This window comes from Pelecanus crispus, chromosome 20, assembly GCF_030463565.1.
Source record: "Pelecanus crispus isolate bPelCri1 chromosome 20, bPelCri1.pri, whole genome shotgun sequence".
Lineage (NCBI taxonomy): Eukaryota > Metazoa > Chordata > Aves > Pelecaniformes > Pelecanidae > Pelecanus > Pelecanus crispus.
In genome coordinates, this window is record NC_134662.1 from 1,191,660 (window position 1) to 1,329,788 (window position 138,129).

Consider the following 138,129-nt stretch of genomic DNA (forward strand, 5'->3'; position numbering starts at 1 on the left):
GGACGGGGGACAAGGGCACCGTGCGCCTGGGCAAGGGCTGGTCTTGCAGGGCCACGCTGAAGACAAGAGGGCACACAGTCACACAGATATGAGGGGGTGGCAAGGAGCAGGAGGTCCCCAGGGAGCGAGTGTTCTGTGTTTGATGCAGCTGCCACAGCATGGCCCTAAAAAAGGTTCAAGGGAGTGTTCAGGAGGTGATGGGGTGGTGGGAGATGGCAAGGGTAAGGCTGTTGGCGAGGGGTCTGCGGGATGGCTGTGCCACTGTCGGGGTGTGGCTTCCCCCGACGGCTTCAGCCCCTGCCATCAGCCCCTTCCCCAACAGCCCGGCTGGGTCTGAGCCCAGCGCAGGCATCCTCAAGGGCCCTTCCCCACGTCCTGCCAGCCTGCACACGGCTGGAGAGCTGGGGAAGCTACTCCTGCTCTGCTCTCAGTCCTTTGTTTTGCTCCAGCCTCCCGGGGAGGAAGGATCCGAGCAGAGAGGCACCAAAAGGAAACAAGCTTCCTGCCCACTCCCAAACCTACAGGCAGAAAACAAGGACATCCTGCTGCGGCTGGGCTGGGCATGGACAGGCGAGCCTGCCGGGAGGGAGGCGTGCGGGGTTGGTTTACTTGTGCAGCGTGGAGGCGTTCACACCGCTTTCCTACAGGGACTGCGCCAGGCAGAGCCCCGGCCACCCCGGCTCGTGGGTCCCACGCCGTGCCTGGCCGGGCCGGCACGTTCGCGGGGCCATGGAAGGGGCGATGGAGCTGCGAGCCGGGCTCGGGCAGGGGTGGCAGAGCTGGAGCAAGCGGAGATGAACTCAGGCAGCCAGGAAACGGCTGGAACACACCCCACCAGCTGCTCTTCCCAGTGCTCCCTGAGCACACACAGTTTCCCTCAGCTATGGGCCACCACCATCCAGGCCTGGACACCCAGGGCCTTGGGAACCCACTGCCCTCGAGAGGACCGAGATGCTCAGGGCTTTGGGAGCCTGCTGCCCGTGGAGGGGACCGGGATGCCCAAGGGTTTGGGATCCCACTGCCCAGGGAGCAAATGGTGTTGTCCAGAGCTGCAGCGAGTGGGACGGCTCGTGCTGCAGCACACAGGGCTGCAGCCCTTCCCCACCAGCACGTCCAGCAGCATTTCTCAGACTCTCTCCATCCAAGGGCCACAAGAATGAGGCAGAAGGACAAAAAGCAAAAGCTTGCTCGCAGCCTGCTGAAAAGCTGGCCAATCTTTGTGTGTTTTCTCATATGCCGACACCACTCGATATCTGTGCTGCATGCAGAGGGACATGGACGCAGCCTGTTCTGTCAGTCTGCAGCCACTTCCAGCCCCTGGGGCTCTGTTCCCTGGCACACTGCAGAGAAGCACCCTGCCACGCTGGTGCATGTCACAACACATGGACACACACCCCCCTGTACTCCCTTTCTAACTGCCCTGATGGGGAAGCTGAGGCACAATCACATGCACAGTCCCAGTCAGGACAGGCAGAGAGCAAAGGATTGGGATTCACAGGGAAAGCCATTTTTTGAGACCTTCTTCTGGACCAAAAAATGCTTTTTAGTGTTTCTGATGAATTGAAAACTCATCAGGTTCCAGAGCTTTTTGTTCAGATGGATGCTCTCGGGAGGGTCAGGGCTGGTTTCCCTGGCCAGTGAGAGGTCTGGGACCGGGGACAGCTGTGCCGGGCCCTGCCATGATGCCATGAAAGCCTGCAGAGCCCCAGACAGCCAAACTACAACATTCCAGCACCAGGAAACAATTGGGTTTTGGCAAAACTGCCCCTACAACAGTACCAAAAGCCTGGCTTCACTCCATGCAGGGTGATGAGAGAGATGCTGAATACAAGAGCTCGGTCCCAGGCTGTGGCAATCCCTGATCCATACCTGTATCCTTACCGGGACTGAGCATGTGGGTGTCTTTCACCCACGCAGGCACCCACCTGAATACCCGCAACCTCACGGTTGCACCTTTACTCTCTTGAAGCTCAGCACACACGCGGGTGCAGCAGGAAAGCCGGCAGGCGCTGCCATTTGCCTCCAAGCCTGGGTTCGGCGGCGGCTGCTGGGGGCTGCTGGCCCAGGCAGGCGGGTGCCACAGCTCAGACCGGCCCTGGGTTGGCGTCTCTGGCCTGGGGTGAAGCCACTGCGCTGGCCAACAGCCAGGACTTGGGAAGTGCTTTTCTTTGCACTGCCTCCCAGGTGCAGTTGTGATTTACATGGGGTTAAAACACCGACTGGCCCTTGTGACTTCTCCAGCCATGTCTTCATATCTGAGCTTTGCAGAGTTTCCACAGAAAACCGTGATTGTTAGAAATAAGGGCTGTCCCTTGGGTTTAATTTTTCTCAGTCACCAGAGCTTAAAGCCAGAGGAGTCTGATCGGTGCAGGGAACAACTCAGCACCTCTTTTTCAAAGGCTGCTGTTGAGTTTTAGCCTGGAAATTTCTCTGAGCTGCCACAGTTCTGTGCTCCAGCACCAAATTTAGGCAGCCCCAGGTCTGTATTTCCTCGGGGCACTGGGTGGTTCGAGGCCCCCCCACTGTTTCACAGCCCTGCCCCGGTGCCAGGGTAGCAGCCATCGCATGGGCAAGGTCAGGCAGCTGCAGAGCTGGGGTGACATCGTTTTCCCAAGTTCGTTTTTCCTCAACTCATCCTTTACAGGTTTTTTCCCCTACCTTTGCAAGGAGGAAACGAGAATTGCTCTTTGGCAATGGGTGACATTTCTGTTGGATGTCCAAAAGTGGGAGTGAAGGACCTGGACGTGGGCCCTTCGTGGAGCTCTGAGCCGGGACGCAGGGCACGAGCTCTGCGGCGCAGCCAGCGAGCGGACACAGGTGGGACTTCACTCATCATGCCAGACTTTATTTTACCTTTCCAGATCTGGATGGAGAAGGCAAGCCACATGGCTACGGAGGACCCAACCAAGCAGTCAGTGAATCGACAAGAGCAGTGCTATTCTAGACCTGCTTTGGAGACGGAATGAGGGCATGAAATCACCAAGTTCATTACCACAGGATGCCAGAGAGGCCAAGTATGTAAATGGGTTGGAGAGGGACGAGGTCTGTTGGTGGAGGTAGATCCATTAGGGCTATTAAGGTACTTCCGTCCGGATGCAAACCCTTTCTCAGGAAGTCCCCAGGCTGCCAGCCGGCAGCTGGGAAGGACGCCGGGAAGCACATCTTGTTTCTCCTGCTCTTCCCGTGAGTAGCGTCACAGAAGAGCTGGCTGTGGAAAAACAGCCGGGGGGTTCAGCAGCTGAAAAGGAAAGAGAAAGAAGCAAAAATCCTTGCTGAGGGTTTCAGCACTGAAAGGGGTTGGAGCACTCAGTGCAGGCAAGCTTTAAGGTGTGAAACTGCCAGGGGTCCCTGCGGGATGGAGGACAGCCCAGACCTCGGCAGCTGGGCGACTGCCGCGCGAAGCAGGCAGGGAAGAAAGCTGGCAAGAAAAGGAGACAAACAGCCTGCTGCTGGGACAAGGGAGGGCTGCCAAAAACCCAGCGGGGCCAGGCCCGGGGAGCCCAGCCAGCGCGAGCGGCACAGGGCTCCCGGCCATGGGAGGGACGAGGGCAGGCGGCGCTCAAGGCCGCGGGGCCAGACAGGCTGGGGGGCGGCTGTGCTGGGGGGAGGACGGTGGGGCAGGGAGCTGGACCCCAGCCAACCCCAGGCCCCCGGCCAGCAGCGGTGCCGAGCGCGGGGCAGGGATATCCCAGCGCCAGGGTGACATGGGCAAGGGATCCCCCTTTCTCCAGGGTGAGCGTCCCCGAGGTGAGCAGGGTAGAGACATCCCCGTCCCCAGGGGTAACCAGGGCAGGGGATCCGCCATCCCCAAGGTGATCGGGGCAGGGGATCCCCCGTCCCCAGGGGTAACCAGGGCAGGGGAACCCCCATCCACAAGGTGATCGGGGCAGGGGATCCACCATCCCCAGGGGTAACCAGGGCAGGGGATCCGCCACCCCCAATGTGATCGGGGCAAGGGATCCCCCATCCCCAGGGGTAACCAGGGCAGGGGATCCCCCATCCCCAAGGTGATCGGGGCAGGGGATCCCCCATCCCCAGGGGTAACCAGGGCAGGGGATCCCCCATCCCCAAGGTGATCGGGGCAGGGGATCTGCCATCCCGGGGGTGACTGGTGCAGGGGACACTGTCCTTCCTGGGCTCGCTTGGACAAGGGGCACCCCTTCCCTAGGGTAACCAGGAGAGGGCACCCCGGGATGACCAGGGCAGGGGACACCCCCCTTCCTGGGCTCACCGGGACACCGCTTCCCCCCAGGTGACCGGGGGGATATCCCACCCCGGGGGGGCACGGGGACAGGGACCCCCTCCTTCCCCGGGCAGAGGGGGGGCGGTGGGAGCTCCGCGCCAGGGGTCAGCGGGGATCCCGCCGGGGGCGAGCGGCCCGGGGGCGGTGCCCGTCGCGGCCGGAGCCCGGGGGCGATCCCCGCCCGCCCCCGCCCCGCCCCGGCCCGCTCCCGCCCGGCCCCGCTGCCGGCCCGCCCTCGGCCCGGGGCTGCGGCGGGCAGCGCTGCCCGGCGCCGCGGTGCAGCCCAGAGCCGCCGGGCCCGGGACGGCGGCCCCGCGCTGGGGCCCGGCTGCAGCCCAGACGCCCGGCGGGCAAGGTGAGGGGCGGCGGGGACGGGGCGGCGGGGTCCGGCGGGCGGCGGCGGCTCCGGCTCCGGCGGCGGGGCGGGGGCTCGTCCCGGCAGCGCCTCGCAGGGCCCCCGGAGCCGCCGCCGCCCGGGGCCCGCCGAGGGGCCGCTCCGGAGCCCCCGGGACCGCGGCGGGGTGGGGCGGCCCCGGCATCCCCCGCCTCGGGGGCTCCGCCCGGGCGGCACCGGGAGCGGGAGCGGCACCGGGAGCGGGAGCGGGGCTCCTGCCCGCACCCAGGAGGTGCCGGTGGCTCCGGGCCGTCGGGGCCGGGCTGGGCCGCACACCCCGGCTGGCGGGGACACCCCGGGGGGGTCTCCTGGGCTGGGGGCGGGCGCCCCGACGTGCCGGGGCGTGCAGGGTGCTGCGGGCACCCCGCGGGGCTGGGGGTGCTGGGGGGCTCCCGGGGCGCCGGGGACCCGCAAGGCTGGGGGTGCTGGCTCCTCCCCGGGGTGCTGGGGACCTGTCAGGGCTGGGGGTGCTGCAGGCACCCCGCGGTACTGGGGCCCCACAGGGCTGGGGGTGCTGCAGGCACCCTGGGGTTCTGGGGGTCTGCAGGGCTGGGGGTGCTGCAGGCACCCTGGGGTCCTGGGGGCCTGCAGGGCTGGGGTTGTGGCAGGGCACCCTAGGCTGCTGCAGGCCCCTCTGGGGTGCTGGAGGGCACATGGGGTGCTGCAGGGTTCAGGGTGCTCCCTGAGTGCACATGGGCACTTGTCGTGGGGCTGTGCCTGTGCACCCTGGGTGTAAATTTAACCATTTCTTCCCTGAGCACCTCCTCACAGCAGGGCGATCCCAGGCCATCGGGGCTTGTTGCCAACCCCGTGTGTTGTCACCAGCCCCGAGCAAATCTGGGAGGTGTTGGTGGAAAGTGCTGGTGGGCAGCTGTGGCAAGGGTGCAGGACAAGTGGTAGATGTTTTCCAGTAGAGATATAGGAGCACTGTAGTGCTATAGGTGTCACAGGGCACGTAGAGCTGATCCCCATGGGAGCGCATCTGCGTACGGACCGTGCGCCTGTTGTCCAGGTGTTGTGTGAGCTCAGGGAGATCCCCGAGGTGCTGGAGAGGGTGCAGAGCCCGAGCAGCCCCTGCGGCCTCCCGACCAACCAGGCCGACGATGACAACAACTCCAGAAATAACAGCCCAACCCTGAAATTAGGCTGTTGAGAAGATCGAAGCATTTCCCTTTCCCTCCCTGGGTCAGCGCCAGCGCACCCACCCACACGGGATCCGGCTCCTCCAGGAGCAGCCCCAGCCTGGACTGCATGGCCAAAGTGGCCTGGGCAAGCAGGTGCAGGGACAGCGGGTGACACGGAGTATGGGCCGTCCCGTACAGCCCCGGGGCAGGGGATGGGGACAGAATGAGTGGCCGGGAAGGTGTGATGAGCCCTGGATACCTCCTGTCCACACCCAGCCTGCAGTGCCGGCACGTGACAGGCATGTGTGATGGCTGGCTCCATGCAAGGAGCCCGAATCCCGGCAGGTCGCTGCAGCGGAGGAAGCCATGTGCTGGCTCAGTGGTTTCCCTTTAACTTTGGAACAGCCTCAGCCCCGAGCTTCAGGGCTTATCGCCTGCGCACAGCTTCGAGGGAAGCATGCCTGGCTGAGATAAATCAAGTCGCGCTGGCCAGGGCTGCTCTGGACTCTGTTCTTCTCACATTCCTCATGACCTCAGTATTTTGGCTCGGGAGGAGAGCCGGGGAGCGCCCTCCCCGTGTCCAGCCCTGGCCACGCCGGTGGAGTGGCTTGGGCTGCACAGCAGCACGTGGCTGAGCCGGGGCGGGGGCTGCCCCACTTGTGCCCCCAGCAAGGGAAAGGGCCCAAAGGAGTCTGGAGCTTTAAAAATAGCTCCCCCAGGCCTGTCCCCTGCCAGCTCAGGGGCTTGGGGACCCAGACAGGGGATTGCCCCGTGGGCATGAAGCCGGGGATCCCATGGGGCTGGCTGGGGCATGGGTACTGGATGGTACCTGAGCGGTGCCAAGGTGCCTGGGCCGCTCCATCCCTGACATGGCTTTTTATTGTAATTGAGCAGAGCGGCTCCAGTTTTGGCCCCAAGTTTCCTGTGTTGGCATCAGTACAACGGCAAGAGGGGGAAATAGAGGTGCGAGCCCAGGGCGAAGCACAGCCCTGCCTCCACGGGGACGATTGGGTCCTTGCGCATCCTCCTCCTCCTCTTGCTGTCGAGCCTCCCCAGTGGCATTTCGCTTTGTACCATCCTGCTTTTCTGCGGAAACACCGGGGCTAGAAACAATGCTTTCATTTCTTCCGAAGGAAGCTCGGATCATGCGGGGTCCCCTGCCTCCAGCACCCAGGGGTCCCTGTGCCCAGCCCTGGCAGCACTGTGCCCAGGGGAGTGGCCGAAGCTGCTGAAAATCAGCCTGTGGCTGGCATGGTCTTGCCTGTCGGGACTTCGGCCCAGGTGGAGAGCGGCTTCTCTTTGAACCGGTGCCGTGGTGATGGCGGCTGGCCAGGGACAAGGCTGGCTTTGTGCGGCTGGCCGGGCAGGTGCCGGCGGTAGCTGGGCCGCGGGTGTGGGGACTTAACCCTCTCGCCGCTGCTGCACACCGGGCCGTCTGCCTCCATTGCTCATCCTTGCCAGCTCAAATCCAGCCTGCTGCTCGCCTCACTGTCCAGCCCACCAGCAGCCCAGAGGCAGTCTGGACATCACAGGGACCCTGTCAGGGTTTGCTCATTGCAGGGTCCCCAGCGCAATTTGCACGTGGTTGGGAGCCTGTAGGTCCCATCGCCTGGCCTGGCCCTTTGTTTTGGAGCTGGGTGAAGGCAGAAGCTGCTGCCCTGGGTCCAGCCCATCCCATCGAATCAAAAGTAACGGGAGCCGAGAGCCGTGGGGGAGCTGCAGGGCTATCTCCCCCAGTTTTGGGGACCGGCAGTGCAGCCACGTGGTTGACAGCAGCTGCCGGTGTGGGCTGAAGGGGCAGGACGAGGTGGCGGGGGGACGAGCAGTGCGTCCCTGGCTCAGCGGAGGGGACAGGAGGGCAGTGCTGGTGGAAAGGGCACCTTTGCTGCAAGCAGGAGGAGCGGTGCGGGAGACCTCCTGGCAGGGGTCCCAGTGGAGGCAGCTTTTCCTGGCACGGCCCCAGGCAGGACAATACCCGGCCAGGCGGCGGAAGGGAGCTGCCGGCCGCTTCCCCCGAGGAAACGCACCCGCTGGCTCCAGCTCCTGTTGCGCTCCCTCTTCCTCCCGTTTGATTTACAGCATGCACGGAGCCCAGCGGGAAGTTTGTCCTGGACCCAGCGCTGTTTAATTACCTGCAGTGAGGGCCATGCGGCGGAGGAAGTCGGCTGCTTCCCGGGGTGGGAGGGATTAGACGAGGTAGGGGATGCACAGACCCTTTTAGGCATGAAGCCAGCTGCATGGGAATGGTGGGTGCCAGCATGGAGCCAGGATGTTCCCAAGATAGGTGGAAAGGGTGCTGGCACAAAGCTGGGATGATCCCAAGGGAGGTGGAAGTTGGGATGTGCATCGGTGGCGGATGGGTTGGTAGGGGAGTGGGAGAGCCCCAAGATCCAGCCTGGTGACTGATGGGAAGCATCTCATCCCTGCCTGGTTGGACTCAACCCCTCGACCCTGCGCACTGGGAGGCTGTCACGTCGACTGGGTGACCTGAGCCTGGCCCGGCGCTGCCTGCGCCCTGGCTGCTCCTCCGGCTTCTGGCAGTCGCGTGGTCAGGGTGAGCCATGGGCTGGCAACCACAGTGGCATGGCTGGGGCCGGGGAGCAGCGGGCAGCATCATCATGGGCAGTGGGTGCGTCGTCTAGGAAAGTCTGGATCCTCTGGTCTTCATGGGCAGGGGATTTGGGGATAGGTGCAGGTGTTTCTCCGTAGCCAAGGCCCGATCCTGCGCCCTTCTCTGGGCAGCACTGAGCCCCAGCTTCCCTTAGGGCTGTGTCTGAGCTGCCTTTCCTCTGTAGCACGTCTCCTCCCCTGCTTTCTTCTGAAAATAGCCCAGTGCCAAATGCTTTGCCCACTGACAGCTGCACAGCCCCACGGCCACCTGTGCCCCGTGGGCAGGGCCACCGCATCCCTGCCACACAGGGACCCCATGGGTCCCTGGAGGGTGATGCCGTCTGCAGCGGCAGTGGGTGCTCCTGGGGTGCTGTTTGCTTCCATCCCACTCCTGCCAGGAACACTTCCCACCTGGGCCCTGGCACCCAGATGCTGCCAGATGTTGCAGCAGGTCTCAGCTGAATGCTCACAGCTGGTGGCCCCCCCAGCTCACCCAGGGACTGCAGCTGCATCCCGCCGGCTCTCCTCCAGCATGCCCGTACCTGGCTCTTGGGAAAACCAGGCTGCCATGTCATTCCCCCCTGCCTCCCACCATGCCTTATCCTGCATTATCGACAGGGAAAAGCAGCCAGGTCCCTCCTAGGGTCATCGGCCCTCGAGACACCCCCGAGATGGGGGTGGGCAGCGTAGGGCACCCCGGTCCTGCTCAGCCTGGACAGCAAGGACAGACATCACACCCAGCGACCAACGAGTGCTGGCAGCTGCCTGCGGTCATGTGGCTTTGCCAAAGCTTCAATTCCCTTTATCCAAAGCAAACTTCTCCACTGAGAATTGCACCCGTAAAGGCTGCAGCCTCTTTTTTTTTCCAGCCCGCTCTCGCCATGCGGCCAAGCTCTGACTCATGACTGCACCCTTGGAGCTGGCAGCGTGACTGCCGCGGCTGTCCCAGCCCAGGCTGGAAAGCATTCCTTAAATGTACAAACAATCCCCGGCCCTGCAGGCAGCACTGTGCTCGCCCGCCCAGCAGCCGGCTCAAGCTTCAGCTCCACAGCACTGGGGCTGGAGGGAGGCGAGGGGTGGCCAGCGGACGGTGGGGGGTGGCCATGGAGTGCTCCCCGGGCAGGGGGCAGTGGTTTGTGGCCGCATGGGGCTCACCAGCCCCCAGTTTGCAGGGTTTCACCAGACGTGACCCCGTTGTTGTTGCAGGTTGATGGTCCCCTGGTCAGAGGCATCCCGGGGAGAAGATGGCTCAGCCTGCACCCCTGAACCAGAACCTCCCAGGTAAAGGGACCGGGGTCCTCACCGTGCAGGGACAGCTGAAGGAGTGAGGGGAGTGGCAGGGCTGAACTGCCCCGTCCTGACGGGTTTCCTCACCCCAGCACTGACCCTGGCACAGAGTGGGTGCCTTGTGATACTGGACGGCACCAAGGGTCCCAGGGACAGGCCATCCGCTGGGCTCACTGCCAGCAGCATCATGGCGGGGATGGGGGCTGCAGGCTGCAAATCCCAGTATGACCTAGTTGCAAAAGCCTTCCTGTCTCCACCAGGTCCTTGCCTAACAGTCCTGCTCCTCTTGCAGATCTCGGGGGCCCGTTCTTGTACCGGGACCAGGACAATGGGGAGAAGAGCTCGTATTCAGTGGAAACCCCCTACGGCTTCCTCCTGGACCTGGATTTCCTGAAATACGTCGATGACATTGAAAGCGGCCAAACACTCAAGAAAGTGCCGCTGCCTCGCAGGGCAAAAGGGGCCCGGCAGCCACCCGGTGCCCTGCGCAGCCCCAGCAGCCATGCCAGCGCCTGGACCTCCACCGAGTCCCTCGCCTCCACAGCCAGCGAGGAGGGCAGGACCGTGCTGCTGCTGTCCCCACATGGCCGGGCATCCCTGGAGCCCCCGAGCAAGCCAATGTCCCACCCCGTCTCTCCACCACCACCAGTGCGGCTGCTCCCACCTCCGACCCGCAAGTGCCTCACACGAAACCCACGGGTGGAGAAGACCTTGCTGGAGACAAGCAGGAGGCTGGAGCAGGAGCAGGGCCATTTGCAGGATGTTGGTGGTCTCTCCCACGGTGGCCCGCTGGGTGCCCTGAGGCAGCCGCCCCCCTGGGTGCCGGTGGGTGCCGAGGGCCAGGCGGCCTGGGGACGGGCAAGCCCCGGCAGCTCAGGGCGCAGCACGCCAGCAGCGGGGCTCGGCGCTGCCCCACTGCAGCATGTGCGGGAGCAGATGGCCACAGCCCTGCGGCAGCTCCGGGACCTGGAGGAGCAGGTGAAAACCATCCCCCTCCTGGAGATGCAGATCTGTGAGCTGAAGAGGGAGAAGGCAAAGCTGATGGAGAAGCTGTCAGTGGAGCCTGGCGAGGCTTTCGGCCACCCCCCTGGCTCTGAGGCTGTGGCAGTGGGCGAGGAGCTGCCCCAAGCAGGGCTGGAGAGCGAAGCAGAGCCAGCAAAGGGACGAGCGAGCAAGATCGCGGAGCTGAGGAAGCTGACGGAGAAGCTGGCTGTGCCGGAGCGGGGCAGCAGGGCTTGGCCGAGCAGGAGCCCCAGGGCTGCCGAGAGGCCGTGCCGCTCCGTGGCAGTGGGTGAGGACCGGGCCATGACCGATGCTGTCTTCTACTACCGGTCACAGCAGGAGGGCAGCGACACGCCGGACGGCGGGGCGAAGGAACGCAGGGACGCAGCCGTCTGGGTGCTGGAGTCTTCACTGGGGCTGGCCAGCGAGGCGGAGCGGGAGCTGGAGCTGCTGCAGCAGACGGTGGGGCACCAGAAGGAGGTGATCGCCCTGATGGAGGGGCACCTGCGGGAGGCCACGCGGGAGCTGGAGGAGCTGCGGCTGGAGGTGTGCGCCCGCCGGCCCAGTGGGGGGGTGGACAAGGAGGTGACGGCCAAGCCGCAGGTGGCTGAGGCGGTGGTGGAGGCAGCGGTGGCAACCCAGAGCCGGGCAGCCGGCGACCCCCCGGAGACAGCAGAGGCAGGTGTGGAGTGCTGCCCACCGACCGCCTGTGTCGGAGTGGGCTGCTGCCCCGACAGGCAGGATGTGGCAGTCGGCCCCGATTCGGCTGCCAGGCGCGAAGACAAGGGCAGCCAGACCAGCGTGGGCAGCACTGTCCCGGTGGGCGAGGAGACAGAGCCCGGCGTGGGCGATACCCGTAGCAGCCCCTCGGCACAGGGTGCAGGAGCAGTGGGGGAGACATGCCAGGGCAGCCAAGCCCCTGGCACAGCCGTGCCAGAGATGATGCACAGCAGCCAGGACCCGTCCCTGGCGCAGGATGGCAGAGCTGCCCCAAGCCCTGCGGCCGGTGAGTCGGCGCCAGGGGTGATGCCAGGGTCTGGGTTGGGACGTTCCTGTGGGAAGGGAGAGCACGGCCCTGCAAGGCAGACGCCCAGGCAGCGCGGTGGGGAGGTTCCTGCTCGCTGGCCCCTGACGTCCATCTCTCTGCCCCCAGGAGCCCTGAAGTCCATCATGAAGAAGCGGGACGGTCCCCCACGGAGTGAGGCTGAGGGCAGCAAGAAGAGCCTGCAGTTTGTGGGCGTGCTGAACGGGGAGTACGTGCCGAGGGGCTCCTGCCACCCCCCCTGGGCCAGCCCCAGCCCCCAGCATCCCCGTCCTGGGCTGGGGGCAGTGGCAATGGGGGGCCTGGAGGGGACCAGCTGGGTGCCATGTTGCCACTGAGCATCCTCCCTCCGTGCAGGTATGAGAGCACATCCAGTGAGGAGGAGGAGGAGGAGGAGGAAGAAGGAGACAGCTCCTCTGAGAAGGCTTCGGCTGACAGCTCCGACAGCGAGGAGCAGGGGGACACTGAAACCTCGGACGAGGAGGCCGGGGAAGGCGAGTGCGAGCCAGGACGGGAGCGCGAGGGGGCCGGTGTGACCCTTCCAGAGCCCCCCGAGGTGAAGGAGAAGTAAGTGCCAATGGGGAAGGCTCCCTTGCCCTGTGCTGCTGGGAGCCACGGGCTGGCACCAGCCCTGCCAACTCAGGGCATCTGCCCCAGTTTCGGTGCAGCCAATGGAAAAACACATTCAGCTCCTGCAGAAACCATTCGGGCAGAAAAAAGTCCTTCCAGCTTCTTGGGTCTGCTAAGGAAAGGATGAGACCGAGGCCGCAGATGCCTCTGCTGGAGAAGACAGTTTGGAGGGGGGGGACACGACACACCCAACAGCCTTTAATGGCATTTTTCAAGAAAAGGAAAAAAATTGACCTAAAAACGGGTAAATTGTGCCCAAGCACGTCTGTGTAAGGCTTGGTTCAGTGGGGATTTGCAAAGGCTGAAGCTGCAGGGTGCAGCCACCAAGCCGGACATTGCACCATGGGGAGCTCGGGGAGGCTCACAGGCATGGGGGAGCAAAACCTCTGCGGGGGGGCTCGGGGTGCCCCTTGCCAGCGTGGTTTTGGTGGGGTCCTGCACCGCAAACACCCTCGTGCTCTCCTCAGGTTCGAGCTGAGCCCCAGGATGCGGGAGGCCTGCCTCATCGTCAAGACCCACCTGGGCCACCCCAGTGCCACCAAGAGCAAAGAGGTGGTGAGTGGGGTGCTGCGGGTGGGACAGCCCGCCCAGCCCCTGCCGGAGTCCCCCCTGGGCTGGCCCTCCCCAGAGATGGGCCAGCAAGGCCCAGCTCAGCACCTTCCCCCAAAACACAGCCCTTTGCTCCAGGCTTTGTCCCAGATACCCCAAAGCCCATGTGGACTCAGCTCAGGCCATCCCGGCGCGATTTGGGGGTTTCAGGGTCTTGCCTTGCCCCAGTCCCCTCTGGAGTGCGATCCCTGCTCCCCACTGGGGCCAGCGGTGGGGGGTGGGTGCAGGGTGGGTGCTGGGGTGGGGCAGGGGTGTGGGGCCTTGCAGAGTCTCGGGGGAGCCATGGCCCCCAGCTCAGCGCCGCTCGCCGCCCGCAGCTCGCCAGCAGCAGCCTGGTCCTGCAGGAGTGGTTCCGTCTGTCCAGCCAGAAGTCGTCCATCCCTGACACGGTTGCCAACCACCTCCTGGCCTTCGCTGAGGTCTCTCCGGCTCTCCTGGCCCACGTGGTGAACCTGGCAGATGGGAACGGCAACACAGCCCTGCACTACAGCGTCTCCCACTCCAACTTCCGCATCGTGCAGCTGCTGCTGGACACGGGTCAGTGCCCCCCACCCCCAGAAACACCGCAGCCCCACTCTGTACCCCGGGTCACACCCTGGCCCTGACAGGTATGGGAGGAAGGCGCTGGCAGCGGAGGGACGGGGAGAGCTGCCCTGCGCTGTGTCTGTGCACGGGGGTTTGGGCAGCCACCCCAGCGCTTTGGGAGCCCAGATTTGATGGGGGGAGGCCCATCAGCAGGTCTGCATCCATGGGGATGTGGGATGGCTCACAGCACCCTGGGCAGGGTGGGAGCCAGGCATGTGGCTCCGTCTGTGCCTCCCACCAGCCCCGCAGTACCCTGAGCCCCCCCGCTCTGCCCATCCCTGCAGGGGTCTGTAATGTGGACCACCAGAACAAAGCCGGCTACACAGCTCTCATGCTGGCAGCGCTGGCGGCCGTCGAGCAGGAAGATGACATGAACGTGGTCAGGAGGCTCTTCAGCATGGGCAACGTCAACGCCAAGGCCAGCCAGGTTGGTGTGGGCCACCACGGCCTGAACCTCTCCCCCCACCCCCAAGCAGCTGCCAGGGCCACACTTGGCTCCTCCAAGGGCAGGACTGTGGCTCCAAAACCGGGAGGGCATCACATTAGGAACCCCTTCTGCCTGGCATCAGGACTCTCAGGTTCCACCCACACCTCATCTCCAGCCAGGGAGATGCTCAGAGGCCATGTGGGCACTGGGGATGGCAGTGGTCCCTCCCCAGGGCAGTGGTCAGAGCGGGTGGCACAGCTGGCCAGGAGCAGCCTGGCAGCATCCCTTGCCTCGCAGGCTGGCCAGACGGCGCTGATGCTGGCCGTCAGCCACGGCCGGCAGGAGATGGTGGAAGCCCTGCTCACCTGCGGAGCCGACGTGAACCTGCAGGATGAGGAGGGCTCGACTGCGCTGATGTGCGCCTGCGAGCATGGCCGCGTGGAGACGGTGAAGCTGCTGCTGGCTCAGCCCACCTGCAACATCTCCATCGTGGACAGCGTAAGCCTCTGCCGCTGGGGCCTGGGCACGCTCACCCACCCTGCGTCCCGTCCCCAGACCTCTTCCCAGCTGCTCTCTCCCTTTCTAGGATGGTAACAACGCCGTCGCCATCGCGCTGGAGGCAGGCCACAGCAACATCGCCGTGCTCCTCTACGCCCACCTCAACGGCACAAAGACGCAGCTGCCCGTGAGTACCACAGCCCCCCCAGCTCTTGCCACTCGCCCTGTCCCACACAAGGGCCACAGCGGTGGCACTGCACCACCGGCTCAGCTGCGCTGCACGGCAGGCCGGTGGCCCCGTGGGAGGGGACAGGGCTGTGACACAGATGATGGTCCCCAGGAAGGGGCTGCAGGGGCGAGAGCAGAGCATCCAAGGTGCCACATGCTCGGTGCATCCTCAGTAGCAGGGAACCAGCCTGGCTGGCCCTGACCAGGAGTCACTGGAGGGGTCTCTGGTGGCATTTCATTTCTGCTCTCTCTGCAGCAGGGGACGTCACAGCCAACCACGAAGAGCCCTGGGAGCCCAAAGAAACCAAATTAGAGCAACCTTCAGATCCAGCCAGGGGCCAGCCATGTGCCAGCCGGCCACCATCAGCGCTAGGCTGTAATTTATGTCCCCTCTCCTGCCACTCCTTCATGTGCTGAATCGCTCTCTGCAGCTGCAGATGCTTTAATCCTCCTGTCACTAGAGCAGGTGCCATCCCTGGGCCTCACTTGCCCATCTCTGCTGCTGGAAGGGGCCCACACACAGCCACCTTGCTCCACCAAGTGACAGAGGAGCCAAGCATCAAGCGACCTTGGGGTGGGAAATGCAGTGAGCAGAAGCCAGCCCCATCCCCTCTGCTCCCCATCAGCCCTGCTCCCTACCACAACCACTGGAGCCGTGCTGCCTCGGAGCCCTCTGCAAGTCACTAACTCACTGGAACAGCAGAAAACAAGCCCAGCAGAAATAGCACCTGGTTTCTGCTCTCTCAGCCACCTCTCAGCAGCTCCAGGAAGGCAGTGGAGCCGGTGACGGGGAGCAGGGCTGCAGGAGGGCAAGTGTCGGCTCCCGGACCCTGCGGTACTGCACAGGCTGGTGGGGAAGCCAGTCCTCAGCAGGCGAATCCTGTGCAGCGATGGGAGAGGGGAGAGAAACCAGCTGGTTAACACTGCCTTGGATGCAGGCTGGGAGCACTTCCAGACCAAAATACTTGCCCTTCTTTTGTGGCATTTCCTTTCCTGGCTGAAATCTGAATTTTTTCTAGCCCATGCACACAAAGCAAAAAAAATTGTATTCCTTATTCAAAGGATGGAGTTCAACATGAAATCACTCAGTGATTTGATTTGCTCATTGGGAGCAAAACTTCTGGGCACTCAGGGCTGCAGCCAAGCTGACAGAAGGAGGCCAAGAGCCATGAACACGTTTAAGGACTAAGACTGCCCAGCCTGTACCCCACACGGGGAGCGGGGACCTTCTCCCAAGGGAAAGACAGCAATTACCTCCTAAGCATTTCCCATTTCAAACACTCACAGCCACTGACTGTGAAGGCAACCAGATCCCACAACCAAGTCCCTCTCTGCCCACTTTCCTTCCCAAAAGGGAGGAGAGTGACTGAGGATAGCTCCAGGAAAAAAAAGATTGGCAAGAAGAGTTCAGAGAGAGCCTAGGGCCCATGGAGATGGACACGTATGTCGGAGGACGTGTGTGCGTCTGTGCGAGTGTGTGTGCACCAGGCGGGGTGGGAACAGACAAGGTAAGGACTAAGGACCGGGAGGAAGAAGAAAGAGGCTTTTGCATGTGAAGCTGGCTCTGCTCTCTGAATCCTTCACAAAGGTAACATGTCACAGCCCCCATTTCTGCTCCTTGACCCAGCCTCCCCCTCCATCTCTTGCCCCACACAGGCCTGGTCTGAGCCATACTGTAAGCTGGGAAATGCTCCCCAAGAAACTTGTTCTGGGCAACACACTGCTGTCCTTGCAGTGGGCCTGTTTCAGCTTTGCACTGAAGTTAACATATGATGCTCACAGCCACTCTAGTACACTGCTCTGTATGTATTCTGTACTCACTGCTTTGGTTTCACAGGTTTGTTTACTGATATTTTAATACTGATGTTTATTTTTAAGATATAAATAAAATTTAAAGTAAAATTATTTTGAAATATTACAGTGACCATCAGCAGTCTCCTGCCTCCTTGTCTGGCTCAAGCTAAAACCCCCAGAACAGCTTCAGCCAAGGGACAGCCTGGCACAGCCCTCACCCTGAGCAGTTGCCGGCACATTTCAATTCATTCCCTGCGAGTTTATGAACTGGCTACATCCATCAGTCTGGTTTTCTTCCAGCTGAACTGTCCCCATCAGGAACCAGACTCAGCTACTGTGTCTTCTGGCCCATTTCACTTCACAGGAGCAAGCGGGACGCTGGGACCAGACACAGCCCTTCACAACCCCCGGTTCACCCTGGTGCTCTGATACAAAGCCGCATTAAAGGGCAATCATCAGATCGGGAGATTCAAAGTCACCTCCTTCCTCGCATGGTCAAAAGCCACACTGACCCCGCAGGGATATTCAGGAAGGGCTACAGCTGCTCTGAGCCACCCCCACTACCAGTTTACCTCTCTCTGGCCATCAGCTCACAGCTGATGCCTCCTGTCTGGGTCAGTCGGTGCAGTCAGGGCTGGCAGCCACCAGAGCAAACGCTCTTCAGTCATTGCTAAAGCAGTGCGGGAAACAAACAGCAGCCAGAGGAGTAAACTCCAAGGTGGACTTTTTGCACCCATAGCTAGTTCCCGAGAGCTCTGCTGCGTCACACGAATCAGGGGAGTGCGGACTCACCCGATGCTCTGAAGCACCACCAGAGAAGAATCAAGGCCTAGATCAAGAAACAGCATGAGCACATATTGAGAAGGGCTTTCTCTAGAGCACGTAATCCACCTCAGGCCGCCCATGAGCTGACCAGGGCACAACTAACACCCGCAGGAGGGGAAAAAAACCCCACAAACGCTCTTTCAACATCAGCCCTGACAGCAATCCTCACTCTGCCCAAGTTCAGCGATTTGAACATCAATTCCAGAAGTGGTCTCCTCAGCTTTAGGATACTCAAACCCCCGATCCCACCTGCCACTAAAGTGCCTTAAGCAAGTGCAGGACACTGAAGGATGAAGAACATTCCCATCAGAGACCACAGGATCAGGAGCCGCAGACCCAACTCGGTTCAAACACACCACACACCAGTATCGCTCTATTTCCAGATGGAAAATACCAGTACTTAAAAACCAGCCCTTGAACCGTGACAGTTTTCAGGCTCATTCCTAATCCTTTCAGCCTTACTTTTACTTTATATAATAGCCTAAAAGAATAAATCTTTCTAGCTGATTGTGTGGTGGAAGGGAAAGCTGAGGAAGAAAATAAGCGAGACTGATTTACTAACTCCTCTAAGGGGAGAGAAACAAGTGCTCACTCTCTGTGGGCGACTGCCAGGAAAGAAAGCAAGTAGGTGTATTTATAGCAGCATTTATAGAATAGCTTACTGAGGACAGAAAGACAGAAGCAGCAGGCTGTTGCTCGGCAAGCTGGTACAAAGTTTGACTTCCAACTTGTAACTAAATTCCATGGAAGACCAGTAAGTTTAGCAGTGCTACTTTACTGGTTACATACAGCAAAACACTCACCAGAAAGGTCGGGATCAAGGTTGCTGTACTCAAAACAGTGTTATTTTTGTCGTGACAGGTTAATAAGAACGCAAGAACACAGTAACATTACAACGAAGGCACTGCGCACAGCCCCAGTAATAAGCAGGGCGCGCTTTTGCCCCTCTGCTGAGCCCAACAACAGAAGGCAGGCGCGGAAGCACCGGCACAAACCGGAGCTCAGTAAGCGAGGCCGAGGCAGGGACTACTGGAAAAACCCTTTATTGCAGTAACGCGGCCGCCGCGCTCCTCCCGGTGCGCGGCCCATCTCCACCGAGCAGCTGCCAACCGGCCGCTCCCAGCAGACGCCGTCAGGCTTCAGCACCTGCAACACAACAGCGGGGGGCGCGGCGGTTTCGGCGACGGCCACGGGCGCCGGGCGTCGGCGTCGGCCGGGCTCCGCGGGCGGCCCCGGGCTCACCGGCTCAGCGCAGCCGCCGGGCCTCACGCTCCGACTCCAGCAGGGTGAGGACGTCGCCTTCGCGCACCGGCCCCTTCACGTTGCGGATGATGGAGCGGCTTGTGTCGTCCATGAACTCCACACGCACCTGTGGGGCGAGACGGCGTCAGCCCGGCCCCGGCGGCACCGCTCCCCGCCCGGGCCCGGGCCCAGGCCCAAGCCCAGGCCCAGGCCCGGGCCGCTCACCTGCGTGCACTGCCCCTGGGAACCGGTCCGGCCCAGCACCTTGGTCACCTGCAGGGACAGAGCAGGGGTCAGCGCACAGTCCCGGCCACGATCCCGATCCCGATCCCGGTCCCGACCCCCCCGACCCCCACCCTGGCCAGCTTGATGGGCTGCACACGGCTCGTGTCCATGGCGGCTCCGCGGCGCGGGGGAAGGGGCGTGGCCTTCCCCGCCCCGCCTTATATAGCGCCAAGTCTCGCGAGACCCAGCGGCCCTTGCGCGCTCCCGCCGCCTCCCCTGTCCTTCACAGCGGCCAAGATGGCGACGGCCACTCGCCTCGTCCAGCGCCTCCGCAACTTCTTGGCGGGGGTAAGGGCGGCCCCGGACCCCTACGCCGCCGGGGATGCCGGGCGCTGCGCACCCCCCGCGGGCCGCTGGCAGCGGCCCGCGGGGGTGCGCAGCGCCCGGCATCGCCTGAGCCGCTCTCGCCTTGCCTTGCAGAGGGACCTCCAGGCCAAGCTCTCCCTGCGCTACACGGAGATCTCCAAGAGGTGCCGGCGGGGCGGGCTGGGCTGCGGGTTTCGGTGTGAGCGCTGAGGCCCGCCGACCGCGACTGACGCTCTGGAACCGTTCTCTGTCTAGGAGCCAGCCGCCGCCTCGGCTCCCGGTGGGTCCCAGCCACAAGTTCGCCAATAACTATTACTGCAGCCGGGACGGGCGCCGGGAGTCTCTCCCGCCCATCGTGGTCGCGGCGGCGCAGAAAACCCTCGCTGCGGGGGCTCAGGCGGGCAGGTAGGTCGGGCCTGGTCGGTCCCACAGCTCTGCTGCTCGAGCTGAGCGGGTTTAAGCCTTGTTTGACTCGCACCAGAACTCCTCTGATGCGCGGTATGGGGTTGCACAGGTTGGTAGAAGAACGCGGAACTAATTCTTTTTGTATCTCCTCTTGAACAAGCGAGGTGGCTGGAAGTTGGCTTAGCAAACCCCGTTAGCTGGAGTGCATCCAAAGAGCAGTGAAGCTGGTGAAGAGTCCAGAGAACAAGTCCTGCGAGGAGCGGCTGAAGGAACTGGGGTTGTTTAGTTTGGAGAAAAGGAGGCTGAGGGGAGACCTTATCACTCCCCACAACTACCTGAAAGGAGGTTGTAGTGAGGTGGGGGTCAGTCCCTTTTCCCAAGTAACAAGTGATAGGGTGAGAGAAAATGGCCTCAAGTTGCGCCAGGGGAGGTTTAGATTGGATGTTAGGAAAAATATTGTCACCGAAAGGGTTGTCAAGCATTGGAACAGGCTGCCCAGGGAAGTGGTAGAGTCCCCATCCCTGGAGGTATTTAAAAGACCGTAGACGTGGCACTTAGTGGCATGGTTTAGTGGTGGACTTGGCAGTGCTAGGTTAACGGTTGGGATTGATTATCTTAAAGGTTTTTTCCAATCTAAATGATTCTATGAATCTGTAATAAAACCTGTACTCCTGATTGATTAAATCTGAGTCTGGTTTTCATGGTGGTATTAAAGCCTCTTCTCTCTTCCTTCCTTTACCCCAGTTCAGGTTCTGCAGTGACAACAGCTGAGAAAAAACCAGTGACACCAGGACCAGCACTTAAGAAGTGGGAAATCTCAAAAGACCAGCCCTATTTGTGAGAAATAAATATGATGAGGCTGGATGTGCGGGTCACAGTTCGTTACAAAGCAGCACTCTACTGAGGAGGCCTGCAGTGGATTTAGCTACAGTGATGTGTGGCACTTGTCCTTGTGCTGCTGATGCATGACTAATAAATGTATTTAAAGCTGTAATTATCCCCACCACCACCATTTTGTCTGTTCTGTTTGAATTATCCAAACTCCTACTCTTTAATACTGTTCTGGGTGAAAGGTTTTCTTGAGGGAATAGCAACATAGTACAGGCATTGAGCTTTGGGCTCAGCGGATTTGTAAGCTAGAGTTGCGATACCGCTTAAGGACAGAGCTGAATAAAACACACCCTAGCCCAGAAGGGCCCGGCACTCTGGTTTTGCAATAAGAGGCGTGCGTTATGTAGCCTGTGGCACTCTTACCACAAGCATCTGGTTTCCCGGCCAGGCTGCCGTGCTGCAGCGATGCATGGTTCAGCTGCCGAGCACAGCACGGTAGCGGTTCAGCTGCCGAGGAGAGCACGGTAGCGGTTCAGCTGCCGAGCACAGCACGGCAGCGCGGCCCCACCCGATGGCCCAGGTCAGCCGGGCCCAGGCTGCGGGCCCTGGCTGGCGGTTCGCCCGCGGCGGGCTGCCGGAGGGCACGGCTGCTGCCGGCGCTGCGGGAGGCGGCGGGGGGTGCCGAGGCAGGCACGCTGCGCCCTTGCGTGCCCCGCCGCCTCCCGGGGAGGGTCGTGGGCGCAGCTGGGCGCGGCGGCGGCCGGGCCCCCGAGGCCGAAGCGAGCTGGGGCCCGCCAGGCCCCACCCCGACCCAGCGGAGGGTCGCGGGGGGGCGGAGCCTCCTCCCGGCACGTGGCTGCGCCCCGCCCTCCCGGGCATCCCATTGGTGGAGGGCATGGCAGTTGCGCAGGCGCCCTACCAGCGCGCGGCCGGCTTTATAGCGGAGCGGCGGCGCCGGCGGGTTCTGCGCGTGGGGGTGCAGCATGGCACGGCTGCTGGCGCTGGCGCGGCCGCTCCCGCTGCTGCTGCTGCTGCTGCTGCTGCTCCCGCTCCCGCCGGCGCTGCTGCTGCTGCTCCCGCCGGCTCCGCCTGGGAACGGTGAGCAGGGGCCGGGGGCGCGCGCGCGGCCGCACCGTGTCTCGATGGCGCCTATTGGCTCCCCGCGCGCGACCTTCGCTCTCATTGGCCGGTGCCCCCGCACGCCCTGCGCGCGGGCTCCCCTCAGTGAGGGGCGCGGGGTCCCGGCGGGCAGCGGCCCGGGCTGGGGGGGGTCCCGGGGCCTCGCCGCGCCGCCTCACCCCCTGCCCGCCCCACAGCCTCCCTGCCCGCCTGCCCGCCGGCCCAGTTCCAGTGCGAGCCCGGCGCCGCCTGCTTCCCCCGGGAGTGGCGCTGCGACGGGCACCCCGACTGCGAGGACGAAGGGGACGAGCAGGGCTGCGAGACGGCGACCCCGGCGGAGCCCAGTCCTGACGACGCGTGGGTGACCCCGCCGCGGAGCTCGGCGGTGCTGCCCACCGGCAGTGTAGGTACGGGGGGACGGCCCCGTGGATCGGCCGGGGGGGCTGAGCCCGCGGGAGGCGGCGCCGGAGCCCCGGCTGGCGGCGGCCATGCTCAGGGGGTGATAAACCAGACTAAAGCCTTTCATCTCTGTCGTTTATAGCCTCTCTGAGACAGTTGCATTCATCGCGACTTGCTTTGGGCAGAGGAAGCGCTGTACGCTTACCCCCGCCTTAAGCGTCTTCCTGTGGAGACGGCGTTTAAACAGCCCAGGGCTTCCTCGGGAAGTGCCTTTGAAGTACCTTCTTCCAGAACACGCGATTCTGGCTGTTTCCTTCCGACAAGCCAGTGACGCTGCGGTCTCTGTCCACCCTTCTGAGCTCCTCTGACCTCTGGGGAATGGACAAGCTGAAGGGAAAAAGATGGGGGAAGCACTTCTGGGCTGTGTGGGCAGGATGAGAGCAGCAGATGCTGGTATCTGTCAAACTAAAGGGTGTGTCTGCATCCCCAGGACGGTTTCCATCTGCTGCTCTGCTCCGAGATGCTCTGGAGCTTCCTTTGTCACAGACCTGTTGGCTGCCTGAGGTGCTTGAAGTGCTGTTCCAGCTTCCATTATCCCAGGGGTTTTTGTGGTGTCTGGGAGCTGAAACACTGTGCGTGTGGAGAGGAGGGGGATTACTGCAGGTGTGAGAGACTTGTTTGGATTTGATGCCTGCACCAGTTCAGTTGGTAGGTGGGGAGATGAGCTGCATTTTGGTTGTACCTGGGGCTTCCCAGTGCCATGAGGAGAGGTTAGGATGCTGCAGCTACAGCTTGGAAATTTCCCAGCTTTCCCTGTTATGCATTTCCAGTAGGCCTTTTTTTCCTCTGATGTGGGCTAATCACACTAACGGCAGATAAGGTTTTGCTTAAATTGAAAAAGGCCTGTTGGTACTCTTCAGGTGAACTGGGAACTCAGCCAGGTTTGGATTGGAGACTGCTTTGAGTGCTGACCATAAGGTGAGTTGGAAGCCTGATGGACTTCTTGCTCTTTCCTTGTAGAGGCTTCAGCTACACCTGTGACTGGGGACTCTGTGCCATCGAGGAGTCAAGGCCGCATGTGGATCTTGATTATTGCAGGTATGTGAGACTTGGAGTGCTGCACATGGTCTTGGTCCTGTCTTGGGCTATAAATTGAGTATCCTGATGGAGTTGATTCTAGACCTGTATCAGTAGCTGCTTTCACTGGGCTGGGAGGTCTAGGGGAGGCCTTATACCACAGCTTAGTCGTTCCTCTGACTTGGACACACTGTGTTCTTGCAAAGGCCGTCCCATGCGATCTGGCACTAACTCACTTCCTCTCTCTGTCCCTTATCCTTGAGGGAGGCTGCTGATCTCTAGCTGTTGGCTTAACGCTGTTGAGCGACAGAGCCCAGTACTGATGTCCAGACCACGTGCAGTGAGTGGTTCTCTGCTTGTGCACTCTCCTCTCTAGTGCTCCTGAGCGTCCTGGTAGCTGTGGGTTCTACTGCTGTGTGGGGGCCTGTCCAAAGTAAAAAGTAGATCTGACATCTTCAGTCTTGAAAAAGCATCCAAGGAACAGCTGATGCCTGACAAGAGCCAGACAGGCTCATTTCCCTGAAGGGTAAGTTTCCTGCACCCCATGCGCTCTGTGTGCATGAGGGAGAAATGCCGCCTTGCCCTGCATTTCTAGCCCCTAGAGATTTCCCCTCTGGGAATAGCTTTTCCCAGCTGTTCCTGCTGCTGCTGGTCAGCCACGTGCTTGGGGTTTCAGTCTGCCCTGAAGCAGCAGAACTCTCCCATTACCTCCCTTCCTCACAATCAGACATGAAGGCTCTTGCTTGACTGCAGGAATTCTTGCACAGCCTAATCTGAGAAGACGCTGGCTTCTTTTTGTAGTGATGCACTGGTCTCTGTCCTTCCTCTGCTGCCAAGGACACTGAGCACTCTTGCTGAGATACTAATCTTCTGGTGTGGGTTGTTTTCCTCCACTTTGCACAAACTGAAGTCAAACCAGGCTTTTGCCCAAAGGACTGTCAATAACCAGGTGTTTTTCTGTTCTTGTAACAGAGATCTTTACCATGAGGTGGTAAGATGGGACTAGCCTGGTCTCCCTCCTGCTCACCACAGAGGCTGACTGAATTGGACAATAAGCTCTCAAATCTGGGTTGTTACACTGGAATAACAAGAGTATGCTCCCCTTGGAAATGGGTCTTAGATTCTGGGACTACTTTGGCTCTGGAGATAGCACAGGACCTTCCCTGGTGCTGTGAAATCATCCATCACAAAGGTGGTGGAAATGTCTTCATTGTTCTTGCCTGGGGCTTGTTAATACTGATTCTCACCAGTGTGGCCTTGGACCCAAAGATTTTATTCTTCATGAAATGACAGGTGCTGGGGGCTATTCAACTGTTTCCTTCCACTTCCAGCCAAGAGACTTTTTTCACCTGCCCCATTCTTCCCCCTGGATTTTGTCAGGGAATAGGCGCTTTCTCATCTGTTTCGGTAGGAGCTCACTGACTCCACACAGATCAGACATATACTCCGTGGGTTTTTTTGATGCTGCCCAATCCAATGTTCAGGAAGCTTTTACTGACAGACCAGCCCCAGAGGTGAAAGTTGAAAAGCTTCCTGTCTGCTCTGGCTTTGCTGTGCTGCCACCCTGAGCGAGTGTGGGGTGAGCAGCTTCTTGGCACGCTCCCTCCCAGCAAGGGTCTCCACCCTTTGCAGAGCTGCACTTTCCACCCCAGTGCTGAACTCTGAATGTTGCTTCTCTAACACTGTGAGCAGTGTCTTCCTTAAAACTGTTTTGACAGGAGTGGTGTCCCTCAAGGGTCTATACTGGGACCAGTGCTATTTAATATCTTGATCGGTGGCGTGTATAGCTACCCTCAGCAAGTTTGTGGATGGCACCAAGCTGAGTGGTGCAGTTGATTCACTTGAGGGAGGGGATGCCATCCAGAGGGACCTTCAGGCTGGAGGAGTGGGCCCATGTGAACATCATGAAGTTCAATAAGGTCAAGTGCAAGGTCCTGGACCTTCATCAGGGCAATCCTGAGAAGGCTCTGGAGAGACCTTATTGTGTCTTTTCAATATATAAAGGGGACTTGTAAGAAAGATGGAGAGAGGCTTTTTACCAAGGCCTGTAGTGACAGGACAAGGGGCAACAGTTATAAACTGAAAGAGGGTAGATTTAGACTGGACATAAGGAAGAAATGTTTTACGATGAGGGTGGTGAGGCACTGGAACCGGTTGCCCAGAGAAGCTGTGGATGCCCCCTCCCTGGAAGTGTTCAAGGTCAAGTTGGACGGGGCTCTGAGCAACCTGATCTAGTGGAAGATGTCCAAGCCCACAGCAGGGGGGTTGGAAATAGATGATCTTTAAAGGTCCCTTCCAACCCAAACCATTCTGTGTTTCTATGAGGTTTTGAGTGTTTGGCTGGTTTGTGGGTTTTTTTCTTTCAGCTTGAAATAACTCATGTCTTGGACCAAACACTGTCTGTGCATTGTGGATGTGTAGCTCTTTCCGAACAGCTCGGTGCTGTACACTTCTTGGAAGAACTGGCGGTGGTGGGAAGCAGTTACTGACCAGTGCCTCTAGTTCACTGTTGACTGCGTACTCCTTGCACAAGTGTTCACGGAGCGCACAAAAGATAGAAAGCTGCTGCCTTGGCTGCTGATCTCTGTGCCTTAAAGGTGAGAACTTGGCTTGCCAAGCAGACGCCGGTCATCAGCCATAGAGCAGGAGTCTTCCACTCCTGGACAGCATGTAAGTGTGCTTCTGTACCCCACGGGAGAAACTTCTATATGCAGTATGGAGTACTGACTTATTCCAGTGCTGCTATTTTTAGTACCAAGAGGTCATTTGCAAGGGTGCACACAACCTTGCTTCTGTTCCATAGAACAAGTGGAGATAGCTGTTGGTGAATGACACAGGAGAATAAAGAACTTGAAAGTAATGAGTTCTGGATATTTTTTATTTTTCTTGGATTTGCGCACTTGCTTGAATTCTGTCGTCGGGAGGCTGGGGGCTGCATCACCTTTGGATTGTCATGGATTGTCACATCCTGGGAAAGAGGGCTTGTGGTGGGTGGGCTGGCATGGGCAGATAGGACAAGCAAGTGCTGCTGTGCATGCCTGGGGCTGAAGTGATTGCAGCACACATCAGCTGTAATAGAAAAAAAAAAAAAATGAAATAGAGGGATTAGAGTGAATGGAGTGGGTGGAGACGAGAAACAGCTGGCACTGGCACCAGGGGTACTACTGCAGAGTGGGTGAAAGTGCAACACTTCACCAAGAACAAAGCCAAAAACTTAAGACTGCTTGAGCTTGTTCCTGCTTCGTTAGAGCAAGTGAAAGGAGCGGGATGCCCAACAGAGTGGGAAGGTGCTTCAGAAATCCCAGCAGCACAGGGCTGAGCTAGGGCTGATGGGCGCTTGTGCTGCCAGAGCCACGTGGCAGAGGTTGGCTGTCACCAGCCTGTCCCAGAATCATCCTCTCAGCTTGAGCCGCTGTTCTGTTACGTGGGGCAGAGCCCCTTGCTCTGTGCAATGGGGAGCAAGGCTGGTGGGTAAACTCAGCAGTTGCAGCCTCTTCCCACTGCAAGATCATGCAGGTTTTGCTTACTTTATCCCTGAGCTGAGTGTTTCAGGGTTGAAAGAAACACATTTTTATGGGTCTTGTGCCAAAACTTGGGTCCGTGTTTGTGACATTAATTTCTGTTCCTTGGTCCGGTGCCAGAAGCATTTTTGTTGTCCTAAACCCCAGGCTCAGAGGCTTCAGCTGTAGTGGAGCATGAGCTGCTTTTCAGCCTAGGAGCAGCTTTGTGCTCCAGGTCTCTGTATTTAATTGGGTCAGTTCATGGAAATCAATGTGATGTTTTACATGCTGAGGTATGATCGTGTTCCAGGGTAAGATGTCAAAGATTGGTCCACTTAGTTTTGGTTCCCCTTTTACTTGCAAATCCAAACGATTGTTTCCTCCTCTTCAGTTCCTAGAGTTCAGGGGAACTTTTACTGTGTACTTGTGTTTCCAGTGTCCCATTCCGTGTTCCTGCCCCTGCTTGTGGGGCTAAATGGGGCTGAAGGCTGGTGTGATGAGCAGGTGGCACAGGGCAGCGGTGCAGGAGCAACCTGCCACGTTGGGGATCTGCTCAGGCACTGCGTGGAGGGTGAGACGGTTCCTTCACCCCTTCCCCTGTAAATCTGTGCTGTGGGGTTTTGAGGGATGAGCTGGGAGGTAGCAACTGTTTCCCTTCTCTGGGCTATGACAGCTGATGGAGCAGGGGCAGCTGCATTAGCGCTTGTGTGCTTAATGAATGACTGGTGCCAAGAGCAGCATCTGTTGTGGGGATACAAAGCCAATACAAATCCCGCATGTCCACACCTTTCTGTGCCTGGCAAGGGAGGTCTTTCAGGGTTACATCAAGGCAAGTTCATACTCTCTTTTCAACTTGCTGTCGTGGGTGCCCTCCTTGGAAACAGGGTACTGCGTGACAAACACAAACAGCTAATAAGAGCAGAATAAGGAACAAGAGAAGTGCAGAGCTGGAAATAGTTCCTTACATAAAGGGCTGGTGCTTCAATCTCATTATTGTCTTAAGGAGCGGACGCTTAGCTGCCTCTGACTCCTACGATGCGAACTGCAAGCTGATAAGCAATCGGCTTTGGGAACCTGGCAGGGGCCACGTGGCACCATGACACGGCCAGTGCCCCTCGGGTAGCAGCTCACCACTGCTTCTCTGAGCTCACAGCGCTTGTCCCAGTCAGCGTACGCCTGGTGGGAGCATTCCCATGAAGCCAGAGCTGCTGTCCCATGGCCCGTAATGGGAATCAGTGGTTCGGAGGGTCAGGCACGATGAGGCAGCTGGGGACGAGGCATGTGAGTGTCTCTCCCAGCCTGAAGATAGGGGACTGCCGGCGCTGCTGCCGGACACCGGAGGAAGAAGAAGTCCACATCCCGTTTGCACAGGACAGCCTGGTAAAGCAATGGAGCTCCATGCAGAATGTGACGGACAGAAACCAGGAGAAAAGCAAGGCTCCCATCCAAAGGAACAAGTACTTGCTCAACATTAACGTGGGTGGCAAATTGTTTCAGATAGCTTACAAGGTAGTGGCCCGGTATCCCATCACCAGGCTTGGGAAGCTGGCCCTTTGTACAGACCCTATGAAGAAGCTGCAGCTCTGCGATGACTACTCAGTGCAGAAGAATGAGTACTTCTTTGACAGAGATCCTTCAATTTTCCATTACATCTTCCACTTCTACCGCAGCGGGGTCCTGTGGATAATGGATGAGATGTGCCCCAGTAACTTTGTGGAGGAAATAGAGTACTGGGGAATCCATCTGAAATACTCCCAACACTGCTGCCGCATCTTGTTTGAGGAAAAGCAAGATGAACTCAGCGAGTACCTGAAAATACAAAAGGAGCTGGAGGCAGAACTGGAGCCGCTGGACTCAGCAGAGCAGTTTGAGGGCAAATTTCTGGGACCATTTCGGAAGAGGATCTGGAACCTTATTGAGAACCCATACTCTTCTGTCCCAGCCAAGATCATTGCTGTCATGTCAAGCGTCTTTGTGCTTATCTCCATCGTGGGCATGACACTGAGCACAGTGGAGGAGATGAAACACAAGACAGGGAAGATGTGGATGGAACAGCTGGAGATGATCTGTGCCATCTTCTTCACCTCTGAATACCTCATGCGGCTCATATCCTCCTCTAGCTTCAAGAACTTTTTGCGGGCAGCGTTTAACGCTGTAGACCTGGTGGCCATCCTGCCCTTCTACATCCAGCTCCTCTTTGAAAATCTGGATGAAGGAGACATGCTTTACCATGAGGAACTGCACAAGATGGAGAATGTGAGCAAGCTGGGCAAAGTCCTGAAGCTCATCAAGCTCATGAGGATCTTCCGCATCCTCAAGCTGGCACGCCACTCCACTGGCCTCCGGGCTTTCGGCTTCACCATGCGCCAGTGCTACCAGCAGGTTTGCTGCCTCCTCCTCTTCATCGCCATGGGGGTCTTCACCTTCTCCGCTCTCATGCACTCAGTGGAACATGATGTCCCAGGCACCAACTTCACCAGTATCCCCTACGCATGGTGGTGGGCAGCGGTAAGGTGTGAGCATCTTCTCCCAGAGAGGGGTGAGATGGGGCTCCGTGGGTAGGGGCTGCCCTGGTGCTCGAGGGATTCGACACTGCTGCTGGCCAGGAGGCAGAAAAGGGCCCAGTCTTCCCACCAGCTCAGTAATGGTGGGAAATCCAGAGCACTGCACACTCTAAGAAATCAGAGATTTGGACTAAGCTCAGAGGCTCAAAAGCTGGCGCTGGGGTGGGATGGTGGAACAGAGGTGGTGGCCTGGGAACCTCCAGGCCTGGGTTAGTCACAAGGGGGATGTGCCTCAGCCCAGGCTTTATCTGTCATGGGACCCAAGTGTTGGGTGGATGTGGTTCAGACCCCATGGGCATGGGGACAGCCGCCCGGGACAGCCTGTGGCTTGTGCAGCATGGCAGCCCGGCTGGGCTTGGGATGTGTGAGCGGGTCAGAGCTTGTGGACCCAAGCCGGGGGAGCCAGGGCTGCATGCGGGAACCAAGGAACCATGGTCACACCATGCCTCAGCCCATGTCCTGAGAGAGGACAACAGGCTGGGATGTGCTGCAGCTGGAAACAGGAGTCCTTGTTTGCTGCCCTGCTCATGCCAGGAGCCAGCAGCTCTGCTGAGCCGAGGGCTATAATAAACCTGGGATTACCTCTGAGATGAGGAGCAGATAAAGCACTTGAGAGCCAGGGGTTACAAGGGCATTTTGATTTACGGATGAAATGATCACACAGATCACTTCTGCTCTTATAATCCCCCTTGGCCACCACAGGCTGCCTGCTTCAAATTCATCCCTCCTCGAGGAATTGCAAAATCACTTAGCAAAATCACCAGATTTGAGTATTTAAATGTCACAGGCTGATCCTGTCCCTGGTCACCATGGCTCCATGCAAAGCCCAAACCTCTCTGCCTCAGCTTTCACCCTGTCCCCATAGTCCTACTCCCCTGTCATCCAAACGTGGTTCCTCTGGGTGCATTCCTGGGCAGTGCCTCTGTTTCCCTTGGAGGGAGGGTCTGGGAACCTTCGTTCCCATGGGACTGGGCAGCTCATGGCCAGGAAGCACTGGAGCCGCTGCTCTGTGGGGGCAGGAAGCTCCAGCAGACAGTCTGGCTACTGGGGAAGGTTCAGCTCGGTGATGTCCAGCTGCTTTTGAAGAAACACACGCAAAGGGGAGGAGGGAGCAGGGAGGCTTGCCTCTGGTCTCTGCTGTTGGGGCCTCATCCAGCCCTCCCCTTGGGTTCTCCAAGCCTGCCGGGTGCCGCCTGGGGAACTGAGCCCTGGCCATGGAGGCTGCTGGAGCGGGGACAGCGGAGCTGGCTGCAGCCACGGTGCAGTGCCATTCCCAGCTGATACCTGGCTCCTGCACAGGGGCAGAGGGAGGTGGGTCCCAGCACCGGCAGGTGGGGTCTGCTGGGCTTGTTCATGTAGAATTTTATCCTTTCCCTTCCTCACCCAGGTCAGCCTCTCCACTGTGGGCTACGGAGACACCGTGCCCGACACGGTGCTCGGCAGGATGGTGGCATTTGGCTGCATCTCCTTTGGCATCATCCTCAATGGCATGCCCATTTCCATCCTCTACAACAAGTTTTCTGACTACTATGCCAAGCTGAAGGCCCATGAGAATGAGACCAGCCACTCACTCAAGCTCTCCAGGAGGATCTGCTTGAAGGAGCGAGTCCTGCGGAAGCTGTCGGAATGCTGCAGAGCTGACCCCCGCTGTCACCACTGACCACCAGCTCTTCACCCCACCGTCACCCTCTCTGCCACGATGTGTCCTGCCCTCCAGCCCAGCCGTCCCTCCAGCAGCTCCTGTCCCCTAGGGGGGCTCCTCAACTCGGGCAGCGAGCAGGAAGTCACGGCAGCGCCTGGGGGGGTTTGCTGTTGTACAGGTGCCGCTGCCAGCTCGGGCTCTTTGGCGGGATGAAACATGCCCATGACTGTGTTGTGACTGTGACTTCCTCAGTATTGCGAGCTGGACCCTTCTGTCCCGCAGAGCGGCCGGTAAAGGACCAGCTAAAAGGCGTGCTGTACGGCCGAGGCAGGATGTCTGTCTGTTGTGGTCTGGGGCATGGGGCACCCCGAGGACACAGGGAGCAAGCAGCGGGATGGATGGGGCTGAACTCTCATTTTCTGAGGATGGTAGAAGTGGACACCCATGATGAGATGAAGCCCAGTGTGACCCCTGCACAGGCACTGCTCTGCTCCCGGGTTGAGTGGGACAAACACAGGCTCCCCCGCCAGACAGTGGACCAGGACCCCATGATTCCTTCCCAGCCAAGCAGATGTTCAGCCCAGGCTGAGTCCACCGTAGGGATTTGGGTGAAGGCCTACAGAAAAGACTGCAGCCATGCGTCCTTCCAGCCAAACCCACTTTCCTTCCTGCTGCCCTGGGAGCCTGGGGGCACGGTCCTGGCTGTGGATGCTGCTGTGATGGTGCTGCAGGCACCCTGGGGGAGCAGAGCTGGTAGCCAGAACATCCCCAGGAACAGGCATTTAATAAACCAGGCCAAAACCATTCATTGTCTTGGATTATTGGCCAGGCACTTTGTGTAATTTAGTAAACTGCTCATAATTTGGGGGCGAGGAGGGGACGTCTCCCCAGGGCTCACAGCCACCTCTCCTGCCTATTGATGGGAGGACAGGGTGCTCGTGGGTTGCAGGTGAGCCTGGCTGCATGTCGGGTTTGGGATGAGGTGCCTGGCCCTGGGTGCTTTGGAAGAGGAGCTGGGACAGCTGCATGTGCTCAGGCTGCACCGCTTGGCTCTGCCCTGCGGTCACCTCCCGGCAGCAGTGGGGGACATATCTGTGGGGCACAGGAGAAGGATTTGCCCTCTGGTGTGGGACTGTATCTAGGTAGTGGGCTCCCGGGGGGGTTCACCCTTCCCCTGGGTAGGATGGGGAGGAGGACCCCAGGCTGCAGGGCAGGCAGCATCAGGGAAGGGCTGGCATCTGCTGATGCTGCTTTCGGGTGAGTGGTGGGAGGAAACTGGTGCCCACCAGGCCAGGGTGGGACAAGCTGGGCTTGGAGATGAAGGGCTCCTGGGGGGGTGTTTCTGGTGTCAGCCTGGGACCATGGTTAAGCTGCTGCTGTTGGAAACTGTTGGAAAGAGGCTTGGTGGGGCTGAGCCCTCTCGCAGGGACAGCCGTGCTCCCGCTGAGTCCTGGACCGCAGGGGACAAGGGGGCTGTGCCAGCAGGGCTGAGACAGGGACCCCTGCCCCGACCCCCCAGAACCTACACCCACTCCCTGTACCCACATTGACACCTGCCCTCTGTACACCTCCCCAGCACGGGCCCGACCCCACAACCTTGGTCAGCTCTGTTTTCCAGCCCATTTCTCTTCCACGAGGAACCTTCTCGGGATGGCACAGCCTCCTCCAGCCATCTTCATTCAGAGCCAGACTTCCACACCACCCACCTGCCCCAGCACCATCACCTCCAGGCACCTCTGCCTCCCCCCTCTACCCTAGACCCTGTCACCGCATCCCCCCACACTCCCCCATCACCTGCTCGGGATCCCTCCCCCTCGCCGCCGCCCCCCCCCCCCCCCCCCCCCCCCCCGGGCGGGCTGGCTGATGGATCCTGAGATCATTCAGCTGCCAAGGAATGGGGCTCAGCAACCAACACACAGCCCGCACCTGCCCCCAGAGCCTGCGTTGCGGCTGGCTCTTCATCGCTCTGCTTGCACCACCCCTCCCTACGTCCGCAGCGTGTTTGCTCGCCCTTGGCCAGCCCCGTCCCGGGTAGCAGTCCCACAAGCAGCCCTCAGAGAATGACACTTTTAATAGTTCCACTGAATTAATTTTACAAGCCACAATAATGCAGAAATGTACAGACATTTACAGGATACTGTACAGGCAGTTTCTGTCATATATTAGTGCTCTTGCTATATACATATAGTACAGCCTGCAGGAAGCCTTTGCGTGGACAAGGAAACCTGCACCCCTGCGCAGGGCACCCCGAAATGGAGCTGTTGCCCCAGGGCTGCCGAGTCGCACAGCCTCACTCAGGTCAATTTAAGCAGAGCTCGTCCCTGAGCTTTCTCGGGCACTACCGGGGGGAGACACCACGTGGGGCAGAGCCAGGCACCCCCTTGCTTTGCTCGCCCCAGTCTCTTTTAGGGGGTTTTGTGGGACAGAGACCCCCAAAGAGATGCTCTGGAGGGAGTGGGAGCAGCCTCCGCCATGGCGGCGTTTCCACCTTCCTGTTCCTGCCTCAGTGGCAGCCGCAGCTCCCAGCCACCATGTCGTCGTACTGCTTGAGGACCACGTTCTCGTCATCATCGAAGTAGAGGAGGTTGATGGAGTAGAGCTTGTCGGGCACACAGCAGGGGCTGCTGACGCCCTCGCTCAGCTTGAGGGCGTTGATGATGGACTGCACGGTGGCATGGTTTGTCGGCCGCATGTTCTCACCCAACGGGAAGGGACAGGAGCCCTTGCAGTGGTAGGCATTGTACCCTCGCGGCGAGATGATCCAGCCGGACCAGCCGATCTCCTCAAAGTCCACGGACAAGGGATGCCTCTGGCAGGGCTGGAGCCGGTCCAGCGAGCGTGTGCTGCGCAGCCCGGTCAGCTTGGGCACTGACATCTTGGCGGGGAGAATGGGAGCCTGAGGCTGTAAATCTGCCAGAAAGGAGCAGCTGATGCCATTAGCCATTGCACGAGCCTGGGAGGAGGGAGAACATGGTGCAGCCCCCCTGGCCACCCCTCCCCACAGGTTTTGTCTGCAGCTGTCTGGTGCAGCGAGCCCTTGGTCACAGGCAGAGCCAGCAGGAAGTGACAACCTCACAGCCTGTGGCTGCACTCATCAGGGCAAGCAAAGTCCAGATTTACATCTGCGAGTTTGCACCCCTGCACAGACTAAACCAGAAAGGAGGTGGCCTTTCCCTCTGGCCAGAGAAGGAGCTTTGGATTTGAAGGAGCCCACGTGCAGGGAGCACCCCAGTGCCCTGTGGGCGAGGGGATGGCAGCACCGAGGGAGCCATGCCAGGGTGTGTGGGACCTACCTGGGAAGCTGGCCATGGGCAGGGACGCTCCCCGGCGCCCGTCGTCCGTGAACAGGACCAACATGGGCTTCTTGCTCTCGTGGTGGTCCCTGCTGGATGCGAACTGCAGCAGTGGGGGATCGAGCGGGCTCCCGCCCATGCCCTGGACCGTCACCAGCAAACCCTGGTTGCTGCTTTCATCTTCAGTCCAGTCGCGAACCTGGGGAACCAAACCAGTGTCACCATGGCGCCGCAGGCCAGGACAGGCACCGCGCCGGTGTCCCCACGGCAGGAGCCAGGCCAGCAGACCCAGCGCCCTGTCAGCAGCAGGGCAGCATGAACCAGGACCCCCGTGGCTACGCTCCATCTCCCAGCTGTGGGAAGGGGCTGTGCTGCTCTGGGGCTGCGGCACAGGGGACAGCGCAGCAGGATCCAGCACCGGTGTTACCTGCGGAGCAGTGGGACCGGTCTGGGGCAGGATGGAGCAGCTCCCCGGGGCTCTTGGCAGGGCTCTTAACCCCCCACCAGCGGCTCCAGAGGGGATACCCCTCCACATTGCTGCAGAGACTACAGCTAGGACATTGCATCAGAGCCTAAAAGGCCACTGTGGGTGAAATGGGTTAAAAAAAGCTCCTGCATGCAAACCTGCAGGGTTCCCTCTGTGCCACGTGAACCAGGGGAAAAGCAACTCACAGCCTGTGTGACAGCAAAGACCTCCCAGCCAGAGCCCTGCAAGGAGACGAGCCTGGCTGCCAGCAGCTTCTTCCCTCCGGGGGCATCTGGCTCGCTCTTCTCCAGCACTTGGTAGATGCTGACCTGGGGAAGTCAGCAAAGGGAGGTTACCACCAGCACGTCCTGCCCAAGGGGAAAGACCCCAGACATAGGTACTGGGGAAAAAAAAGATGGGAGACGGGGGAGATGCCAGCTTGGATTTATCACAACCTGCCTTGGCTGGTGCATGCACAAACCAGCATGATATTTAATACCATTTAACCATATTGCCATGGTTAAACCATCGTGATTCTCTGTGCAATGCAGCAACATTCAGTCACATGAATTTCCCAGAGCCAGGCTGCGCTCCTGCTGCAGGCAAGTGAGTGCAGTGTGCCAGTGACATCCCCGGCCACAGGCTGGGGGACATCCCTGTTCCCATCCCCACCCCCATCCTGTCCCTACCCCCATGTCCATCCCGTCCCTATCCCGTCCCCCTCCTCACCTGGCAGAAGTGGTGCCTTTTGGGCCCGTCGGTGGCCCTCGGCCAGAGGCGGAAGAGGTGCAGCTCTGCTGTCAGGATCTTCTCGTTCTTGGCCACACTGGAGAGGGCAAAGAGGAACCGCATCTTTTCGCCGTGAGCTGGAGGGAAGGACGGGTTGAGAAGCAGAGCCAAACCAGGGGCAGCAACTCCACTGACCACGCTTGGCCCCTTCCAGCAGCCCCGCCCCCAGCACCACTGGGACACACACCCCCCTTACTTTTATCCAAGAAGCTGCGGACCGTGTTGCCTTCCAGGATGTCAGGGTTCTTGGTGACACCATCTGCGTTGGCGACGGTGTTGAACAGATCCACCATGTACTGGGGCGGCTGCTTGAAGTGAGCCGGGGGGGGTGGAGGGTCTTCCATGCCAAAGACTTCCAGCAGCCTCTTCAGCGCCTCAGCCCGCTGGCTCGCCACCCCAGCTGGACTCGGGCACGCCGGCTTGGCCAGGGCCAGCAGCAGCAGGACAGTCCCCAGCATGGCTCTGCTGTCCCTGCCCCAGCTCGACTCCCCTCCCTGCCTCCCCCGTGCTGCATTTATAACTCGCTGGAAAGATGGATTGGAGTCAAATATGCACAAGAGCAATCAGGAGGCTAAAGAGAGCTAATTGCCATGCTAACAAGGTGCAAAGCTGGGCTCCTGGGCACCCTGCACCAATTAGCCCCAGTACACAAGCAGGAGGAGGACGGCTCACCTCAGCACTCCCGGGGCTGGCGGGGGGGACACGGGGGTCTGGGGCCACACAGCCCCTCAGCAAGGCCCTGGCTGGGCTGCGTTTGCTCTCTGTAGGAGACTAACTGGTTTTTAATGATGGCACTAATGGGACAAACAGGAGGACCTTTGTGTGAAGGAATGCAGCCCCTCTGAGAGCGGCTGGATAAGCATCCCCTTCCCACCCCTGTCCTGCTGCAGCAACTTGTGCTGCCCTGCACCACGGCCACTGCCGGGAGCACGGAGCATCGGGGGGCTCGGTGTCACACCGGTGTCCCCATCCCATGTCCGTATCAAGCGTGCAGGGTGGGGCGCCTGGGGACCCTTCACACAGCAAGGGCAGCCCAGGCCATGTGCCCCCCGATGCTCCCTGCTGCAACGCCCATGCAAAGGAGCCCGGCGAGCCGAGACCACGGTGCAAAGCGGGTTTCCAGTGGGGAACTGGCGGCCCCAGGGGCTGCAGCTTCCTTCCACAGTGCTGCCAGGCCCTGGACTGTGGCAAGTAACTCAGCAGGAGGAGGAACCAAACTGAAATTAAGCTTTTTTTTGGAAAAAAAAAGAAAAAAGCCAATTGGCTTTCTGGGGATTAAAAGGCATTTGCTGCTAATTCCTGAGTGCTCGATATTAATGAAATATCATGAGAAATCTATGGACTCCAGATGATGGGATGAAAGCCAATTCTTTTGCTCTTATTCCCCAGTCACAGAGAAACCAGGTTGGTGAAGGTGGACATGTTGACACAGTACACTTCGACTCTTTACATTTGCTGTTTGTTTTAATGCCATGTGACCGAACAGAAAAAATTAGCATTATTCAATATCCACCAGTGCCCCAGATAAAAAAAGCAGGATGAGAAAAGCCTGTTAGGTCTAACAGGGAACAGGGAAACCCCCTGTGACTGAGGCCCACAGAATCAGGCTCTGGCAAGAGGCTTGCCATGGAGAGGGGACGGTGCAGGAGTGGAACCAGCACCATCCATCTGTCTGTCTGCCCGCAGGGATCAAGCAGCACTCCCCGGCCCCACAGGCACCTGGCCGAAGCACTTCCAGGCCAAGGCGATAGGAGGCAAACCGAAGGCTACTTGCCCAGGTGCTGTCTATAATTTATTCCAACCCAATGCTTGGCAGGTGAAAGGGCCGTTAATTATCCAGAATAGGCAGGGAGGCAATGACAGGCTTGAGTGAATTGATAGAGGAAACAATTTGTATCCTCTGGATCCTTTCCTTCCTCTTCCCGGCTCACCAGGGGCAGTGGCATGTCCCGCAGGATAACTGGGACTGCCCGCAGAGGGGACATCTCTGCCCCAACGCACCTACCTGCCTGATTCCCTCTCCTCTCCAACCCCTGCTCCACGTTTTGTAAATGGGAGCAGCCGGGTCCGTGCAACACCCATCCCAGGCCAGATGGCCACATGCCTCTGTGTGCGCTGCATCCTCCTGGGACACTTGGGCAGACAGAGGGGCCACGGAGCTGCACAGCAGAGCCCCAAGGAGCTGCGAATTGCCCATGATGTTTATTTTACAAGCTGCAAAACATTTTGTAGAGGGTTCATTTATACAAGCGCTGTTTAAAATAGCTTTTATTCAAAAAATAGCCTTCTCTCATTTACATATACTACAGACAGTCTGTCGGGGGTCTTGCAGGAGCCCCACCTGCAGCTCCCCAGCCCCACTACCACCTGCACTTGCACTGCCGGATGGCAACGACGGTGCGAACACGGTCCCGGCGGCTCCTGAAGGTGTGTACATCGTAGTGGTGAGGGGCACAGCGGCCAGAGGCAGCTTCTGCCCAAACCAGACATTTCTCTCCGCCTTGTGACTCCCTGCAGTTAGAGACAAACCCAGTACAACATCCCCTGCCCTGCCACACCCCGGGGCCCTGCATTTCATCGCCTGGAAAAAGGGCAGATGCCCCAGACCAGGGTGGGGGAGAAGGGAGGCAGCTTGCTTCCAGCGGCATCTATTCCTTACTGCTGGTGTAACTCAGTGAACTGCCTCCTCCCTCTCTGCCTGTGCAGAGCAGGGCTTCTTTCTTTCTTTCTTTGTGGTTTGATTTGCTTCCCTTTGCATTCACCACGTTTTTGCGTCTGCAAGCAACACCAAGTGCTGGCCTGAAACAACTGTCTGGACCCACCCCACCCCAAGGCATCCCCCCTCCTCCTGCCCCACGGCATGGCCAGGAGGCGGGGGCAGGAATGGCACATCCCAGGCTGGAGAAAGCCACTGTCAGGACCCATCTGTGTCTGCTATCATGGGGGACCCAAGCTCTATAACCAGCTGCCCAACAGGCCGAATTCGGCATCATCGTCGGCAGGTTATTCTTCACCCCTCGAAGCAACGGAGCAGCGCGCTGCTGTAGCCCCACTGCAACCGCTGCTCTGCTTCAGCTGTGCCCCACAGCCCAGAGGGTGAGCTGTGGGTGCTACCCAAAATCGGCTCCTGTGTTACCCTCCCAGGTCCTGCCCTGGGAGCAGCAGATGCATTACTTGAGAGGAATGGGAGCAGCTCAGACCTGCCTCTGAATGCGTGCGGATATGTCCGGCAAGGAGAACAGCCAGATCCTGGCAGCTGTGCTTACCTAAGCAAGCAGGGATCCCCCGAGGAGCAGCTGCCCAAGCACCTTCCCACATCAATTTCCTGCAGAGATTTGCAAAACAAAGGCATGAAAATCCCCTGCAGCACTCACTGGGGACACCCCAGGGGACCAGCCGCTGGTCACTGCACCCTCTGCCCACCCTCAATGCTCAGGCTGAACATACACCCCTGAGAGAGGGCAGCAGCAAGGCAAAGTTTGTAAGGAGAAGGATTTGGGGGGCACACCAGTGTTTTTTGAGTCAGAGATCCCTGTGCACAAAGGTATGTTGAAGTGGAATCTCTGTTGAACTGAGCTTAAGATATACTTAACGGTTAAATAATTTTTAAATAAATATCTCACTGCTCACTTAATTATTTTTTAAAGAAACCCTCACCCCAAAGAAAAGGCCATTTGTTACTTTATGGCACTGATGTATACACAAATTAGTGGCAGTAAAATACATTTTATAGCATAAGATAACATAAGTGTGAGATTTTTACCACTATAGTTTGTTGCAGGGTGTGCTTAGCTCTACCAGGGTGAAGCTGCCCATGTCAGAGCATCCACTTGGCTGTTCAAACCCCACGTGTGGGCCCAGCAGCACAGCTGAGCCCACCAGAGAGGAGGCCAAGCCACAGGAAACCAACCTTGAGCCGTTCCTCCCTGTGTCCTGCAGAGCTGTGCACAATTTCGTAATAATATTCCACCTGGGAAACGCGATAGCATTTTTCCTTCATTTCGCAGTTCTCCAGCGTCTGAACCACCTCCCCGCCTTGTGGGTTTTTGACTAGAGCAGTGCTGAACTTTGTGGGCACGCAGAGAAGTCCATCTGCAGGGGAACAAGAAATAAATTTAATCTGGGGCTGCATTTGAGGCCGCTATGGTTGCAGCATCTTCACCAGGGCTCTGCCGTGCAGCACAGACGCAGTGTCAGGCTCCAGCGCCCAGCACCCGGTGTGGAAAGCACTGTTTTCTGTGTGAGGGTCCCCAGCTGAGAGTTTGGGGCTCATTCCTTCACCAGCTCAGGGCCTCAGCAATCGGTTTTGTTCCTCCATCTCAGTTTCAGATCACAGGGCAAAGAGGTTATTCTGGGTGCAAATTGTGAATCCCGCACCCGACCCTGTGAGAGCCCCGTCTCTGGGGAGACAGCCTGAGCTATTACACATTATCTGTGAGAAAAAAAGGTCTTTGAATATAAAATATTGATGACAGCGCTTTTTCCAGAGACAAGCTCTCATACCAGGGAGCTGGGGAACATTATTTAACATTTACTCATTCAGCATTTCTCTCTGGATTTGCCAGGGGGCTGTGCCCTGCACGGGCTTCTTGGATGCTGGAGCCAGTGTCAGCAGCTCTCCTGGAGATACCGTGCCCCGGGCACCTCCGAAGGATTTGCTTTGGGCTGGGCTCTCAGCTCTCCATGCAAGCAGACGAGCCAGCCAGGGCTGGGGCGATGCAGGCAGCATCTCCCCATGTCAGCAGGAGTTATCGCACGTGCCCTACCCGCGCCGTGGGACGGAGGAAGGCTGGTACCGGAGGAAAGGGAAGGCAGGCGATGGCCCCGGTTCTGTGGGCGCAGCACCGAGTCCTGCTTTGCCTTTTCTTTCCCTAGTCAAGCTTTAACTCAATGAAAAATTCCTAGGGCAAAAAAAAGTTATGTTCGGATTTGACATACCCAGTCTGATTGTTAAGGAAGCCATGCAGAGAGCGGGGTGAAGCGGGGCTTGGGGTGGACATGCCAAAAGCCCGCGTCTTTGCTGCCATGCCACCTCCAGGCCAGGACACGCCATCTCAGTGGCACGGCACGGCTGGCTCAGGCACGGGCTCAGCAGCTGGAGAGGAGAGACAGAGGCTCCTCCAGCAATAACTCATGTCCAGTTGGAAGGAAACGGGCACGGACTCTCCTGCCTGGCTCAGTTTGAGCGTACATTCCGCATAGAAAGAAACAGTTTATCTGCTGAATCTCCCAGCTCTTCTCTCCCTTACCAAGTAAATTAGGATTAAATTCTCCATTGCATGAGCTAGAGGAGGGGAAGAAGGATGACGAAGTTGATGGCCAAGTCAGTCTTGGGTTTTGGCTCTAAATAGCACCTAGTCTTGCCCTGTCCCAGCCCTTGGGTGCGGGTCCTTCAGGGTTTGTGTTTGGTTCCTGGCTTTAAAATGGTTGTGAGAGTTTCCTGCCCCCTCCCAGCTAGTTCATCAGATGCTGGAGGAGATTTCTTTGTTCCAGGATGGAGCTGTGTTTTCAGGGGAGGAAAAAGCGTTTTCTGAAAGCAAATCTCTCTGGGATGCCTTAAGAGTGGGACACAAAATGACAACCGATTTCTGGAAGCCAGTATTTCTGGGAGAGAATTTAACATCCTTCTCCAGGCCCGCCCCCGCCCTGCTCCTCTGATGTTGCCAGTCTTTAACATGACACTGAAAGTGTCAGCCTGACTTTACAGGGTAAAATCCAGAAGGAAAGTGCCGAGACCTGCCCTAGGGCAGAGGCAAAGCTGGGGGTGAGTCCACATTTCCCAGCCCTGGACCATTATCGCTGAATGAGCCACCGTCCATTAGCCACCCCGGGGACAACAGCATCGTCCGGCACCTTCCAGTCACACGTCTGGGAAGTAAATGCCACCTCTCTCACCTCTGGAAAAAAGCACTTCACGCTGCCTAATTTTCTTTTCCACTTGCTGTGTCTTGCAGCCGGATTACACAAGCCGCAGGGCTGCGGGAGCGCTGATGCCTGTGTGCGGACCCTCCTCCAGCTCCCTGAGGACGGGACACGGGCAAGCAGAGCCCCTTGGGGTTTGTTTCCTCCGCCACCCAACTGGCTTCCCCAGCCCCTCTAGCTCAGGCCCCTTCGCTGCTTTTCAAGCTCACGTTAGGGCTCGCATTGGTCTCTGTCCCTCTCTAGTGGCTGCTGTACGGCCGTGTCACAGGAGCTGCCGGGAAGGTTTTAACGGGATGGTTTTAGATGCAGAAATGCCAACAAAGCGACATCAACAAATTCCAAAATTGATTTTATCAAGCAGTTGTGGAAAATCATTTAAACCCGACTTTCCATTCTGATAAAACAGATCAGTCATCTTCACTGACATGACTCTCAGGTTATTTCATACGTGAACTCAAGAGACAGCACACCAGTTCAGGACGAACCACTTCAGCTTTATCCCAGTGGAAGGTTTTGACCTGCCTGGAATGATTTAGTTTGGAATTTCCGTTTCTGAGTTTTGATTTTTTCCATTCTGATTTTTGAAACATCAGTGTAGTTCACTGGTGCTGAGATGAAAGGGCATTTCAGACCGTCAGAAAGGAAATTCCATTTTTTAGTGGTTGCTAAGTGGTCTGTTTTCAGTAGAGCTTTTATCATCAGGTGGGTTTTCTTGCTTTGAGTTGGGGGGTTGGAGTGGAGACCCCCAAGGTCCCTTCCAGCCTGGGTTACTCTGATTCTATGATCTCTGGTTAGAGGACGCTTCCCTGTAACACAAGTTGGTTGTATTTCCTTCCTCACACCATGCACAGGGGCAGACAATTACCATTTCACCTGCAGACCTGTGCTGTATTGGCCCAGCAACAGAAGGGAAAAGAAAACCCAAACCCCGACAGTATAAAATACAACCCCATTCCCACCTAAGGCAAAGGGGGCTTGCGTAGCAGACCAGAGCATTGTTAGATCATGCTCTGAGCTCCAACGTTGGTGCTGGTCACACAGAAGGGCTCGTCCCCATATTCCTGGAGGGAGTGGAACTCTCCATCGTTCCCATACCTGCACTGTAGGTTGGGTCAGAGCATTTCCCCACGTCGACCGTGACCTCCCAGGGAGAGTCTGGAAAGAAGGTTTTCAGAGCTGGGAGACGGAGACATTCCTCGGGGCACGTGCTACAGTGACAGCCGTCAACCACCTCCACCTCCTGAACGCCTTCGAAGAGCAGGAGCCGCTCCATGTGCACGCGGGCAGGCTCGCAGCAGGAACCCGCAGGGCAGGAACGCGGGGCTCCTGTCTGCAGCGGCGAGTCGGGGTGCCTGACCTGCAGCTGCGCAGAACAGGGCAAGTGGCATACACACTGGTAAAAACATGTCACGGAGAAAAACTTCCAGCATCAGCTCCCTGATAAAAACCTCTTCTGACCTAGAACTGACTCAGCTTTTACTCCTTTCTCCCTGCATGGCAGCACTGCATTGATATCATGACACATTGATGTCAAAACTGTTTATTCCCCAAAACTCTGCTACAATCAGCTGAACTGTACTGGCTAAAGCAGTCCTCCTTTCACCCCAGGCTCCTGATCTGGAGGGTCAGTGTGATGACAGCTCTGGGGAACAAATGTGGACCTGCCCGCCTGGTAGATGTTGCACCAGCAGTGAGTGCCACAGTGGTGACAACAGTGGCCACAAGATTTTTCACAGTTACAGTCCCCCAGGTGAACACTCACAGGACACACATGCACAGCACCCTGCAAAGCTTGTTTCTGTTCCCTCACCAGTGTTATCCTGGTGGAAATGGGACTTCAGGCAACGTCAGCTCTCCTGACAAGGAGAGCATCACAGTGCTCATGCACAGGCTCCTTCTGGTCCCTCCTAGGAGTGACACATGGCATGTGATAAATGAATGACATAAGCACCTCACAGACCAGATATTCATCATGAAATCACGGGTCCTGCCAGTTTTGCTCAACAAGGCAGAAAAAGGCCTCCAACCTCTCTACATATCGGACACCAGCTCTCACGTACAGCAGATGTGGCTGTTGATCTTGCTGCTGGGCTGGGGGAGGACAGAAATATGCTTGGATGCTGCCTGGAGCAGCTGGGTAGGTGCTGCGATAGCCCTTCAGCTGAACTCTGGCCCTTCCTTTGCCACGAAGTATCCAGCATTGCTGGCTGGTTTCCATTTTTCCAGCCTGCATAATCCACTGCTTGCTGGCTAAGGCAGGACAAGAGACTCAGTGATGGGTTTTCTGCCATGCAGAAGCCAAAAACCTTAAAACATGTATAAAGTCACAGCCCCAGGCACTAGTGTACGACCTTCACCCAGACCTAACCGGTACTGCCACAGGGATGACACACACACACTTTTCTCACCTTCTTGCTTCTAAGGAAATCGAGCATGGAGGAGTGTCTGGAGAGCCCCAGGAGGCCAGGGTGGGGGGAGCTGATGCGCTGGGACAGGCAGCTGGACCTGCACTTTCCAACATCCACACTGACAGGACTGCCAGAGACATCTGTGAAACACAAGATTGACAAAAAGATTGCTCCTCAGTATTTGCGTGATGCTGGGGAGGCCCAAGCTCAAACCAGGGCTGAGTACGACACAAACACTGAACAAAAAGACACGGTCCACCCCAAGCCTGCCTGAGAGAGAGACTCCTTCAGCCTGAGCACCCGCGAAATCCCAGAGAGAAAGCCCTTCACTAGCGCTGCAGGTGCGTCTACTGTGTTTGCAGACCAGAAGTAAAGCATCTCATAATAGACTGGTAAGTGCACTACAGAATAAAAAGAATGCAATTGAAAATTCACTAGGAAACAGTACGTTTTATTTCCTTCAGCGAGCTCATGAAAGATGGGGTGAGAATAGATGAATACATTGATTAGCAAAGGGAAAATGTGAATGCTCAGCTGTCGCTGAACTGCAGACCTCGAACGCACCGAACGAGCCTGAGCACCCAGCAGATTCAGGGCAGAAAGAGAAACGCGGCTCTCCTCGCCTAGAGCCCGATGAACCTGCTCATGGAGCTGCTTGAGCTGAAAATAAATCTGCCCCTCCTCCCCAGTCCCAATTTCACAGCTCCCCAAACCTGTTGCATTGCCACATTAGCACTACAGGCAGAGGATGGGAAGGTGGGAACGGGTGTGGGAACAGGGAATACATGGGACCACTGCATCCAGGTTTAGATCGGTTCACTCTGCTGTATTTTGAGCTTGCAAAATATCAGTGGTTACTGGCTAATGGCTGTTCTAGAAAACCTTCTAAAATGAGCTATGTTTCCCCAATAGTGCTGTCCATATTCAAAGGGTTGACTGATGTAAATCCTCATTTCATCATATAATAGGGAAGAAAACTGGCCTTTAACGTGCCCACTGAGTAGTTCAACACCACCGTAACTCATTTGCTTTAACCTGCTGGAGTTGTGGACCCAGAGTGTGCTGCAAAACTTTAATTTTGCACTGATTTAAAAACTGATCTTCAGCGTCAGTGCAAGAGACAGCCACCATCACCATGCTGCACGACACCAGGAAATATGTAGGGACATTTTATACTCATACGTGGGTTACAGCTGCTGCTAGCTGCCTGAGGATTTCTTTGCCCAGGGAAGCGAGGGAGCAGTAAGGCAGGTAGCATTTTTGCAGCCGCTCCCGGGTGGTGATCCCTGTGGATGCTCCTCACCCACCGAAGGGCGCAGAGGGCTGGTCACTTTGCAAAGGACACTTTGCCAGCTGAAGACACCATTAACCCCCGCTCTCCCATCCCCACAGCAATACAGGCTATGTTTATTATTTTTATCACTATCTATTACTATTTTTATTATTTTCATCATTATTTATTCTTCTAAAGCTGTTTCCTCTGGAGATGACAAGCTGTCACTGCTTGTGACAGTTCTCAGTTTGGATACGATCATTTTATAATGCCTACTGTTCACATAAGAATCTGATATTTTGCAAACACTAAAGGCTAAATTTGTACAAGTACTGCTCTCATGCACTGGAAAAAACCTAAGAAACCTCAGACTTTTGGCCATACAGTTTAAAGCCATTTTCACGTATCTGTGCTAAAATCAGCTGAAGCTCATTTTACGTAGCCTTACTGCCATCACAAGGGGAACTGAGACTAATGGCTGCTCCTGAAGGCCACAGACTTTTTTCTGGTGAACAAATGGAGCTATTTCCTACTTTCTCTGCACAGTAAAGTCAGGACACCCTGTTGCCTTGCTGACAGCCCTTCCAATGTTAATCCTGGGAACCAAAATTCTGCAGTAGTCCTGAACTCTTGCAGTACCAAACAGAGGCAAACACAGAATTCAACCACATTGCAGCACACTGGTACAGAAAAGGAAGCCTCTTTCGTGCAGATGAACAGACCTAGGGGCCAGGACACTCATCAGTTCCTATTCTACAAAACATGCTATCTGGGCGATGAGTCCCCAGCGTATTTCCGTCCTTAATCCTAAGGGAAAAGTCACTAGGATAATTTCAACATAAAGAAACATCCGAGAGATAATGGGTGGGACGTGAGTGGGGAAGCTTAAAGGATCTGGGTTTCTTGCAGGCGAAGGGGGAACTCACCGTGCCCAATGTGGAGGAAATGGCTCTGCCTCCTGCAGCAGCCCCTCTCTGCAAACAGGTTCCCTTGCTCGTCCTCTCTGCCGATGGCTCCAGCACCTGCAGTCACAAACCACCAAGCCCAGCATTACCCCAGCTGTAACTGAGCACCTTTCCTGCTTGAGCTGGGGGGAGGCACTGAGCGCAAGTCTCCGGCTGCCTACCGTCCTGAATCAAATGGCTTCAACATAAGGAAGAGGTTTAGAGTAGTTAAAAATGGACATGACCCATTCGACCTCTCAGACCTGGCTAGCTGGGCTAAACACCCTATCTGATTAATTACTCCAAGAAAAGGCTGTGTTTAGCAGTATTTTTTTAGGATGTAAGTCCCCTGCTCTCTTCTACTTCCATGTTACTGCAATGCAAGGTCAGGTAAGAGGGGTAATCTCACACAGCACAAAGCAGCTCACAGGCACCAAACTCCCCAAACATTTCTGCACAGCAGCTTCCTCCGAGACAAACCCCAAATTATTTGCTGAGTGCAGACAATCCTCCATGCTGCTCACAGTGAAGCACTGTAGAAAACATACACCGTGCCCATAAAGAAGCATCAGATATGAACAAAGCCCACACACAGCCTCGCACCACACACCCGCACAAGCCCTTTTCGCTCCTATGCAAGAAGCCAAAGCAGCACCAAAGACAATGAGAAGGAAAAAGGAACTTACTGGCAAAGACGGGAGCATGCAACAGCCCTGCAAAGACGACTACAGCTAGTGGGTCCTGCATCCTGCACCTTGGGAAACACAAAAAGGTCTCCAGTATCTCTGATACTTATACAGAGCCCTCCCTCAGCGGGCGAGGTGAACAGCTCAGAGACAAATGGGTTCGCATATCGCTGGCAAATGTCTCCCGATTGCGATCTGAACAAACACCTAAGCGGCCTGGGCAGTGATGGCATCTCTCCTGCAACGTGTCTATGGGGATCAGGCTTCGAGCAAACTTCAAAGTGTTTCTTGAGAGCAACCAGTTTTGCTCCCAGGCTGAGGAAGCTCCCTTGGGGGTCTTTGTTCTTACCACCACTTTCAAACTAATTAAGTTTGTGGTGACTTGGAGTCACAAGTCCCCTCATTTGAAAGGAACATGCATCCTTCATCCTCACTCATGGCATTCACCGGCCTTTTTATCTAGGGACAACCCTCTTTTGTCCCTCCGCAACACCAAAACTGAGACAAAGCTGGCTCTTTGATAACGACAGCAACACGGTAGGACTCAGCCTCATCAGCAATGACAGCATATTCCCCACCACCACACGGAGAGGCCTGCAGCTCTGTTTTTGCCTCTTTTCAGCGTGACTGAGCCCTGGAGTCAAGAGAAGGCATCTTTCTTTCTACCTTGTTAAATACTTGTAGAGAAGTACTAGTCTCCTGAGTCCTGGAAACAGGAGAGGCACAGGTAGTACTCGTGTGCTGTAAGGGACTCCCACAGACACACCGGTCGAGGGCAGCACTATGTGGCTCGCTGCATGTGGCTCTTAATTACAGAAGTTAGGATCTCTGCACCGCCTTGGCCAAGTGCACGAGGCAGGGACTAGATTCAATTCCAGAGACATTTTTTTTGCCAGATTCAGGAATAGGACCGCACAAGAGAACAGTGATGGCAGTGTAATGCATCTGACACCACCCTGGCATTCAAAATAGGGGTTTGGGGGGGTTGGGTGGGGGTTTTTTTTTGGCTACAATTACTTACAGGTGCAGCAATCAGAGAAATTTATGGAAGCTGTACACCCCCAGGAACAAGCCAAGTCTCCCTGGAGCTCATACATAGTTCCTGGAGGACAGCTGGACTTCACTGGGACAGATGCTTTGAGGAAACAATTAGCAAAAGCAAAATGCTATTAGAAGGCATCCTTTCCAAACTACGCCGTTTACCACAGTGCTACAGGAGCACCATCCCCTTTGTCCCAGCAGCACAGAGGAGAAATTAGGACAGCTGTTCAACAACAACAACAAAAAAATTTAATTGTGTTCGGCCAAGAAACAAACATATACAAAGAAAAATACATTTCCATAAAAAAAAATTCACCCTGCCTGGGCATCTGAGCTGACCCGCTCTCCCTTCACAGCTCTGTGGTGCTGGAGTACCTGGAGAGGCAGGGACCGCTGCTCTGAGCGACTGCCGTGTGACCTGGCCAAAGCTGCGGAGCAGTCTGCACCATGGCGGCAGGGCACAGGTAAGTGACATACAAAATATTTATGAAAAAATATGCATTTTAAATAAAGAACTTACAACAACTTAAACTTTATACAAAATACTATGGTTGCCATTTCAGTGTCTCAATTCTAGGAGCTATTTTCGAACTCTCAACGTTCTGTTTTCCACCCCACATCCATCTCTGCCGTCTCCTTCTCCAGAGAGCTCCATCTCTGTCCAGCTCAGTCCAAAGTACCTAAAAATGAAAAAAAGAAAAAAAAATTACAGTCTCAGAAATCAGAAATGCAGTTATGTGAACAAATGAAACTTGTTTACAAGCTGCCAAAGGAACATGCAGTAACTTTTTAAAGTTTAAGCAAGTCACAGATGAGTGAAACCAAATCTAGCTAAAAAGTATTGTAGACGTCTCAGAGTCCACTAGATTTGTGTTTCACCTCTCAGAGAGGGGCACAACAAGTTAAACTATTAATTATTAAAGATGTGGAAACAGAGGACTCTGCAAATGATTAAGTTCTTTCTCTCCCAAGAAAGAGATTACACGAAATACCAAGTAGAAACTCACCTTCCAAAAAAGCAAATTCATCAATAGCTTCAATGGCATTATCTGCAAAGCAAATTGAAAACAATTAACATAGATAAACCGACTCCATACTTCCATCTGCTTCAAACAGCAGCATCTGAAATGACATCACAGTACCATGACCAATTTCAAACAGGTTTACTTGTTTTGGAGCTGGTGTGTGAAATTATTAGCGTAATATTTAGCAGAAGAGAAGTTTTTCTCTCCCATCTTCAGTGAAAGAGAGAGAAGCACCTGTGATTGCTTCACCGCACTGGGACAAGTGGAAAAATCCTCCATCCTAGCAACCCTTTGCTAAGGATAACACAGAATATGCTCTCATACCCAGGTCTTTTCTCTGCAGAGTTTTTCTTTTTCCTTGCTGAGCGTATACATAAGCATCTTTGGCTATGGTTTCAACAAACAACTCCTGCAATGCAAAAAGAAGACAGTTTCACACAGGGGATGAGAGAGGGGAGGGAAAATATCCTGAGGAAAGGTCCTACAAGACTCCAGGAAGAAACCCGAATCTCCGTCTTAACATTTCCCCTTTCCAATAAATAGCTTTGAAAATAACAAATGAAATTGTTAGATGGTGATGCAGATGAGAAGTAACAAGGGAGGAAAGAAGGCCGAGAGTGTATTGGACAGAGATGGTTCCTCTGAACACATCTGGGAGAGCAGATACACCCCAGCTGCTCCCAGGGCACCTTCTGGAGGAGGAAAGGTGTCCTGCACTCAGCGGATGGACTGGGCACGACCGCCCTCACGTGCCACCCCGCAGACACCTCCGCTGCGGGACGCAGATGCCCAGCAGCAGGCCTCGGAGTTACTGCAGGGAGATGCAAAAGGGGTCCACACACAGATGCTTTCACACGACGCCAAAGCCATCCCACCAAACGCACCTCGCCCGTGCGACGGGAGACACTTTCCAAAGGAGGAAAGAGCCCCTGTTACACATTGCTCTTATTTGCGCATTGCAAACCCTCAGCATGCAATCGGGGTGAACTGGAAATCCACCCGAGCGGGCACAGAGCATCTGGCGGACGCAAAGCCCCGCTGCTTCCCTGACAGCACGTTTCCACAGCCACGTTCGCATCGTGGAGACTGCGGCAACCTCAGGGCGCTTCTTGCCGCTGCCGGGCAGGCTTCGGCGGGATCCCTGAGGAAGGGATCCCTGAGGAAGGGAAGGGATCCCTGTGGGCAGCGCAGCCACTTTTCGCGCGGCTTCCCCGGCTTTGTGCGCGGCACCTCCCAGCGCGGGGCCGAGCGGCCGCAGCCCCGGGATGCTCGCAGGCCGATCGACGGCTGCGGGGCGGGGCAGGGGCTGCCCGCCGCCGCCCACCGGGAGAGCTCGGGGCCCAGCCACCCTCGCTGCCTGCGGGCTCTGCCCGCTGACCGCACAAGGCAGAGCTCCAGAGCAAACCCCTCAAGCCCTCCGAAAGAGAAAACAAACCCTTAGGAAAAGCCAGGCCGGCGGCTCCGCGTCCCGCAGACACCGAGCGGCTGCGGGTCCCAGGGCCTCCAGCGCCGGCCTAGGCGGCCCAGCCGGCTCCCTCAGCGCTGGGCCCGGCCCCGGCCCCGGCCCCGGCCGCTGCAGCCGCCTCCCGGCCCGCCGGGCCCCCCGCGCCCACCGGCGCCGCCGCCGCCCCTCACCGTGGCCCGCGCCAGCACGAAGACGGCCTCCTGGCTGGCCAGGCTGACGTCCGGGTCCGCCTTCACCAGCGCCTTCACCCGCGCCAGCGGCAGCCGGGCCAGGCGGGCCGGCCCCGGGCACGGCGCCCCCGCGCCCGCCGCCTCCTCCCCCGGCCCCGCCGCCTCCGCGCCCGCCGCCGCCACCGGCACCGCCACCGGCACGGCCCCCGCCGCCGCCGCCATCCCGCGCCCAGGGCCGCGCCTGCGCGGGGCCGCCGCGGGGAGGGGACGGAGCGGGGGGGGGCGGGAGAGGACGGCCCCGCGGAGCGGCGGTGCCGGGAGCGGGGCTGCCCGCAGAGCCGGGGGGCTCAGCCCCCGCTGTCCCCCCCAGCACCGGCCTTGAGCGCCCCATCCCCCCCCGAAACGGCCCTTCATCCTCCCCTTCACCCCCGTCACCCCCCGAAACGGCCCTTCATCCTCCCCTTCACCCCCGTCACCCCCCGAAACAGCCCTTCATCCTCCCCTTCACCCCCATCCCCAGACATGGCCCTTGAGCTTCCCGTCACCCCCGTCGCCCTGAACACAGCCCTTCCACGCCCACCCAAACACGGGCCTCGAGCTCCCGCACGGCCCTGTCCCCCTCAAAGGCAGCCTTTGGGGCCTCCCTGCCGCCCTTTGTCCCCCAAACACTGCTCTTGGGCCTCCCTCGCCCCCCAAACAGGGCTCTGCCCTCCCCGTGGCAGCAGCGCTGGAGCCGGGGGGCAGGCGGTGACGGGGACCCACCTCTCCGAGGAGGTGGCTGTCGTGCCCCCACCAGCCACCCACCCTGTGCCCCCACGTCGGCTCCCTGTGAGTCCGGTGTGGGACCTCCCGACACCCGCCTCTCCGTCCCACCTCCGACCGGTGGGATCAAACCCTCCGGTGCCGCCCCGGGTACCCACCACCCTCCGCAGGACCCCAGGGGCCGCCACCCTTGGCCTTCCCCACGGCCTTGACGCACTGTCTTATCCTTAACACCATCTGCAGGCAGGAGCCACTGCGGGCACTGCTGGTGGGACCCCTTCCCGAGGGGCTGGAGGGACACGCCGCCCTGGGGCAGGGGCGTCAGCGCCTGCTCGCGGCTGGCCAGAGCACCCCTGCCACGGGGCTTGACTCAACCTCTCAGACCTTTTCAGCCTCTGAGGCAATAAACAGTGCAACCAGGATGTTTCAACACAGAGATGGCCCAACCCGGCGCTGCGCCGTGCCGAGCACTTCCCCTGCTTCATGGCAGAGCTTGGCTCTTCAACGGCGCAACTCTGGTTTTGGGTACGCTCTTCCCAGCCCTCCCGTGCTCCTGCAGAGCTCGGCTGTGCGGGGCCATGCTGCTTTCGCTGTGCGACCCCCACGAATCGCCTCCACCCTCTGCAGGCCCCATGGGGCTCTGAAGACCTGACCGGCAGCAGGTTCACGTCGGCCACTGTCAGACGAGAGCGTAACCCACCCTCCCGGTCCTCACAGCAGCCTGTCCCTCGCGTCCTGGAGTCGCGCCCTGAGCCCCAGGCTCTTTCCTGGATGAGACTCTGGCCAGCAGCGCTTGGTGAGATTCAAGCTTCCCAACAGCAACAGAGTCCAAGCTAGCGGTGCACCAAGAGCTGCTGCTGCTGTTCCTCCTGCTCCTCCTCCTCCTCCTCCTCCTTGTGCTGTTTCACGGTCAGGCTACAGTGACTTCCTGGTGTTGCACACAGCTTCTCACCAACCGTGAGGAAAGAGCTTCTGGTTTCAGGGGAGGGCGACTTGGGAGAGGCTTGCCTTGCACAAGTCCTTCTGCTTGGATGCCTCCGGTGGCCTTTAGAAAGGAGGTGAGCACGCAAGAAAGTGTCCACTGATGGAAAATGGTGAGTAAGAACTGGACCTGGGCTGTGCTGGACCTGGGGATGGGGCGCAGGGAGCGGGGCTGTGTCTCCTGCTTGGAAAGGCTTTGGCAGTGTCCTTGCGAGGGGCTGGATCCTGCCAAGACCCTTGCTCCTCCTGGAAGACAAAGTCCTCCTGTACATCTGAGCTGATTGGAGCGTCAAAGGTCTCTGACCAGTTCCTGGGCTAAGTGCGAGATTTGCTGGGTGACGTTGGGCTGGATATAAAAGCTGTGAAAGAAGAGGAGACCGCACTCTGCCACTGAGTCCAGGAGAGCACCCACCAGTGCAAAACGTATTGAAAAAAGCTGGAATTGATCTGGAATTGATGGTGACAGCGGTGCTGTATCCCACAGATACACCTGGGGGCTCTGTGCAAGTCCCAGCTCATGAAACAGCTCCAAAATTGATGGTTACAAACCTCTGATTCATTCAGATACCAAAAATTGCAGCAGCATGTTTGGGAATCTGGAAAAAGTTGCTTTTTTTCACTAGTTTGGGTGAAAGCCCCACTGCCTGGTGTGCAGGAAACAGCAAATTGGTGCTGCTTTACCACAGGCTGCACTCAGAGTGCTGCGTTTGCAGCATTTACCAGGGAAATTGGGGTGACTGCCTGGGGATGCAAGGGAAACTTGCACTTATATACAATTTTATACAAATGTATATATACATTTGAGCACTTATGTCTAAAAATATTGCACTAGCTTCTTTGCATACTAGTCCTTCTGTTGTGAAAGAAAAGAATTATGCAAGCACAAACCCAAACTGAAATCCCAGAGGGAGGAGAACTTCAAAATCAAAGCCTACAGCTTGCCAAGGGCAAGCGGAGCAGCCAGCTCCGATGCAAAGAGACACTGTGGTCCGGAGACAAGGGGGTGGGAGAAAGATGGAGGAGGGCAAGATGGTCCCTCCCCTCCCCTAAGGTCCATCTGAGAAGCTTAGGAAAAATGTAATCCCATCCCACCTGAGTTTTGTGCCGTACCTCAAACCTGGCACTCTTCTTCCAAAAGTCATCCAGACTCCTCCTGGCAGCCTTTATCTGGAGGCTTCAGAAAAAGGTGCTTTTTGGTCATTCAGGAAGCCAGGGGCAGCTCTGTGCTGGGGCCGGCATGTCCCAGTGCACATATGCTGTGTGAGCAGCACAGGAAACGCACTGGTCAGAAAAGTAGGGCAGAACTGCTGCCTCTTGGCCTTTATATTTTGCACGCAGGCTTTGGCAGGATGAGTTTCAGCAGCACCATCCTGGCTTTTCCTCTGCGGGGGGATGCTGATGGCTCTGTGTGGTCTCCCCCACCAACTCCTGCCCGACTGCCCTGGGTTCACTGTGGACTTCATAGGAACCAGGACCAGGGCAAGGCAGGTTGCTCCCATCTGAGCCCTGGGCAATCTCTAGATCTCAAATTCTGCCCTCAGGAGCTTTGCTACTAGTAGGGTATAATCCCCCACCCCATCCCTCTGTTTTGATGATTGCTGGTAGTGGACAAAGGGTGGATCAGACCAAAAGACTCCATGAAACACCTCCTGGATGCCCTCATGGTGGTGGGACCTGTTCCCGATCTGGTGCAGCCCAGTGTTGTTTTCTCAGGCATGCTCCAATACCGCTTTGAGCAAAGACCACATTTCATGGAGGAAGCCTAGTGTCAGGCCATGCTGAAGAAATACTGCATTCCCCAGGGGGCTCTCTGACTCATTTTCCTCCATGGTGTTTTAACTGGAGCTTTTCTTAATGGTCACAGACACATCTGGAGGGGAAAGAGACCATGGTGAGGCACCTACGGGCAAAGTTCCAAGGGAACAGGAAAGACCCTCCCGAAGCGGGTGTCTGGCTGGAGAGTCGCTCTGCAGCATCCCCTGCAACGGAGCCAGGACAGACCCCTGCACCGGGCTCCAAGGGCGAGCCATCTCCCGAGCCCCCCCGGACCAGGAAGGTGGACTTCAGCAGGGATTCTCCATCTCACAGTAAAGGTCAGACTGTGGGACAGCATTTGCCTCCTCATCCCACCTGTGAGACCCCGGGATGGATGGTGCAATTGAAGAAGGGGATTGCTCAAGACACCAGCTTCCCCCCAGCCCCTGAAAAGCCAGGAGGAGGAGACGCATTTAACAAGGAGGTGGGAGCCACCTCCAATCCTCCCCAGAGAAACCCAGCCCAGCAGACACGGCCACTTGCCAAAGACAAGGGTGCTCCAGTGGTTCCTGCCAAAGGCGCAGCTGTTGCAGCCTCCCTGGACACTGTGGGAAGCTCCCATGGGACAGGGCACCCAGCTCTGCCTCGGAGGAAGCCTCTGCCACAGGTCAAGGTGCTGGGAGCGAGGCCGGCCAAGCCCCCGCGTCCCCCTGTTGTGGATCTGGAGAAGTTCGGTGCGGTTGCACACCCTGGGACACCCATCCGTCCTGCCACAGAGCCACCGAAGAGCACTCAGCCGGGTACGGCCAGGCACCTGCAAGTCCCCCAGATAAGAATGCCACTCATTCAGGAAGGAAAATCTCCCCACTTAGAGTATGGAGCTCCTGGGAGATGGAAATATTGGGGGGGTGGGGTGGGGTGTGGAGAGGTGGGGGCTAGTAATGCCAAAGGGGCTTTTATAGGCATAACATGCAGAAAGGAACAAGAGAGAAGGACAGCAGGTGAAGAAACGAAGGGGACTAAGTGCCCCGTCCCTGGCTGGGAACAGGTATCAGGTTCTGGGGTGCTTGTAGGGAGTAGCGTTGGAGTAAGTAACATGAGGGATGCTGACAAACTGGAGTGAGCCCAGTGCAGGGCACTCAGATGGCCGGGGGCCGGAGCACATGGGGAGAGGCTGAGACCCAGGCTTGTTTGGCCGGGAGGAGAGAGAGTGAAGGGGAGATCCTCTCACTGCCCACAGCTACCTAACGGGAGGAGGAGATGGAGGCAGACTGTTCCCACAGGTGCCCAGGAGCAGCACCGGAGGTGACGGGCATGAGCTCCAGTAGGGGAAATTCCAGTCAGATATGAGAAGGCTTTTTCCTGTGAGAGTGGTGCAGCCCTGTGACAGGCACCAGGGAGATGGGTATCTCCATCCTTGGAGATATTCAGTTGTCACCTGGATGAGGCCCTAAACAACCTGCTTTAGCTCTGAGGCCAGCCCTGCTCTGAGCAGGAGGCTGGATGATGCTCCAGAGGTCTTTTCCAACCAGTCTGCCCTTGTGTGGCTCTAAAAGCACACAAGTCTGACTGGTGAGAAGCAGAGTTGGTCTCCATCCCATGGGCAAGAAGCACTTACACACTCTTTGGCCAGGGGGCATAGACTCTCTGAAGCTGGCAGCACGTTGCCTGCAATACCACCCACCTCCAAGCCTGAGGGAGCCACCGACTCCCCAGGCACAGCCAGCGCTATGGCCACCAGGGCCGCGGAGCTGGCTTGGTGTGCCCTCCCTGCTGGCTGTGGGACGCAGGGCTTGGTGCCGCTTGGACGTGGTGGTTCTCCATTTGGCACAAGCCCTGCCACGCTCCAGGGTGGCCTTCCAGATCTAGGCAGATTTGTTGGTTTCTAACAGCTGCCAGTCTGCTAAGCCACACTCTGGGTGATGAAACTTGTTTCAAATCCCATTTCTTCCTTAACTCCTCTAAGTTCTTGTTCACCATCCCGTTTAAAGGATGGTTCCTTATTAACCAGCTCATGCCATAGCTGCAGGGTAGAGGGCAACCGTGAGAGTAGAGCCTCTCTTTCTTTCCACATTAGAACTGCAAAACCTAGCTGGTTTATGTTATTATTATAAGACATTATTATTGTATCAGCACACAGAGGCCTTTCTCAGACCTGGCCATGCCGTTGTGCTGGGAGATGCCGACCCACCAAGACCGGCCCCGGCCCCGGGCTGAGTGGCCCTGGCAGAGGAGGGAGTGATCTGCTCTCCGCATGTCCTACAAACCAGCAGTTTTCAAGTATTTGTTTCATAGAATCATAGAATCGTTTAGGTTGGAAAAGCCCTTTAAGATCATCCAGTCCAGCCATTAAATGGATGCGTACTGAGGCAAGTTTGAACATCTAGAATTACACTCCCACCCTTATTTGGGTTTTTTTTTGTTAATTTTTAGGGCAATCTTAAAATTTTTAGGGCCTGGTATGTGATTGTGCATTACTTGGTACAATAACCCAGCAGAGCTGCAATGTTGTACTGCAGATCTTCGTGCCAGTTGTTGGTTGGTCTGGTTGACCAGGCTGGTGATAAAAATAACGGGATCTTAGCAGCGCTGGTGTCTTAGCCAGCGATTGCACAGGGTGCAGCAGCATGTTCTGGCTGATGACGCTCCCGAGCACACAGAGATATCCAGGACTTGCCCTGACTCTGGTACAGATCTGGAGTTTAGGGTTCTCACCACATGTGAAATACCCAAACTTCCCCTCCCCTTTTGTCGCTGGTCCAGGGACAAAGTAACATTAGGGACACAAGAATGGAAAAATATATATTAAAGCTCCCCAGTGAGCTCCTCGATGAGCTGTGCCTCAGTGTGCTGGGAGGAAAGAAAATCTGCAGATGAGCCACGGAGTAAAAACGCCTTGCTGGATCCAGATGTGCAGTGAGTTTTATCTCCCTGCATCCCTCTGCACTAAATCTAGCCCAGGGCACCTCTGACCCTCCAGGTGGGTGATAGAGTCAAGGAGAAAATGTGAAATAATCCCTTGCTGCTCCCTCCTGTTCCTCGTTCTACTGTAGGTTACCTGAAACCAGGCTACGTTGCATCAGCCCCAGCACGGTTCCCACCACAGGATGCTCCGAGTGTAACAGGGTAAGGACTGAGGCGGCACTTTCATTCTAGGTGGCTTCCAGGCTGTCCCAACCCAGTGGGAAGGGCGTGAGAGGGAACAGCAAGAGGGTCCTTGGGTTTTTCTGCCTGCTCCTGGGGCCCAGCGTGGGACAGCACATTGTGCAGGCAGCTCCCACAGTGCAAAGCGCCGTCCTTCTTGGGCTGCATTACCACACAGGTCTGGGTGCTGCCATCGCACCCCGCTGCCCATCTCCTGCACCCCAGGCTGCTGTGCCGTGTTGCCGAGCCTTGTGAGGAGCTGCTGGCATGTGGCACGGAGCTGCTGTCCTGCTCTGCCCCAGAGCCAGGGCCAACCCACAAGCAGCCCCACTGCCTGCTGCCCACCCTCCTCCTGGCAGCCTCCATCCTGCCCTTGGCCCCTAGCGCCATCGGCTGCAGCAGGGCTACCTAATCGCTGTCTGCCTCATCACAGGGATGAAGATGAGATATACGATGACGTAGAGCCCGTTGGGTTGCTCAGGAGAGGGCAAGGCTTTCTGCTGCCCCCCGTGTCCCGGCCACCAGCGTATCCCCGCCCCAGAGGAGGTGGGTACAGGAGGGGCTGGGATGCTGGTTGGGGTGAGCGCTGCAGCTCAGAGAGCCTCGAGGCCCCAACAAGCCATGGGCAGCAGCAGAGCCTGCGCTGAGCCCACTGCTCCCATGCACAGGAGGGCAATGGGTTTCTCTGCTGCCTTGTAAATGGGCATGGGAAAACCCTGATCCCCTCCACGCTCAGGGGGTAAACACAGGGTTTGGTCCCAGGAGGAGAAAGCTCTTGCTGCTGTTTCAGTCTTGCATCCTGTCTCAGCAGGTGTCCACACCTTATAGCAGCCTCACGGCAGCACCTCTCCCGGGGTTTGGTTTTACAGGTGGAGATGCTGGTCGAGCCTCTAACAGGGTTGCCTTGCTGGCAGCTGCAAAGAGGTAACAGGGGTTTTTACTCTTTCAAAGGGTCCCAAAATGGCCAGGGCTCCTTGCTGCTTTAACAAAGCTGGTGGTTTAATGGTCTCTGCTGGGCTTGTGATAGAAATGTCCATGGTGAAGAGCACAAGCGGCAGGTTTAAACCTGGCCCGAGAGCTCCAGCAGCCCTAGAGGGAGGCACCTTTGGGTGCCAGGGGAGAGCTGGTGCAGGCAAATACAGTGGGGCAGCACCTGGGGCAGGGGGAGAAGGGGAAGGGAGGGAGCAGAGCATGGGGTCACCTGAGATTTCCCGTGACTTGCAACAATTCTGCAGAGAAGGCCAGGTCTCCCAGAAGATGAAGCTAATGACACTCAAGGAATTCAAGAAGGAAGAGAAGGCAGACAGGGAGTTTCAGAAGAAATTCAAGGTGAGCAGCAACAAGCAATTGCTTATCCTTCTAAGCTCCCCCTCACCTCCCAGGAAGGGCGCAACACAATGGCAGAGAGGAGCTGTGCTCCGCAGAGACCAGCTGATACCCCGGTCACACCTGCCCTGTTCCCCACTGAAACACCCTCAGATCAGACCAGTCCCACAGACCATTTGGCTAGAGAGGGATCTGCTTTTTCCAAGAAGGGCGAGCGGTCAGAGCTGCCCACCGCACGCTCCCCTGGGGCGGCGGCCGAGCTGCAGTGCTGCTCTTTGTGTTTCAGTTTGAAGGAAGCATCAACGTCCTGACTCAGATGATGGTCGACCCTGCAGCAACGGAGAAGAGGGGTGGAGGGAAGAACCTGCCACTGAGACGAGGAGAAATTCTTGATGTCATTCAGTTTACAAATCAGGAGCAAATCCTCTGCCGAAACAGCCAGAGGAAGTGTAAGTCTGTGGGGACTGAGGCTTTGCCCGCAGCAGGGATCACAGCACACAGTTTTGGGAACAAGTTTCTTCGTGCACACTCACCCTGGTAGACAGCAGGAGACATCTCCTTCCGGTTAGACAGACCTGACACGTACCCTGGGTCTCAAATGTTCCCACTTCTCTTTACACAAACATCCTGCTCTTCCTCCTGCTTGTCACCAGCATTTCTGCTCTTAGCTGTGCTTGTCTTGTCCCTCTGCTGAAAGCCTTTGCGGTTCCCTGAGCCTCTCGGCCACCAGCCCGGCACACCAGGCTTTGCTGTAGGCATGGACTCCACAAGCCATGTTTGCACCAAAGGATGCTCAGGTGAAATGGGCTGCAGATCCCTGTCGGGGATCAGGCTCTTCCCAGTCAGCTGCCACCCAGCCTGGCAGGCTCATTCCCTGCATTGCCCCAAGCAGGTTCCTCCCAAGGGTCCAGCTTGGCTTCCCAGAGCCAGGCTCCTCCTTGCCGCCAGCTCTTCCTGGGGATGCGAGACGTCACTGAACCCCTCCTGTCCTGGGCAGGGGCAGGTGCTGGGGTGAGGCCCTGCCCACCCCCTGGCACAACCTGATATACTTTTCCTCGCTCTGTTGCAGATGGCTACGTGCCCCGGGCCGTGATGCTACACCTGTGAGTACCTCTTCCCCAGCCCCTTCCTCCCCGCTCCACAAGCTGCAGCGATTACCCAGCAAGTGCCTGGCACCAAACCAGCCCTGGCCATTGAGTGCCAACTTAAAACCATCCAACCCAGGCAGTGATCATAAAGATAACATCAGCTAGTTACCCTGGGGGTTCAATCTGCCATTTCTGGTGTCAGGAGAGGTTCTGGCACTGTGAGCAACTTCTGGGGCACTGTGAGCCCTCCCCAAGCTGTGGTCCCTCACGTGGGACCTGCCCAGACACTGTCCAGATGCTGCCGGCGGCACGGCATGACAGGCCAGTGTTGCCGCTCCGCACAGCCGGGTCTGTGGCTCCAGGCAGCCTGGGACTGGGCACAATGCGAGAGGGGTCAGAGCCATGCTCACCCCATGCCGGAGGATCCCGTCTCTGCAGGGAGAGCAGGAGGCTGGGAGGAGGCAAACAGGGCTGCACAGAGGACACCAGAGCCCATAGCCATGTTAGGAGAGACACAGACGTGGCAGCAGGAGCTGGTCCTTGCCTCAGTGTCAAGAGGCAGCGGGGACATGGGAGACCAGACCGCTCACAGCACCCCATCTTTTTCCTCGCAGGGACACTGACATCTATGATGACGTTGAGATTCCCGGTAGGTGCAGACGGAACTGCTGCCATAGCCCCTTCGCCAAGCGCTGGGTGCTGCTCCCTGGCATGGGCAGGGTAGCAGCGAACCCCACACCAGCACCAGGGCCTCCCCACCTGCCCCCTTGCTGTTTCCCCTCCTTCCCTCTCTCCCCTCCCTCTCTGTGATTCCTCTGGGACATCCCTTCCTTTCTCTCAGTTCCCCACAGGTCCATTCCCAATTATTTGGACTTCCCTGCACCCTTCTCAGCTTGCTCCCTCCACTTGTTGCCAGGCCCAGGGACCCTTCAATGTCCTTTGAGATCCCTCTGACAACTTGGGATGCCCTTTCCTGAGCTCACTCCCGGCATGCAAACTCCATCCCCCGGCTTGCAGACAGCTCTGAAGATGGAGCTGAACAGAGACAACTGTATTGTAGCTGTGCCAGTGAGCAAACATTTTATCTTATTCTGCCTGGCAGGTTGAGTGATCCATGCTAAAGCCAAAGGCACAAGACAGCGAAAACAGAGACCTCCTCAAGGGCCAAAACATGAAAAGCACTATACGCCATGCTCCTACTTTGGAAGGAGCTCTGCTTCCTCTGAGATAGCCTGCAAGGGCCACCATGTCCTGCCGAAACAGCAGCAAGGCTGTTCAGCACCCTGCGGGGCTGCAAGAATCCTGTCCCACAGGGGCAGGGTGTTCAAAGAGATCCTCAAGTCAAGCCTTCTCTTGGGCTTTGTTTTGTCTGTGTAAAACATGGCAGTGGTTTGAGAGTTTCATGGTCTTATTTGTGGGTGGGTGGTTTAAAATCTGGGCCAGAGAGGTTTTAATTTGGAGAGGTTTTAATATTTTTAATATTTTTATGACCTGGTGACCTGCCTGGTGGATGATGGAAAGGCTGTGGATGTCATTTACCTGGACTTTACCAAAGCTTTTGACACCGTCTCCCACAATATTCTCCTTGGGAAGCTGGCAGCTCATGGCTTGGACGGGCGTAGTCTTTGCTGGGTAAAAAACTGGTTGGGTGGCCGAGCCCAGACAGTAGTTGTAAATGGAGTTAAGTGCAGTTGGCGGCCGGTCACGAGCGGTGTTCCCCAGGGCTCAGTATTGGGGCCAGCCTTGTTTAATATCTTTATGGATGATCTGGATGAGGGGATTGAGTGCAGCCTCAGTAAGTTTGCAGATGACACCAAGTTGGGTGGGAGTGTCTATCTGCTGGAGGGTAGGATGGCCCTGCAGAGGGACCTGGACAGGCTGGACCGATGGGCCGAGGCCAGCTGTATGAGGTTTAACAAGGCCAAGTGCCGGGTCCTGCACTTCGGTCACAACAACCCCATGCAGCGCTACAGGCTTGGGGAAGAGTGGCTGGAAAGCTGCCTGGCTGAAAAGGACCTGGGGGTGTTGGTCGACAGCGGCTGAACATGAGCCAGCAGTGTGCCCAGGTGGCCAAGAAGGCCAACAGCATCCTGGCTTGTATCAGGAATAGTGTGGCCAGCAGGAGCAGGGCAGGGATCGTCCCCCTGTACTCGGCACTGGTGAGGCCGCCCCTGGAACACTGTGTCCAGTTTTGGGCCCCTCAATACAAGAAAGACATTGAGGTGCTGGAGCGTGTCCAGAGAAGGGCAACAAGGCTGGTGAAGGGTCTGGAGCACAGGGATGATGAGGAGCAGCTGAGGGAACTGGGGTGGTTTAGTCTGGAGAAGAGGAGGCTGAGGGGAGACCTTATTGCTCTTTACAACTGCCTGAAAGGAGGTTGTAGTGAGGTGGGTGTTGGTCTCTTCTCCCAAGTAGTTAGCGATAGGACGAGAGGAAATGGGCTTAAGCTGTGCCAGGGGAGGTTTAGGTTGGAAATTAGGAAAAATTTCTTTATGGAAAGAGTGGTCAAGAATTGGAACAGGCTGCCCAGAGAGGTGGGGGAGTCCCCATCCCTGGAGGTGTTCACAAAACGGGAAGATGTGGCACTTGGGGACATGGTTCAGTCTAGTCTACCCTTGATTGGTTTAGAGTAGACTTGGTAGTGTAGGTTAATGGTTGGACTGGATGATCTTAAAGGTCTTTTCCAACCTAAATGATTCTATGATTCTATGATTCTATGATTTCCCCATTCCCAGAGCATCCTCAGCCTGGTAACAGCTAAAGCCACCCACCCTGTCCTTCAACTGCCTTCTGCACTGCTCTCCTGCCCCAGTGAGACTCCTGGCCTGAGCCAGAGTCAAACTGGACATAGTGATACTCTAAAATATTGTGGGCAGCAATGATTATTGACCAGGCATCCCAGCAGCATCCCGTGGCCTTGGGGCAGCTTCCCTGCAGCGCTGGCTGGGGGGGTGGATCTGTTCAGGTTTATATGCCTGGGGGTACCTTCAGCATCATCCGTCACTGCCTTGGGCTGACGGGCTGTGCCGATCGCCACGGGAAATTCTTCAATTAACTGGGAAACAGTCTTCCTTTGCAAGCTTCGCCCTCACGAAGCCCTTACAGATGTGGGGTGGGAAAGGGGTGCGCTCACAGCCGGTGGGAGCACAAATCCTGTGGCAGCCTCCAGTGGCAGGACCCATATCCTTTTGGATCAGGAACTGTGATGGGAAGGCAGTTCCGGGGCTGAATCCCTGCTCTCAGCCTGCAGCCCTGATCCCAGGGGGTGGCGGGTTAACCTGGGAGGGTTTGGCACCAGCGCTGGCTGGCTGACAAGCCCAGATTAACCAGTTGAAGACGTCACTTTCCATTACGGGAAAGGCTCCCACATAGCTCCAAAGCTTTTGGTCCCGGGGATTAGCCACTGGCACGCTCGGCTCCTGGCAAAGGGCAGGGGTCTGTCGGCACAGTGGTGCCTGGGGCGATGAACGGGGCCAGGAGCTGCTCTGAGGGGCACCTCCTGGGTGGCTGAGGATGACCATGTGGGAGCGGGTCAGGAGATCTTTGCTGAACTCGCTGTCCACAACCTTCCTGCACGTCTGGAAGTGGGTACGGGCTTTCTGGCATAAAAATGGCCTCTTGACCCTGTCGATGATGTCCGTTGCCACCGGGTGCTTCCTGGGGTTCCTGCTGCGGGCGCTGGAGCTGACGGAGCTGGTAAGCCTGGCCGGGACAGGGATGGGAGCGAGGGGGATGGAGCGGGGCAGTTGGGGAGACCAGCAAGATGTCACCATCAAGGGTCCCAGACGGGCACAGCCCCAAAAGCAAAGGCTCCTGCCCAAGAAAACCATCTCTCAGGGCAGATTTCTCCCTGTGGCTTTTTTTTTTTTTTTACCAAAAAGCTGCCAACAAATGCCAAAGCTGCAGGACAAATCCTGCTTCCCTCCACTGGGAGTGAGGGACTCCAGGATGGACACCATGGGGCTGCAGGAGCCTCCAGGTAGGATGAGGATGGGAAAGGGATGCTCAGCTGCTGGATGCTCAGTAACAGGCTCCCCCCAACACAAAGCGCAGCGTTGAGGTCCGAAGGATGAGCTCCTCCTGTTACTCTCCCCAGCTGCGCAGACGCTCAACCAAAGCACGTCTCCACTCTCTGGTGAAGGCCCAGCAAATCAATACGGGGTTCGTGGAGAGCCTGAGGGGCTTCCAGGGGTCACCTTCCTCTGAGGACCCTCAGAGACAAATGCATTGGAGAAAATGCACCTAAAAGGTGTGATCGCTCAGTGCTTTCTAGGAGCATTGCGCTGTTAAATGTCACTGCACTAAAATCCACGTGGCTTTAATGACATTGGGCGTCTTGTCTGTGGCTCAGCCCTGATCTTTGGGCGGGCTGGCTGAGCCCGGGAGGGGGGATGCTGCTTCAGGGAGAGCTCAGCTAGTGCTGGAGCATCCCTGTGTCACCCGCAAGGATTTAGCAAAGTCTTGTCACTTCAATTATGCCCTTCAGCATCACCACCCACAGCAGGGATGTTCTTGTTACTTAATTGAAGCGGGTGTAATCTCCCCGCGCCCTGGTGCATGTGCCTGTGAGAGACCAGCAGCCTCCCACACTGGGCTTGAGGCCGACAGAGCCTGGGGGCTCCTGCCCCTTGTCCTGCCATGCACAGAGCTCATCCATCCTCTGCCCCGGTCCCGTCCTGCCCTGCTGCCACAGCCCTGCACTCAGTCCCCAGCAGCCACTTCTCCCTGTTAGAGACTTCTGTCCTGAAATCTGTGCTGCAGATGAGGGGCCGGAGAAGCAGCCTGTCCCTGCTTTCCTCCCCACGATGGGAAAGTGTCACGAAGCTGAGAAACCCACTGACAAAAGAGATGCTGTTCAAATCTGTTACTTGCACCCAGCTGGACCCACCATGGCTCCGCTCCACAGGAGCCCCTCAGGGAAATCAGCCAAGTTTAGGCCACACGCGTGGGTTAGTGCAGGGACAGCAGTGTGGAGCATTTATTTTAATAGTTTTGCCTTGTCATCCCTCAAAGCCCGGTGGTATTGGTTATTTTGGAGTAAGCAAAAGCACCTGCTTGGCTTGGGGCCATCTCAGATCCATCCCTGACACCTCTACAGCAGCACAGTGGAAGACTGGGGGCAGGGAGGGCAGGAGGGAAGGCGGATGGATGGATTGATGGAGTGAGGGATGGATGGATGGAGGCATGGAAGGAATTTAGCAGGTCAGAACAATGGTGGATAGAGATGGACGGAGGGATGGTGGGTGGAGGTAGGGATGGATGGTGGGTGGAGGTAGGGATGGGTGGGTGGGTGGGTGGAGGGATGGATGGGTGGGTGGGTGGAGGGATGGAGGGATGGATGGTGGGTGGAGGTAGGGATGGATGGGTGGGTGGATGGAGGGATGCTGGCCAGGTGTCTGCTGGTCTCGCAGACCCCTCACTCTTCCCTTGGTCGTGGCTGTGGGATCTGGGCTTTGGGGGTGTCTCTCCAGGCATCCCTTCCTCATGCCCATGGACATGGTAGAGGGTGGGTGGATGCCCCAGGGTGGAAACCTCCCTCGATGCACTGCGAGGCTGCCCCACAGATGGGCCAGACACCTGGGCTCTCCCTGAGCTTGGCTTTGCCATTTGCAGCCACAAGGTATTTCTGCCTTTCGCTGCCGGCACCAGGCTGCACCTGACAGCTTTGAGGCACTTTTGCACGTGCAGTCAAGCCTCTGCTCCCCAGTAACAAGTGCAACAATGCTCGGGAGGAGCCAGCAGTGGGGCCATGGGGCCCATTCCCTAGACGGCGATGGACCCAAGGATGTTTCTGGGAGGGGACCAGCCCCACACGCCCCTCTCCAGTTCACAGCCAGGTTTCCCACATGGCCAGTACTTCCCATCCCTGACCCAGCTCCCAGTAAGGGACAGCCAGAGAAACAGTGTCTCTGAGTGCTGCAAGGAAAGGCTGCCATCCTGGAACCGAGCTCAGAGCTGTATCTGGTTGGGAAAAAGGCCCATTTATCAGGTTTGAGCCCTTAACCCGCGAGCAGCGTCCACTTCTCAGCTCTCACCTGACACAACGGCTCTACTCTATGTGTAGGAGAAGCAGTATTTTTCCTTTCCTGGAGAGCTCCTCATGAGGATGTTGAAGATGCTAATCCTGCCTTTGATCACCTCCAGGTAAGACATCATCTTCTGCTTCTAAAGTACCATCTCTCCATCACATTGAGGAGATTGCCCCGTGATCCCCCATTGAGGAGATCACCCCAAAACTGCCGGGGTGAGAATAACCCCAGCCCCAAGCAGCAAGCAACCAAGCAGCATCCCCTGCCTTGATGTCCATTAAATTCCATGATTTCCCAGCAGTTGTCTGGGACAAATCCTCACCTGGATTTGGTAGAAACCTACACCTAGGTCAGATACCTGCACTGGCAGGGGTGTTTCCCTTCTTTTTGTGCCCAGCCAGGTGGCAATGTCGGGACTATCCATGGGCAGCTGACAATGGGCAGCTGTTTAAACTCAAAGCAGACTTCCTTATTTAGAGGGTTTAAAGAAAGTTCAGGTAGAAACCATAAGCAATGTTGCATCTATGTTTGCAAATCCCACTTCCATCAGATCTAGAAATAACCAATAGAGCTGACAGAGTCACACTCAAGCCTAAGCAAGGTCTTGAAAAGCTTATGTGGATTTACATATTTTAAACAATTGCTGGCACATGCTTATTAGAAATACCCAAGTGATTAGCCATTCATTCCCTTGAGAATGTGTCACTTCTCTATTGTTTTTCAGAGTTTGTTTGCTGCCCCATTTGCCGTTGGTTTATTTTTGGGAGCAGTGTAGTCTCTATCCTGGCCACACTTGGTTTTTTCGGTACCAGCCCTTGTAAAGCTGCTTTCTTTTCTCCTCCAGTATTTCACACCTGCTTCCCCGATGCACTGCCTGGATTTTCCTTCGCTCTTGGGGTGCTTTCAGCCCTCCTTGCAGCTCAATGATGCTGGGTAGTCCCAGCTGACTGCTCTCCTGCCTGCAGGCATGCGGTCTGCACGGGGCTCCCTGGATTTTTCTTGCACATTGAATTGAACCAGGCTTTTTTCTTATTTAATTACTGAATGATGGTGAAGTGGTGTCTTCCCTCTACGCACCGTCCCAGAGGGGACCGGGTGCACTCTGGGGATGGATTTGTTCAGGTTGGGGCTCAGCTCTGGAACTCCCCAAGCCTCACACCGGAAAGCATCACCCACCTCCACGTTGTTTTAGTGGCCTCTCTTGAGCTTCCCAGGGTCTCTCTCCTCCTGGATATGTGGCTGCTGGAGGGGATCTGTGGGCTGGCCACCACCTCAAGCATCCAACCCTTACATGTCTCCAAGGGTGGCATTAACCATTGTAGCCTCTGCCTCCATCACGTCCCACCCGGGGGTCGTTGGGCCACTGCTGAATGCCACTGTCAGGTTTGGGCAGGACTCTGCAGGGCCCCAGGGGAGCTGGAGCAGTGAAAACCAGCAGCCAGGAGCTCGGGGTGGCTCTGAGTGCACATGGGGCATGCTGCAGCCCCCAGACACTCCCATTTACCCCCAGTGCCAGCACCACTGCCCGCCAGCTCTCCCTGCTGGTGCAGCCTGTAATACCGTCTCTATTTTTAGTCCAGTTTTGCTTAAAAGTAGCTTATGAGATAATTCTTAGGAAAGCTTACATGTACGTGAAGTCTGAACCAGCAGCTCTCTCCTTGGGGGAGTGGGGTCCATCCCCACCAGGATTTTATAAACCTTACTAATACCTTTCTTCACCGTTCGCAGTGACAGACAGCAGCACAGGGCATCAAAGATTTAAGAGAAGAGTATCACAAAAAAAAGAGCAGCGTTAGTTATTCACCATCAAAATACACTACCAATATTTACTACTTATCCCTTGGAGAAAACAGAAAACATGGCCAGACCTTGAAAAGGGACTCAGAGAGGTGTCTCCTGCTCTTTGTAGCTCAGCCTGGGTTGCCACAAGCCCATACTGGGTGTGAGATCCTGTGGGCACAGGCACATGAATTTGCAAGAGCTTGGTGATGCCCTTAAGCACTGGTTAAAAAAAAATCTATGGAAACTTCTCCCACCTTGGAGATTTTGCCCATCAGATGCATCTTGTGCGGTTTTGGGAGCAGATGCTTACCACAATCTTTTCTGCTGCAGCCTCATGTCCGGGCTGGCCACCATGGACTCCAAGGCCTGTGGGAAGATGGGGGTGATCACCATCACCTACTACCTTTGGACAACCTTCATGGCAGTGACTGTTGGGATCATCCTCGTGGTCAGCATCCACCCTGGCGCAGCTGCCCAGAAGGACGACTACTCTGTGGGGAAAGTGGTGCTCAGCTCCGCCGATGCATTACTGGATTTAATCAGGTACGTCTTAGGATTTCAGGAGGAGCCAAGTTTATGATGGCGTTTCACAGACAAGATCTTCCCACAAGGCATTGAGTTCCTGGGAGATACTGAGATTCTCAAGGGAAATAGGAGAACCATTGGCCATGCTGACCAGGCACCGGTACCTCTGAGCCCAGCGACCTGGGGTTCATTTCTCCCCATGCTTGTCCCTCTGGCCACTCTATCACCCCTGTTGCTCTCCTCCCAGAGCCACCAGCAAAGATGAGTGCAGCAGCGGAGAACAGGAAGATTTAAATTCCCTACAAAGCTCAGCGGTTCTCCCTCTGCAGCCCCAGCCGTGACATGCCAAGCCCTGCAGCTCCTTGGGCTTTGCAAGGTAAAAATGAGCAGCAGTTGGCCCAGGGCTGCATTAAAGCAGCAGACAAGGATTAACTGGGGAGGGGGTGGAGCATGGACCTGGGGGCTGGGGGAGAATCTCCATTTCTGGAGGTGTTCGGTCAACTGGACAAGGCTCTGACCATCCTGCTCCAGCTTTGCAGGCGGTCCTGCTCTGAGCAGGGGGTTGGAGATGGCAGATGTCCGTCCAACCTCTGGCTTTCTACAAGTCCTGTTTACACGTGGTTCACAGTCCTGCTCTTCATTCACCTTCCAGCATCTCTTCGCCCCCAGCTTGCACAGAGGACACCAAGCTGCTGTTGGTTTAATGGTCCTCCTCTTGGCCTTGTGCCCGCCAGAGGTGCTTCCCAGGTTGTTCCCCGTGTTCTCATGATGCACTTTAACCCCTGCGCAATTGCTCTCTTACAGAAACATGTTTCCTTCTAATCTCATTGAAGCTTCATTCCAGCAGGTGAGTTCACCCGGTCCCACTGCCATGGGCAGCTGGGATGGCGCTCAGCTCCAGACAGGGCTGCTTTCCCTGTCTGGGGGGGTCTTCCCCACCCACAGCCTGGACATGAGCCCCTTCCTTTCCCTCTGCCTCCCTCCCCACCCTGCCTGCTCCCCAGCTGCTTTCTGCTCACCCCAGGGTGGGCACCCGAAGGTGGGAGGGTGCTGGTGGGCCCCGGCCTGCCCTCTGCCTGGGAGGGCTCCTGTACAAAAGCAGCACAACCTCTCTTCCCTCGGACCCTGTTCTTGTGCAGTGGCTTCTCGGTGCCTGGGGACTGGGCAGCAGAGGCAGAGGGGTGGGCGGGCAGCAGGCATGGGGAAGGAAAGCTTGACGGAAAGGTTGGGATAGATCAAGGGGACAGGCCAAGGAGGGGCCAGGTAGGGTAGAGGGAAGGGAAAACGAGCAAACTCACGACATTGGGAAAGCATCTGTAAAGCCCTCAGAAGGAGAGGGATGGGGGGTGAAGGGGCCTCTCCATGGCGACCACAAAGCTCACCCAGTGCTGCACCAGGATCCTGCAGGGACCTGACTCACAAATGCCATGCGTCTGTCCAGAGAAGTGCAGCCTTGCTCAAGGATCGCTGTGCTGAGGTCTAGCAGGGAACAACCACAGTTCCCATTGCCTGTTCCTTGCTTCTCTTCTTTTCACCAGCCTTTTACTGCCTGAAAAGCAAACTTTGAACCTCCACGGCCACCTGGCCCAGTGATGGCTTTGCCTCTGTGTTCAGAGCAGGATGGAGCCCGTTGCCAACAGGACACTAACCTCACTGCTTTGCTTTTGTTCCAGTATCGAACTATTCTTGTCCCGGTGGTGAAGTCTCCCGGCTTTCCAAAGATCCCAGGGAAATCTCTCAGTTTTATTTACTTTGCACCTGACGATGAAAACCCTGAAATTCATCGGCCTGTGTTCCTTGAGCTGACGCCATCACCTGAGATGACCTACCGAACTCTGCCTGGGACCAGCAACGAGATGAACGTCTTGGGAATAGTCATCTTCTCAGCAACGATAGGTACCTGCTCAATAGAGAACGGGGGTCCGTGACGTGCCCCGACGCAGCTTGCAAGGCTGTTCAGTGGCGGTTGCAACCCAAGGTGGTAACTGCTGTGGCCACTGATCTGTAAACTGAGGTGGGCATGCTCAGAGGGATGAGGTTATTTTAGCTGTAACTGCTCAAGTCCCTAGGGAACCAGGCACAGCACGGAGCTTGTACCAACACCTTCATCAGTACCATCCATAATGGAGCTCACAAAAGGTTTTAGGCACTGAGAAGGCTGTTTTCTCCCCAGATTTTCCATATGAGCCTTCACAGCCCAAGCATGGGTCCTGTGGGTTTTCAAATTGTCACGTAAGCTGGAGGGTCCTTTTAATGAGGTCTACTGAAGTAAGTTGTAACTTTTGCAGAGGCTACCTGGGACAAAGCTTGTTACAAACGGTCTGAACCCTTTACTCTGGCAGTGTTCAAACTCCTTGAACACGCAGCAGGTGAAAGCCGGGTCAGGCTTAGTGCCTGTCACAAATTATGGAAATTTGTAACAGGACTTTCTGAAGAAGGTAAGAAAGCTTCCTGCATTGAACAGCTTGCAATCCTGCTTGGACAAGGTGCTCGGCAGCAATTTCAGGAAGGAAAGAAGAAGCAGAGGTTGGATGGAGACAACATGTGCAAGAGATAGGGAGGAAGAAGGTTTAAAGGGGAGAAAGTCATGGGAAGGAGGAACTTGGAGCTGACTCAAAGTGTAAGACAGAAAGACACTGGGTGCAAGGCCGAGTGAGAAACACAGGAAGAGACGAATCAGGGAAAAGAGTAGGAGGCAACGAGATGAGCATGGGGACAGGATTACATGTAGGTTAAGAGGTGAGGGCAAGGAGCTTGAACTTAGTGTGCAAGGAATCAAAAGGCCGATTAGAGGATTTGAGGGGTGGAGGCAGTGTAGCCAGCACAGCACTGGAGCACACCAGACTGCCATCAGAGCCAGGGGAGAGCAGCACGTTTTAAAGGCTGCAATACAGTGAGTGCCTGGAGGAGATGGCCGCAGTAAGACTGGGCAGAGACAGACCCACTTCCAGATCCTTACAGACAAAAGAGATGTCTATGGCAGACTCCTGTCCCAGTGACCAACACCATCTGCAGACCACAGACACTCAGGGAACATGCCAAGCTCCTGCCTGTTGGACACATGCCCTCCTCCAGCCCAGCCAAACAAGTGAGGAGAAGCCACTTTTCTCTTCTGAGATTACCACCCCACCACCCTGCCAGCATGGGAGTGAGGATCAGTGCTGAGTTCGGACGCAGTGGGAGATCACCTGAGTGAGCTCCGGCCACCCAGTTGCATTCCCCTGGTTTTGCTCCAAAAAGCTGCAGACCGGCAGAGCATCACCTGCACCAGGGACAGGCAGCTTGGAAAAAGGCATCCATACATCTGTGGGAAGCTTCACCTGTGAGGAGAGGTTGAATTAATGGGTTTTGCCTGGCAGAAAACAGGAGAGGCACAGGGAAGGCCAGGCAACACAGCCCTGTGCTGTGGAAATGGGGATCAGCTCCTCCTTGCAGCAAGGCGGGGGAGGCCAGGTGGAAGCTGGTTGAGAGCTTGGCAAAGGGTATTTGTGTCCAATACCAAAATTAGACAGTTTGTGGAACTGACACCAAGGTGTCCACGCAGCACTTGCTGGCTACCCGGAGCGGCTTTGCTGTGGATGGTAACCCCACACAGCTACCACAGCTCCAGCGATCTCTTGACTGACACCGAGCATCTTCAGTCGTCTCCATTACTTTTGAAATCCAGAAAAGGGCAGAGAGTTAAAGTTACTTGAAGTAAGATGTCCATTCGCTAGGGCGATCTTTTCCAAATCAGCTGTCTGTAGGACCTGAAGAGAAATGGATTTCTTTCAAACCAGCTGTAATGGCCACCAAAGGCTGGATGAATATCCACGGAGCTGAGATTTAAATATGCCAAGCCTTGTCTCATTTCTGGAAGTCCTGGCAAAGGTGACCCTACCTCATCTCTCTTCTGAGCAAGCCAAGAGATCCATCTACCTGTTAGGGGTCTCTAGGAGTTCTCAGCCCTGAAGACTGAAGAGGGATGAGAGGGACAAGACAAAATCCTGACTATATTCTTCTTTTCCAAGCTAAAGCAGATGCTTGTACAGTGCTTCGGAAGTAATTTTAGCTAATGGGACCACACAGCAAGTACACACACCAGGCTGGAAACTTGATGGGCAAATACTCAAAGACTCATTTTTCTTTTGCTCAATGGGTACCTGGGAAACCTCCTCGCCAGTGAAAGCAATGGGATTTAGCACTGGCCAATTTTGTGCTGGCAGACCAGAAAGCACCATAACCCCTCTAACCTTCAACAGAAAACTGGACTGGAATTAAGTTAATACAACATCATCAAAAGAAAAACCAGAATTAGTACAGGATGCTTAATGCCTGTATCTAAGCAACTCAGTTGGATCCTTCCTGACGTATTATTGTACAGCCACATGTGTTGTCACCACCACAGTACAGTCTGTGAGCCACCAACAAAGCCGTCTGTGTGAAATAGCTGGTCAGCAGCCAGCACAGCCCATCCCACGAGGGAACCGAGAACGGCCGCCACCCACGGGGATCAAGAAATCCGAGCACTTCTGAAGAAGCTCATCCGAGTGGCAGATGTGGTGTGCAGCTCTTTTCACTCCAGAGCAAGGGGAGGGATGCAACATATCATCACATCCTCAGCTATATATAACCCCACCAAGCTTTGTCCTTTAAAGAAATCAATTTTTATTTCCAGAGCTACTTTATTCTTGTATTACCAAATAGCAAAAAGACAGCTTATCCACCTTGAGAACTGACTCTTCCAGTATTGAGCAGCAGTGAAGAATTTATCAGTTATCTGTGCAAGGTAATAGCCCAAATCCTGGATTTGGGTTTGGTGGGTTTTTCTGAGAAAAGGCCAGATGGTTGTATATTTGCTTGGAGCAGAGAATTACCGTGACCCGTAAGAGCATGTGGAAATCTGTACTGACTTGCTGTGAGTTTGCCCAGTGAAACCCATTCCATGACCACCAGAGCCTCAAGACGATCACTGCTCCCGTGGTACTATTGAGTAATACAAACCGATGTGCTTGGTTGCAGGACTTCTCCTGGGAAAAATGGGCGAGCGAGGAACTCCGCTGGTTAACGTGTGCCAGTGTCTGAATGAAGCAGTTATGAAAATTGTCTCGATGGCAGTTTGGTAAATCTCTTTTGGACTGATTCAGTTATTTTCTTACTGCTATCTAATGGTAATGCCAGTCATATGTCTACAAGTATCTATTGTGAGAACTGGATTTATTTTCATATGACTGTACTACATGGTACCAAATACTGTAATGACTGTCATGTAGTACTTCAATGATTGCTGCATCCTCACAAATATTTTCTTATGCTTATTCTTTGCAGGTACTTCCCCTTTGGCATTGTATTTCTCATTGCTGGAAAGATCCTGGAGATGGAAGATCCATCAGTTATAGGACAGAAGCTGGGACTATATGCCATTACAGTAGTGTCAGGGCTAGTCATCCATGGACTCATCCTCTTACCTCTGCTTTTTGCGCTCATCACCAAGAAAAACCCCTTTGCTTTCATTCAGGGCATACTGCAAGCCTTGCTGATCGCCTTAGCTACATCTTCCAGGTATGAAAACATGGCTGAAATGTGCCAATACAGCTGAGAAGGCACCTGGTATAGTCATGGGAGATGTGGCCGCGTGTTTGGCCAGGCGAGCTGTGGGAGAACAGATATAATTCAGACAAAGAAAAATTATGCTCCAGCACTATTTGAAATGAGATCACTTCCAGTTTTAGTAGTTAGTGGGATGCTTGGCACTGCCCTGGTCCTCAGCGGGAAGAGCCTCAGTGCGTCTTCAGACCCAGCCAGCTCACATTGCTCTTCCGCTTGCCTTCTCCTGGGGTTCTCCCAGAGCAAAGCAGCAATATTTGTGCATGTGTGCTTCTTTTAATTGCTGCAGTCAGTTTTCTTTCAAAGAATTAAAAATAGGACTGTTGTAGGTGCTTTGTAAAACAGCATGGGGTTATGATCCTGGGTTTTAATTGAAAACATCAAAAGCTCTTCTGAACACTTTACTGAAAAGCTTAAATCAACTCCTGGGTATCCCAAACTCCTCCAAAGAAAAGTGTTGTCTACTTTGATAAGATTTTATAATTTTAGATTATTTTTATCTATTTTATTTTAATTGAAAAAAATTCTTTATAACAATGAAGAAACTTTACATTAGAAGCTAACATCCTTTCTGGAAGACACAGAAATTAAAACATTTTCTTAGAAAACATTTGACTAGGCAAAGGGTTTTTCTGGCCTCAATAATATTGCTTCTTCACATAATCCCAATAAAACCATCTAGGATCCTGCCTCCCTCCCCCCATGCCCACTGCTGCAGGTCTCTTCTGCTACTCAACTACCTGATCTCCTCCTGAACTTGGGTCTCCAGCTCTGTCTCCATCAGGCCTTCTCCCTCCTCTCTGCTCTGCAGCCAGCTAAGCAAGCTGGAGAGCTGCTACGCAGAGGACAGCGGGAGCACTCTGCTCCTTGTGCCAGCCCTGCGGTCTGTGCCAGGGGGTGGGGGCCATTGTGCTATGTGCTGCGGCCATCTCCTTTCAGAAATGCAGCCCCTGCCTCCAAGAGTCTATTGCAATCCCATCGACTTCTTTTCTGTGCTCGTTTCCTTTCTTCTACTCGGTCTTCTTCCTCCACATCCTTATCCTGACTCCTGTGTGACAGCTCATGTCTTCGTGCTAGACAGAAACAAGAGAGAAAGGTTGGCGGGTGCAAGAGCCAAGGAAGCTGCTCCTTGTGTGTGCGGCACGGAGGAGACAAACGAGGAACAACGGGATCTGGCTGGACGCCAGCATGGCCAGTACTGGCAGATGCTGCCCTGTACCAATGTTGGAGGTGCTGCAGGATTAACGTGGGGACCAGGGATGTACAACAAAGCTGCAACCATCACACAGAGCTGTTCATAGAGCATGGTGCTTTCAGCCACTGAAATTACATTCTGACATTTTATCTTGCAGCCAGCAGCTAACTGACTACTTGGCTAATTACGTATATTCCACAGGCAGTGCAAGTTGAAGAAACTTTCATAGCTATAGCAATTTGTGTAACATTGCTGCTGCATTTACCCTCAGAAGGACTTGTATTTCTATACTGTTATGTTGATTCATATTTATAAAGTTCAATGCAAACGATAGAGAGGATTACTGATCCTTTCTTGTTCTGCAGTTCAGCAACCTTGCCCATCACCCTGAAGTGTCTCCTGGAAAACAACGGAATAGACAGACGCGTGGCACGATTCGTCCTCCCTGTTGGTGCCACCATCAACATGGATGGCACGGCACTGTATGAAGCGGTCGCTGCTATCTTTATTGCCCAGGTCAATGAATATGACTTGGATTTGGGACAAATTATAACGATAAGGTAAACATTTCTTTGCAGCAGCTGAAATACTTCTCTCTGTTCATATTTATAGACATTATAACAACCTCTCACGCTTTTCCCGTTTGGCACAGATCTTGCTACTGCACAGAGTGAACTTTGCTGGAAAGCTGAGAGTAGGAAAAGGTGCAGCATGTTCCAGCCCCCTGCACTGTGCACCAGGGAAAGCTCAGGCTCTGCACCCACAGAATTTGCTGCAGAATCAAAGACTTTGCCTGTAGGTAAAAGCCAGACTGCAAACTAACAGCATGGCTACGGCAGGTCAACACCTGCAGTGCAGATTAATTATCTTAGCACAGAAAGGGTCATGCAGGTATAATTTAGTCCCCTTCAGGAATTCAATATCCTCATTTTATAAGCAGGGAAATAAAGCATCTATCCAGATAAAAATAAATAAGTACAGTTGCAAATATTTAGCAATTTTAGGCAGGGGCTACCTACACTGGAATGCAGAGGGGTGTTGTGTAAGCACAAAGCCAAGAGTACCTGCTGCAAGCCCTTGGCCATGATGTGCACAGGAAAGGGTTCGGGATAGCATCAGGGAGCAGGAAGGTGGTGGAAGCCAGATCCAATCCAATCCTTCCATACAGGAATAACTTACTTTGCCATACAAACATGCTTGCTTTTTTTTTTTAAAAAACAAACAAACAAACAAAACAACCCACCACAATAATTGCATGGCCACCTTCTCTTTGCAGCATAACAGCAACAGCAGCAAGCATAGGGGCAGCCGGGATCCCCCAGTCCGGACTCGTTACGATGGTCATTGTGCTAACTTCTGTTGGGCTGCCGACCGACGATATCACACTCATCATCGCAGTCGACTGGGCTCTGTAAGTATCTTCCAGACACAGTGTTATGGGCAGGTGCTAAATGCCAATTCATGGTGACGTATTTGAAGCAGCTCTCACGGAGGCAAACAGAGATTGAGGGATCACAGAACAAGGCCAGGAGCCAAGTGTGAGATTCTTCATTTTCCAATTATTTTCTTGAAATGGCCCATGGTAACTATAGGCAAACAGTCTCCTAAAGGAGGACTAGAGGCATTTCTGTTCCGAGGTGCCCATCACTGTCTGGTGCCTCATTAAGGACTGCACGTGGAAGAAGTGGCAATGGTATTCAGCCACTCTCTCAAGTAAGGTCCCCAGTTTGAAATACCAGCTTGTCCGGATCTTTTATCTAAATTCCTATCTGACTGCCCAACACATCTTTGTTGGAGGTCTCAAATAAGTAACAAAATCTATCTTTCTGAAACATACATAAATTTATACTTTTAAGAGATCAAAAGGATGCTACTTTCCTCCGTAGCGAGAGGTAGAAAAGGAGGAAAGCAGGTGCATAGTCCTGTCTTCGTGAAGCATTACTGCGTAAGGCTGATAGTTAATGTATTCCCTAGAAGTACCTCAATTCCTAGTCTTCTCCAAGCTGCCCACTCTGCGAACAAAGGAGGATGGACAGCACAAGAGTCAAAGCGAAATAGTAGATGGTACAGTATTTGTTCTGGTGGATTATCATCCCTGGAAGAGGAATAAGGTTGATAAGGCAGGGTGAAAGGTATCTGGCCTTGTTCAAGGAGAAATTAAAATTAGCCAGAAAGATGCTAACAACAACAAGAGTGTGACAGAAGGGGTGGAAACATGCAATTGTTTAGGAAAAAAGCATGATCTTCAGGAAAAAAAAAAATCAGAGAAATCAATAATAAACCATAAACCACTGGTAATTATTTTCAATATGTGCTCATCCAGTTTGCTGTTTCTATTTCCGAAACATGGGCATTTTCACAATTAAAAAGCAGAAAGGAGAGAGAAATAGATGTCACATCAAAACAGTAACAAGGTGAAGTACAAGTTGGTTGCACACCAAATCATAGCAGTAAATTAGGCAGTCAGTTCTTGAACAGATGTAGCAAAACCCCCTCTTGTATTTAATAAGCAACTTCTCTCTCAAACCCGTATGTCACCAGAACTAAAACATCACTGGAGTTTCTAAAAGGATGACATTTTCAAGGGCCTGCATCCAACACCGAGGACGTCTATCTTCCAGCGAGACTGTCTTCATCTTGATGGATGAAGACCAGATTGATCCCGAGACAAAAACTGACGCTTGATCACATTTGTCACAGACAAACAGAAGTCAGATGTATGCAGTTTGTGAAATATGCCAGTTTAAAGTACTAAGATAAAAATGAAGAGAATTAGCTAGGTGAAAAAGCATACAGAGTAAACGCTGACTTCTATGTAACTGATGCATGGGTTGCTTATTTGTACTTCACAGCCAGCCTGGACAGAGAGGAGACAGCATCGAGTATCCCAGCTGCTTTTCTCTTTCACATAAAAGGAAGTTTAGCTTTTCAGGCGAAACTTGTAAAATCTGAACACAACGTGAGTTTGATCTTTGAGCATCACAGGGTACCCAGCACCACCAACTGCTGCAATGCGCCGGCACTTTCCACTGATGTGAGAGGTGCTTGGATAAACAAGAGAGGTGCTGTGGCTGGATAAACAAGATTTCCTCCCCGAGAGGCATCCCAAGGAGTTTTATGACTCACTGAGGCAGCTCACCCCACTTTAAGCAAAATGGCAATGCTGCATCAGTTTGGGAAGTAGCACGGGCAGGTCTATGCACAAAGACAACAAGCATGAGACAAAAGAAGCCCCATCACCTTCATGGTACTGGGCCCACACAGACATCGCGTGTACCATTTTCTCTCTGTATTTGCAAGAACAATACTGCACTTGTCTCAACTTGCCATTAGCAAAACCAGTGGTAGAGACATTAGGGATGGAGGCTGACATGTTTCAAAGCCATAAAAATCCTGGGCACACTGGCTGTGACCACCAACTGCATCCTCACAGCTCTCTCTCATCTAGGGATCGATTTCGAACTATGACCAATGTCCTTGGTGATGCTCTGGCTGCCGGCATCATAGCACATGTCTGCAAGAAAGACTTTGCCCCACAGCCCCCAACGGTATGTATAGCTTCTCTGGGAGAGCAGGGGAACGCAGGAAATATGACTGCACAGACATAACCCATGTGCTCACTTAGGAAATTAAAATCGTGCTTTTCTTTTTTGCAGGAAGATCCAGTAAGCAACGCAGACAAGTTTCCTTCTGCAGAGACCTCACATCTGCATCCCAAAGATAACATGATTGAAATGATTGAGGAAACTTTGTTCGATCAGACAGCAGTTCATTATAACATCTGTCAGGTGTAGATCACAGCATTCCTGCGGCCAGGAAGGGGATCTTGGTGCTAAACACTGACATTGTGACTGTCGTATATGGATGCTTTGCAAGGTAAAGGCCTTACATGGCACAAAAAATGGAAAAATCCTCTCTGAAGACTGTGGGACTCTCCAGCAAGCACCCAAACAGCACGGCGCTGCCGTTCAGGGGGAAGGGAGCCTACTCCTCCTTGCAACCGAGCATGCAGCTGCGAGCTTGCTGCAGGACTGTCTGAAGCAGCTGGGAGTTGAAGGTTTTATGCCTCTCATTTTTTTCAAGCCCAGTTCTTTTCGAAGGTGAGGGAGGTGAGCAGGTATTAGAAAACCTGAACTGGACTAGATGAGAAAGCAGTAGAGATGGGACAAAAATCTGACACCTTAGGTCAGCAGCCCTTAATTGCTGGGCAGGCTGCACTCTATAACATTTTATTTACTTTATTATAGAGATTCTATTTTTAAAATAATTGCTTTTTTATTACTAGGTTCTCATCTAAAAACTAAGATTAATCAAATTTCTGTCTAGAGTTCAAAATCCAAGTGGGACGTAACTGGATTTTCCAGCCATTACACAAAGACAGGCCAGCTGGTTGAAGTGCTCCTCTCTCAGCACGGACAGCAAGATTCATTTTAAGTGCAGGGACAGAAGGACCAGCTGTACACGTGTTGTTACTGGCTGTTTTATTACAGTGAAACTAACTGACCAGGCCCAATTGCATCCACATTGATTTTCCCAGCTACGGATTTGTCCCTAAGTTCAAATTCCAATTACAGCCTTAAAATCAAAGCTTCCCAGGGCAGCCTTCTCCACAAAAGCCTTTTATACCAACAATTCATGTTGCTGAATTAATTTCTCTCTCGATATGCCATCTCATCTCCTTTCTCCCTCTTGCTTTGTCTTTACTGCCACAGTGTTAAGACTCATGGAAGCAGCTTAAACTCCCACTAACATCACTTAACAATTCTCCAATTGCACATTAAGGAAAAATTTCCTGTGCATAATCCTTCATGCTGGAGTCAGGGCTTTTAAAATATTCTCTAATTTAGAAGAAACATTAATTCCACTTTTGCCAAATGAAAAGCCAAAGTTATTAAATATCATAAACCAGCGTTTGCACAAAACCTACTTGTCTTCTCCCTACTAACTTCAAAAAGCCTTCAAAGTATCAGAATCACAGTCAAGGTTAAGCTTGAGGTACTGCTGTAGACTTTGGCCTTTCTTACCCTTTCATCCTAGGTTGGTTAGTTTTTTAGACCTTCTTAAACATTATTGCCCAACTATTCTTCAATAGGAGCAGTTATGTCATTTGCAAAAATCACATTTCAGATGTCATGTTATGTCATTTTAATCACATTTCAAATCAAGAGATCTCTGCAGCATTCCAGGCCATCCCTCTCTCCCCGATCATTTATTATTAGCTGGATGTATCACACACACAGCGTTTAGCACTGCCGTCTGTTAAGTGTTTTGCAAACGTAACAACTGCAGGCTGTTCCTCTCTACCCTGGAGCAAGCTCGGGCACGCAAAAACCCCTGCGGCGAGACGCTGGTGAACGCCAGGGAGGCTCCAGGCAGCTGCCAGCGCTGGGGCAGGGACCTGAGCACTGCTAGCTCCTACGCAGACGTCTGTCTGCACCAGTTATCTACATCCCCCAAACTACAGACGGAGAAACGGACACTTCTGAAGCATGTTGTTCCAAGGCAGTCGTTTAACACAGGCTTTAACACGATTAACAGGGTAATTTGTCAGACCTGTTTAGATGCCTGCTTTACAGGGCAGTACCTGGTGCCTGGAAGTGTCCACATCCCTCGCTGGCTGCCCAAGGGGAGCCCAAGCCAACCAGCACTGAAAGGCAGCCTAGATGAATCTTGCTTTTCACATACGTTCCCCTCTCATTAACGAGCTCTGCACATTACAACACAGAACCTTAGTCCTGCAAAAAAAACCACAGGACTGAATGTCCACAACAGGTTTCTTCGGCCAGTGGTAGGGATGCAGGATGAGTCTCCGGGCAATCACTCACATCACAGGGCTCTGCCTTCTGCAGAGCAGCCCAGTTTTCTCCCCTGCCTGCAGAGGCTGCAGTCCTGCTAGTAACGACTTAAAACAGTGCATCCTCAAGGTGACTGCAACTGGAAGAACAAACTATTGCTGACAAAATTGAATACTGTATCCCAGGTATAAATCTAGAGCTGGTGAAGTAAACACAAGTCCTTGCCTCAGGAGTTGCAAGTACTGTCATTTATCAAGTGTTGATAACATCTCCTAGTACCTGCTGAGATCCATTTTAGCAGAGAAGTTTGGATTTGTGAAAGCAGCAGCAAGGATGTTGGTTCTATTAAGGTCAAAAAAAAAAAAAGTGTCATGTCAGAGACAACACAGCCTCGTACCTTATGACAAATACAGTAAGAGAGCTTTAGCTACTTAGCAGTCTCAAAACCAGGCTGTAATCACTTTGCCCCTCTAACAGGATAAAACAAGGGGAAAAAAAAAATTCAAATGCTTCTGAAAGTCTGTGGTCTGGTAAAAAGTGAAGCCATCATTACTGATGTGAAAAAGCCAAACACAGCAAGGACAATCCATCATCTTCAGCACTGCAAACAGGCACAGAAGAGGCAGCTTAATACCTTTTAACAGGAAAAAGGAATTATGGAAAAGTTAAAGAAGCAGATTTACTGAATGCCCGAGTTCAGTGGCTAGTAAGGCATCCACTGTCTCAGCTGATGTCCTTGGGATGGTACCATCTCAACTCCACTTGTATTTTCAATACTCTGCTGCCATGGGGAAAACTTACACCAGTTTGTATCTGCTGCTCAGCAGGGAACAGGAGCCTCAATTTGCCAAAACTGAAAGCAGGCAGGAACCCATCTAACCCCAAAATGTCAGCATGACTTTATATATAGAGAGTAATGAAAACTTATCAGTGGTTGAGGGAGAAGAGATTTCCAGAAAAGATTTCTAGAAGACAAGAAAGTAGCAGAGGGTCTGGACAAAGTCATGGGGCATAATCTGAAGGAGTTTTATTCTGTCCCGACAACATTCAGGAGCACCAGGACTGGAGGGAGGCAAAGTAATGCGTGCTCCACACCAGGCAAATCAAGGCACCTTGCTTAGCAAATTGAAAACTACCTATTGGGCCTCAAAACAGGTCAAATGTGATTAAACCCTGATACACCACACCTTCATAGTATTGTCTAAAATTTTCCCAGATACCTGTAAGAAAAAAAGGTGCCTCTCTCCTTTCTAGCAATGAAAACATAAATCTGTTTCTGCTGCATTTCCATGCAATTGAAGACTGTACAGGCAGTGCAAGGCGCACATACTGAACGCACACTGAAATCTGGTGTACAGAAAGAATGCAAGCTCCAAACCCAAGTTTCTTGGAAATCCTCATTTTCCTTACAAATATAAAAATCTCATCTGACATTTTGATATAGATGTTCCCCAGATTATGGCTTGTGTGCATAATGTCATAATAAAGTAGGAGAGCAACTGGGAAAAGGAACTAGGTTGTTATACAAGTAGTATTTCCACTGAGACAAAAATCACAGAAAGCTACTCCAGTAAACTAAAACCCCGGTGAAAGGTATTTATGGGTTTTGCGGTTATCAGAGAAAAGTAGAAGCAGCCTTGGCTTTATGGCACCTCCCAAATACTGGCAGAAAATCCACCTATTTGGCCATATGAGCTTTGATTAGGGAACGACATTTCACCAATGGTTTTAGTGAATTTGAGGATGCAATTCACCATAAACACTAAGCTTAAATGAATTTGCATCAAGCCAGCCCTTCAGCTCAAGTGTAAGCTTTACACAAGAGATACCAGCTTGCTTCTACAGTCCATGATTAAGTTGCCTTGATCTTAAAGAACAGGTTCATTTCTGTGCTATTAGATGTCTTCCAGAGCATGAATTATTTTTACATATCCGAATTTATAAAAGTGCTAAGTTCTGATCAGGGACTTTCACTTTTATATTACTTTAGCATCTTTTTAGGGTTTATAGTGACCATAGAAGCAGTGTAGCATGGTAACATTTGAAATGGTGTAGTCAGTAGAGAGCGCTGCTACCTTTCCGTCCTTCAGATCAAAATGTAACTTGGTTTGTGTTTTACTGAAACTGGAAAAAAAGAACAAAATAACAACAGATGTGAAAAACAGCCCAAACCTCCCATTTTTTAATTTAAAATACTATCAGTTTCAAAATTATTCCGTGCAAGTTTTCTAGAATAACTTTTTGAAAATTCCATTCCACAAGTTTTGAAAGTCTTTATTTAAATCTATTAAAACACCAGGTTTCTCTGTAAAATCAGATTTCCAAAGCAGCTCTAAGTGATACACATGGCTTAACTACTTTTTTTTTTTTTTTTGGGGGGGGGGGGGGGGGGAATTAGAAGCATGTAACCTACACTAAATGCTCCTTTAAGTAGCAAATGCCTCCCTAGTGAATGTGCACTGGGATTGCCTGTCTTTGCCTCTTCCCTTCTGATTCACTGTACATATATATTTCCTTAAGGAATTTCTGCCTGATGTGATAGTAAAACTTTCTAGAAAATCTGAATAAATTATTTCAGTCCTTACTACAGGCAGGTGCTCCTCACCACATGACCCATCAGTTACCCCTCCCCGTATAATTCAGTAGATCCTACTGAAGATGTAGTGGTATGAGAGCAAAGTAAGACATGGCATGGCAATGCCTGTGTTCACGGTATCATTTGCAAACTGTTTCACAACAAAAGTTCAGATATACTTTATATATGCAGTGTTCAAATGCACCTGCAACTTTGCTGGGCACCCAGGATTTACGTTCAGATACACCAGCACCATGCAGAGCAAAGCAGCCGCCCAGCAGAGCGCGTTAGTCCTCAGCTAAGCACAGATCACAGTGCAGAGATGCTTTAGGACTCATTAGCTTGGATCTCGACAAGCCTGGGCAATTCTGCACGTGTTGCATCTCACTGTGTTTGACATTCTCCATCTGCAATCTTCCTAGGTTTTCAGCGTGGTGAAGAAGCCGAAACATCCCTGGGCAAGATGCTCCAGAATCCATGTCAGGAGTCGGCTAGTCTTGTGCAAGTGCAGACGTCCTGGTGCCTAGGTGTGCAATGTACACTTACCTTTGTTTTCCAGAAGTTACGCACCTCATTTAAACTACACAAATGAAGTCCCCTGCAGTCAACAGTGAGAGATAGGCACCTTTATGAGCAGTAAATCTGATATATTTTAGGAGCAGATGAATGGTCGTCTTAGTCTCTTACTGATGAGCTTGGACTGGGTGCTAAGATTTTTAATTGCTTGAGTCAGTAGGAAGAATCCCACCCTAAATTGCGTATCTGAGCAGAGATATTTATTTTTAGAATGCTGAGCCTTCAAACTCTGTAAGACCAGATTTTGGCTTTGATTTTGAGACACAGACTACCCAAATCATAGCTTGACACAGACAGGAAAGAATGATGGGGTTGAAACATTACACCCAACCCAAAACTTGCTGCTTCACTTACCTGGCCATCTCACCTCAGACATCTTCTACTCACTGTCCTTCCTTGAGCAGAACCACAACAAAATGGGTATTTGGCCATTCTCCTCCTTGTTTCCCTTTCCATATTCCTGAAGTCTTCAATCATCTGCAAAGCATTACCTTAAACCACATTCTGGTGCTAAAGTATTAATAACAGCAGCATCATGACCCCCACCTTCAGAATACTGTCTTGTCTTTAGACATCTTAACTCCATTTTGCTGTCTTTTTGTCTGCCTTCTGCCAAATCCCAAATAGTTATTCGCTTTGATAGGCTGCAGTCACTGGAGAGGCACAGAACGAATGCTCTTTGCACTTAAAGCCTGGCAGACACCTGCTGCTGCTTTCACAGCTCTAGCCAGGCTAAATTCCTCACAATTCTCCTCCTAATGCCAGCAAAACACCAGTTCTGACCTTTCATTGTTAGTTTCCACTGTTCATATATTGGCAATTCTTCCTGAGAGGATACCTGCATCCAGTCATCCATTAATCAGAGTTACTAGCTGCTCTTCAAGATCACGCTTTCTTCCAACCTGAGCACCAGTTTGCATTTCCTATACATGAAGTCCTAAGTAGGAAATAAAACATTCATACATATGCTTTGCAAGTAACAATTACTCACTTGCTCATAACTAGAATTACAAAAGCAGGAATCTCTCTTTGCACTCGTTCACACCCTCGCTTTTTCAACGAGATACAAAAAACACATACAAGGAACTGGTAAGAATGTTTGTCCACCTATGGACCCGAATATTTTCACCTTCTGAATCTGCAATCATAAAACCTCCCTTGCCCCTTTCACCTCATGATCTAGCAAAAGCAGCAGCTCAGTCAGCAGGAGCCAAGTTAAGTCTCATAATTGTGACATGGCTGGGCATCAGACAACAGAAATAACCGTCCAAGTCACGCTGTTCAGCGTTGACCACCACGAGCTCCTCAAGCAGCTCTACTGGGGCATTTTCAGTCTGCCAGTTCTTGCCTCAACAGTGCCAGACCAGATGACCGAGAAAGGTGCAACACACCCATAAACAGGCAGATACAAAACAACCAGGTCCCCTCGTCCTTTCCCCATCCCTTCCTCAAAGCATCCAAACACACAGCTCTTCACGTAAGTCCCAACAGAAGAGCTGCTCTCCCAAGATCTTCTCTTTTCTCACCTCCCAGTACTAAGCAGAAGCTCTGGGCTGCTGACTATTTCTCTTTAGCACATCCCCAGATGGAATAACAAGTGCACTAGTGAGGATCAACACGACTGAGCTGCAGTGCACTGCTCTCCATCTCAGGAGACAGCTAGTAAAAATAGTCTGTTATTGGAGAAACCGAAGATGCATTTGCTCCTGCTGCCTACAGAAGACCTCGGCCGGAACAGAACACAGACAGGTTAGATACTAGTGCTGTATGCTAGGCCAGTGCGCCTAGCAGTCTGGGGATAACCTCTCCAACTGCTTGTTATTCTAATTACCAACCATTATGTGAACAAAAAGATTAAGTTCAAAGCACTAAAGAGACTGTAACAATTAAGGCACACACCAACTCTGGAAGATACGAAAAAAATCAGATGATAATATATAATGGGTCAGAAGAGGAGAAAATCAGAAGAATCAAGTAACTTGTCCTATACTGCATAAGGAGACCCTGGTAGAAAAAGTAAAATTAAGGTAAGAGCCTAGTGTCATTACTTTACTATTCAAACTCACTGGTGTAAAAGAACACTACTCGCCTGTACTCTAAAGCCCAGAATCAAAACCAAAGTATATGCTGTAGTTAACCCCTTGCTTACAGCTCTTAGATGTCACTGACTTAAGTGTATAACGTCCTTATTGAACAAAAGTTCTTGAGAATGGAATTAAAGTGATGCAAAGTAAAAAAAAAAAAAAAAAACCAACAAAACTAGTCTATGAACATGCAGAATTACTCAAAATGCACAAGTGCTCAGCATTTCAGTTATGCAAGCTGATAAGTTCTACCATTTCTTAATTTACAAATAATATCTTCCTAACTTAGATTATTGCTTCATTTGCATAGGTTCTTGTTTTAATAAAAATGTTAACACCCACCCCATCCCTTCAACCTTATGCTCTACAGTCCTGGCTTTCAAAACTACAGCATCAACTTCTGGAAGCTGAGTAAGGGGCCTAAGAAAATGGAAGCAAAGTATATAGAGGCAGCCTTATGTTCCAAAAACACGTAAAAGTTTGACAATCTCTTTAAGAATTAGTGCAATCCAAAGAACAAACCTTGGCTCTATTTGAAGTTCTGAATTTTCTGAGAGTTTCTAAACACTTTTGCTACTGTAATGAGGTGCAGCTCAATGAGGAATTTGATGGCATAGCATTTACACTTCTGTAGAAAATCTTTTTATTTGAAAAAGAGCACAGATACAAAGGCATCTGGAATGCCCTAACAGCTGGATTTACAACTACCACTCATCATGATTATACAAAGAGATTAACTGTGATAGCCATCGGACTTAAAATAATCAAATAGCAATAACGTGCTTTAGCCAGGATCACAGTAAGAGGAGGGGGGAAAACACCACCAGCAACAAATCGGGAAGTCTTAAGGACTGCAGCCACCTTCAAACCCACCAAGAACGTACACTGCTGCCTGTGCAAACAGCCACGCAATTCCAGCTACTCTGAACCGGGCTGGGGTCGGGGACAAGAAACACCAGTGTCCTGGTGCCCAAACAAAGAAAACGGTCTCATAACAACACCCTGTTTTGTAACGAAGAATCCAGGCTTAGGTGCCTTTACTGACACAGCTATGGCAATCAGTTACGGGCAGAGAAAAAAACACCTCGGGTAAGGAGGTCTCAGGCTGTACGAGTGAGCGCCTGACGCTCCCCAGCAGCCACACACAGCAAGGTGCTCTATTAGCTAAGCAAGCCTCTGCATTCCTCACCAAATACAGTCTCCCACTGGTTTTAATCTGCAAATCAATTAGGAACACACTGCTTGAACCCAGCATTACAAAGATAATTCTGAGAAGGGTATTAATTCAATGCCGAGCACCACAACTCCTTGGCTGGCTCTGGAGAGCAAACGACCGTGTCCGTTATCACTGCAATGCTGTCGCTAGCTTTACTTCAGAGAGGTGTTAAGCTGTCTGAAGTTGAAAAATTTGGCAGTTCAACAGAAGGTTTCTGCGCACGATTCATTCATTTCACTGCATCCTCAACCCACACAACACCCTCCCTTCCACTCGTGTCCCATCCCCAGCTAGAAAACCACCAAACTGCTCAACTGTTCACTGTCAGAATAAGAAAAGCAGGACGGTTCAGTTCAAAACTAACAGCACATCATAAGGCTTGGGCCTTTCTATCTATTCCCTCGTAAGCGAGAACTCAATGGCACCGTCATGCACTGCACCTGGGAACAGGACATCCAAAAAGCTTCTCTACAAGTGCTCACTCCAGCCTGTCTGGAAGAGCGAAATCACTGACTGGCCATTCTGCACCTCCCTGCTTCCATGCTGCACATGCGACTAAACCCCTGAAAAACCAGAGGCATCGAGATTTCCAAGTTCTCATCAACAGCCTTCCACTACGTTTTCATAAAAGAACATGTGACAAGGTCAACGGTAGATTTCCAAATCCCGTCCTAGAATTATTTCCTCATTCCCAGCCTCATGCATCTCCTAGCCAAAGGCAGACGTAGCAGGTGTAAATGGACCCCCTCACGCTATCACCATCTTGAGAGCTTCAGTCCTCTATCACAACATGCCACGAAGCACGTGATTGAACCTGTTTGACTCATCACATGGACTCTTCTGCTCCTACAGGTCCCTGAACAATTTACACCCAAAGGTTCCTCTTCACAGAAGTGTTCCACATCCACGTTATGACTGGTCATAGCTCTGCACACCTGGCTCCTGAATGTGCATGTCTGTCCACCGCTCTTCATCATGTCAGACCCACGATCTGTGCAAGAACACTTACACTTCTCGTGCCTCTCCCAAACCTCTCACACTCACGAAAAAATGGGAGAAGTGTTAGGGAGGGGGAAGTCAGGGGAGAGATACAGCATCTCTCAGCAATTTCCAACTGAGGATTTCATAGCACGTAAGTGGTATTTCAACATAAGTAAGCACTAAAAATGCATCCCAAAAAGCTGAGAGATTCATAGTGTCCCCCCAGCTGCAAATCTCCTGCTTAACTTTCCCTGCCACTGTCTTTCTTTAAAGCAACTCCCACCTTAAATTTCTTGTATTTCTAATTACCCAAGTTTATTTAGTGTTACGCAATACCATACTAAATGCTTTACAAAAGTCCAGGTAAACGGGAGTCACTGCATTTCATATATTTATGAAATTTATTTATTTATAAAGAACTTCTCAAAGAAACCCACCAAATTAATGATTCTGTGACAAAATCTGTGACAAAATGTATTTGAACCATTTCATTTACCTCTGTATCTTTAAATCTGTTATTCAAAATTTGAAGTATACAGCTTTAGAATAATTTTTAGGCTATGCCTTGGTGGGATCAAGCCTCCTCAGTGCACAGCCCCTTGGAAGAAGATGCCACAGCCTTCATTTCCTAGGTTTAGCACTTTGCAGGGATAAGTGTCCTGTCTACTGAAACATATTGCATAGTACCGAGATCAGATTAATGGGGTCATACCTACCCATGCCACATTCCCCTAAGATATACATTTGCCTGTTATTTGCAGTTTTCCACTCATAAGATACCACCAGGACTGACAAGTTAATATATTTACTACCAGAACTCTAGTGCTGATGCTGCACATACACACAAGAACACATTGGTCTCTTCTGTTCTGCATCCACTAGCAGTCATTTCCTTGTAGGTAAGCTTAACTCTTTTCACCCATCCTTCTTTTGCCAAATACACCACATTCTCACTTTAGCTGAAAATTAAGTCTCTCCATCCCACCTCATGGCATCATAAACAACTCCTTCACTTCCTGATATTTTCCATGTATCTTTTGTTGCTAACAAGTCCTCCCCCACCTCCATTTACTCTTTTTTTTTCCTTTAATACTTTGGGTTGGTTTTTTTCCAGTGCAGTTTTTTTTTTTTTCCCCCTTTTGGGGGGAACATAAGACTGATGATTGTACCAGCAATTTTGACTAAGCAGCAGCTCCAACTGTCCTTCACATCCATATAGTCCACCTCCTAGTCTAGCTGGTTTCCCTGAATAGTTCCTCCAGTTTCACCAAGCCACCCAGCTGACACCAAGCACTCAAAGCATGTTCGAGCGCATCTTGATGGCAGCGCCACTTTAAGCAGCCCCAAGCTCAGCTGTTTGATCCCATCCTGTAACTGCCCCTTCAGCAGTGCTGGTATGTATATCCCCATGGGACTACAAGGAAAACAGATCCAAGAACTGATCCAGGTTTAAAGCAACCACTGGTGAGGCTCATCTTTCATTTAAATAAGTCCTACCAAATAAGTTGTGCATCAGCACAACTAAAATGATGGTGCAGGGTTGGTATAAGATGCTGGAGCTTGGAGCATTTATAGTGACACCATCACCTAAAACCATATCCAGAACTCACCTTTGGAGTCTTGTTTACATCTACAATGACATTTGATTATTATTACTGGGGTGTTTTAGGACCTGAATATCTAAAATCCTCTCGTAATACAAAAACATTTTTGAAGTCATATCACATCATGTCATTTTAATAACCTATTAAGTTTTCACACAGATATGAGTGCTGACAGCATGAAAGTGCAGCCGTTGTAAGGAATTTCTTATTCAGCTAGCTCCAACAAGGAGCAGAAGATGGACCGGCCTCAGCTGACAGCACAGCTCCAGCAGCAGCAGCACTGGCCAGCAGGTGAGACAATCGCACTCCAGCATGTATACTACAAAAGACTGTAACATTTCTGAGCAAAAACATTTCATCCTTGCTCATATTAGGGCGTCACACCTCTTTTTCTCCTTTGGTTTGTGCAACAAAAAGTTTGCTTAGGATTAGATGCTGCTCAGCACCTTCCCTAAGCGAAGGTGTGAAATGGCTCAGCTCTCCCATTCAAACGCGTCCCTACCCCACACCGACACAAAGCACTGCCACTAACGCTCCGACACAGAGGTACCTTCCTCTCGCTGCGTTTAACACCCAGCAGCTATGAGACTGTCACTGAGTTATTCTCTGCAGAAGGAGTGCTTCACAAATTATGTCAGGCTGCTTTAATCTCACCAATTAAACAAGAAGTCTGTCCTTTACCCTTTTTATTCTTTCTTGGGTATGACCAGCTTGCATTATTCCCTCACCCAAACCCAGAATGTATACCAACAAAGGAGCTGGGAAAAGGGATTCCACGCAGTTGATATTAGAGCTGCTGTTCTGTAAGGTGAGAATTTATGATATGAACATGGAGAGGCCAAACTCAGGGCAAGCATTCCTTCACCAAGGCCACCAGCAGTCCAACAGCACACAAGGCTCAAACCTGCCCGGCTGAGCATGCTGTACGCTGAGACCCGGAGGAAAGCACAAAGCTTCCAAACAGGACTCCTATCTTGCGCTGCATCTCTTGCGCTGCCTTTGAGAATTATTGTGTTTAAGCAACGTAAGATGTAAATCAGGACAGCCAGAATGCTCCCTAGGAACTATCACAGCGCTGGAGACACCACTGCCCAGGAATAAAACAACTGGTGCAAGTCCTTCTAAGCCAGCTAAGCGACTGAACAAGGCAAAGACATCAAAGTGTGTCATACCTCAAACCTTAACTTGGCCTTGTTCAGAAAAGAAGCACTTAAGACACTCAGGCAAGGCTTCAATAAGTTTTATCTAAGCTAGCACAAGCGGCCAGGGTGTCTATCCTGGAATCCAGCGATAGAGGTGGGGGGAGTAGGGCCCGGTGGCGCACCCCAGGCAATCGTGCTGTGTGCCATGGCATACGCGGTCAGTCACTGCCACTTCACTAGAATCACAGTCCTTCTTGAAGCTGAATTGTCTTCCTTCCTCCATTCCTGCAGTAAGAAAGGATTAAAACATTAAGGCCCATAAAACCTGGTAAAAACAGAAAGGGGCAAAAAAACGTAGTAAAGGTGGCTTAAAACAAAATGAAAATAATTTCAGAAGTCATTGACTCCCAAACAAATGACAGCATTTTGTCTCACAGGGAGAAGTGAATGGGAAGTGCTCCCTCAAAAGCAGTGATATTGTGCATTACAGGGCCACTGTTGAGAAATATTAAGATACAATATATAGATGTGGCCATTTTCTAGAGTTATTTCAAGAGAAACTTCAGAAAAATCTGGATGTTAAATTTTTACCCAGCTGGAGATTAATTTTCTTAAACTTCCATAGCTTGCTCATCACATTACTGTACTATTGTTAACAATATCTTATAACTATAAAGTTTTATATAACCTTGGATTTTTAACGATATACATCTTTGTATGAATTACTTCTATACTGTGTAGGCATGTGGAAGAGCATATATGTGCATATACAGCAGATACACAATGCTAATACATACAAATAACAGATATGTGTATTCTAAAACTATAGATGCAGTCTACAGACATTTTAATACACACAGGTATTATATGTGTGTGTATACACACATATAAATGTATATGTATAATGTGTCTCTTGAAAGATGCAAAGCAGAAGGAATAACGTGGGACAAAAAGGTGAAGTATGATATATGGTCACAAAAATGTTTCATCCCAAATTTTGCAGGTCCGGTTTGCCTGAGGCCAAAACCACGTGTGCCATGACTCTAGAGAAGCACACAAGCTTACTTACCATAGCCGTCCGTAGGCTGCAACACAGCCTTGACATCCTGAAAGCGCGAGTGCATGCTCCTTCCGTGATACCTGAGCTGGAGCCTACTGAAGTCTATGAAAAGGAAGCAGCTCAGCACTGTTTATACTGACTCAACACTGCTCCTAAGCCAAACAATTTCTGCTTTGCTCTCCTTTATGATCTTTCTTTGTAGCATGCACAGGCTGGATTTGGGGGCAGAATCTGTTCCAACACATTCAAACAGAATTTCGGTTAAAGTAAGTTTAAGAGGTCCACTGATACCTACTCAAAAGAATACAGGAAGCCCCAAACTCATTTTTGCTAAACTTAAACTAGAACTTACAAGGAACTTCACTAAGTTGAGAACATGCTCTTTAATAAGAGCTCCAGCTACAGCTCTGCAGAGACAAGTCAATCCATTTTGAAAAGTTCAGCATTTAAAGCATTATATGCTAGACTTACAATTCAAACAAAATCTATATTTTAACTGTGACAAGTTTTGTTTAAATGAATTTTGTTGCCAAAAAAAGTATTTGCCAATGAGATGTTAGTAGAAGTTATGTTCTGACAAACTAGATTCAGACTCCCATTTTGCTAAATTCACTGCTTCTATACATAAATACTTTAAAAAAAAAAAAGAAGAAAGAGAAATTATGTCACAGTGCAAAGAGTGAAACATCACTATTTATTCACCTTCATTCAACTGCACTGGTAACACACACAGGTAAAAAAGTTACCCCAAATGTTCCACCTTTCCTTCCAGTCTCCTGCTGTCAGCAAGTGATGAAAGCAGAAGACAGTGTAAGGAAAAGAAAGGTAGCTTCAAAAATCAAGAAGCAGGAGGAGAGGAGATATTACAGGAAGAGGCAGGGCCCCTCTGACATCCAACTACTGTGCGCGCTGGGGAAGCATGAGGGGAATGAAGAAGGGATGGTGGGATGGTGCCAGGCGTAATGTGCCTTCCTTAAATAGCAAATAGCTCTCTTACTGCTACTGCTGGAGACAAAATCCTAAGCTAAATGCACCATTAACATGACCTAGGAGGACATTCCTTACACTAATATTTTCCCATGTTTCTTTTTTTTAAAGATAGGAGATACAGAGAAAAATAGAAAGACAGGATGAAATTTTTTTCACATACCAGTGAGATGGAAATCAGTGCAGTTTAACACCTTCCCCACCCCACTTCTTTTTTTCCCCCTAGTATTCTGGAAATGAAGGGGGGGAAATTTAACAGTAGGATACCCCAACAGTCCCCACAGCAGAGCAAATGGGGGAGGAGTCTAAAGCCAGGGAGTCTATCAGGAATTCTGCAAAAACAGAGTCTCCACCTGGGGGTTAATGGGTCTACACCATTTTTTTTGTTTTGCTTTTGAAAAAACAGCCATTTCTGAGAGTGGCCCATACTTCACATGACCATATTGTGTTATTAAGCATCTTGGTGGTTAGTACACATTTTCCCTCATGATTTTTCACAGAAGAAAAAACCTGGAAAATACAACGGTGGTCAGAATGAACCTGCACAAAGTGAATCACATGGGACGAACATCTGATGGCAGTAAGAATGCAGAAGTTGCCCCAGCTCCATCCAAAGGAAAATCGAGGAAAGGTCTAAAATTCTGCACTGGTGATTAAGCATTCCTGATTACAACGGATGCTGCCCATTCAATAACCCGTTGTTATACTGGTAGTAATAGAAAATGCTCATTTCTGCTCTTTACTAATTTAGCACAAAGAATAATTCCAACTTGGTGAACAGCGCTGGACTGCACAATTCCCATAACAAGAAAAAACCTAGAAATCTAGTTTTCCACTGCATGGAGATGCCTGAGCCGACGCAGCATCGCCATCCGTTCCATGTTATCATACATGAGATGTTACTTTTTTTTCTTATTTTACAGCCTTTTTCACAGATAAGTCATTAAGATAAGGGAAAAATCAGAGCCAATGCCTCAAAGGTATGATAATTAGCCCAGCTCTGAAGGAGATGGATAATTTCTGTGACTAAAGAACACAGCAAGGCACCTGCTGAAACTCAGTCAGCGCCAACTTCAATTTATCAAAACTTTAAAAACTTGCGGTGGTGAAAAAGGGAGTAACACTTGAATACAGTCTGTTCAGAGCCAACAGTAGCGTACGGGTTCCTTCCGACTGAAAGGACATGGTTCCGTGAGCATTTCTCAAAAGGGTCACTTACACAACCTCCCCCACGGCCGCTACGTCCGGGAGCCCATCCTGCCTCAGAGCTGCAACTGGACAGGGGGAACCCAAGTACCCTGCCTGACCTGAAGGCTGATGCATTTCTTGTTCTCAAGAGCTCTCTTCAAAAGTTTCAATACACATTTCTGAGTAATAGTGCAGCTGAGCTTTGGTTTTGGTTTAATCAGGATGAACACCGTAAGATGGAGAGAACAACTTTTTTTCCTGAAAAATAAAAAGGAAATCATGTGCCTTCTTTTAATTCCATCTTTCTAATAAGGCTACAAGTAACAAAATCTTTAGTGTAGAGTAAGCTTGATTAGCCTATTTGTGAACACAGTTCAGATTCTTCTGAAAAAAAAAAAAGTCAAATTCCAAATTGCACAATAATAATCCAATTCCTGCAGGAAAAAAAAGACAAAATATGAACAATTAAGTAAAAGCCTAATTCTATTTTGAAGCACAACACCTGTCATCATGGATCATTTAAAAACATCATGAGTATGTTCCAAACAAGTACTCAAGAAAACCAGTAATGAACATGTGGCAAAAGTACAAAACTCCTTTGCGCTACTGACAGATTATTTCATTTAAGTATTAACACTAGCGTAAAATATCTAGGCGTTGGTTTCATTTAATTTTGAAAATACCATGTAGAAAACAATGCTCAATTCCATCCACAGGATTCTACAAAGCTGCTGCTTCATTCAACAAATCTTTGAACTGTTTCAATATGAAAATTCCAATTTTTCAAATTGCTCAAAAATCATTGCAGAAAATTTCCAAGCACTTGAATTGAAGCACAACCAAAGTATGAACTTGGTACATTTTTGCAGTTATTTCTAAAATAAGTTAATTTACATAAGTAGTCTTAAAATAACACAATGGGATTCAACTTCATTTTAGACATTTGGAAAGCAGTGTCATACTTTATTTAAAATAAACCCATGTAAAAACAAAGTTTAAATGAAAATGGTACCTGAAAAATAAATTATTTGATATAAAACAAATCAATAACTTAAAAACACACTAAATATACAAAATGTTTAACCATATACTGTACAGTATGGAAAACAATTGATAAAACCTTCTGTCCCACAAACAGATTAATTTATAAACAAAAGATTACATAAGTTAAGGGAAATGAAAATCAATAAAAAGACTAGAAGTACAGTATTATTCAAAATTACTGGTCAAATAAAGATTTATCCCAACTTATGTTTCAAATGTCTCAAGTCATTTTCTTCTCAATGACCAAGTGAAAAAGTTCAGCTGTACCACTGAAAAGTTGCTCAAAAATGTTTAAAAATAAGGAACAATAGTATGAGAATAAAGATTCTAAAACGTGAACACAGTAGCAATTTTTCAAGGTTTCAGGTGGCAGTTCTACTATTACTGATTTTCCATCATCATCAACAAAAAGAATTTAAGTGCTGAAAATTCCACTCAACAGAAAAATATTTCTAGTTCAACCTTTGTAAATGTTTTACCAAGTGTGATATATAACAAATAACTGCAGCAAGACTGAAGAAAACAATAACAGGATTTAAAGTCAAATCCACTCACTGGGTGTTGTGTTTTGCTTTAGCGATCATAAAGGCTTCAACTGCTTTTTAAATCATGCAGAAGGAGAAAGCAACACTTAAAAGTCTTGTTTAGTTTTACCACATAAGACTACTACAAAGAAGCAATCACAAAAATGATGCTGTACCTGATTAATCTAAGAGCAGACACTTTCAGAAGTTAACTGCAATTTTCAATTCTGACGCCTGTGTCATGGAGAAGTTGTACAATACGCAGATACCACCTCTTACAAGCAAGAAGGAGGTAATGGCAACCCTTTTTATGAACTCTACATTTTTTAAATTAATACGTAGAAAACCAATAAGGTATAATAAACATAGAAAATAAACACTAGCCTTTTGATCTTCGTATTTATCAGTTCTATTGTGCTGAGTATCCAACATTGAGAAGTGCGGAGCTACGTTAGAGGAACTTGCCTATGGCACAGAAAGCTTCTTCTGCTTCCAAATATAGAGATTAAAGTACCTAGGGTGACAAATTCAGTTCCTGGAAACAACCAAGTGCAGCTCTGCTAAGGGAGCTCAAAGGGAGCTGTGTTTTCTTATGCTAAATGTGAATTTGGTCCCTTCGCTCTAAAGCTATTCTTAGGAGCCTAGAAGTAGAAATGTCACAATAACGTGCTTCACTGACAGTGTTATAAAAAGACAAATTTCCTCATTATGGAAGTCAAAAATATGGTAACCTTATGACAAAGGTAGCATTAGGACAAATTGTTCTGTATTTGACTTCTGTGATTGAACCATGAGACCACCGTCAGTAGTTCACAAAAAGCTGTATGTTAAAAAAACCTCCCACAAACCCTAATGTTTTGCAGGTAGATATATCAGAGGACCTACTTTCAATAAACAGTTTATTTTGTTATAAGACCTGTTAATTTTGTTAATAGTAAACATGGGGACATTCTCCAAGTTTTTTTTAAAAGCATGTACGTAACTACAAACTATCCAAAAAAGTAACTTTAGTTATAACAGTTTAGAATACACTGAAAAAAATCTCTCCTGAAATATTTGAAGAATCTCTACTTTATTGACCTTACCCAGAACATTAAAGCAACATAAAATTATAATAAATGTTTAAGGACCTTAGGGACTATTCATTTCCAAAACTTAACATTCAAAATAATGGATTACCTTTACAGTTATTTCATCATTTTGGTTTTAACTGCTGAACATTCTTTCCATAAATGTAGCTATGCCAATTTATTTATTTATTTTAAAGATTTTTAATTGCTTTGTATAAACAACATTACTACAACATTCAATGCCCCTACAAAAATAGGTGTCCTTTCCATACTGACACCCTTCGGTCATCTGGACAAATGTAAGTGACCATGACTGACCAACCAGTACTCACTGCAGTGAGAAAAACTTGTCACTACTTTAGTGACTTGTGTATCTCTGAATTTTCAGTGGTTTTCCTGCTATCATGATACAGATGTAGTGGGAAAAAAAACATAACCAACCAGAGGGAAGGAAAAAGATGTGTGGGCACACACCACTACGGGGACGCTGTTCTGGACAGTGGTGTTTCCTGACTTCTCCTTCCACCCTAAAAGATGGATCCTCAAGTCCTTCTCAGTCCCAGATCTAGAGCAGAAGCAAAGGGCACAAGCTCGGCACAGGAGGCAACATTAACTGCATTGGCTTAGTTCCCATCCCTCTACACAGAGCAGTGGAGCACAGCATCTCAATAAACCAAACTTTATGATGAAGCTTGAAGAACAAAATAAATTCACCACTTCAGTACACAGACACCATCTAAAATGGAATCACAAGAGAACTAAACAGACTAAGCTGTTGTTGATTCTGCTCATGTTTATAGCTTTTCTGATGTTGCCATCTCCTCACCTGAAGGAACTGTGCTTGCCTCTGCCAGATTATACAAAGAACACAGTAACATTAGAGTTTCCTTCTCTGTATTTACTGTGAAATTTCTCTATCTGCAAATGGTTAACAGAAGGTTTAAACTGTGATTAGGCTTGTGGCTAGCTCTCTGCACAGGGGTGAATTCCATTCATAGTAGAAATGTGGAAGCAAATGTAAGTTACTGAGCAGGAATAAAAACTTATTAATAAATCAACAGACTGGAAAAGACCAAGTCTGAATAAAGGCTTCAAGGAATTTTAATTTTGACAAAACTCAATTTTTTTTTTTTTTTTACATACTAAGAAAACCTGATTTGTTTTTTTAATTGTTTGGTTTTTTTTTTTAAATAAATCTGTACAACACAACTAAAGCCCAGAACATCTTCAGAGAAGTTTGGGGGTGGCCTTCAACTACAATCAGGACAGCTTTGCTCTTAACTAGGCATTGTCTCATTTTAGAGTGAAACTCCACAGTCTTGCAAAGAATGGAGACTGCTCATTTGCAATTTTGGAAGCAGACCCATAACAGATATGTTTAGCAGCCATGCCTTGGCCTGGTAAGAGCCGCCTTGGAGTGCCAGATACAAGAAGTATTTGAAAAAAGTGGAGAAAAGGATAGGTACCAAGTAAGGGCAGCAGAGCTTCCCTTTCAAAAGCAATACCAAGACGAAACAAAGTGATTCTAAAGCTAAAAGTGAGAAAGCAATAATTATAACACCACCAGACACTCAACAGCTGGTAAAATTTCCTGATAAAGATAATTGGCTTAACATTCAAAGTCCTGAAGGCTGACCAAGTCCCGCCCTACGATCCCGCCCTCGCATAGTAAGCCTTTTTATTGCCACAGAAGCCAAGGCTCAAAGGTGACTGATTCGCTGACGGCTTTCCAAGCAAGATGGCTCATGGCCAGCAAAGTGAAAGCCCAGCATGACTCGGGCCGGAAAAAGCTACAGAAGCACAGGCCAGTTTCTGCTGAAGTGCTAAGTGCTGACATGCAAACAAGTTCTCTCTTTGTGAAAGGAAGTGAGTTTTGGACACAAAGCAAACCGGTCCATTTGAAAATAGAGCCCAGCTGGAGCCTGACAACAATATCGCTGGTCTTCCTGTTCGTATCCTCAACTGGCAGATCTTCAGCTCTGAGGCTGGCTAGCCTGACCAAAAGAAGATCAATGAAGAAGCCTTCTCTCCCCTTCTCTTTTTAAAGACAGGCAGATAAACTCATTTTGTCACCGTATTTGTCTGTCTGATCAAGTAAGTGTAAAAAGGAAACGGGGTCACCCAAATTGCAGGTTCACAAAAGCCAGACTGAACCCTTCAGAAATACTGGCACGAAAAAACATGGCCTGTCCCCTGAGACACTGTAATTCTCTTTGACATCTACAGACAAGACCCTGCAATAGCAGCATGGCCATAACTATGTGTTTTCATCAGGAATTATACCTGATCCTTCAGAACCAGGTACCTGGGGTTGTCCTGCAAGGCTTCTAACCTATTCTACAGGACCCCAAAACATTCCCACCGCAGCTGTTCCCTGTAGCACCTCTCTGGTATGGACCATCAAAACCAGGTTTTTAAAATCTGATCTTCACATCCTAATCCAGCAACCAAGACTTTCTAGTATTCTGTACCTTATTGAGCCTACTGCATCTCATGAGAAATGTGAGACATCTCTGGTTTGAGCCAAGCCTTTGGTTTTACAAAGATCTAGTAAGCACTGAGACAGAAATGTCACCTGAAAGAAACATCTATATTCCATCAAATTAAAGGATGAAAAAGCAAAATGTATCCACAGTTTTTCTAAACTCCCCAAGGATTAAGAGGCCAAAACCTCTCTTGAAACAGGTATCTTCAAGAGAGAGCTTCAAAGGAGGATACGCTGGATGACGTGATAAGGAAACCAGTTGCTCATACTTTTTGCATAGAGAAAGTACTGGCCGATTACTTCTTGTTAGAATTTAGTTTCCACTTCCAAAAGTTTCCTTTCGGTCTTTACTAGTAGGATGCATGGACTATTGTTTAGGAACAAAAGCATCACGAATACATACACAATTTTTGCTTGACTTCAGCTATTTATGCCAAGTATTTATTGACTGTTAGAATGGTGCAGACCATATGCTGCTTCTGGTATCAGCTCCTGATATCTTAGCAGGATTTTTTTTCCTCTTTCCCAACTCAAGCAGCAGTGCTTTGCTCACATAAATTGCCTGGTAACTATTTTCGGAGCAACTATCAAAGGAAGCTGGGATCAGATGTTCCCCTGAAAGAGATGGTTTTGTACCACTACTGAAACAATACCCTGCATTTCCTTCTTATTTAGCAAAGAACAAGAGATGGAAAAATAGGGAAGCAGTCAGATGACAGTGATGCCAAAAGCCTCCAAGAAAAGTTTAAAAAAAAAAAAAAAGAAAAAGACAGCTAGTGAACTCTCAGCAGTGTGCTGCTGACACAGTTGCAATTGCCAGCATGCTTGTAGTGATTACTGATGCAAAGTCATATTTAGGGTGTCATTTGTTGGAAGTCTGAACACCCATTTAAACGCTGTGATAGAACAGCAACTCCCATTTAGTTTGCAAATTAAACTTACATGAAATAAGGCAGGAGAGAATGACAGGAAATTGGAAACTACTACAGACCCTCTCCTGTGGGACAGGATAGTGTGAAGTTAAGAGGCGACGGGACACAGTAAGAGGACTTCACTATACTACACAGTTTTAACTTGGGCGAAATCCCCTGAATGCTTCTGAATCTCTCCTTGTACACAGAAAAGAAGTATTTGTTGAAGTGATAAATGAATGATGATAAACCAGTGAAAACATCTGGAATAGACAGCCAGAAAGCACACTTGGGGGGACTGGAGTTGATTGGTTGCTTTGTCACAGCCACCATTTTACAGACCATCGTGCTTCTCAAAAGATGGTAGAGTGAACAGGACTGGCAGGAAAGGCAAGGCTGAATGCATTAATAGCAAAAAACCCACTTACGTTCACTGCCCACAAGCTCAAAAAAGGAGGGAGGCTGCTCACTCTGCCAAGGCCTATCTACACGGCTTTAAGAATGCCATAGGCAGTTTCAGAAATACCAGCAACAGCATTTCTTAGACAGTGCTGAAGGTAATGAACGGAGACGGGCTGCTAGTTCAGCCGCTCTTCAGTGGCAGCGCGCAGAGTTGCTGACGCAGACTTCTTCGGGCTGTGCAAGACTGCAGATCCTACTGCAGGGAGAAGAGGAACAAGTGTGAACACAAGGCAAGGTCAGCTAGGGATGGGATGATACAAGCAGGCAGCAAGGAATGGCCTCTAGAATTTGAAAATAAACTTCGGGACTGGTAGAGGTTCACACAAAAAAAGGAGACACTGCAATAAAACCGCCACTCTTCCCATTTTCACATTTGCTCTGCCTTCTGGCAACTGAACATAAACACTAGACCTGCAAGTTGCCCAGGCCAAGTCTCTAGTCATGCACAGTATCCTTACACAGCCTTTACCTGATAGAAGAATCCTTTTCAGGTTTCCTACCAAAGAACACCTGCAGGGTTACATCGGTCTGTGGCACATAGTTTCTGTGCGACAGATTTATTGTAGTGCTCATTTCACAACACTTTTTCTTCTACTCATCTCTCAAAGGAGTAACTTAGAACTCTTAAAGAGGAACTACAGTTCTTTAAAACAACACTCTTTGAAAGCTGGACACTTTGTGCAATACTTAGCAAAAAAATAACAGAAAATAAAAAACAAAACAAAATTTGAGCAAAACAAAATCAAATTTAATGTTCGTAAATGCAAAAGTAAAAACAAACAAAAAACACAAAAAAGCAAAAGAAAATTAACAGAAACAGAACAACTCAAAGTTTCAAGGCAGTCTGCAGAAAACTTGGGGGATTAACCTTTAAATCTACAAATCAAAGGGGTTTTTGTTAATATCTAACTTGCAAGTAGTAAGTACTTTTCTGCTGAGTGTTCAATAAGTAAAGCTAGTTGTCAAAACAAAATCCTATTAAAATAGAAAAATCTAGCACTCATTAGAAGGGATGCGAGAAATACAATGCTCAAATGTTTATAACTGGTTTTTCTTTACAAAATAGAACTACCAAAGGAATTCAAACTATAATGATCTTTGAAAATAAGTATCTTGCTGCATTATAATGTACCAGTAAGTAGTGCACCATGCATTAAATATTTGGACAGAAGAGATTCAGTTTGATAAAGTAGCAACATATATTCACACTCTCTTTCTGGAGTTTCATTTTGACTCTGAAATCTTCCCGGAGTTTCTTTGAAACTCTTTGGTCCATTCCTATTAGAAAGTGGGCTTTAAAAGTAATGTTTCTAAAACCTTTCAATTTGACAGCTTGGCCACTGGTTCAGTGTGCAACTTACCTCATCAATGGTGTTAAAAGTTATGCTGGCATGCTACTACTTACAAGACCTTGACTTTAAAAAGCCTAATCCTCAACTATATATGTAGTCATGAATATTAATTGATCAATTTACTGTCAACTAAAACATTAGTATTTCTCAACTTTTCTTCCATACTACCGACACTAGGGTAGAGAAGGTCAGGGGAATGGGTAGGAAAAACAATAACATGAAAAACAAGAAAATTAATGAATTCAGCCTGATATTTTTCAGAAAATTCCAGTTTTTGCAGACAACATTCAATGGAACAAATGTTAGTCTCATAAGTGAAAGCATGCTTCAATTTTACCACCATCCAGAGGGTCTAGTTAATGCAATCTACTTAAGATTTCAGGGGATTTTTAACATGTTTTAAATGAAATAACTTAAAGGAACTTAAAATTGGTCTAACATTGTGGGATTTCAAACATTTGAACATGTCAGTTGCATCCCAGAATATAAAACCTTTTTCACTTCTCATTTAGACTAAGACAAACACTTGTGAAAATTGGCGCAAAATGAGTTTTACACTAACAAAAATGTTTCAACTTCTGTCACTCAATTATCTATTCCATACAAAAAGCACGAGCAAGTTATTTGTGGGACTTGTTGGTTTTGAAGGAAACCTGTAAGATTTTGTCCCCCAGGCGGTAGCCATTAAGACTTGCTATGGCCATTGCAGCTTCTTCATAGTTTGTCATGGTCACAAAACCAAAACCTTTGCACTTGTTGGTGTTGAAATCTCGAATAACTTTCACATTGGTAACCGCACCAAAGGGGCCAAACATCTGCCAGAGGATTCCCTCATCAGCATCTTGACCAAGGTTGTAGATGAAGATACACCAGCCAGAAGATGCGTTTCCTGGAACATTTACACCAGAAAGCCCACTCATGTGATCTACACCCATAGGAGAGAACCTAGCAAATAAAAAGCACAATATTTCATGTAAAAGTTCAATTCAATTAAGCAAATTAATTTGAATGGGAAGCAACTGAGAATGAATATTTTCTACATGGACATCAAAACCGCCAGAAAGAAATGTTTCCCCATTCAAATTGACAATCAAATTGACAGCTGCCAGGAAAAAAAAGTTAAGTATTCCAACTACCTTATCAATAGGGATCTATCCTTCAAAATAGGTAGGCAACAGAACAGTTGCAAGGAAAGATCACATGATCACCTTCACAGGGGACCTGGATCAATCTTTGAAACTCAGCTAGGCTGTTAAGAGTGCTCCATGGCATCAGCGCAGAATTGCTCCAGTGTGGGTAACAGGCAACACCTCCCCAGAGGCCCCAGCTTGCTTCAAGCCACCCTCAGGGATCTCCCACTTATTTCGCTCAAGGAGTCTGCATCCCATATCCTCCTTTTCTTGCCTCTAAAATAGCACGTTGGGAAGTCTTAAGTCAAAGGGTTTCTTTGGGTTTTGCTGGGGGGGGGGGGGGGGGGGGGGAAGGAAGGGATGTTTTGTTTTTAGGAGTGGAGATTGTGTGTATTAATTTAAATTTCTTTTTCTGTGGAACAGAACAAAACCTACTCCCTTTTCCACCATAAGGCAGCAGGTGCAGGCAAACATTCCCAATACCAGCAGGCTACTAAATAAGCCACAGTCATGCATACTCACAGCTATTAGGCAGCTAAGGAAACATTAGCACTTCCTCAGTCAATTCTCAGTAGCTGAGATGCCCCACATTTCTAGCTACAGAATTAAATCTCAGGTTTTTATTCCTTAATACCAGTTATGCAGATATTCTGACTGCAGTAGCTTTCAAACATCAAAACAGCAAACACATTTCAATACAGTTTTACAATTTCAGTATGCATGTATGGTTTTCTTCTTACTAATTTTACACCAACTTCATACTAAGAAAACTTATCTGCCTTACCGAATTGTATTTTTTATATCACCTACCCACTCTTCCTAAACCCTGCCTCCTGCATAGTACCCCAGCAGTATTTATGCATAACAAAAAGGAAAAAACCCTCTCCTTTTTATGTCTTGCTTTGTATTATTTTCTTTTCTCCTACAACCCACATCTCTAATTCCCCTTTATTCTATTTCTGGTCTCCATCCCAGAAATTCAAAGCTTCAGAATATTTTAATGCAGTATTATGGTTGCACAGCTAAGCACTCAAAGGTCAGGAAATGTGAAAGTTAAGGTAAAAAAAACTCAATTTGATCCCTTGTGCTTATGTATTACTTAAAAATGTGAGGTCACGTGATTGTAGAAATATAATTATACTATACCAGGGGTTCCCAAACTGTGGTGTACCACTGGTGGCATGCAAACCACTTAAAAGCGGTACACGTGCTGCTCTCTGCCAAGAACATGGCGGTGGCAGTTCCTGATTCTCTGCTGACCTGGAGAAAACAGGGAACGGATGTCTGGGCAGTGAACGCTGCATTAAGTGCCAAACACTTCCCCACTGACTTTTTCTTGCCCTGCATAAAGATAGGAGCTGCTGCTGTCTCTACGTAGGAGGTCGGGCTCAAGGCAACATGTATCAGAAGGAAGGGGAGCAGAGCTGCAGCAGCACACGCATACACACGGGGAAGTCAGCTCACGTTCAGTGTGGCACTTCAGCTGATGCACTCATACAAGAGAACCACTCAGTCACCATCTCCCCCACCCCAGGCTCATTTCCTTGGACACCCGAGCAGGGGGAGTCGTGGTGGTACAGACCCCTTCCCCTCCATCACACCCTAGCTGCTGCTGACCGCCTGGAGTCAGCCAGAGCCGAGCTGGCTCCGCCTGGCTGCCGCCCCGCTGGCCACCTGGTGCTGGTGTTCCTAGAGCACGGTGCGGACACACCTGAGCTCGTGCTGCACATACTCACTGCCGCTGCCACTGTTGGCCAGCCCCAAGCAAATCCAAGTTTGGGAATCCTTGTACTATAGTAAAACTGAAAAAGCAGTTAAGAGTATCAGAATGTGAATTAGACGCACTAATTCGTGTGATCTGATGATTATGTGACATATCTACTATTTCTTTTGCTTTTATGTAAAAATGTTCCTGTGTTTGTATGCTTTATACGCTTACTTTTTCTGACAGACACCTTCAGCTCTGTAGCTTCTTTCCATTTGAGTAATGATCTGGTAGGATGTATTTAATATCTAGAAAGTTTTCATCTCAACAGATCACCAGTCTTGGGTTCCTGCTCACATGTATGGGGAGCAGAAAATCACTAAGCTCAGAATTGCGTAATGTTGGTTCCAGCAGTCAGTGTTGCTCTGAACATGCTTGCTATAAAGCCTCAGGCTCTGCCCACAAGCCCAGATCAATAGTACACCAAGGACGGGAAACACCTGTAGAAGAGCAGCTGGGGGTTAAACACAGGGAGACAACAAATCTAAATGCATATTAGAGGCAAAATAATTTAAAATAGCAAGTACCTCTGTTCTTTGGATACAGTAATTTTCAAACAGATTCTCCTCTCTTCCTGCTTTGACTCACAAAAATGTTACAGGTTTAAAAAAAAAAAAACCAAAAACAAACCCACAGGGTAAAAACATCCCTAAAAGACTTGGAAAGACATTTCAAAAAAACAACTATACGAAATATTACCTTGCACATAATATCCCTCCTACCCAGATGTAACATGATTCTAAAGTAAAGCTATACTTTGCAAGTTCACATAAAAAAAAAAAAACCCTTTCACAAAAGCTTCTGGATGGTTGAAAAGCAACCATCAAAAAAGAAACTGGCAAAAATGACAGTAAGTGTAGTACAGGATTAGACCGATGTGGAAGGCCAAATTTATGGTTAGACTTGCATCCACCTGGAAGCATCATGCAGGATGTGTGGTAGGCGTGAGAGCACTCACACGGTGAGTGGAACAGGCTCCTGCTGCAATTCAGCTGACCTGATAAATCTCTATGCTTATCCTGGAGCGAAGGCCTGACAAGAGGGACACAAGATCTCTTGGTTAGCTTGGGATAACAGCCTGTATGTAGCCAGGCACAGAGTAGCTGACACATAATACCTCTTTGTCCTACAGGAAAAGATTATTTTGACCACACAAATTTAAGATGACTCTTAAGTAGTTATACTTATTAAGGATGTTTAGAAGATGTCTGATTTGGGTAAACAACACTAAAGCCCACAGAGATCCAAGATGGTTCAGAGAAAATTTTTTTAAAATTCCACTAATGCTGTAATTTGAACAATCTCGGTGTTATCATACTTAACTGCTGGTGTCGTCATTTTTGTTGCATTTATTTTTATACTGTCTCTTCCACACTGCTTTTTCAATCCTCCCTAAGCATCTGTAGACGTTATCTATGGATGGTTCTTTCAAGTCATGCTAACCTCAAAAGTCCAGCATCTTGCAACATTAAGTATGAACACAGTATTTTTTTTAATTGTAATCTTTTTCACTTTATAGGCTTCTCATTTATATGAATGACCTTTTGCTCTACTGTTATGAGACAGACTGGTTCATTTAATAGATTCTGGGATTATTTTAACACACTAGAGGACAATCTCAGAAGTGACACTCAAACTAAAACAATTTATTTTTAGTTCTATGAAAGGCCTATAAATTCTTTTTGCTGAATTCTTTTCACTGCAATCTGAGAACAGCTATATACAGCATCACAGGTGGGAGCAATCCCACAACCTACCTAATGCTAATAAGCAGTAGTATTATTTGTACTATTAGCCTATGTTGCTTTCATGCATGAGCTTGGCATCTTTTCATTTTTGAATAGTTCCACAAAGAGCAGGAGTTCAACTACGCTGTCATGTCCACTGTTTTCCCCAGAAGCAACTTTTTCTCCCATACCCTGATACAAATAGGAATGATCTGCTGTGTACAAAACAAGCCTTGTTGAGTATTCAGTGATACAAGCTTTAAGCCTGAAATAACAGGGTATGAAATCCAACAGCCACATATCAGAGAGCAGAAGCAATCAAAATAAGGAGTTTCAGTACCGCATTCTTCTAGAACTTTGATGAAATACTACTCTGGATGAAATGTTTTCTTCTGTGGCATTCTCAGAGACAACTTGCATCCAAATTACAAATGGCTTAAAAGTTAAAGATTTAAACAGCTTCATTGGAGTGAAACAAAACAGATGTGTGGGAGCTGTCTGAGCAATAATGTCAGTGACAGGGTTAAACACTCTAGAGACTTCTCGCATTTCCCCTTGATCAAAGAATTATCAAGAAATAACAATTCCCCTTCAGGCATTTTGGACCTGGCTCATGGACTCTGATATCAATAGAAGTATGCCCATTAAAATAAGTGGGAACTGGCTCCAACCCTGACTAAGTCTGAAAGCAAAACCAGCTAAACTGGGAAGATTTTCGAGATTTGAAAAAACATTCTTCTAGCATAAAGCTCTAGTGAACTGTAAAAGCACAGGACTTCCAGGGACTTCAGCCAGCCTTCTCAAGCTTCGGGAGCTGAACTCCTTAATTTCATCAGAGTTCAACACCTAAAGATGTTTAAGTAATTTAAGTAAACAAATTTTATACTCAAAAGAAACCCTCGCCCCAGATGTTTTATCTATTCTCCAAACACAATCCCATGCTGCAGGGTCATTGCTTCTGGATGGAAACAGAGCACGCTTTGGCCATGTCTGAGAACTAGCAGGCCAACCCAGCTCTCAGTGGGACAAGGCATTAAGACCAGTTCCTGATATGAGCCACAAATACCACAGCAACTACAAAGAATTAACAGAACATTAAACAAAGGATTGAGTGATACCGGTAGGAAATTAATAATTACAAATCAGAGATACTAAAGGCTTAATCCTGGATTTACAGGGATATGACAGAATGAGAGGAAGTGTAATCAAAATGTCAGTTTAAATATTCAACCTCTACATAGCAGAGACCACAACTGTAATTTATACAGACTGTGAGCTCTTTGGAAGTCAGATTATCCTTTCATCATGTTTGGTTCACTACACAAACCGAACAAGACTCAGTCCAAGCTAAGGTTCCTAAGCTTTACCACAGTATGAATAATTGTAACTCATTAAGTTCAGGATCCTTTAATGAAGACTCACTAGAAAGAGTTGCAGTTAACACCAAAGGTGGGAAGAAAAATAAGAAGGGCTGTGGGATGGTCCATGCGTTGTGCAGACGTGTACATATGTGCATGCATGCACGTGAGATTGAGGGAAGGAAGTTTTATAATAAGTGTTAAAGTTCTTGCAAGTCTGTGACAAGACACGAAGAGAGATGGACAGTTCTTGTCTTCAAGTCAACCAGTGAATCTTGTCTCCACAGCGTATTCATAACAGCATGGCTTAACCCAGAATTGCTCTATTACTGCCTCTGCCAATCCATAGTACCTAAAAATCTTCAGCTCTTTCTCCATCAGCAAGCCTACAACTAGGAGCACAAGTTGGCCAAAATGTGTTGATAAATGAGCACTGGGCACAGACGAGTGGACATAGTTATCACAGAAGCAGGAGTGGAACAGAAAGAGACAGAACATTTTCTTTTGTCTTACCCCCACTTGTAAAAACTCATGCCTGTAGAAACATAGGAAATGCACACAAATAACATTAATGCTGCTCTTAATGGTACAATAACAGAACAGTGAACAAACTGAAGTGGAACTGAACAATAACGAGGATGATGGTTCATCTAGCTTGGAGGTGTCACCAAGGTTAAGTCGCCCTACACCCTGTGTCAAAACCACTTCCATGAGGAAGGGAAAGAAAAAAAAAAAAAAAAAGACAGGTCATTGTCTGAAGGGAACAGAAGGCCCAACAGACCAGACCCACTTCTTAGGGAAGTCTGCTGCCCCCCTAGGGCCCAGGTTAAAGATGTGAAGAGAAAGCTTCCTACCCTGGTAGGGCCCTCAGATTATTATCCGCTATTGATTTTTCAGGTAGGCAGCAATGAAGTTGCTACAAGAAGTCCGAGGGCAATCAAGAAAGATTTCAGGGCCTGGTTAAGGGATCAGGAGCACAAGTAGTGTTCTCCTCTACCCTTCCAGTTGCAGGGAATGATGAGGGAAGAAACAGGAAGAGAAAGCTGACCAATACCTGGCTCCGAGCCTGGTGTCACCAACAGAATTTTGGGGTGTTTTTTATCATGGATCAGTCTACACAACACCAGGCCTGCTGGCAACAGGTGGGATACACCTGTCTCAAAGGGGGAAAAGGATCTTTGCACAGCAGTTAGCAGGGCTCAATGAAAGAACTTTAAACTAAATTTGAAGGGGAAAAAGGGATAAAACCAGGCTCACTAGAGATAAGCCTGGGGGCAGCATGCCGATGTTTGAGGGACGGTGTGCTAGTGAGATCCTTCGGTCTGCCGTCTCAGTGGAGGCAGGGGATGGAGATCTATGTAGCAGCAAAGATGCAAGGGTTATTGATGTGTTAGAAACCACGGAAGCACCTGAGAACAGTCACATAGGAATTAGGGCTTCTCCTCAAAAAAGGTGGTGGAATCAATAGCCCAACTGAAGTGCATCTATACAAACTGCACGCAGCACGGGCAGTAAACAGGAGGAGCTGGAAGCCATTGCGCAGCAGGAAAACTATGATACAGGTGCCATCATGGAAACCTGGTGGGATGACTCGCACAACTGGAGTGCTGCACTGGATGGCTATAAACTCTTCAGAAGGGACAGGCAAGGAAGGAGAGGCGGTGGGGTAGCCCTGTGTGTGAGGGAGTGTTTTGACTGTCTAGAGCTTGATGATGGTGATGGGAGGGTTGAGTGTTGATGGGTCAGAATCAGGGGGAAGGCCAACAAGGCAAACAGCGCTGTGGGAGTCTGTTATAGACCGCCCAACCAGGACAAAGAGACAGATGAAATATTCTATAATGATCACTAGCCCATGTTCTCGTGGGGTACTTCAACTTACCAGACGTCTGCCAAAAATACAATACAGCAGAGAGGAAACAGTCTAGGAGGGTCCTAGAGTGCATGGAACATAACTTCCTGACGCACCTGGTGAGGGTGCCAACTAGGGAAGGCACCCGCTGGACCTGTTGTTTGCGAACACAGAAGGACTTCTGGATGATGTGAGGCTGTCTTGGGCACAATGATCATGAAATGATATAGTTTTCGATTCTCAGAGAAGTAAGGAAGGGGGTTAGCAGAACTACCACCTTCGACTTCCAGAGGGCAGACTTTGGCCTGTTTAGGGGCCTGGTTGACAGAGTCCCTTGGGAGGCAGTCCTGAAGGGCAAAGGAGTCCAAGAAGGCTGGACATTCTTCAAGAAGGAAACCTTAAAGGTGCAGGAGCAGGCTGTCCCCCTGTGCTGAAAGATGAGCCAGTGGCAAAGACGACCAGCCTGGCTGAACACAGAGCTTTGGCTGGAACTCAGGAAAAAAAGGAGAGTTTATGACCTTCAGAAGAAGGGGCATGCAACTCAGGAGGACTACAAGGATGTCATGAGGTTATACAGGTCAAAAATTAGAAGGGCCAAAGCCCAACTAGAAGTTAAGTGGCTACTGCCATAAAAGACAATAAAAAGTGTTTCTATAAGTACATTGGCAACAAAAGGAGGGCTAAAGAAAATCTCCATCCTTTATTGGATGCAGGGTGAAACGTAGTGACAAAGGATGAGGAAAAGGCTGAGGTACTTAATGCCTTCTTTGCCTCAGTCTTTAATAGTAAGACCAGTTGTTCTCTAGGTGTCCAGCACCCTGAGCTGGAAGACGGGGATGGGGAGCGGAATGAAGCCCCCATAATCCAAGGGGAAATGTTTAGCGATCTGCTACACCACTTAGACACACACAAGTCCATGGGGCCGGATGGGATCTGCCCAAGGGTACTCAGGGAGCTGGCAGAAGTGCTCACCAAGCCACTTTCCATCATTTATCAGCAGTCCTGGCTAACCGGGGAAGTCCCACTTGACTGGAGGTTAGCAAACAAGACACCCATCTACAAGAAGGGCCGGAAGGAGGATCCAGGGAACTACAGGCCTGTCAGTCTGACCTCAGTGCAAGGGGAAGGTTATGGAGCAGATCATCTTGAGTGCCATCATGTGGCACATACAGGACAACGAGGTGATCATGCCCAGTCAGCACGGGTTTATGAAAGGCAGGTCCTGCTTGACTAACCTGATCTCCTTCTATGACACAGTGACCCACTTAGTGGATGAGGAAAGGCTGTGGATGTTGTCTACCTAGACTTTAGTAAAGCCTTTGACACCATTTCCCACAGCATTCTCCTGGAGAAACTGGCTGCTCATGGCTTGGATGGGTGTACTGTTTGCTGTGTAAAAAAAAAATGGCTGGATGGCCAGGCCCAAAGAGTTGTGGTGAATGAAGTTAAATCCAGTTGGCAGACAGTCACAAGTGGTGTTCCCCAGGGCTCAGTATTGGGGCCAGTTCTGTTTAATATCTTTATAAATGATCTGGACGAGGGGATCGAGTGCACCCTCCGTTGGTTTGCAGATGACACCAAGTTGGGCAGGAGTGTTGATGTGCTTGAGGGTAGGAAGGATCTACAGAGGGATCTGGCCAGGCTGGACCGATGGGCCGAGGCCAGCTGTATGAGGTTTAACAAGGCCAAGTGCCGGGTCCTGAACTTGGGTCACAACAACCCCATGCAACGCTACAGGCTTGGGGAAGAGTGGCTGGGAAGCTGCCTGGCCAAAAAGGACCTGGGGGTGTTGGTTGACAGCCAGCTGAACATGAGCCAGCAGTGTGCCCAGGTGGCCAAGAAGGCCAACAGCATCCTGGCTTGTATCAGGAATAGTGTGGCCAGCAGGAGCAGGGAGGTGATTGTCCCACTGTACTCCGCGCTGGTGAGGCCGCCCCTGGAACACCGTGTTTAGTTTTGGGCCCCTCAGTACAAGAAAAACATTGAGGTGCTGGAGTGTGTCCAAAGAAGAGCAATGAAGCTGGTGAAGGGTCTAGAGAACAAGTCCTGTGAGGAGCAGCTGAGGGAACTGGGGTTGTTTAGCTTGGAGAAAAGGAGACTCAGGGGAGAGTGTATCACTCCCTACAACTACCTGAAAGGTAGTGAGGTGGGGGTCAGTCTTTTTTCCCAAGGAACAAATGACAAGACGAGAGGAAACAGCCTCCAGTTGCACCAGGGGAGGTTTAAATTTGGTATTAGGAAAAATTTCTTCACCAAAAGGGTTGTCAAGCATTGGAACAGGCTGCCCAGGGAAGTAGTTGAGTCACCATCCCTGGAGGTATTAAAGACCGTAGATGTGGCGCTTAGGGGCATGGTTTAGTAGTGGACTTGGTAGTGTTAGGTTAATGGTTGGAATCGATGATCTTAAAGGCCTTTTCCAACCTAAATGATTCTATGATACTATGATTCTAACTGGTCATTAAAATTTAGTTTCACCTGCTACTATTAACATAAATACATTAAGCATTTTTACTATTACTGAGTGATCATTACAGGAAAGTATTAAAGTTATTTGGTATCTTAATTATGGATGTGAATATTATTTGTACTGCTTATTCTGATGCATCTTAATTCTGCTATAAATTTTAAGGGGACAAATGACGATGAAAACGTCCAATTACATCAAGAATGAAAACGTGAGACATAAGCCTCAAGATTTTACGAGGACCAAGACTCATCAAAGCCCTGGCTGACACAAAAGACAGATGTGTAAGTTTTCTAATAGTTCACCTAACCGCCAACAATGTAGAATTTCACTCCTCGGTGTGGCTGAGAAGGTTTGGGTGTGGAAATCTGGATGAGTGTTGCAGGGAAACAAAATCTTGTTTGAGGAGCTGCCTGCATTACACTTGCCTGGGCTACAGTTTAAAAGAATCAGAGAACGACTGAGGTTGGCAGGGATCTCCAGAAATCCTCTAGTAAACCTCCCTGCTCAAAGCAGGGGCACCTAGAGCAGGCCCATTCCAACCAGGTTTTGAGCATCTCCAAGGATGAACGCTCCACAGTCTCTTTGGGCAACCTGTTCAATCACCCTTACTGTAAAACAACAGATGACTATAAAGTACTAATTCTCACTGGAGACACATTACCCCTAACTGTTCTTAAAATGCTAAACTAAAGCATTATGGAAAGGTCACAGCTATACTGGAACAGTAGTACTGCAAGAAGCTATTTGAGTTTGTAGTCCAACTTTGCTGAGCTAACTGGATACCTCACAGGAGAAAAAATTCTCAGAGGGAAACACTACTCTCAGAAACTCTCCTGAACACTTCTCATAACAAAGCTGATTACTTGTCTGCAAGACAGCAAATATAATGCGTTTTCTACAGCACATTCCAACTATCAACACCCTCCTTTAAGCAACTAAGGCAATTCATATTCAGAGCAACTAAGGCGATTCTCAAAGGCAAAATACATAATGTCTTCCACAGCTCTGGAAGCAGACAATACGTTGCAGTTACTTAATAATCTTACTGAACTTATGAGGACTGAAGGAAAGACAGAACACTGCACAGCTCAAGATGTAGGAAGAAATCCCACAGAATCTCTTAATCAGACATAAGGTTTTCCTATTTTACTATGACACCTCCCTGCTGGAACCAATGGTTCAGAGCTTTAATTAAGTTGCCAAATTATATCTGCATTCAGAGATACGGACTACAGAATGGGGATCTGTTGAGACAGGCATCTACCAATACCCATCTGGAATCTGCTACTTCCTATCATCTCACTGTATATTCAGTTGTAGAAACAGACACTGTAGTGTATGTACCTTTACATAATTAACTTCAATATAAATTTAACAAGTAAGATTTTACTTTAATCATATTTTAATTACACAATTTATTTACATAACACTGCAGGACATAGTGCACTATGTATTCATTCACACATGCTGCAATGAAGATATTACTGCACAGCTGCAAGAGTACAGTTTCCTAGATGGACACGGGAATAGTAGTACAGCCTTAAATGCATTGTTCTTCCTAACCTACCTGAATCTTTGCGCCTGGTGATGCACTGGCCCTCCAAACCGTCTAGCTGGTGAATGACACAGCTGCGATAACAGTGCCACATTTTTGTTCTGGTTAGGATTGGCTGCAAACTTCACTGTAATGGGTTCGGAGGAACCTGGGGGTTTGTGACCATTGAAATTTGTAATTGCCTCTTCTGCTTCTGACCTTTTGTCAAACCGGATAAATGCGACCCCTCTGGACAAACCTTTTAACCAAACCAATAAAAAAAAATAAAAAATTGAAGTTCAGGATAAACTCAAAATAACTTTGAAAGCAAAAAACGGAAAAAGTTAAATATTTCTACGGTCACAGCTTTCAAGTTCTCTACATTTACTAATGTTTCTTCAGCAGCTAGAGGATAAAGTACAAAATTAAGAAACAAAAGACAAATTAACACATTCATTTCAGCTATAACGACCACAGTGACCAAAACACTTAAAAAATAATCCAGTGTGGTAGAATTCCATGAAATCCATCACCAACTGCCATTTCCATTAACAAAAAAAACCTCCCAACATTTGAAATGAATTCCACAAAAAAAATAAACAACAAAACAAAACCCCTTAGCTTTGATTATTTTATCACTAAAAAGCATCTGCAAACACAAAATTGGCACTGATTTTTCCAAATGTTTTCAGTTTTCCACACTGAAAACACGCTCTGGTTCATAGATGAGGGCATGAAGGTCTAACTCTGCTAAAGTAGTTTAAGCTTGTGTAATGAAGAGATCACAATTTCATCTACATCACAGCCATTATTTCTAGCTCTCACATACCTTATTTTTAATTCATTAAAAACCCATTAAGAATTACCTCTTCGTAACTGTACTGAAACAATTACACTGCTGTTAAACATTTGCATCTTTTTTTTTTTTTTTAAGTAGTTCCAGACCCCAGCCACTGGATGCTGTTACTCTTCTGACCGAGGTAAAAGTTATGAGACCTCTCCCCCCACCCATATAGGGCAATCTTCAAAGACAGTTTCAGAGGTTGTTTAAGCTTATCATAAATCACGAAGTTGTTTATAACAATTGAACATTATTTCCTGTATTTCACAGATGGAAATGCAGCACGACAAAACCCTGTGCATGCAGCAAGAGGGAATCCAACCCCTGCAACTACCCATAGAATGGTCTCTAGGAAAGGCGTATTTTCATCTGGGGCACTGGGAGAACTTCCATAAATAACAACTCATCTTGTTTACTGCATGTTGTTAAGTGTGCAAAGCCACACAGAGAAAGGCTGTTTTCCTAAGTCACTGTATTTTTTGAAGAAAAGAACTGCAGAACAACGGTGGGAGATGGCTAGCACCAACTGTGCAGCCGGTGGTTTCTAGAGTGATCTGGAAAGCAGTCAACCTGTGAAGAGGTTATGCCATTTTTTGACTTCTTGCTGGTTACTTCCAAAACAGGAGGCTGAACTAGATCAGCTCATCAAATTAGAGCTGGCAGCACTATATGCTCCAATACCATTGAGATTAGCCTTTCTGTGCTGGGAGGAAGCATATGCCCCACCCCAGAAAGGCGCAGAACAGCAGCATTGCCCAGAAGTCTGCAAGGACTATCCCAGAGCCAAACATACTGTTACTTCTTCTCCACTTCCACGCTGTTCAACTTAGCACTTCCCACTTGATCTATCTTAGTGTTCATTTAAAAATATAAATATTGTAGAAAGCATATTTTGAAATGGATTAATTCTCAAAAGCTAGAGAACAACCTCTGCTGAGAGGGTGCATCTAAAAGCTCAAATTAGCATTTGTCCTAACTTGGACTAGATCAAGATATGAAACGCAGGTTTTAAAGCCAAGGCATGGCTAAATTCTTGAAGTGAAAAGAAACTTAGGCTGTGCATGCGTTAAACTTCATAATGTAAACAGAATACATTCTTCAAACAATACAGTCTTAAGGTTATTTGAAAGCAAGTGGTTTATTCTGAGATGACACTGAATTCGACAGCATCATGCCTCAGCACACTCAATGAAAACTATATTGTTCCAGGAGAGATTTTAATTGTATGACTTCTGTCATCTCATTTGATAGCTCTGTCAAAGACAGATGCTAGCTATCTATACTCCACTGGCAGCCAGAGAAGGATGACTGTTTTGGACACATATTAATAAGTTTTCTGTGCTCTAGAGGTCTTTTTCTCGCTTCCACCTGTAGCTGTCGCCTAGATAACTAGCTCTAGAGACAGAACCATGCAGATATCAAGGTTGGACAAAATGAATCCTCTCTAGGAAAGGAAGGATAGGATTTTCCTTGCTCAACATCGAAGTGTCTACAATGTCAGTATCCCGATCTCATCTAGTCACCTCAGCTTTCTTTTATGCACAATCGCATTTACAGTGCAGTCTGGCCAAATCAAAACACTTAAAAGCAGATGCCTACCCAAGCAGCTAGCTCTAATGGAGATACTTAACATTGTAGACTTTAGCATTTAGTCAGATTAATCCCACCAAAAGCTGCTGATGGCCTACTCTAAACGACAGTAGATTCCTCAAAGAGCATGAAAGTTGCTGCTTAACTACTGTGTATAAATATACATACTACCGTATATAAATGTTAAATGTACAATTGCTAGAATTAGATTATCTTCTCTTCTAACATAGCACATGCATAATCAATGAAAAAGCGTATTTGTAGAAGTTCTCTCCAAATTCATACGTGACATATGGGCTACTGGGAAAAAAAAACAACCCACAAAACAAAACACAAAAAAACCCCACAGAACGCCTAAGGTTACAGGATAAGCCATACTCTTCAGTTATACAGCCTGAAATAATTAGGCAAGAAATTAAAACTCTGTGAAAACACATTGTAACACTGAGTCAGAATTAACATTATAAAGGAAATCCTTAACTTTGGTCTCTCCTGAGCTGAGTGCTTAACTAAGCAACTCTTCTTTCTCATTTTCTTTTTATAAACAAAATGCATTCAGAAAATTCAAGGGGGTAGTTCTAAGCTTATTAAGTTCATTCTTTTGGTTAGCAGTAACCACAGAGGACTGTAAGATACCTCAAATGTTTTAAAATATGAAGAAATTGTGTGAGTGAGTCCAAAGTTGGTATAAAAGACAAAACACATTATTGTTTTGCTTTTTAATGTATAACTATGGCCTGGAATTTACCTGTGGTTAAGTTGCATTTGTGTAAAGTAAAGGTAACATTAGCACTCCAGATTACAAACATTGCCCAGAAGCACACTGCACTACAGTAGTATCAAGTGTCATAGCAAGAGAGTAGATTTGACAAACCAGAAGCTCGGCTTGGTAAAACTGACAATAAGAACATAAAATATGATACAAGGTTTAGATTGTAAGCTAGTGACGGAGGCAGCGTAAGTCATTCTGTGTTTTAAAAAAATTATTGGGAAAGGATATCCCATTAAAATCATTTCAGTGGTTGACACCAGATGTCATGGTAGTTTGTGAAAGTCTAATTTAGTTTAGGAACTACCAGTCTCTGAAAAAACGTAAAACATGTTGTACACTTCCGTTTTATGAAGCTAGTGCAACAGAACTCACCTGTAGTTTGATCCACAAGCACACGCGAGTTGATGATGCGTCCAAAACGTGAAAACATATCTTCTACATCTTTTTGTGTCATTGACCGTGGTAGTCCACTAATATATAAATTAGCATCCTTGATAACTTCAGAACTTGGACGAGCATAGGAAACCTTTAAAAAGAAGAAGAAAAAAAAAAGGTATGTTCAGGGTATAAATATGATAGAGTAATTTATTTTGTCACGAGTCACTTTCCTTTATTCCCCACTAAACAGCGCAGGCATTTTTATTGGAGTTCAAAAAAGCAGAACAGGGAGAAGGTAAGGGAAAATTGCCAGATGTCCCTATATAACTCCATTCATTTTCGGCTTATCCAACAGGTAAAGAATATAGTGGCATTGCTATAAAGAAACACCAGTGGACTAATACCAATGCTTCCAAACACATTTGCTACGTTGAAGAATCCCTGTCTGAAGTTCCTGACTTGAATACCGGACCTGTCAGTAACCACAGACCACACCAAGAACTTGTGCTGTCAGTATATTTTTTAAAGCCTCATAAAAAGATTTTACCAGCTGGAGTGCAGTTTTCTATCTTAATTTCTGCTACTAGATAAAGTTACAAATATCACCTAAGCAGGTGTGATTTCCTACACATACAGTACTAGCTGTTATTTTGGAAAAGGAATGCATGTGTATTAACACGTTTTAAAATAGAGATCATCAAGTATCTGAGATATATGTGAGTTCAAAAGTCTGGCAACAATTTGGAATGATCCCACCTACTGCTGTAAAAATGGTGGGAATGAAAAAAAAGGGAATCTTTGAATACAAAGCTGTTACAAAACCCAAGAGGCTTAACAGCTCACTTTACTACTATTCTCCCAGATTCTGCCTTTCTTGCAGTTGGAGAGCACACACGCCTTACCACCAGAATGAAGTTTATTAGAATGCCACTTTCACAGATGATGGAAAAAATATAGACATCCTACCTTGATAGTTTTTGACTGAAGTCTGAGGCCATTCAGTGTATTTATTGCTCTTTCAGCATCTTTTGCAGTAACGTAGTTCACAAAGCCATAGCCTAAGCTGTGTCCTACATGGAAGAACATTTTTTAAATTAATCCTAACAAAAAGAAAGTTATCACCATCAAAATTAAAGGAAATACTTAAATAAGCCAAAAAAGTTTCTCAAGGGTGACATACATCATATGAAGTAACTCAAAGATCTTTCATTTGCTACTTTGGACATCCCACTGCCTTCAAGGACAGCGTTGTGTCAGACAGCTGCAGATGATCCATCAACAGTAGGAAATTCAAGACTAAGATACCGACTCTGAACAGTCTTGTAAACTTAATGAGTGTGGAACAAAGGCAAGAATTTAACAAAATTCTTAAGTACAAACTCTTGTAGATAAAGAGCAGAAAGTGAGAAAGTGTCAACAGATGAACTGCTGGGTAAGAAATCATCAGGCTACTCATTCCTGCGTAGCTATTCCAACCTTCACTCCTGGAGACAAGAGGGAAAAAGAAGTTTTCAATCCTTTATACATTCATACAGCCAATGAGCAGTAAGTCTCCCAAACACAGGATGAAACTGAAGTGTGAAAAATTCTCTTTAAAGCAAACAATTCATGTACTATTACTTTTAAGTTTAATCTTAACTCTTACAAAAGAATATGAGAATAGTAATACAAATCTTTAAAACATTTAAGGCAAAGCATATTTATTTGGATTTTTATTTGTTCTGCTTCTATCTCCAACCTCCACAGATGCTACTATCAATTATAACACTACATACTAAGATCATTTTGGGTTGCACTTTCCCCAAAATTATAGGCTCTTATCACTGTAGACCTAAAAATAACTAAAATACTTTCAAGGCTGTCTCAGTGCAATAAAGCAACTCCCATTCAATAAAAGACACAGCTTTTTCAGACCACTTCTCCTTGTCTCAGCCAGATCTATGGGGTTTTTTTTACAGAAAAGTGTAAGCATGCATAGAAGAATGTGCTATTTTACTTTAACAATATACTATTTTTAAGTTATTGTTAAGCTTTGTTGTTAGGCTTGAGAACACTAGAAGACACAGCTAATGGTTATAGTAGAGGATTCCCTTCTGAAATATAGCCCTTTTTTAAAATCACACAGCATGGCCCTGCAATAGCCTTAGCTGGCAAGGAAGTTTTCTTACGCTTTCTAGACATTTCAGAACACCAAATACACCTCCCCCCAAAAGAAAGAAGAGTCAAATGGTGATTATCCTAGCTCAAAATGTCAGAGAAACTGAAAAAAAAAAAAAAAAAAAAAAGGGCTGTAACAGACACTGCAGAATAGCTCCGTCTACTGAAAAAAGAATCACCGGTCTACTGAAGGAATTGAGGCCTATGAGTCTAAACGCCACAAGGGGTGGAAGCAAGCTCCCAATAACCCTCACAGTGTTATTACAACAGCTCGCATGGCAGATTGACTGCGGAACAACTGCAACAGCACAACTCCCGGCACATCCTCTGTGTCTGTCTGCTTTGTTGTGAACTGTAAGAGACCAGTAACTCATCTAAAGGCAAATAATGTCGCTGCCTGTTTCCTAATACACTCTGTATGAACAGTCCCAGTTAATTTTTACTGTCTGCTAAGGCTCTTAAAGAAGCCAGATCCCCTTTGTGTTCAACCCTTGTACAGGGCCAATACCCTGTTCTCTTACAGACCTAGTGTTAAAACATCTCACTAGCAGAGATCAAACTCGCATGAGGCCAGACGCTTCTCCACAGCTGTAATAGCAAACCACTCTTCGATAACCAAGTAGGATTTAACTCTGCACAGGAAACAAATAAATGCAATAAAAGAAAATCTTAGACACCAGCTCCTGCACCTTTATCCTTTAAAGATCTACAGATAACATTGCTCAGGATTTTGCAGACATATCTTACATGTACCTACAGCATGTTTTTTGTCGATTTCTTTGTAACGTTCATTTTCTGTTTTATTAGTCAGAGATGGTCAATCATTTAGATCAAATCTGTTTGATCCAATCACTTACCTACTGAGATTCTTTTCCCCTCATTAAGAACATGAGTAATTTAACCATGAGGAAAATGTTTAGCACCTGGACCCTGGCTTATTTCTCCAGAATGTGACCAAGAAAACAAAGATAAACTTGAGAGGGAACAAATATCATGCAGACAGTAGGCAATGACTTTTTCCCCTCCTAAGAGGGAGGGCAGAATCCGACTCCCTTCACAGGTACAGCATGCCAGCACCCAGTCAGAAGGCTCAGAGTACCAGCTGCTTTATAGGTATTTTCAGTCTGTCCCAAAAGCCATATAAACATGAATATTCCAGCAAACTACTGAATAGAACCACGTCCTAATAAAGTTTATGGAAACGGGCCCTTAAAGGCCAGGGAAACAGACTTCAACAAGACTAAGCCCTCTGAGCCTGAACCACTGAGCCCTGGCAGCCAGGGCCGTCACTGCCCAGGTGGACGCTGCACTGGGGAGGGGGTGACTATATTCTGCTGGCAGGGGACAAAGAGTGGGATTCCACACCGTATACATTTTTTAAGCTATCTTTAGTACTCCGAGTCATGGAGACCAGGGGCTTAGCCTATGACCAGCGCGAGTGAGTATCCTTCCCTGTTTTCTTGCAGCAAGTTCCCAGGTAACACAGTAGGCAGCCAAGCGTTACTTACCCAGCGGCTTTCCTGCAAAGCATCAGACAGGTTATGTTTATGCGCTGTTTGAGATCAGTGACAAGGAAGATTAAGCTACTTAGTTTTGGTTTTATCCTGTATGTAAGTAACAGCACGCATGGACACACAGGACCAAAAGGGATCGCGTGATCTGGGTCCAGTCCCTGTAATCACAAACCGTACGTATTCCCTTTCTCGAAAACATAAGCAAGCTTCACATTAAAAGCAGTTAGATTTTTGTCCCAGGCACTCTGATTGAAAGCATGTTCTACAAACTCCCTCCAATGCTCTCCTTTTCTAAATGCAGGTCTTCATACTCCGTATCCACTCGTTCTTGTGCAAATACTGTCCTTGAGCTTACACACACATCCTTCCAAGTGTCTGTTCCCCAAAGTATGCACAAGCAGTGACTATATCCCCTTGCCCTTCTTTACTGTTTTTGTCTGAGCAAAATTCTGCACCTTCTCCACTTTGATTTTATACAGGTTGCTCAATGACTATTCCTTATCAAAGGGTTTGAAAGCCCTGGGAAAAGAGAGCAGGGACATAATGGGGTTGACAGAAACAAACACAGATTAAAAAAAGAAGGCTCTGAAAAGTGGCAGGATTACAACAGTTACCAGAGTTTCTCATATTCACTGTATGCATTTGACAATACATTCATACTAAACCCCAGAAATTATAGTCCTGTTAAGTTTTACCTGCCACTAGACAAGAAAATATCAATTACCTATCTTTCTCTACAACAAACTAGAATACAGACCTTCCCTCTTAGACTACACTTACCATCTTTAAATTACATCAGTGTAACATGACTTTACAGTCCTTCAGTGCTAAAAAAAAGCCAAGCCACGCAAAATTGACAACATGTATTAACTTATCTTGCTCTAAATACTTAATACCATCAGTCTCAGCCACCTCCTGCTGTTCAGTCACTAGTTTTCGCCTCTAAACAGGCTAGGATATCCAGCAGTGATGGGACTGTCATATGTAAGAGGCACGTTCCACCGTTCCCCTGACAGATCACTCTTCAGGAATACTTTCTGCTTCAGTTTTACTCCATATTCCCTCCTCCTAAACAGTATGAACTACCTTCCTTTTAGGGCATGCCAGAAAATATATAATGCTGTGTAAATGCCGATTCCTTATGATTTATGTCAAGTGTTTATCCCAGGCAAAGAGACAAGTTATTTGCTTTATCATGATGATGTTAAGAGCCTGCTAGAAACCCATCGTACAAAACAAGGCAGTACTGTAACCGTTTTCAAACTATTTTAGTGGATAGTAATTAAAAAACCTTTTAAAAAAACTTTTAAAAAGTTTGCATATACAAAAATGCAAATCTACTCAAGAGACAAAGAGAAAAAAAAGAAACAAGTAGGTCCTTATCTGGATGAATAATTAACAAAGTGACCATAAAACCTAGTTTTAAGCAAACTACTATACTCCTTCAGCAGAAAGAATCTAGTTTTGTTTCCATGATAAAAAGCCCTTTCATGAAAGAGGGCACTCATTTGCTTTCTGTGCATCACTTGGTTTTCTGTCCATGTCCTTGCTTCCTTTCCCAGCTCCCTGAGACGCACTGCTTCAGTTACTTGCTTGTTTCTTATTCCCCTCCTGCTACTGACTGACAACTCCAGTTTCACTGGGGAGTCTAATATGAGACCAGAGCTAGTATTTATTTTCCACTTCACTACAGACTAGCTGCCCCCCCGCAAGGAGCTAACAAAGATTCTCCCCATCCTATCCTTCTCAAGAAAACCTAAATTTAAACCTGGCTCTTGTTATGTCAGAGCACCTCAGTATGAAGGCATTTTCGTTTAGAATTTGCTCTCCGAACTGGGAAACAGTGCTTTGAGTTATATTAAAAAAGCCCAAGTAAATAACACAGAAGGATGGAACAGCTCCTCGTGGAAGGATGCGGCATCTCAGGAAAAGAGTTAGGTTTGTTTTTTTTTCGTTTGTTTGGCTTTACAAGAATATGCTGTGAGTGATAACCAGATAGCTTAAATATGTACAAATGCATCAAGAAATACCACGTCCAAATACCAGACATCAATGTGCTGAAAAAGCGGAATTCAAAGCGGTGACTCTGGCGTCTCAGAGGATAAGAACAGATTAAAAGTGCTCAGATGTGCCTTGTGTGTGCTTTCTTTAGCACAGTTAGACTATTGTATAGCTGGAGATACATAATCACATCAACCCTGAGAAAAATGCAAGCACCCTTGCATCAAACCCAAGAGAAGGGTTATGCCCGTGCAGAAGTGCAGCAAGGTAGGACTGGCAGAGCAAGCGATCAAGAGGCTATATTCTAACCCCCCGAGACGAGTCAACACTATGCATACAGCATCTTTTGTTTCCCAACATCCTAACACCCAGGAGAACAAGCAGATGTGTCAGCAGAGCAGCCTGGCTAAGCAGGGAACTCGTGGCAGAGCTCCAATGCAAACAGGCGGCACACAGAGATGGAAGAAGTGTCAGCCTACAAAAGGAGGAATTTAGAAACACTGTCCACTCAGTCTCAGGAAAGCCAGAACTCAACTGCAGTGGAGAATTGAAAGGAATGCAAACAAACAAAAAAATATCATCAAGGGTAACAAGAAAAGCTTCTGCTGCTGTCTCTACAGTACAAAGGTGAAAAAGGTAAACATTGGACAGCTGCTGAACAGCGTGTGTGATTTTGTGAGAGCACACGATGCCCTCTTTGCCTCACTCTTCGCTGACCAAGTCTAACAGGCCTCTGCACTTAGCACAAGAGTTCAAGGAGGAGGACCAGAGGATGAAAATCAAATCAGGGACTGATTGGTTGAGAGAACTTGGCTCATACAAGTCCATGGGACAAGATGGGCTCTTTTTAAGTGTGGTGAGACACCAGGCTCGTGTCCTGGCCAAAACTGGTCTCTTGTCATCTTTGAACAGTCACGGAAATTAGAAGAGGTGCCCGACAGCTGCAGGAAGGCAAATGCTGCATCCATCTTCAAAGAGAGACAAAAAAAAAAAAAAAAAAATCCCCAACTCTACATATATGCCTGCAACAAGTAGAGTTTTGCAGGGATCTATCCTGGGACCTGCTGTTTTATCCATGACCTGGAGGAGGTGATGGGAATGTGCTCTCACCAGACTGGAGATGACACCAGGTTGGAAGGAACCTGCCACTCGCTGGAGGGCAGGGCTGCTACCCAGAGGGGCCTAAATACCCTGAAGGAATGGACCAACAGGCACCTTATGAAATGCAGCGAGAACAAACGCAAAGTCCTGATCGTGGGAAGGAAGAAACCCTGGCAACAGGGCAGACTTAGAGCTGCTCTCCAGCAAGTGCCATGGAGAAGGACCTGGAAATCATGGTATAAGGCAAGGCGAGCATGAGCCAGCGGTGCACTATGAGAGAGGTTAACAGCATCCTGCATTGTACTAACAGAAGTACAGCCAGAAGACAGAAGGAAGAGATCATCCCCCTTTACTCAACGCTCACTAGACCACACCTAGAATACTGCATCCAATTTTTAATTCCCCCAAAACAGGAAAGACATTGATAAACTGGAGTGAGCTCAGCAAAGGGCCTCCAAGATGCTCAGGGAACTGGAGCATGTGGAAGTTTACAAAACCAGACAGGATAAAGTCCTGAGTAACCTGGTCTGACCTCACAGCTGACTCTGCTCTGAGCAGGAGGCTGGACTAATGTCCCTTAAAACTGCACCATCCTATGATCCCAAATGACAGAACGAGGAACTCAACACTTAATCTGAGGTTCTTCCAGTTCCACAGAACAAGGTCTTTTTGTATTAAGACAGCCTGCATGCATACTTCATCTAAGCAGGGATGCAACAGAATTAAATATTAATGAAATGTTTAGAGAAGGTAAAGAATCACACTTCTCCCATTCATGGAACCATTTCTAAATTTTGAGTTTATTTCTAGTGCAGTCCTTAAACCAAAGCCTGAAATTACCAAAACTGCTACATGGCTAGCAACCCAGACTCTGCCAGTTTTCAGTCTGTCACACATTTTTGGAAGCATCCACTCTCACAGTCTATTTTTAATTGAATGAAAACTCATTTCTGTAGGTTTCCACTAGTTTTCTTCTGTCATTTTTTGGCCACTGGTCTCAGGAGATGATGCCGGTTTCCAGCTCTTCCTTATGTCCTTCAGCCCAATGTTAAATCTGCTCCAAATCATAACTGTAAACCACTTTTTCACTTCAATACTCTAAATCCAACTTCAGAACCTGACATGTTCTACATGCACTGCTTAACTCAACTTTGTGGACCAGCAGTTGCTATTTGTTAGCCCCTTGGCAGTTCTTGTTTTCTTTTTCTGTAAGGACACCTTACAGTATGAAAAGAAAGCAGCTTCTTGAAGGATTTTTGTCAAAACGTATTTTTGGATGTGAACAAACATCTCAAGTAGCTAATCACTGATCTTCAAAACTAACAGTAGAAGGGCATGATTTTCCATTACAAGTCTATGCTGATCAAACCCTATCATCACAACATAGAAGTGATTCTATATTAGTAGTCTACCACATAGCTCACAGTATATTTTTGAAAATACAGAGAACAACCCCTACACTCAGTCCTTCACTAAAGATATAAGTGATGCACCTCAGCTACTCTGAAAACACATGAATCTGAAGCTAAAACCCACAGCCTGAACCAAAACTTTTCTCCTGATCCAGTCCCCAAGTAGCCAGTGCTCCATTCTTCATCAATGTCCTTACACCTGGCTTCATCAGCGACACTGAGAAGTTGCCTTGCTTCTCTGAAACTCACCCAGTTCTTTCCCACTTATACCATGGTGACCACAGTAAGTCCCAGAAAACTAGAAAACACATTGCTTGAGACAGAACTAAGTACAGTAGTTTTAGTACAGGTACTGAAGTAGCACATTAATCTTAAAAATCACTTTCACTTTGCCACAAAAAAAAAAAAAAAATTCTACAGTCTTTTATATAGATTTTGGAAAATGGAAGCAAGTTTTTAGAATAACTGAATTGAAGCTACAATTTATCATTCTGAGTTACTTTTTACCGTTCTGCTTCACCTCCAGTTTAGTCATAAATGCTGTCTAAAACTCTAATTAGTCATGAAAACACCGAGACAGCACTGCAGAAATCCCGTATAATCATGTTTGTGTCAGGCTGGGGGCAAGGCTCAGCCTAGCCAGGTAGTCTGGTCTTGTGCCTAATCTGGTAAGACACCTGGGAAGCACTGCCCTGCTGTGAGGCTGGACTGGTCAGACCAACACTACACCAGGAATCACTGCACCATGCTCCACTTACACTTTATACGCTTTAGAGTACAAAGCCGAAAGCTTAGGTTTATATTTAAGCATTTCCACGAGATTTGTCCTTTAAATGCCTCTGTGGTCAGTGTCAATGCAACAGCTCACTACCTTTCTTCCACAGTAACTGAATTCAGCTTTATTACAGTTTCTATGACTAAGACACAGATTGCTATCTAGGCCAGTTCCTGCTTCTGCTTAAGACTTAAAACTGGCAGGTCTTACTGAAAAGACTTTTGATTGCAACAGAAAAGAACTAGAAAGGAAACAAAGAAAATAATATCTAGTTTTACTGATAATAATTTTCAAATACAGAATGTGTCCCCACTGCTTCATTTGGCTTTATAAACCAGGACACAAGCCGCTTTCTGTTCCATGGCAAATGATGAATAGTCTCATTTATGGATGTTTAAGGGTAAACACATTTAACAGGTTTGGAAAGCCTGACCTTCAAACAATTCAGAAAAACATTATGAATTACAAATAAAGAGGCCTCTCCTCCATTTGCAAAATAAATGGCATTTGCCTTGAAACAAAGATGACTACAAGCAATTCAAACGGACACTTCTTCAGAAAAAAGTCAAAACCTACAAAGCTAACTTGACATAAGTCAGTTCTTTACCCCAGCTCAGAGACAGCTTCCAGGGATCTCACTATCTCCACAATATTTAAAAAATTCAACCATATGCAGTAAGAGTGACAGCTTTAAATCCTGAAAACAAAAGGTTTACTATTTTTAGTAATTAGTTTCATTTAATGATGCCCTTCCACATACTTATTTCTATATGCTCTCTTTCTATTTTTTTTTCCCTTTCTCTCATTTCCAGACCATTTTTCTATTGAGATTTAAGTTGCTCCAGGGCTCTTTTTCCAGATGAATTGCCAGCATCCCAGATGCTGTGAAGTGAGAAGGATTTGTAAAGTGAACACAGAAAATACCAGGCCCAAAATTGTGCATGAATACCACAGGCTGATTTCTTGAGGAAGTCTTTGGGAGGAAAATGCCTTGCCCACTTACTGTAAGATCTCTTTTTTTTTTTTTTTTTTTTTTAAACTTTAGCACAGATTCGTTAGTCTGTGGTTGGAACAGAAACCTGACTATTCAAGATGATGAGGGCTGAAAAATCCACTCCCTCATCTCCTTCGGAAGACACTTCAGCTTTCAAATAATGACACTTTTTTAGCTGCAAACATTACGATGCAAAACCTCAGCAAGTGTTCAGAGTCAACACAATGATAGGTTAAGCTGAACTAAAGTGTTATTCTGCAGAAACAAACTGCTTCTCCGTTGGAAGAGAATGAAAGTATTCTAAGATGTGGAACAATAACTCCCACTAAAAACATGTTGAGAAATACTAGAGTACAACTGAAGATTTTGCTATATGGCTCATTTTTATGGCTTGATGAGGGAAAAGAAAGGCAAATTAAGTGAAGATGTCAGCTTTTGTAAAGCAGAGTACTTCCTGCAATGGCTAGTACAACTGTGTTGGCCTTTTGACTTTATGTGCCTATGTATCATAAGGAGAGATACTGAGCATGAACATATTTAACCCTCTCAATGTCTCCAGATAGAGTAAAAGGATACCCACAACCCTAAAACAGTAGGATGTCATCCTCTGTTACACCAGCCCTGCCTTAAAGCTTTCAGAGAACACTGCCAAGGTCCCTCTCAACGGCAGCACAACCGCCTGGTGCACCAGCCACTCCTCCCAGACTGGTACCAGCTGCAAACATGCTGAGGGTGCAATCTGTTCATCATCCAGGTCATTAACAAAAATTTTAAACAGAATTGGCCCTGATATCAAACCTTAGGGTACTTCACAGTGCCTGGCCTTCAGCTGGACATTGTGCTGCTGATCACCAGCCTCAGAGATTGTTTTTCAAACCAACCACAGCTCCTTCACTTGGTGACACAGGTCCTCCAGCACTGCACACCTCCTGCAGCAATAAGAACATGTTTCTCTACCCAGCCTAAGTGAGAGGTCCAGGTGCTCCCTGCAGCCCAAGACCTGAAGAGCTGCACCCTCTTTTTCAGTCACGGCCTCTGATGTGACAGGGATAGCTGCTACAATGGCTGCTGGAGACTGTGCAGCATGTCACCGCCATTCCCAAGTGCATATAGGCTGACCACAACAGTCCATGGTCCCCATCTGCACTGTGCTACGCCTGTTCGCAGCGCTCTGGGAGCTATGCTCTAGGCTAGACTGTTATATAGGCCTGTTCTAAGCAACAGGTAAAAAGCTGCTTGGCCCTCCCTAACCAGGGGTCAACTGGCACAAACGCTCCAACCTCCCTTTGATCAAGTACACCTGACAGAGCTCAGAGCTCCTTGCTGGAAGTCAAGGTTACCTACAGCTATCCTTTCCTGGCAGCAGCAAGCACCCCAGATCTTCACAGGGTTCCCAGAAGTCCGCTGACAATCCTAAAAGTTCCCAGAACATTCAGAAGCAGAGCCCAGCAACTGCTGCACCAGCTGCTGCTTCTGCTAGCTGTGCTCTGAACCCACTTAAAGAACCAAAGCAACCTTTATATTAAGTGTATTCCCATACCGTTGCAGTAACTCGGTTATTACCTCTGAGGTAGTTTATATGGCCAACCTTATCATAAAGTAAATTAAGTCACACTGGCAAAGCTAGAAGGGTGTTAACATTTTCAGTATTTGGCCAATTTGTCTGCAAACCATTTGCACTTTTCATTAAGTCAACCATTGTTGCTAGGCATTCTTGAATGCACATTTAAAGAAATTGCATACCACCAAATGTGATTAAAAAGCTAGAAAATAAAAATCCAGGGGTACTGATGAATCCCAACTACACAGTTAACAGCAGAACTGCATAAGCAATTTCATGGTTGTTTTCCATGCAAAAGGCAACAATTTCAGCCAAAGAGTATACTTAAATACTTTCCACAAAACAAGAACATTTAAGAATTCTGTTTCTAAACCGGCAGCCACTGCACTAGTCACACCGTCATGTGTGCTAGAGAGCTACTTACCACCTTTCAGCATCTGAAAGCAGTGCAATAAAATCTTCCTTCCCTTTTTGCTTTAAAAGCTTACAAGGACACAGCCATTCATTTCTTTTTCAGCCACATAACTTCTGTGAAACAGTCTTCCAGAGAAGACATCATGAAAAGGAAGCTACAGGGAAAAGGTGACAATGCATACCTATTCCTGAGGAATTCCAACTACCTAGAAGCATTTCATCCTGTAAGCAACATGCCACATGCACACTTGCAGTGCAAGTAAGGCATAAAACAGGATTTTTTGAGATGGACCCCAGATTTCTGCACGCAACCTTAACAAGTCACCCCAAAATATTCACTCTGCTCCACATTTTTCAGGAACAGTGAAGCAATACCTTTGACCCTGACAGCTGCTGATCAAGGAGGTCAACGTTAGCAAGCCCCATCAGAGCTCAAACGTAGATACACAAATGCAGACAGCTGAGAGGAAGCCCACTGTCTCCTTGCAGTGTCTGCATGGAGATGGCCGCATTTCGGTCGCTGACAGGTACAAACAGAGCCTTTGGCACAGTCTGAAGGATCGTACCCTAGATTTCCTAGAGCAGAAAGCCATGACTATTTTGTCATGAGTATCACAGGGATACCTTATTCCCTGCTCAAGCTGTACAGAAGGTGTGAGGGAGCGAACAAGAACCCTCAAGAAGTTGGATGTCTCCCTGACAAAATCAACTGCCATCAGACACACTTTTGCAGAGAGGTGCACACAGCAAACTTGTCACCAGGTACTCGGAGCAGGGCTATGGGTGTCATGAGCCACAGACCCCACAGCAGTATGAGACCGGAAAAGTTTAACCCAACCTTTTCAGAGCTTTAGGACAGTCGGGTTTGAAAGTACCAACACTTCAGCAGGGTAAGGGAAAGACAGAGAAAGTAAACTAAACTTACACTCATGGCAGACTAACTTTCAGCTTTAGCATTTGGTCCAGAAGGACTGAAAGTCTGCGTACACCTGCACAAAAAGCAGACTAAAGATGACCAGGTTCTCTCGGAAAATTTACAGCTATATGATCCACATTATGCACAATCAGACATCCTGACACAAAGAGTCATCCACATCTGCGCTGCAAGAAATTCAGCAAGACCAGAGTGGCACGAAGGCCTGGATTTCTGTGTTAACACACACTGAAGAAGGAGAAATGTTTTAACAATGTTCCCCTGTAAAAGGAGTCCAGCAGAGACCCCAGGATCTGGATGTCCCAGGAAGGTCAAGCACCCCCAATACAAAATATGGTACAGGACGTATTTCTTCTGTTGAATCATCTATGGTAGGAGGCAGTGGCTCCAAGAGAGAGGACATTTAACACTATACATATTGCTTGGTAGGAAATCAGTACAGAGTACAAGTTTGGCACCATTGTGTCCGAAGTCAGTGCTAGAAGGCTACAGTCTAATCAGTGCAGACTGATTGCACCAAACCCCAGTACTCTTCCTTGCTCTCAGCCTCATGAGCCATAGCCACAGGAAGCGAGGATTTCATCAACTGAATTGGGTCAATGGCTACTCACCACCTCAGCAATTACCACAAAAGGCCAGGAGACGCAACAGTGAAAAGTTACATCTCAGACTTGACACTGTGCCATACTATATTGGGAAGCAACCTTCTAATATTTCCCCAGGGCTCAAAGCCCCGAGGTATGGTTAGTGCTAGCCTTAAGATCTGACAGAAAGAACAATATCCAGTATGAGTTCTGTAGTTCTCTTAGGAAAATCCTGGATGTCCAAGACATACTCACCATAAATACAAGTACAGTGAGCAACAATCCGATATTTGCCCATTGACCCCGAGTACTGATTCACTCATCACAAGTTAAGTAAAGCCATGTCTGGGAGTGCTTAGGAATGTAATACACAAATTGGAAAATGAAGAGACCAGCACCCTATCTTTCCAGTATGATCAGGAAGAGCTGAAGCAGCACTGCACCCTGTCTAACGTTCATCTACTGTGCACAAGCTTCTCTTTACAGTTACTGCAAAAAACAGAAAAAGAAGTTATCGTGTCTCAAACAACAAAACAAATGCATAGTCATACTTTTACCAACTGCTATAATCCACAGACAAAGCAAAAAATTCATAGCAAGGAATGTAAACTGACACTATGGTGTGCTGCTACTTTCAACTTCCTATAGTGTTCATCAATAACAAAATAAAGGATAAGTAGTCTAGTGGTTATAAAATTTAGAGAAACTCTTTGAAAACACAGTCTAATACATGGAACATAAGATTGTTCGGTACCATGCTGTATTTGAAACAAAACCCAGCACCACATATACTTTGATCATAATGAAATACTTTGCTCAAACAAAACAAAACTTCAGCTTTCAAATTGATTCTTGAATCAAGGTAATCAGTCTCCAGAAATCTAAGGCTAGTTCAGTAAGTCATTAAAAACAGCATTCCAGTCAGAAGACATTTTCTGCCCTACATGTTTCATTAATAGAGAATTGAGAAAAACTACACATCAGTCATTGTTTTATGAAAAATAGCATTATCAAACAAACATTGATTTTAACTCTGCAAATGCAGTCAATAAAGGCAACTCTAAAGACAAAATGCTTTGATTTTATATAATGTCATGGGGGCACCAAAGCTGTGATTTCAATGAAAATAATTAAACTGATATAAAAAGTCTAATTCCAACAAAAGGAGAGGTTGCCTCCCTCCTGTCCAGGCCACTCGACCCCACTATGTCTTACATGCCAATATTATGACTTATCTGACCTCACAGAAAGCAAGGTCAGGGAGCTAAACAGGTTTTTCTGCAGCTCTAGTTTCCTACTAGTCTGCCATGGGGTCAGAAAAATCCAAGTGGTGGCACAAGGAAAGCCAAATTCTGCCACAAGACTTCTTTCTGCAGGCAGCCAAACATCAGATCTGCTTAGAGTGGAGTTTTACAATACAGAAATCTTTAATGCAAACATGAAGGGGTGGAAAGAAAAGCAAAAGGAAGAAAAAAGTGATAATTTTAGAATGTTCTTGAAGAAGCCAATTCTTAGTTACTGATATTCCAAGACTATCAGTGAGCATGGAGAAGACTAGGAATTGCTCCTAACAGTGTTGCAAGTGAATGAAAAATTAGGTAGCAACAAAATTAAGTGGTCTGACCAACATAGCCACGCAGAATTAAACACCTGCAATCACTTTAAAGAAATGTGAGCATTTTGTCCACAGGCACTCAAGGACTCTATGCAATGCTAATAGGAATTTTACTTTTGATTCTTCAGAGGGTTGTTAAGAAAAACCTGAAGCACACAAGCGTATGTTTTGGACTTTAAACTACCCAGCACTGTCAAGTTCCAAGTTAAAGTTAACCAGACTTTACCAGAGTATTTGATGCTACAGGGAACAGCATGAAGTAGACGTTCAAACTTCAGGTAATGACGCGACTTGCTTCCCATTTAAAATATCCTTACCTCCCACGCAGACGACTTTGTTCTTATTTGCAAGTCTAAGGTGTGGATCAGCTGTGACATTTGATGAATGGCTTGCTACCGTTAAACAAGTGATCTTATTTCCTTGCAAAAGTAGCCTCCAGAGCAAGCCTCTAATTCTAAGCATCTCAAACTGTCTGACATCTAGGCTATCAAAATATTCAAAGAAATCAGTATTTTACGTAACTATTTCATGATGATTTTACATATACATTCTGTAAGTACAGATTTAGATAGACAGCTAATACATGAAACTTCATCTGAAAGAAATTAGGAAAACTAAAAGACATGGAAATCATCTGAAAGAAATTAGGAAAACTAAAAGACATGGAAATCAAAGAACCATTCTGAAAGTAAATTCTAAAGTTTTTAATTATTCAGTTCTCATGTCTACTCTCAAGCATATAAAAAAAAAGTACTAAAGTCAGTTAAGATAACACACAAAGAATTCTCACGTGTTTCATCAGCCTTCATGCAGTTTTTACAGACAGTGAAGTAGTTTCAGACCTGTTTCGTTATGGATTAGATAATGATCTAAGTCGGTATTGCTAGATTCTGAAATACAAGATTGAGCATGTGCAGCCGAAAATTTCACAAGGCAATCATCTGCAGGCTGAGAACAAGCAAGCACCTATAGCTAGTTAACAGCACAATTACTTTTATTTACAGAAACAACCATGCTCTCCCGCTAAAGCCAAGATTCCGCGAATTCTGAACAAGAATAACCAAAATTTGTAAATGAAGATTTTTAACTGTGCAAGGATTAAAACATCTTCACAGAGGAGATAAAAAGCTCCTGCAACTAAATAGATATGGCTTAGGGAACCAGTTGGTCTACCAGCATTGTTTTCAAGGAAACATTAAGTTTCACAAATCTGAACAATTCATTCCTCTCATTTTTCAAAACTACTACTAACAATCCTATTTAAAGAACTTACAAGTTAAATTCCTGAAGAGCGATAAGGCCAACAACCTTTTCAGACACATGCCACACCTTTATTTTACTGATCAAAATCAGATCAAAAGGCTTATTTGCATATTCAGAGCACTGGTACAGTCAAAAACGTTCAGACTGCAGGAAGAATAAATAAGCTTAGGACCAAATTCAAACTAGTTTTAGACATGCCTATTGATGTTCAAATTTAGGAAGTGTACTACTTGGAATTCTTAACCATATACAAAATAGTCATTAATTTAGCCTTAAGTATTCTATCTTCCTAATACTCAGTATCTAGTCTTAGCATTACTCTAGTCATATGCATACTATTCAACAGTTTGGTTACACACACACACACAAATATTTAATATTTCTACATTAAATTGCATTCAATTAAGTATTTGCTTGAGCAGTCTACCACAAAGTAAAAATTTCTTATATACTAGATTATACCTGCAACTTTGTCCCGAATAAGTTTTGCAGATTCGACTTCGCCAATACTGCTAAATAGACTCCGTAACTCATCTTGCGTCATGTTCTGAGGGAGGTAGTTCACAATTAAATTTGTTCTACCAATATCATCCCTGCAATCTTCAGCCATGTGATCTTCATAACCATTAGACATTTTATAATATATCTGCAAAGAGAAAAATCTCAAATAAGTTCTAGATCTTTGCATTTCAATAAACCAAGCTTTCTCTACCTGAAATAAGTTTGAATGGTTATTTTAAAAAACTGAGAACAAGCAACTGTTTCAACTACGCATTTTTTCCACTCAAAACAAAACATTATTTGTTGAAAATTCCAGAACAATTCACTCTTTCAAACTAACAAGCATGGCATTTTACAAAACTACGTACCATTAAAGAGCTCTTGGGGGGGGGGGGGGGTGGTGTATGTTAATAAAAAGCATCGAGACAGATTTTGTACACATTCCTGTAAACACCAAAGTATTCACAGCGGCCGAGTTAAAAAATCAGGTTCCCCATGTCCAAGCACTTGACTAGCCAGAATCAGAACTGCCACCTCAACCTTAATTCCAACCTTATGCCCAGAATTCTTAAGACAGAAAGAGGAGCAGCAGCCAGATCTACTAGACCCAGTTCAGTATTTCAACTGGGGACTGTTTATTTTCTAAATGTTTTCTCCTTTACACATTGCTTATCCTGCACCTTAAGGCCCTGTTATTGTTAAATGGTTGCCTCTGGGTGACCGCTTAATTGCGTATATGAAACAGATGAATCTATACTGGAACACTAACTTTGGTGCATATTGAGTATTTGATAGAGTTTCTGGTTTTGCACCTTTTTAAAGAAAGCCTTGCAAAAACACCCAGAAATTCCATCGCATGAAGAGACTCTCTGCCTTAGCCATCAGCAGGGACTGAACCCTGACATTTCAGATGCAGGGGACATCTACAACTCAAACTCACAAGAGACCCAAGCTGTTCTTCCTTCATGACCTGCAAGAACAGTAGTGATTTTAAAGCACTTTTACAACTACTTTGAGATTGTCAAAGTCAGGATACCTAAACCCTATTCCTGCAAGAGGAGAGAAACGAGGTCTAGCAGATTCAGGAAACCTAGACTGACATGGAAAACACCACCAGCAGGAAGCTAATTTCTCATATGATTCCAGACTCTGGTTCTCAAGTTCGCTGCTGCAGATTTGTTCATCCTCTCAGTCCGAGAATGCTAAACATCTCTGGCTCCAAAACAACAGCTTTGTTTTAACAGTTCTTAAAAACAGCTGTGAAGCACACAGAATTAACAGAAAAGCTGTTAAACCCCTGAAGTTAATTCATGGCCTCCCGATGCTCAGTTCAGCACTCCTGCTCTTAAGTCATCATTATTTGTGCATTTTACCACATAATCCAAACACTTCAGCCTATTAGCAGCATACAGATATGTCAATTTACACCATAAAGTTGCAATAATGTTTAAGTATGAATGCATTTCCAATTCAGACACCACCAGTAAGGGGCATAAGACCAAACACTTTTATTTTTGGATGACATTAAGGCAGACTTGCAACTCTAACTCCCTTCTGAAAGTTTAGTGTAAACCTTCCAAGTTCAGCACAAAGTCTGCTTCTCCTTGAATCTCCCAGTGCCACCACAGAAGATTTAATTACCACAGGCTCAAAGACGAACTTTGTGTTTACTTTACTAGAACTTTTGGCCAATACACTCATTTGGTCAAAAGAATAATGCAAGATGCTGTACATAAGCAACTACTATTAAAATTCCTCTAGCTGCAGTTTGCTTGAGAACTGAGCACATTATCTGAAGAAGGTATCGCTAGCACAGTGCTAATCTTGCCTGAGGGGATAATCAATCCGAGCTGAATTAGAACAGTTTAAGATACTATTGCTTCTCAGCCACCAGTAAAACATCGGGTCAGGTGTTCAGAGGATGCAAAGGCTTCTCGATCATCTTGGTGCAGAGTAAGCCAGCAAGCCCTACAGTGCCACGTAGTTAATACTGGCTACATTTGCCAATTTATTTTTGCATTAAGATGGGTCAGAAGCATTCATACGACCACATATGCTTCTCAAGTAAGATGATTTTGAGTTACAACCATTAACACCACAAGACAACTACATAGCATCAGCTTCCAGATTTTTTGTGAAGCTACAGACACCGCTGCCTTCTATGCTAAGGGCCTGAGCAGCAATGGCACGCGGCTCTATTTTACGGATCAGGATCTACTAAAGGATGAGCCTTTCCAGGGACCACACCGCTGCTGACAACCAGATGTTGAATAATGGAAACCACTACTGACAACCAGATGTTGAATAATGGAAAAAGTCAGGAACAGCAACTAGAAATCCTGAGTCTAGAAAGGGAATGCTGCCTGCAGGAAGGGACTTTCAGTCCCTTCACCAGTAGCTATTGTTAAGTCATGTTTGGCATTTATTTCATACTTTCTTCTTGTGCAGGTCAGATTTTTTTTTTAAATGGCAATAACAGAGTACACCATTTTAGAATAAGCCGTGACTAGACTTATGCTAATTTGAGATTTAACGGAAATCTTTTTTTTTTTTTTTTGCTTTAATATGTGTTGAAGCATTAACAGCTAGCAGCTTATAGAAGGAGAGAACTTGCTCCCCCTCACCCACTGGTTAGCCTTCTACCCCCCATTTCTCTGTTTCAAGTGTCAACATGAGCAAGCCCCAGCATCCTTCTGCCCACAGGATAACCAGTTTGTACCATGAAAGCAATGGAAAACTACATCAGGAGGGAAGCACTTTTTGTTGTGTCAGCAGTTTTAACCTGCTTTCCTTGCAGCAAGATAAGCACCAGAGCTAATGCCAGAAGATTGGAGAGCAAGAGGAGAAACTGCAAAGCTAGAAGCAGGGGAAGAGACTCAACCCATCAGATGATTTTAAGCTGCCAGGTTGTCTCAGTTGTACTTTGAAATTATGTTATTAAATACAGGTTCCCTTCCAGTTCTGTCAGAACTGTCTGAGCACAACCTCAGAAAAGTTTCCTGCTCTGTTAAACAACACTCAAACAGCTGAACCTTCTTTGTTCAACATATCAGAGCTATAAAACCAGATGACTTACATTTTCAGAATTGTTTTAATGGAAGGCAACTTTGCTTGCCTTTGTCACATATAAAATTCAAGCCCTACAAGCACAACACACCAATATGGTGATAAGTATGGAAGTTGTACAGTACAATTATGAATATTTAGTAAGCCAAGGAAGAAAAGTTGAGGTTTTTCTAGCTTTACAAGAAAAAAGTTCAAATTTCCTTCACTTTAACCAAATTTGCCCAAGATAAGATAGAAATTCTTCCTGCTGCCAAGATTCTCCTCCTGCCAAGCTTAAGAAGTTGCTATATATTTTAATGCTTTCCAAAAACAAAAAGTTAAAAAGGAAAAAATCTATTTTCCTTATCCTCCAAGGTGTATCTGCTGCCTAAAAAGGAGGCACCACAGCTAGCTACCAAGCACAAAAAACTCCCTAGCATACCATGATGGCAAGTTACCAGACTTCTATCTGGCATTAAGCAAAACTGACAGGAGTTTGGCAAGTGGCTATCAACTTTAAACCATTTTATCACAGCCTCTAACCTCACTGTCTGCAATACTTACCATCTATATCTCCCCATGATAAAGAAGGAGGGCCTAGGGCACTGTTGATTCAGAAGCAATCAGAACTGTGAAGGAAGCCTTCCATCTGCTTTTCTTCAGACGTTAGAAAAAAATTATAGGAAGCCCTTGCATAAAGGCCTAGCAAACATTTTCATGGGGTACCAGGAACAAAGCATGCAGAAGCGATAAAGGCATAATAGAGAAGAGGGAAAGGAGTGGGGTGCCAATAAAGAAGATGTTCCTTTCTTCCTAATCTTTCACCAAGCACTTACACAATCTACTGCAAGACTAACACTTTCTGGCCATCCTGGAAGTTAGTGGGAAACCACTTCCTCCACTGGTGGTGAACAGTTCTCATGCCAGTGAGAACAAAAAACAGGCCCTGAAGAACTGTTAACCTTTGTGTACTGAAAAGAACTCCAAAAAGAAAAGGCGGTATAAAATGGTCAGTATGGATGAAATGAGAAATGCTACATAAGAAAACAAGTTTTTTATCCTGTTCTCACTGACATACGTTGAGGGAATCTCCTGATCTTTCTTTGCCAAAGAGGGAACAATCAAATTATACCAGTAAATATTCCAGACTTGAGAACCAGGCCTAGAAACTAACTTGGATCCGTAACTTCATTAACTGACGTTTGTCAATCCACGTTGACATAAATCAGAAGTCTGAACACACTTACATTTTCAGTGGACAGGTCAAGGATGGAAAAAAGGCCTAGCAGCTCCATTTGGGAAGGCTACCTGTAACGAGACTGGTACTTTGCAGCCTTTCCAAAAAAAGGCCTTCAATTCTATGTCCCAAAAAAAGGAAATTTTAGGACTAAGTTCCATTGCACTGCAGTTCCTAAAATGAGATTTTTTTTTTTAAAAAAAAAAAAATAACCAAACCCTGCAACAGCTT

The 138,129-nt window shown here is 49.4% G+C and overlaps 10 protein-coding genes and 1 long non-coding RNA gene across 16 annotated transcripts in view; 6 read left to right on the plus strand and 5 right to left on the minus strand.

Moving 5' to 3' along the window:
* The first annotated feature begins 4,565 nt into the window (after positions 1-4,565).
* Positions 4,566-16,944, plus strand: KANK3 (KN motif and ankyrin repeat domains 3). Of its 3 annotated transcripts, XM_075723596.1 has the most exons (11): positions 4,566-4,598; positions 9,578-9,652; positions 9,951-11,666; positions 11,814-11,913; positions 12,060-12,269; positions 12,800-12,887; positions 13,259-13,478; positions 13,811-13,953; positions 14,251-14,451; positions 14,540-14,638; positions 14,936-16,944. In XM_075723596.1, exons 2-11 carry the CDS (start codon positions 9,616-9,618, stop codon positions 14,990-14,992), a joined length of 2,871 nt encoding a protein of 956 aa, XP_075579711.1. In that variant the 5' UTR covers positions 4,566-4,598; positions 9,578-9,615; the 3' UTR covers positions 14,993-16,944. The 3 variants fall into 3 exon arrangements, with proteins under 3 accessions (XP_075579711.1, XP_075579709.1, XP_075579710.1); XM_075723594.1 differs by having other exon boundaries at positions 9,951-11,913; XM_075723595.1 differs by lacking the exon at positions 4,566-4,598 and adding an exon at positions 8,289-8,315 and having other exon boundaries at positions 9,951-11,913.
* A 1,381-nt stretch (positions 16,945-18,325) lies between these two features.
* On the minus strand, positions 18,326-18,956 carry RPS28 (ribosomal protein S28). The gene is made up of 4 exons (XM_075723603.1): positions 18,897-18,956; positions 18,766-18,813; positions 18,541-18,667; positions 18,326-18,444 (listed from the first exon to the last, which is right to left on the minus strand). Exons 1-3 carry the CDS (start codon positions 18,933-18,935, stop codon positions 18,545-18,547), a joined length of 210 nt encoding a protein of 69 aa, XP_075579718.1. The 5' UTR covers positions 18,936-18,956; the 3' UTR covers positions 18,326-18,444; positions 18,541-18,544.
* Positions 18,957-19,037: 81 nt separating this feature from the next.
* On the plus strand, positions 19,038-20,721 carry NDUFA7 (NADH:ubiquinone oxidoreductase subunit A7). Its single transcript, XM_075723600.1, has 4 exons — positions 19,038-19,113; positions 19,246-19,295; positions 19,387-19,536; positions 20,281-20,721. The coding sequence occupies exons 1-4, from the start codon at positions 19,063-19,065 to the stop codon at positions 20,375-20,377; spliced, it is 348 nt and encodes a 115-aa protein (XP_075579715.1). The 5' UTR covers positions 19,038-19,062; the 3' UTR covers positions 20,378-20,721.
* A 629-nt stretch (positions 20,722-21,350) lies between these two features.
* CD320 (CD320 molecule) lies at positions 21,351-23,435 on the plus strand. 2 transcript variants are annotated; one of them, XM_075723599.1, is made up of 4 exons: positions 21,351-21,465; positions 21,684-21,893; positions 22,906-22,983; positions 23,339-23,435. In XM_075723599.1, the coding sequence occupies exons 1-4, from the start codon at positions 21,351-21,353 to the stop codon at positions 23,404-23,406; spliced, it is 471 nt and encodes a 156-aa protein (XP_075579714.1). In that variant the 3' UTR covers positions 23,407-23,435. The 2 variants fall into 2 exon arrangements, 1 of the variants encoding a protein (XP_075579714.1); XR_012831775.1 differs by lacking the exons at positions 21,351-21,465; positions 21,684-21,893 and having other exon boundaries at positions 22,951-22,983; positions 23,226-23,377.
* Positions 23,436-27,655: 4,220 nt separating this feature from the next.
* LOC104032390 (potassium voltage-gated channel subfamily V member 2-like) lies at positions 27,656-30,686 on the plus strand. The gene is made up of 2 exons (XM_009484719.2): positions 27,656-28,970; positions 30,414-30,686. The coding sequence occupies exons 1-2, from the start codon at positions 27,678-27,680 to the stop codon at positions 30,684-30,686; spliced, it is 1,566 nt and encodes a 521-aa protein (XP_009482994.2). The 5' UTR covers positions 27,656-27,677.
* Positions 30,687-33,171: 2,485 nt separating this feature from the next.
* LOC104034312 (bone morphogenetic protein 2) lies at positions 33,172-35,674 on the minus strand. The gene is made up of 5 exons (XM_009487272.2): positions 35,413-35,674; positions 35,157-35,293; positions 34,634-34,756; positions 33,962-34,160; positions 33,172-33,578 (listed from the first exon to the last, which is right to left on the minus strand). Exons 1-5 carry the CDS (start codon positions 35,672-35,674, stop codon positions 33,172-33,174), a joined length of 1,128 nt encoding a protein of 375 aa, XP_009485547.2.
* Positions 35,675-37,576: 1,902 nt separating this feature from the next.
* On the minus strand, positions 37,577-46,510 carry LOC104034313 (uncharacterized). Its single transcript, XM_009487273.2, has 7 exons — positions 46,450-46,510; positions 45,746-45,841; positions 43,547-43,686; positions 42,234-42,501; positions 39,127-39,308; positions 38,483-38,541; positions 37,577-37,727 (listed from the first exon to the last, which is right to left on the minus strand). Exons 1-7 carry the CDS (start codon positions 46,508-46,510, stop codon positions 37,577-37,579), a joined length of 957 nt encoding a protein of 318 aa, XP_009485548.2.
* Positions 46,511-48,132: 1,622 nt separating this feature from the next.
* On the minus strand, positions 48,133-50,372 carry POLE4 (DNA polymerase epsilon 4, accessory subunit). The gene is made up of 4 exons (XM_075723601.1): positions 50,151-50,372; positions 48,840-48,924; positions 48,498-48,539; positions 48,133-48,170 (listed from the first exon to the last, which is right to left on the minus strand). The coding sequence occupies exons 1-4, from the start codon at positions 50,370-50,372 to the stop codon at positions 48,157-48,159; spliced, it is 363 nt and encodes a 120-aa protein (XP_075579716.1). The 3' UTR covers positions 48,133-48,156.
* Positions 50,373-58,414: 8,042 nt separating this feature from the next.
* On the plus strand, positions 58,415-59,857 carry LOC142595436 (uncharacterized). Its single transcript, XR_012831776.1, has 3 exons — positions 58,415-58,567; positions 59,188-59,221; positions 59,821-59,857. It is a non-coding gene; the product is annotated as an uncharacterized LOC142595436 (long non-coding RNA).
* Positions 59,858-62,725: 2,868 nt separating this feature from the next.
* On the plus strand, positions 62,726-78,129 carry LOC104034380 (excitatory amino acid transporter 5). Its single transcript, XM_075723598.1, has 11 exons — positions 62,726-62,902; positions 65,271-65,350; positions 67,348-67,560; positions 68,347-68,389; positions 69,216-69,438; positions 72,544-72,643; positions 72,850-73,083; positions 74,689-74,883; positions 75,600-75,734; positions 77,772-77,871; positions 77,980-78,129. The coding sequence occupies exons 1-11, from the start codon at positions 62,726-62,728 to the stop codon at positions 78,115-78,117; spliced, it is 1,638 nt and encodes a 545-aa protein (XP_075579713.1). The 3' UTR covers positions 78,118-78,129.
* Positions 78,130-100,838: 22,709 nt separating this feature from the next.
* The window catches only part of ELAVL1 (ELAV like RNA binding protein 1), a 46,096-nt gene continuing 8,805 nt past the window's right edge, over positions 100,839-138,129 (minus strand). Inside the window, exons 2-7 of one of the 3 annotated variants that reach the window (XM_075723477.1) lie at positions 133,578-133,761; positions 117,757-117,860; positions 116,785-116,938; positions 113,243-113,468; positions 111,684-111,686; positions 100,839-102,324 (exon numbers count right to left, since the gene is read on the minus strand). In XM_075723477.1, coding sequence (XP_075579592.1) covers positions 102,000-102,324; positions 111,684-111,686; positions 113,243-113,468; positions 116,785-116,938; positions 117,757-117,860; positions 133,578-133,749 — 984 coding nt within the window. In that variant the 5' untranslated portion in view covers positions 133,750-133,761 and the 3' untranslated portion in view covers positions 100,839-101,999. Of the gene's footprint in view, positions 102,325-103,333; positions 103,770-111,683; positions 111,687-113,242; positions 113,469-116,784; positions 116,939-117,756; positions 117,861-133,577; positions 133,762-138,129 lie in introns of those variants that run through there. The other 2 variants (XM_075723476.1, XM_075723478.1) reach the window with 2 other exon arrangements.

Excerpts from the sequence above, each read along its gene's own strand:
- KANK3 (XM_075723594.1), top strand. The coding sequence starts at position 9,616 with ATGGCTCAGCCTGCACCCCTGAACCAGAACCTCCCAG. Across the intron at positions 12,270-12,799 it reads CCCCCCGAGGTGAAGGAGAA|GTTCGAGCTGAGCCCCAGGA; the intron begins GTAAGTGCCAAT and ends TGCTCTCCTCAG. Across the intron at positions 13,479-13,810 it reads GCAGCTGCTGCTGGACACGG|GGGTCTGTAATGTGGACCAC; the intron begins GTCAGTGCCCCC and ends CCATCCCTGCAG.
- RPS28 (XM_075723603.1), bottom strand. The coding sequence starts at position 18,935 with ATGGACACGAGCCGTGTGCAGCCCATCAAGCTGGCCAGG. Across the intron at positions 18,814-18,896 it reads AGCCCATCAAGCTGGCCAGG|GTGACCAAGGTGCTGGGCCG; the intron begins GTGGGGGTCGGG and ends CTGTCCCTGCAG. Across the intron at positions 18,668-18,765 it reads CCCAGGGGCAGTGCACGCAG|GTGCGTGTGGAGTTCATGGA; the intron begins GTGAGCGGCCCG and ends CTCGCCCCACAG.
- NDUFA7 (XM_075723600.1), top strand. The coding sequence starts at position 19,063 with ATGGCGACGGCCACTCGCCTCGTCCAGCGCCTCCGCAACTTCTTGGCG. Across the intron at positions 19,114-19,245 it reads TCCGCAACTTCTTGGCGGGG|AGGGACCTCCAGGCCAAGCT; the intron begins GTAAGGGCGGCC and ends CTTGCCTTGCAG. Across the intron at positions 19,537-20,280 it reads GCGGGGGCTCAGGCGGGCAG|TTCAGGTTCTGCAGTGACAA; the intron begins GTAGGTCGGGCC and ends CCTTTACCCCAG.
- CD320 (XM_075723599.1), top strand. The coding sequence starts at position 21,351 with ATGGCACGGCTGCTGGCGCTGGCGCGGCCGCTCCCGCTGCTGCTGCTG. Across the intron at positions 21,466-21,683 it reads GCCGGCTCCGCCTGGGAACG|CCTCCCTGCCCGCCTGCCCG; the intron begins GTGAGCAGGGGC and ends CCCGCCCCACAG. Across the intron at positions 21,894-22,905 it reads GCTGCCCACCGGCAGTGTAG|AGGCTTCAGCTACACCTGTG; the intron begins GTACGGGGGGAC and ends CTTTCCTTGTAG.
- LOC104032390 (XM_009484719.2), top strand. The coding sequence starts at position 27,678 with ATGGCCCGTAATGGGAATCAGTGGTTCGGAGGGTCAGGCACGATGAGG. Across the intron at positions 28,971-30,413 it reads ACGCATGGTGGTGGGCAGCG|GTCAGCCTCTCCACTGTGGG; the intron begins GTAAGGTGTGAG and ends TTCCTCACCCAG.
- LOC104034312 (XM_009487272.2), bottom strand. The coding sequence starts at position 35,674 with ATGCTGGGGACTGTCCTGCTGCTGCTGGCCCTGGCCAAGCCGGCGTGC. Across the intron at positions 35,294-35,412 it reads CCGCAGCTTCTTGGATAAAA|CTCACGGCGAAAAGATGCGG; the intron begins GTAAGGGGGGTG and ends CCTTCCCTCCAG. Across the intron at positions 34,161-34,633 it reads TCTTTGCTGTCACACAGGCT|GTTCGCGACTGGACTGAAGA; the intron begins GTGAGTTGCTTT and ends TTGGTTCCCCAG.
- LOC104034313 (XM_009487273.2), bottom strand. The coding sequence starts at position 46,510 with ATGCAGGACCCACTAGCTGTAGTCGTCTTTGCAGGGCTGTTGCATGCT. Across the intron at positions 39,309-42,233 it reads TGACCCAACCTACAGTGCAG|ATGGACTTCTCTGCGTGCCC; the intron begins GTATGGGAACGA and ends GTTCCCCTGCAG. Across the intron at positions 38,542-39,126 it reads ACAGGGAGGAACGGCTCAAG|GAAATTGATGTGGGAAGGTG; the intron begins GTTGGTTTCCTG and ends AAATCTCTGCAG.
- POLE4 (XM_075723601.1), bottom strand. The coding sequence starts at position 50,372 with ATGGCGGCGGCGGCGGGGGCCGTGCCGGTGGCGGTGCCGGTGGCGGCG. Across the intron at positions 48,925-50,150 it reads TCGTGCTGGCGCGGGCCACG|GAGTTGTTTGTTGAAACCAT; the intron begins GTGAGGGGCGGC and ends TTTGCATTGCAG. Across the intron at positions 48,540-48,839 it reads TCTGCAGAGAAAAGACCTGG|ATAATGCCATTGAAGCTATT; the intron begins GTATGAGAGCAT and ends TTTGCTTTGCAG.
- LOC104034380 (XM_075723598.1), top strand. The coding sequence starts at position 62,726 with ATGTGGGAGCGGGTCAGGAGATCTTTGCTGAACTCGCTGTCCACAACC. Across the intron at positions 62,903-65,270 it reads CGCTGGAGCTGACGGAGCTG|GAGAAGCAGTATTTTTCCTT; the intron begins GTAAGCCTGGCC and ends CTCTATGTGTAG. Across the intron at positions 73,084-74,688 it reads GCCTTAGCTACATCTTCCAG|TTCAGCAACCTTGCCCATCA; the intron begins GTATGAAAACAT and ends CTTGTTCTGCAG.